Genomic DNA, 144179 nt, shown 5'->3' on the forward strand with positions numbered 1-144179 from the left:
TGAACCTGGAATGAAATATTGTGAAATCAGAGTAAATACGAGAGCATGAAGAGTTGATTTTTTGACAACAGTAACTAGGATTTATCTAATAATGAGATTGTGGTCATGGTAAGCTAGATTAAGAATATCTTGAAAACTTTGGAAGAATTCAAAGTACAGTTACTGTGTTTTGCAGTTCTTACACTATATCTTGCGCTCCTGTGAGAAGAATATCAACCTCAACGAACGATCTGTTTTACTCAAGAACACTGTAAACAATGAACTGAAGGGCGACAACAGTCGTCTAAATCGAAATCACACGCCTTTTAATATACATAATTAATTTTGTATATTAATTGTATTTTACATTTTTTAAATCTTAGTTAAAACAAGAATTATTTCTATGTCCACTGAATTAATAAGATCGAGATGACAATCTTACCAACTATGACTTACCTCGTAATTATTTCATATATACGACCCCTTATTCTTATTCATCATATCTTCAACTCTCCCTGCAGCTCTCGAAGTTTCCAAGAAGTATTTATATTACTCATTTTCACAATAGCTGTAGGAAAAATAAATTTAGAATCGATTACTTTCGCCTTAAAACGAAAGCGCACAACATTGTTATATTTACAAACTAGCCAAATTACCCGCCCGTTGCTGCGGGCAAATGATGATCATTTTAATTTCGATAGAATTTGTGAGGAAAAGTTACACATATCAATATAACTCAATGGAAAAGGTAACAAAAATAAAATATCAAGAAAGAAAAAAATCAATTTGAGGAGGGAGAGGCCCTTTAGAAATAAAATGTTATCCAAGTAGCCTGGGTTGTGGTGAATATATATAGTTTTCGGGGAAGTTTGTGAACAAACAGACAGACAGACAGAGGCTACTACTTTATTATAGTAGATACAAATGATAGTTATCCAAGTACCTTGGGTTATAAGGTTTCAGAATATGTATGGTTATAGGGGTCTATCTGCAAAAACCTAGGAGTTTGTGAATAATTCCTAATCTAACCATATCCCACTTAACTTTAACCCTTAACCCTAATTTTTTTTTAATTGAATATAGTTATCCAAGTACCTGGAGTGATAGGGTATCAGAATATACGAGTATATAGTTAAGGGGATCTATCTACAAAACCCTAGGAGGAGTTCGTGAACAAACAAACAAACAGATAGACAGAAGCTACTACTTTAATATTGTAGGTTAGTTACGCGTCTACTTTATCATCACTGATTCTTCTATTCAATACACCATGTAGTATTTTTTTATAAATACATCGATAAACATACAAATAAATCAATAGGTAAATGACTATTCTCGTAATTTAATTAGATCATTTTAATTATTATTCCATGAATCAAAAACAACCGCCTGATAAGGCAAAGAATCACTCAAGGAAGAAATATTGCGTTGTACGTGTAAGGTTAGGTGGCCTAGTGTAATTTTATGAGACATTAACTGTCTTTTGAGTGATGGCTACATCTTGGCCGTTTGCTTCTGTAGTAAGGCCTATTTTGTCTTAATATTGAATGATGACCTGACCATAGTCGCATTTATTTTTCATTCACCCCACACAGCTTTAAATTAGTTTATGATTTTAGAATGGATTGCATCATCATCTAGTTTCTCGGTTAGTTTAGGTGACGCATCTGCACAAAAACAGAAAATGGCCCTGAAATCCTCAAACAAGTATTATATCTATATATCTATATATATATATATATATATATATATATATATACTGTATATATATATATATATATATATATATATATATATACATATATATGTGTATATATATATATATATATATATATATATATATATATATATATATTCTTTACCTTTTACCTACTCATTTCTACCCTTCATCAAAATTTCTTAAAATTTTACGCTTCACACTGACTCATACATATGTTTTCCTTTGTATAAATTTTTTATCACTCACATTCTCCTTTTTGAGGAGATAGTTTGCACAATCATAATTTTTAATCATCCCTCCCCCCCTCTCCATCTCCATGTTTTGCAAAGCGACGCTTCCCACTCAGCCATGAGGATAACTCACCTCTCCGCTTCAGTCCTACCCACGCCCTCCATAGGGGCGTGTACCACATTCTTTGTCCGTGTTTACCTCCACGCCCAACCATTTCCCACATTACCATATATTCTTGTTTTATTTTCTTTTTTCATATGCCAATCACTTTCTCTAACATTCTGAAAAAATGTAATATTTCTGATGAGGTCCATCTACTTCCCACTCTCCACTACAATCAAGGATATCAGAAATAAAAAAAAATTCTAGTGTAATTCATGAGAATCCGATAACGATTTCTACTGTAAATGTTTTTTTTTTTTCGTTTCTTTTTTTCGTGGAAAACGAATGAATTTCGGCGTAACACCAAAATCAAATTGATAATACTAGAAAATACTGCTTTCTGACATCCTTGGGTGATAAATAGATTATCCAACCTAACCTAATCTGGGGAGTAGGGTGTGTGTGTGCGTGTAAGGTCACAGCATTACCCATAGATCGGTCATACATGAGCTCTGAGCTCTCCTACGGGAGGGAGATAGTTGTCCATCACAAGTCCAACACGTGATCCAAGACCATCCGTCCATCTCAAAGGATTACAAAGAAAGAGCATACTGACAGGAGACCGTTTAGTCCATAAATAGGTCGGATGCAAAAAAAAATATGTAAGTAAATAAATGAATAAAACAAGTAAACAGATACTAACAAATAATAAAGAAACAGAAAAATAACAATAATTTATAATAAATAACAAAGTCTGAGTTGGTGTCGTCTCCATTGGATTGGGTTTGGCGGAAAACCACGGCGGGTAATTAAGGTGACAAAGTGGACATTTCACTCACACGACCAAAGAAAAAATATATCTTAAAACACATTTGCTGAAAATCTTCATTTAAGAAAAACTAGTATAATTAACGAGGTGAATTGAACTAAAATAAAACAACAATAACAATGCTGAAAAACCACAAAGGAAAAAGATAAACTGATGACCAAGCGCTTTCGTCTATTCAGACATCCTCAGGGTACATAGAAATGAAAAAGGACACAAGAATATATACACAGAATATAAGGTCAGGAAGGGAACCGGGAAAGGTTCCTTATACTCTGTGAATATATTCTTGTGGCCTTTTCCATTTCTATGTTCCCTGAGGATGTCTGAATAGACGAAAGCGCTTGGTCATCAGTATATCTTTTTCCTTAGTAGTTTTTCCGAATACCTAGAATCACGAGTTTATGTGATTTCTCATACAACAATAACAATAACGACGCCGACGACAACAACGACAAGTCATATGGTGGACTGCTCCAAAAATATGTTTATGTTTCCACTATCAACACCATTCCACAATATTACAATATCAAAATGGCAATAGTTACAAAGATTAAACATGCTAACAAAAAATTTACGATCCATAATGAAGTTGGATGCAAACACAAATAGATAAATAACAAACCTTTAAGCAGCAAAGCCAAATGTAAGATCATTCATTCTTTATTTCTCTCTTTTTTTCACAAATTATTACAGCAGTGCCCATCACTATTTGGGAAGTTTCATATTTCGATTAGATTTTTTTAAGGTACTTCCATATGGAACTGACAAAAAATATACAAACACCGATCCAAAATGTCGACAAAGGAAAGTAATACTCACGATTTTAAAGTCCCTCCTTGAGGTAACGAGAATAAGTTTTCTGTGGCTGCAATCACAGCCAAATCTTACAGATAAAAACCTACGTGATATGTTGTAATGCCTGCCAATTGTTTAGTTTACTTGTTGATTCATTTAGTCGTTTAACTATCTATTCTTGGCATCCAAATTAGTTATGGACCAAGAGACATTCCGCTTGCTTTCAAGAGTAATGTCCATCCGTCCATCTCAAAGGATTACAAAGGAAGAGAATGCCAACAGGAGACCTTTTGGCCCATAACTAGGTCAAATGCAGAAAAAATAGGTAAGTAGCCGAATGAATAAAGTAACTAAATAGATAATGGCAAATAGTAAACAAACAGAAAAATAACAATAATCTATAGTAAATAACAAATAATAATAAATAAGCAGATAATAAATAAATATATAATAAAAATATAAAAAGTTATAAAGTGAAGTAAATGGCAGGCATTACTGCATTTTTTTGCATCCTGTTATTTTATCTTAAAATATTAATCTCACTGTATTGTCAGATGCAGCGGCGGCGCCAAGGGGCTTTAGCCTCCCCAAAAAAGTGGTTAGCCCCCCATTAACCCCCCCAACTGAAATGAGCAAATTGAAAATTTAAAACGCTCATTAAGATGATTTTATTAAGTGAAATTTTTAATGGCCAGGTCTAAATATTTGTCAGCTATCAGCGTTAGCCCTACCATTAACCCCCTCTCCATCTGAAATGAGGACAATATATGTGTATTATTGCGGCGTTATGCAAGTTCAACTGCTTTCATTATATATGACCCACGCCTCAAATCACCTGTAACCCGTTGTAGAAATGTCACACATTACAGATAGCCTATCTGTAATGTGTGACATATATATGCATAGCCTATCTGAGATAGACTATGCAACGAATCAGGGCGTGGCCAGGCGACAATAGTATTCCCAAAGTATATAGACCAGGGGTTCTCAAAGTGGTCGATCGGAACATCCAAGGGGTCAATGAATAGCCAAGGGGTCGAAAGGGGGTCGATGAATAATCAGGGGGTCGGTGAATGTTTACTGCTGGAGTAGAAGAGACCATTTAAAAATAATTTCAAACTACAAAATTACACTGTATTAATGATTATGCTAATAAACATTTTTAGTTAATACCAATCATTGCTTTAATACCGATAATATAAAAATACTTTATAATAGGTTACAATACATTATAGTAGTGGAATTCATATATATATATATATATATATATATATATATATATATATATATATATATATATATATATATATATATATATATATATAAATTCGACGCACCCAAGTTATATCACATTTGACCTCTGTCACACTCCAAACTTCATCATAGTTCTTAACTCTTCTTAAACTTTTCTTCGCATTCATTCTTATCCTCTACCCACGTTGATTTTTTCTGTCATATTTGAGATGGTGCCAATATGAATGGATCGTATTTATATGGAAAACCAGATATAACTAATATTAATGACTAATGAGACTGAGTAATTTCTTAAAGACGCAATAGATGATGAAATCAATTCAAACTAATTAAATAAAATCAATTGAAGTTTCAATTTTACAGCCTTCGTTGTCCGTGCAAGTTTGGTATGTAGTGTTCATAAGCAAGATGCATATTTTAGGCGAAATTGCGTTCTTGGCAACTATAAACTTCAATCAGTTTGATTGGAAACACTTTGAGGAATTTCGTGGTTGTTATTCATGCAGTTTCAGTTTGGTTGGTTGTGGGTTTGTTTGTGATTTTGTACATGCTGAGGTTTTTCAACTTGCTGTTTCAATCTTGTAAATCGTTTTCCCCACATGGAGATGATTTCACTTCATGTATCTGTTTTTATATTGTGGTGCTGCTATTGATATATGGGCATTTTTATGCATAATTATACAAAAAACTGTATATGTACTTTCCACTGTTCTTGTTTCGTTGTGAAGCACATGCTTTTTCTTAATTTCACAGTTCCACTAATAACTATACAGGCTCTTGTTTCTTAAGTATGTTTTCTATTCGTTTAGTGGCTGTTGCTCGCAGCACATTAGCGCAGGGGGACCCGCTCAGTTTCGAGTCCAATATTACCAATATTGGATTTTAAACGGATCCAGCGACCCTATCAAGATGACACTGTTACTATACTATAAATGTTGTTATTTGATAATAGTGATATTAAGAACGCCAATAATGTTTTATATAAATTTTGTGATAAAAACAAAGAGGAAAGATAGAAATGTTATAGAAGAAATGTTAATCTCTTCTTAGAGAATTAGAATCAATGTAAAATTTAATAAGCTTATCATATTTTTGTAACAAAAGTCATCAAAAGGATGGAATATTTAAACAAATATTTAACCTAAGCTAACCTAACCGAACCTGATTCAGTTAAAACCTAACCTAAAGTGAACCTAACCTACCTAATATATTTCCCAATGGTGACAATTGACGAATGAGTCACGAAGTCTATAAGTGGTCCGAATCAGCCATTGCTAGCGAGGGCTGAATGAACCACGAAAATGAACACAATTTCTGATTGTTAGTGTGTTATGTAAAGAGCCTATAGTACTTAAAGAAAAAGTCATCCCACCCCCATTTATAATCATGTGTTCTATTTTTCTGTATAGGTCATGGATCGCTTCCTAATTCCCCACAAGAGGCAACAAGTTAATGACGACGATCAAGAACCATGTACTTCTAGTTCTACTGAAAATCCGGAGTTGGAAAAGAAGGTGGATGATGACAGTACCCAGAAAAACACAAGACGTCCTCCAGGGCCAAACAACATCAGCCTACTGCCAGATAGTGGGCCTACCTGTCCTGATTTGAAGAAATATCCTTCACACATGCAAGGTGGTTAGACAAGATCATTCAATAAAAGATGGCACCAACAATATTCTTGGCTTGAATATTCCGTGGTCAAAGATGCAGCTTACTGTTTTGCGTGTCGTCATTTTACAACTCCCATCTTGGTCGAGCTGAACAATCATTCACCCACAACGGATTCAAGAATTGGAAGAAGGCAACCATGTCTCTGAAGGCTCATGATACTTCAGCTTGTCATAAATTTGCGATGCAAGCTTGGGGAGAATTCAAATTGTAGAAAGTTACAGGGGCAACAATTTATCAAGCCATTGATGCCGGGCATGCCAAGACAGTGGTGGATAATCGGCGGTACATTAAAGCAGTTATTGATGTACTTCTCTATACAGCATGTCAAAATGTTGACCAGAGAGGGCACAGAGAAGGTGTTGAATCCGACAATCGAGGAGACTTTTTGGAATTACTTAAGGGACCGTCAGGTTGCTTTATAAGGGAGCATGTCCTATAACTTTTTGAATCTCTTTGATGAACTTAGGTATAATTACCATTTACATTTGTCTATAATTACCCTGGGTATTGTATTCCTCACATGTATATATAAAGTGTAGTGAAGATATAATGAAGTTATAATGAAGTTTAATGAAGCTGTAATTAATCATATGGAAATCCTTCCACATAATTAAGCTTGGTATATATTGCAAGCTTAGATTCTGGGGAATATTTGTTATATTGTACATTTGACCAAACTTATACCTCTGATTTTTTGTGAATTTTCTTTTCTGAACATTTCAAAGATGCTGCAAAATTCAGGTTTCATAAATAGAAAAAAATAAATAAAATAAAATTTCTTTTATTTTTTAATATAGGAAATAAAGAGTATAATTTTATCTTTCAAATGAAACAAAAATGACAAAAATCCATCAAGAACAACCGAAGAAATAACAACAAAAAGAACAAAAACATTAAATGTACATGAGAAGGCATTTAAATTTTGCGCGACATTTTTAAAAGGCCCCAGCCCCATAGTCCCCGCTTTTGGTCACTTTACCACTTTTACTTTTCACTTTTTTCTCCTCTCTTCTTTCGAGGGCAGACTCAAGAAGAGGAACAACAAATCCTTCTTTATAACCAACATTGTTGGATGCTGTCCTCTTCGTTTGTTTGTTTTTTTTCCTTCTCGTTTCTTCATCTGGCACGCAAGGGCCTTCACTGCATTCTTCCTCCTTGCTCGCTGGCTTTTCGTCAATCTTGCCATGATTACCGCAAGAAATTACAGTGAGGAATCAAAAATATGAAGCACGGTGAGAGCTTCAAAAGAACGTGACCTCACTTTGACGTTTGGATGGGTACTGATGCCCTGATGTGTGCTATTTCTGGATCTACGCTTGTGGGAGGAGTTGCTAAATACCTCCATAAACACAATTCCGTAGCAAAAAACAAAATAGCTATAGAAAAAATTAACGCTATTCCAATATACAGAATATTTGATACGCAATGGGGTTGCCAGAGGTTGCCAATAATTTATCTATTTTATTCTGTATAAAAAGATAGAAACGAAATACAGCTCTATAACTTTGTAGGAGTGTTGCTAACATCATAGAGATTCTTTTTAAATGTTTTCCTAAAATTCGTTCATGTACCAGATTTTTTCGAATAATTGCCCCTGACGGACCCTTAATGTAACCCCCATCATACTTCTCAGACACCTCATCTCAAACACATTCAAACTCCTCTCTTCCTCTCTTATGTTCCATGTTTCTGCCCCATACAGTGCTGTTGGCACAATCACTCCTTCATGCAGTCTCCTCTTAGCATCCATTCCCAAATGTCTATTCCTCATTACACTTTTTAATCCACCAAGGCATTTACTCGCTTCTCTCAATCTACATTCTACCTCCACCTTCACTCCACCTTTTCCTGCCACATTTGCACCCAAGTATCTAAAACTATCCACTTCCTCCAGTCGCTCTCCCTTAATGCTCACTTCCAGTCTACTGCCACTTTCACCCCTTGTACATCTCATCACCTTACTTTTACCCACATTTATCTTTAGCTTTCTTCTATCACACACTCTCCCAAACTCTGCCACCAACTTCCTCAATCCCTCCTCCGATCCTGCCAAAAGCGCAGTGTCGTCCGCAAACAACAGGTGGCTCACCTCCCACTTTTCTCCATTTTCTTTAACCATCTCCAATCCCTGACCCACTACCCTTGCATTTACCTCTCGCACTACCCCATCCATGTATAAGTTGAACAGCCAGGGCAACATAACGCATCCTTGACGAAGTCCACCTTTACCTCGAACCACTCACTCTCTCCATTTCTAATCCTGACACATGCTCTACTACTCTCATAAAAACTCTTGACAGCTCCTAGAAGCTTTCCTCCTATCCCGTATATCTGCATAACCTCCCACAGTGCCTTTCTGTCTACCCTATCATAAGCCTTTTCCAGATCCATAAAAGCCCAAAAAAACATCTTTCCCCTTTCCTATAGCTTTCTCACATATCTGTCTTACCACAAAGATCTGATCTACACAACCTCTACCTGTCCTAAATCCACACTGTTCCTCACCAATTACTCCTTCTGTTCCTCTCCTAATCCTCTCAATCAAGATCCTCCCATAAGCCTTCCCAACTACACTTAACAAGCTAATCCCTCTGAAACTACTACATTCACACTTGTCCCCTTTTCCCTTGTAAAGAGGAACTATACAGGCACTCCTCCAGTCCTCCGGCACTCTACCCTCTCTCCAGTAAACATTAAATAACCTCACCAGCCAGTCCACATCACTGTACCTCCATTTTTCAGACATTCTGCATGGCATTCATCCAGACCAGGTGCCTTACCTGCTTTCATCATCTTAACAACTGCCTCCACTTCATCCTTCCTTATTTCTCCTCCATTCGCCTCCTCTTCCTCTCTTAATTTCTTTCCAAAACATCTTTTCATTACTTTCAAAATTTTCTGTCATACTCTTACCCCATTTCACATCTGCTCTCCTCTTTGCCTCCTTTACCTTTCGCTTTACTTCCCTGTGGTGGGGGAAAAGAATACTGCCACCAAGGATTCCAACTTGGATCGTAAGAGGCGAGAAGAAAGGGACGGGGATTGGGACTAGGCATCCTTCTCCTTGTAGCCCCACAGGGGACATTCCTAAAAGAAAAAGTAAAGTCAAACGGTTACACAATAATAATACCAAATAATAGAAAGCGATAGAAACACGCAGAGATCAAGGATACATTAGAAATGGGCCTTAATATATTACATAAACACAATGTGTTATACTGGTCATTCAACAGAAACGATGTTAAAACATGTAGGAACCACAAAAAAGTGCTACTTCGCTATGCGATCTACAGTCAATTAATGTGCAGTATAGCAGCGGAATAGGAGTAAAGAAATCAACGACGGAGTAGCAATTGCTTTAAGATGCAGGCTTGAAGCATAAAATAGTACCGGACTTGGAAGATTCAATCCCAACCGTACATATAGAAACAAACAGAGGCCCCTTTAAGTATAAGAAAAAGGAAACTAAAACACATAGGCCCAGATTTCCCAATTTACATTTGACAGATTCCTTGAAGATGTCACAAACAGACGAAAACGGTCGGTCACCATTTATCTAATTTTCCAGTCGACAATAATACTAACAGAAACGAAGAATCATTACTGAAATGCAACATTCTTTTTGCACCACTATTATACATTTCATTTGTTAATATAATGAACGTTTAGCATAGGGGCTGAAGTGTTTACAAATATTTATGCTTCATGTCGCCTCACAAGGATTCTGAAATGTTTACTAAAGTGTCTCCTTATACAATGAACAAAGGTACTTGGTATGTTTATTAGATATCTGAGGCAATAGTATCTACTACCAATGTAGGATATCTTATTGTCTTTATATTGAATTATAAAATCTAGAAAATCATAAATTTGTAAGCATATTAAATTGCATCAAAATATATTCTATATACATTTTTTCGAAACAATAATATTCGTCACGGGATACCTAGAGATTTAAAAATGTTTTTTCAGAATGTTTCGCTCAGTGTTGATATAAAAACAATTGTCAAAAATCATCTTTTCTGTATCTTTAAAGCATTTTTCTCTGCACGTTTTTAAGGTTTTCTCAGAATGTTTCGTTCAGTGTTAATATGAACACTTTTCAGAATTCATCGTCTTTTCTATATTTTTAAAAAGTTTTTCTCTAGGTTTTATCAGAATGTTTCACTCAGTGTTAATATGAAAAAAAATCAAAATTCATCGATTTTTTTATACTTAAAAAAATTCTCTACATTTGTTTAAGGATTTTCTCAGAATGTTTCGCTCAGTGTTAATGCGAACAGAATTGCCCAAATTTGTTGTATTTTTTATATTTTAAAACATTTTTCTCTCTACGTGTTTAAAGATTTTCTCAATGTTTCGTTCAGTGTTAATATGAACTCAATTGTCAGAATGTTTCGCTCAGTGTTAAAATGATCATAATTGTCCAAATTTATCGTATTTTCTATACGAGTATTTTTCATATTTTACAGGTGTTTAAGGTTTTTCTCAGAATGTTTCGCTCAGTGTTAATATTAGCATAATTGTCAAAAATAATTTTTTCTATATCTTTAAAGCACTTTTCTCTCCACGGGTTTTCTCAGAATGTTTCATTCAGTGTTAATTTGAACACTTCAAATTCATCGTCTTTTCTATATTTAGACAAATTCTAGGTTTTCTCAGAATGTTTCGCTCACTGTTAATATGATTTTTTTCAAAATTCATCGTCTTTTCTATATTTAAAAAATTCTCTACACATGTTTAAGGATTTTCTCAGAATGTTTCGCTCAGTGTTAATATGAATTCATCGTATTTTCTATATTCATAAAACATTTTTCTCTCCACGTGTTTGAGAATTTTTTCAGAATGTTTCGTTCAATGTTGATATGAACATAATTGTCAGAAAGTTTCGCTCAGTGTTAAAATGAACATAATTGTCCAAATTTATCGTATTATCTATACGAGTATTTTTCATATTTTCTCTACAAGTGTTTAAGGATATTTTCAGAATGTTTCGTTCAGTGTTAATTGTCAAAAATCATCTTTTCTATATCTTTAAAGCAGTTTTCTCTCCACGTGTTTAAGGGATTTCTCAGAATATTTCGTTCATTGTTAATATGAACACTTCAAAATTCATCTTCTTTTCTATATATTAAAAAAAATCTCTTTTTTATCAGAATGTTTTGTCACATTTCATTGTATTTTCCATATTTAAAAAAATAATTCTCTCCACGTGTTTAAGGATTGTCTCAGAATGTTTCGTTCAGTGTTAATATGAACACAATTATCAGAATGCTTTGCTCAGTGTTGTCAAAATTTATCGTATTTTCTATACGAGCATTTTTCATATTTTCTCTACAAGTGTTTAAGGATTTTCTCAGAATGTTTCGCTCAGTGTTAATATGAACACAATTGTCAAAAATCATCTCTGTCTTTAATGCATTTTTCTCTGCACGTGTTTAAGGGTTTTCTCAGAAAGTTTCGTTCAGTGTTAATATGAAATTTTTTCAAAATTCATCGTCTTTTTTATATTTCTGAAAGGTTTTTCTCTAGGTTTTCTCAGAATGTTTTGCTCACTGTTAGTATGAAAACAATTTTCAAAATTCATCGTTTTTTCTATATTAAAAAAAATCTCTACACTTGTTTAAGGATTTTCTCATAATGTTTCGCTCAGTGTTAATATGAACAGAATTGTCAAAATTCATCGTATTTTCTATATCTTAAAAAAAATTCTCTCCACGTGTTTAAGAATTTTCTCAGAATGTTTCGTTCAGAGGTAATATGAACATAATTGTCAGAATGTTTCGCTCAGTGTTAAAGTGAACATAATTGTTAAAATTTATCGTATTTTCTATACAAGTATTTTTCATATTTTCTCTACAAGTGTTTAAGGGTTTTTTCAGAATGTTTCGCTCAGTGTTAATATTAGCACAATTGTCAAAAATCATCTTTTCTATATCTTTAAAGCATTTTTCTCTGCACGAGTTTTCTCAGAATGTTTCATTCAGTGTTAATATGAACACTTTTCAAAATTCATCGTCTTTTCTATATTCAAAAAAATCTAGGTTTTCTCAGAATGTTTCGCTCACTGTTAATGTGAATTTTTTTCAAAATTCATCGTCTTTTCTATATTTAAAAAATCTTTATACGTGTTTAAGGATTTTCTCAGAATGTTTCGCTCAGTGTTAATATGAATTCATCGTATTTTCTATATTCATAAAACATTTTTCTTTCCACGTGTTTAAGAATTTTTCAGAATGTTTCGTTCATTGTTATGAACATAATTGTCAGAATGTTTCGCTCAGGGTTAAATGAACATAATTGTCCAAATTTATCGTAGTATCTATATGAGTATTTTTCATATTTTCTCTACAAGTGTTTAAGGATATTTTCAGAATGTTTCGTTCAGTGTTGATTGTCAAAAATCACTCTTTCTATATCTTTAAAGCAGTTGTCTCTCCACGTGTATAAGGGATTTCTCAGAATGTTTCGTTCAGTGTTGATATGAACACTTCAAAATTCATCGTTTTTCCTATATATCAAAAATGTTTTCTGTTTTCTCAGAATGTTTTGTCAAATTTCATTGTATTTTCTATATTTTAAAACGTTTTTCTCTCCACGTGTTTAAGGATTTTCTCAGAATGTTTTGTTCAGTATTAATATGAACACAATTATCAGAATGTTTCGTTTAGTATTAAAATGAACATAATTGTCAACATTTATCGTATTTTCTATACGAGTATTTTTCATATTTTCTCTACAACTGTTCAAGGATTTTCTCAGAATGTTTCGCTCAGTGTTAATATGAACACAATTGTCAAAAATCATCTTCTCTGTCTTTAATGCATTTTTCTCTGCACATGTTTAAGGGTTTTCTCAGAAAGTTTCGTTCAGTGTTAATATGAAAATTTTTCAAAATTCATCGTCTTTTTTATATTTCTGAAAGGTTTTTCTCTAGGTTTTCTCAGAATGTTCTGCTCACTGTTAGTATGAAAACAATTTTCAAAATTCATCGTTTTTCTATATTAAAAAAAATCTCTACACTTGTTTAAGGATTTTCTCATAATGTTTCGCTCAGTGTTAATATGAACAGAATTGTCAAAATTCATCGTATTTTCTATATCTTAAAAAAAATTCTCTCCACGTGTTTAAGAATTTTCTCAGAATGTTTCGTTCAGAGGTAATATGAACATAATTGTCAGAATGTTTCGCTCAGTGTTAAAGTGAACATAATTGTTAGAATTTATCGTATTTTCTATACAAGTATTTTTCATATTTTCTCTACAAGTGTTTAAGGGTTTTCAGAATGTTTCGCTCAGTGTTAATATTAGCACAATTGTCAAAAATCATCTTTTCTATATCTCTAAAGCATTTTTCTCTGCACGAGTTTTCTCAGAATGTGTCATTCAGTGTTAATATGAACACTTTTCAAAATTCATCGTCTTTTCTATATTCAAAAAAAAATCTAGGTTTTCTCAGAATGTTTCGCTCACTGTTAATGTGAATTTTTTTTCAAAATTCATCGTCTTTTCTATATTTAAAAAAATCTTTATACGTGTTTAAGGATTTTCTCAGAATGTTTCGCTCAGTGTTAATATGAATTCATCGTATTTTCTATATTCATAAAACATTTTTCTCTCCACGTGTTTAAGAATTTTTCAGAATGTTTCGTTCATTGTTGATATGAACATAATTGTCAGAATGTTTCGCTCAGGGTTAAATGAACATAATTGTCCAAATTTATCGTAGTATCTATACGAGTATTTTTCATATTTTCTCTACAAGTGTTTAAGGATATTTTCAGAATGTTTCGTTCAGTGTTGATTGTCAAAAATCACTCTTTCTATATCTTTAAAGCAGTTGTCTCTCCACGTGTATAAGGGATTTCTCAGAATGTTTCGTTCAGTGTTGATATGAACACTTCAAAATTCATCGTCTTTCCTATATATCAAAAATGTTTTCTGTTTTCTCAGAATGTTTTGTCAAATTTCATTGTATTTTCTATATTATAAAACGTTTTTCTCTCCACGTGTTTAAGGATTTTCTCAGAATGTTTTGTTCAGTGTTAATATGAACACAATTATCAGAATGTTTCGTTTAGTATTAAAATGAACATAATTGTCAACATTTATCGTATTTTCTATACGAGTATTTTTCATATTTTCTCTACAACTGTTCAAGGATTTTCTCAGAATGTTTCGCTCAGTGTTAATATGAACACAATTGTCAAAAATCATCTTTTCTATGTCTTCAATGTATTTTTCTCTGCACGTGTTTAAGGGTTTTCTTAGAAAGTTTCATTCAGTGTTAATATGAACACTTTTCAAATTCATCGTCTTCTCTATATTTCTGAAAGGTTTTTCTCTAGGTTTTCTCAGAATGGTTCGCTCACTGTTAATGTGAAAACAATTTTCAAAATTCATTGTATTTTCTATCTTAAAAAAATCTCTACACTTGTTTAAGGATTTTCTCATAATGTTTCGCTCAGTGTTAATATGAACAGAATTGTCAAAATTCATCGTAATTTCTATATTTTTAAAACATTTTTCTCTCCACGTATCTAAGAATTTTCTCAGAATGTTTCGTTCTGAGGTAAAATGAACACAATTGTCAAGATGTTTCGCTCAGTGTTAAAGTGAATATAATTGTTAAAATTTATCGTATTTTCTATACAAGTACTTTTCATATTTTCTCTACAAGTGTTTAAGGGTTTTCTCAGAATGTTTCGCTCAGTGTTAATAAGAACACGATTGTCAAAAATCATCTTTTCTATATCTCTAAAGCATTTTTCTCTGAACGTGTTCAAGGGTTTTCTCAGAATGTTTCGTTCAGTGTTAATATGAACACTTTTCAAAATTTATCGTCTTTTCTATATTTCTAAAAAAAATTCTCTAGGTTTTCTCAGAATGTTTCGCTCAGTGTTAATATGAAAACAATTTTCAAAATTCACGGTCTTTTCTATATTAAAATAATTCTCTACACGTGTTTAAGGATTTTCTCATAATGTTTCGCTCAGTGTTAATATCAACGCAATTGTCAAAATTAATCGTATTTTCTATATTCCAAAAAATTCTCACATTTCTCAGAATGTTTCGTTCAGTGTTAATATGAAAACAATTGTCAAAATTCATCGTCTTTTCTATATTTTAAAACGTTTCTCTATATGTATACAAGGATTTTCTCAGAATGTTTCGCTCAGTTTTGATAAGAACACAATTGTCAAAATTCATCGTCTTTTCTATATTCTTAAAATATTTTTGGGCTTTCTCAGAAATTTTCGTTCAGTGTTTACGTCGTCACTAGGCAAAAACACAGTCGAATTCCATCTTCAAACGAGGTAAAAACACCGTCGATTTTCATCTGCACACTAGGAAAATATACCGTCGATTTTCATCTTTACACTAGGCAAAAATATCGTCGATATCCATCTAAACACTAGGCAAAAATAACGTTGATTTCCATATTCACACAAGGCAAAACTGCCGTAGATTTCTATCTTCACACTAGGTAAAAATACCGTCGATTTCCATCTACACACTAGGCAAAAATACCTACGATATCCTCCTTCATACTAGGCAAAAATGACGTCGACTTACATATACACACTAAGCAAAATTACCGTTGATTTTCATGTAAACACTAAGCAAAACTACCTTCGATTTCCATCTGCACACTAGGCAAAAATAGCGTCGATTTCCTCCTTCATACTAGGCAAAAATGACGTCGATTTCCATGTTCACACTAGGCAAAAATACCGTTAAATTCCATCTTCACACTAGGCAAAAATAACGTTGATTTCCATCTTCACACTAGGCAAAACTGCCGTCGATTTCCTCCTTCATACTAGGCAAAAATGACGTCGATTTCCATGTTCACACTAGGCAAAAATACCGTTAATTTCCATCTTCACACTAGGCAAAAATAACGTTGATTTCCATCTTCACACTAGGCAAAACTGCCGTCGATTTCCTCCTTCATACTAGGCAAAAATGACGTCGATTTCCATGTTCACACTAGGCAAAAATACCGTCAATTTCCATCTTCACACTAGGCAAAAATGACGTCGATTTCCATGTTCACACTAGGCAAAACTGCCGTCGATTTCCTCCTTCATACTAGGCAAAAATGCCGTCGATTTCCATCTTCACACTAGGCAAAAATACCGTCGATTTCCATCTTCACACTAGGCAAAAATGACGTCGATTTCCATCTTCACACTAGGCGAAAATGACGTCGATTTCCATCTTCACACTAGGCAAAAATAACGTTGATTTCCATCTTCACACTAGGCAAAACTGCCGTCGATTTCCTCCTTCATACTAGGCAAAAATGACGTCGATTTCCATGTTCACACTAGGCAAAAATACCGTCGATTTCCATCTTCACACTAGGCAAAATAACGTTGATTTCCATGTTCACACTAGGCAAAACTGCCGTCGATTTCCTCCATCATGCTAGGCAAAAATGACGTCGATTTCCATCTTCACACTAGGCAAAAATGCCGTCGATTTTGGTTTTCTATGTTGATGTCTTCCTTGACATTTGGCAGAAAAATCGTATATTTTTCGTTCTATTCGCGAAAAAGAAAATCCTTCAACGGGACAGAAATATCGTCAAAATTTCCTCACATGGACTTCCCTCACACTTGACAAAAATACAGTCGATATTTTTTCCCTAAAAATCCGTTAATTAATTAAGGTGTTTGTCCCTTGAGAATATAAATAGATAAATAAATAAACATAAAGATACAAATAGAATTGATAAAGAAAAATAAAGGAATAAATGAAAATCAAATCACATAAAATGCAATATGTAAATAAGTAAATAAATAAATAAATGGATCAATAAAATTATAAACAAAATAAACTTTTTACCCTTACACTCCCGTTATATGATTTTTTTAGCTTAGGGTAAAAGTATAATCATTACTTCATTCAGTTTTTGTCTTGCCAAAATGATGCTTACTATGTAATTGATATAGCAAAAAATTTCCATGCTTATGTATACTGTTGTTTTGGAGAAATCATGCGAAATATTGGAATGATTTGAGTGAAAATGGGCTATTGGCAACTCGACGGCAGTGCTGGAATATGATTGGCTAAATCATGTCGTCATACTGAATTTAGATCTTGACTAATTTCGAGGGGAATGTACCGTTGAAAAACGAACATGCCTGTTTTGAATTATATATATATATATATATATACATATTAATATATATATATATACATATGTTTATATATATTTATATATATATATATATATATATATTTGAATAAATATATATATACATATTTATATATATACATATATATATATATATATATATACATATATATATTTATATATATATACATATTTATATATATATATATATATATATATATATATATATATATATATTTATATATATATATATTTATATATATATAACCCGTATCCTCCCGAAATAATGATAAATTGTGAAAATGAAACGTCAGGACCCGATACTCATGAATAAAAATTCATATAATTACCTTTCCATCAAATAAAGTATTTCCCCGGAATACGTTATGATACTGCAGAACATGACAAAGAAATAATAATGGAATATTAGACGGAAAAGTAAATAGATGAAACGAAACGAAATGAGGGGTTGAAAGGAGGGTCGGCTTTCAGCGACTACAGCACTCCCTCATCCTTGGATACAGTACCTACCATCTGGAAAGAGAGGAGAAAGCGCATCTATCTCTAGCACACATTTCAACGACAAATGATTGGAGCTAAAGAGATGCTAGATGGTGACGTATAGATTCATGAATTGATTTTACATTTTCAAATTATAAATATAAAGAAATACACCTTTAGAATATATCATTTCTAATACAATAAGAATTAGTAAAAGTTGAAAATGATAACTTCCAATACAGTAATAACCACTGCCATCCCTTTCTAGTAGGGGTATGAATTATAATTCATAACAATGCAACATTATATCATGAAGGAAATAATACAGACAGACGAGAAATTAACAATTTCAATACATCAAAACTGATAATAAATGAGTGAAAACTAGAATGAAAATATGATAATAGACCAAACAAATAATTTTCGTTATAGTGATAACTCCTTTAGACCTTTTCATTTAGACCATAAGATCATATAGCAAGTGGACAGCAGGAATATATAATTCCTCATAAATAATGCGGAATGAGATGAGAAAGGAAAGAGAAGTGAAGGGAGAGGATAGTAAAGGGGTGAGGAGAGGAAAGTAAAGGAAGGACAGGCGTAAATGTCTGAAGAAAAGAGAAATGCAACAATAGATTTAGGAAGGAAAGCTAGTGTGGAGAAAGAGGTGGGGGGTAAACTTCAGTCAGCACCACATTCAATACAAGTACACATTTTACAAATGGAATTATGCGTCGTTTGGCGTGTAGCCACAAAGCATATTTCTTTTTCAGTACTCCAGCACTCAATAGGTTCGAAGAGTGTGGTACTGCGTATAGCATTTCCCTGGGCAGAGTGCTACATTGCACTCCTTACAATGATAAGATGTTGATTTTCTTTTCCTTGGTCGCAGGATGGTTTTCATGCAAACGTGGCAATCCCTTTGTCTTTTTGTACGTTTTATTGAGGCAGCAGTAGGTGCTGGGGGTGAGAGAGATTTCCAGGTAGTGCTTCTGTACCCACGCTGTACAGGCCAGACGATCGGGCATGTTTTGAAGTAGCGAGTGACGGCCTGGCCTGGGTGTGGTGAACTTTGTTCTCCGTACTTCTCCAGCAATTGGCACGACACTGCATACGTGAATTTCTTCAGAGACGTTGGTCTGTTGCCACTCCTTATCAGCCTGAAGTTATAGGCATTGAGCACAGTTTTCCTCACACATTCCACAAAGCTGACCATCATGTCGGCCTTGTCAACAAGACGCATATTTGCCGTGTAGTCAATCACAAGGTCTGGTTTCTTTATTACTTCACTTTCCCTGTAGTCATCATTTTTCCGGTATGTAGAGTTGACAGCGTAATGACTTGGCGCTTGTCATGCCACTGCATTGCCATGACCTTTCTCCACTTCTGAATGTTGTGGTCCTCACTTCTAGTTTTGTGTGCCTCGAAAAGTGGAGGCATGTGTTTTCGTGTCTTTCAAGCTGTACCACAGGATCCTCCTACCCCTTTATCGTGCAGAAAACGGGACAAACCTTGGGGAATTAAATAATAGGAGCAGTCTGTATCAAAGATGTGGCCTTTCTCCATGTATGGTGCACGCAGATTTTTTTTTTTTTTTTTATAATGCTCCTGGTGCTTCCGTGAGGGTCATTTCGATTGTAATCAATGCTGGTACCTGTGTATGGGATCATGTCCGCTACAATACCAGTCTCACAATCACACAAGACAAACAATTTGATTCCAACTAAACAGGTTGATTGCCTGAAAGCAGGAGAAGGGAATAGAAGTGGACACACCTATGCAACTTGCCATCATGCTCCAACCGTACAAAGATGCATTCATAGAATTGTATAAGCTAGTGCGTATTAATGTTACTCTTCCAGTTAACTCAGCATCATGTGAAAGAAGCTTTTCGTGCCTAAAGCAACTGAAAACCTACTTGTGTAACAGTAGCGCTGACAAACGTACCAGTAATCTTGGGAGTATTAAACATCAATTCCCAAAGAGCAAAGATGTTAGACAGGGATATGATTATCGATGCATTTGCTGCTCCATAGGAATAGGCGTATCATTTTAAAGTAGGTGGAACGATGTATTTCCTGAGATATATCATCGTGAGTTTCTCATCTTTTTTTAACTTTATCTAATTATGGTTGAAATCCATGAAATGTCAAAACATCATGGATTTACTGGCTTTTTCATATGAAGGACACGGAATGAAGAAAACATGTATTTCTGTTTTTAAAACTGTTCTAGGAACAAATTGCAATTAAGTTTGGCAAGAGGATTACATTTTAAAACATGTATTTCTATGTTTTTAAAACTGTTCTTAAGGAACAAATTGCAATTAAGTTTGGCAAGAGGATTACATTTTTGTTTTCGAAATATGTAAATAGTTTCTAGGGAAGTGCTTATGTTTCAAAAGTGTTTGTTCAGCTATATATGAATTTCATTTTCATTCATATAAATGTTTTACAAACCGTAAAACCTTTTTGTTTTTGTTTTTATTTCAATTTTTGTTTATTCGACAATTGAAGAAATATAGCCTGCTTCAAGTAATGTTTCATGAAGCAATTTACACAGACGTTTATGCTACATGGGCTAAAAGGGTGATTAGATGCCAGGGCCCACAATACTATATAAAAAGCTTTTGAATTTCCACATTGGCCCTGAATTTCCTATGGCATGTACTGCATGATGAATTGGTCACGGTAAAAATATACACTTGATTTCCTTCCTTACCCAATTTGATTATTGACAGACAATAATACCCCATTCATAGACATTTAATCCAGCTCAAGAAACCCTAGTCACAGCATGCAGAGCATGTAGAGGGGTTTTTGATTACAATCCTGCCCAAAGTACCGTGTAATTTTTTGCAACCTAAGTGGAATAGCAGCTCGGTGAAGTGATAATAATAGACCTCCAGCAGTGGCTTTGGAAACTCGATATACCTCACTCGAACAATAGATAAGTGAGGTTAGAAAATCAACTTTTTTACCGGGATCAAAACAGCATGATATGCCTCCCATGTTCAGGTGTTCGTGAATGATCATCATCTGAGTTTATTTTCTGAGACCCTCCCCCCTCGTCAACATGTTGAGTCCCTCCTCAGCCCCCAACAAAAAATCCTAGCAGAGCTCCCGTCAGGGCGGTGCCCCTGGACCCCACCAAGGACCCTAGGCCGGCCCCTTTGACCCCATGGCGGACCTTGGACTACGCCTTTCGGATTGCCGCTAACGCGGAAATTATAGTACTATAAGCCACCCCAAAATTTTGCTCAGCCCCCCCTTAGCCTTCCCAACTGAAAATTCCTGGCGCCGCCGCTGGTCAAATGCGGTTCTTGCAGACTGTAGAATTATTAGTTTTCTTATTTTATCTGAAGCCAATGTTTACGATTGTTTTTCAATGTGTGTCTGTAGTAGTTTTAGTTCGGAACAACAGCAGGACAATGAAAATCGCCACGAATTAATTATTCTCTTATATTGTTGTAATTAGCCACAAGGTGCGACAATAGAAGTGTCACACGAGAGGTGTAGGTGCAGCTCGGACTAAGGAGGCCACAGCTTAGTGGAGCTGGTCAGTTGTAGCTGGACGGGGAGCCTAACGTCAGAGGCGGAGGCAGCTGATGACGGCGAGGCTCGATGGGACAGCTACAAGACTGGACGAGGAGATGTGGTTGATTCACGCGTCGGCAGTGTTCTGAATTCTGAATTCATAGGAGAGACCAACCGCTTGCGCGGAATCGGTTTTTGTGGGAGGGGAAGAATGTCTGTAAGAAAATGAAAATATAGTAGCGTATAATAGAGGGCTATTGCCACCGGGCGAATTAGCGAGCGATTAGGGGCTGCTGGTGGTCGTGGCTCGGGAGAAATGGACTGGGAGCTTGGACGGCGGCGCCGACGCCGGGATTAGGATCACCAACAAAAGTTTAGAAAATGGTAGGAGGCGTAGTAGTAGAGACAGGTGGAAAAACGGAAAAATCTTTAGTGGGAGGTAAACTGAAATGAGAAGATGTAGTATAAGAGAAAGTTAGAAAGGAAGCGAATTTTAGACGAAGAAAAAGTAAGTGTAGATGCTTGTGCGTGTGTCGTGGCTATGTTCGTGAGAGGTGTGTGTGTGTATCTTACGGGAATTGAGTAGAGTTCACTTCCCGCGTGTAGAGCGCGTTCCTGATAAGCCACAGGTGGGGCCTGAGTAGCCTGCTTTTCCCCAGGTTGGGTTTGAGATCTTGTAGAGTTGATTCAGTGGCGGTGCGAGGGGGGGGGGGCAGGCGGGCGGTGTAAACCCGCCTGCCGACGTCAACGGAGAGGTCGGCCTGTGCCAGACCGGCAGCAGCAAAGGAGATATATCTCCTCGCCACCACCGGCGAGCGTGTAGAGCGCGTTCCTGATAAGCCACAGGTGGGGCCTGAGTAGCCTGCTTTTCCCCAGGTTGGGTTTGAGATCCTGTAGAGTTGATTCAGTGGCGGTGCGAGGGGGGGCAGGCGGTCGGGTGTTGTATTATCTCTCTCCTTCCAATCACAACTCTGAAAGCAGAGAATTACGTGATTGGGAAATGTGTGTAAATGTCAGAAGTGTAAACTCGCTCGCCAGCTTCAGCGAAGAGGCCAGCGTTAGGTTGCGGGCCGGTTGGACAGAGAGGCGTCCCAATTCCTCTCCGTCGACCAGCCTGCGAGCAGATGAGGGTTCTGAGTGAGAATTGGGTTGGGCCTCTGCTAAGCCAGCGAGCAAGTGTGCGTGTGCCTCTTTTCTCCCAAGCACTACTCTGAAAACAGAGAATTACGTGACTTGGGAAATATGTGTATTTGTCTTGGTGTAAACCCGCCTGCCGACGTCAACGAAGAGGTCGGCCTGTGCCAGACCGGCAGCAGCAAAGGAAATATATCTCCTCGCCGCCACCGGCCGGCGAAGATTCCTGGGCGTTTGTTGAGAGAGCTGGAGTGGAGAGACGTCCGACCTCTAGGAGCGCTGAGTGGTATGGCCGTTGGCTGCCCTATTTAACGGTCGCCCGCAGCTCAGCGTAGTTGGCAAGGAAGGTCGCGCGTCTCTCGAGCCCGCTTTGCTGGTTCCTGATTGGCTAGCGCATATTCATCGTTTGCCAACTATGGGAACTAGGCTAGCTCCGGAGGTTTCTTTGGTCAGTGTGTGACAGGTCGTGGATACGTCACTACATGTCTATATATATATATACCAAATGCTTCTCCCTCCTTTATAAAAGAGATAACCAGACAAAGCATGTGGCCACCTCCATTCATTTCTTTCCCTTCCAATGATTTATATTAAGATTAATGTAAGGAATTATTTATATAAGAAAAAAAAATAAGAATACTACCGTACAATTCTTATGGTGGTAATCTTTAAAAAAAAAATCCAATGAATTATATAAGGAAATATTTATATACTTTTTTTTTTCTTTAGAATACCACCGTTAGTTCCTTGTGGATAAATGGTAATCCCTGCCTCCTGCCCACTGTCCGGATAATAAGCAATGCAGTAAGACACAGCATGTACACAGCAGAACCAGCCCCTTCATTTACATGGCAACCCTCCCTCATCCTCTCATGCGAAAATAGAGAAGACGAGGGGAAACCCCTTCAGGCCATATCAATTTATATTCAATTTTCAAACATTCTCCACTCACAGCTATCTCTTGCCTTCTCACCTTCCTTACTCAACAGACATTCCCCTTGTACACAAGACCCCTTTCACCAGAGCTGGGCGCGTTCCGCTTTAGTTTGACCGCGGTTAGCGCTCCCAAACTATCAAAGCTGAAGAGACAGATTCATACCGAAATAAATGTCCGGTAGACCACATACTATACCGGCACCTATATTGCTTTAATGATTTGGGAGCGCTAACCGAGGCCAAACTAAAGCGGAACGCACTGAGGAACGCGCCCAGCTCCGCCTTTCACCCCATCCATCCATCTCATCCTCGGTCTAATCCTCAAATTCACGAAAACCATCACTGCGTGACTTCCATATATTTTGCTAATCTTTCCTCTTTCATTCTTTCTGTACACCCAAACTATCACAATATTCTTTCATTAGCCCTACCTGCCATCTCCCTCTCACCCTCTCCTTTCACACTCTATCCATCCTCATAACATCTTAAATTCCAAGTCTCCACCCCATACAGTGTAATAGGCACAGTCACCCCTTTGTATAATCCTCTCTTTGAATCCATTCCCAGATAACTTTTTCCTGTGAAACTTTTCATTCCCCTAAGACAGATACTTGCTTCTTCCACTCCTACTCCTCCATTCCCTGCCAGATGCAACCACAAACATCCAGTTCCTCTATCCTCTCCTTTCAGGCTCATCTCCAGCTTACTGCCACCTTCTCCCCTTGTAATCTCATAACCTTGCTTTTAACCCACATTCATCTTCAACTTCCTCTGATCACATACATTTACCGAACTTCATCACTAGTTACCTTAGATCCTCCTTCATAACTAGTTACCTCAGATCATCCTTCCTTCATCACTAGTTACCTCAGATCCTCCTTCATCACTAGTTACCTCGGATCTTCCTTCCTTCATTACTAATTACCTCAGATCCTCCTTCCTTCATAACTAGTTACCTCAGATCCTCCTTCCTTCATAACTAGTTACCTCAGATCCTCCTTCCTTCATCACTAGTTACCTCAGATCCTCCTTCCTTCATCACTAGTTACCTCAGATCCTCCTTCCTTCATCACTAGTTACCTCAGATCCTCCTCCATCACTAGTTACCTCAGATCCTCCTTCCTTCATCACTAGTTACCTCAGATCCTCCACTGACCCAGATGACAAGTTGCGTCATTGGCAAACAACTGGCTCAACTCCCATTTCCCTCCAGTCTTTCTAACCATTTCCAACCCTCTGCCAATTACCCTTGCAATTACATCCCATATCACCCTATTTATGTACACATTGAACAGCCATGGCAACATAACACAGCCCTAATGCAACCCCACCTCCACCTCAAACCACTCACTGTCACCATTTCCAACCCTATCACAAGCTCTACTACTTGTGTAAAAAATTTTACTGCCCTTAACAGCTTTCTCCTTATCCCATAAAACCCCAGTATCTCCCACAATGCCCTGCTGTCTACCCTGTCACGAGCCTTCTCCAAATCCATAAAGGCCCCCAAAAAAATATCCTTACCTTTTCCCAAAATCTTATCATAAATCTACCTTACCACAAAAACTTGTTCCACTAATCCCCTACCTTTCCTAAAGCCACACTGTTCCTCACTAATTACTCCTGTTCTTCTAGTTTTCTCAACACCCTACCACATGCCTTTCCAACTACTCACTACATTGATCCCTCTAAAACTACTACATTCACATTTGTCTCCTTTTCCTTGTAAAGTGGAACTATACAAACATTCCTCCAGTCCACCACCACCCTCCCTTCCCTTAGGAACATAATAAACAACCTTATTAGCCAGTCCACTACAACCATTCCTCTCTTTGTCACAGTCCACGTGACACCCATCCAACCCAGGTGCCTTACTAGCTTTAATCATTTTCAATGTCTTTTATATCTTTTATTTTCCTATACCCTTGTCACTCCTCCCCCATTACTGTCATTTTCTTAGCCCTTCCCACTGCCACAATCAATCAATCCCTAATCTCCCCCACATTCAACAACTCTGAAATACTCTACCCATCTTCTCCTTACCACCTTCACTTCTGTTAACATGTGTCCATCTGCACCTTTTACCTTTTCCTCCCTACTTGACTCATCCCCCTCACTCTCTTCCCTTCCTTCCAAAACATCTTTTTCCTTTCAAAAATTATGTCATACTCCTACTCCATTTTACATCCGCTCTCCATTTTGCCTTCCTCACCTTTAGTTTTGCTTACATATGCTTGCATTTTCTCTTCTGTTACTGCCTTCACCTTCTCATCCCACCATTTACTACCATTCCCTCCTGTCCTCCTCATCCCACATACCACCTGTGCAGACTTGGTCACTTACTCTTAAAAAGATACCCATTCTTCTTCTTCCACAAATGATTGCAAAGGCAGAGCATGCCGACAGGAGACCTTTTGCTCCATAACTAGGTCGGATGAAAAAAAAACAAAAAAAAAAAAAACAAAAAAAAAAAAATATTAATGATAAATTAAAACTATAACAATGTAAATAACAATTAAAATACATAAATAAATGCATTGGTATAGTTGAATAACAAACAAACAGGTAAATAGTAAATGATAATAAATTGACATATAACTAATAATAAATGAAAATCAGACAGACAAATGATAACAAAACAAAAACAAATAATATAACAAATTATAATAATTACAGCATCTTACTTAGGTATTTATCTAAATGATTCTTAAAGCTTCGAACTGAACTACATTGCACTACCTGTGCAGGAAGTTTATTCCATTCATTAACTACACGGTTGGCAAAGTTGTTTCTACCTACTTCCAAATTGAATCTATTTCCGGACAGTTTGAGACCATTGTTTCTTGTCTGATTCTCATTCAATGTGAAAATTTGGTCACTTTTGATGTTGTCAATTCCCTTTAAAATCTTAAAGACCTGTATCAAGTCACCTCTGAGTCTACGCTTTTTTAGGGAAAACAGATTCATGTGCTTAAGTCGATTTTCGTATGATTTATTTTTGATATTTGGAATCAGTTTTGTGGCTCGCCGTTGTACTTTTTCCAGTCTGTCAATGTCTTTAATGAGATTCGGTGACCATACGGAAACTGCATATTCCAAATGTGGACGAACTAACGATTTATATAGCTTGTTAATGAGTGATGGACTTTTGAAATCAAAAGATCGCGCAATCAATCCCAGAATCTTATTTGCTTTCTCAGAGGCTGAAATACACTGCTTGGATGATTTGAGGTCGTTACTGATAATTACGCCGAGATCTTTTTCACTATCCACTTTTGTTAACGAATTTCCAAATAACTTGTAATCGTACTTGCTGTTATTTTTACCTATGTGCATTACCTTGCATTTACTTGTGTTAAATTTCATTAGCCACTTTTCAGACCATTGCTGTAATTGATCTAAATCTTCTTGAATATCTAATTGGTCTGAGTGATCATTTGCCACTCCGCACAGTTTTGTATCATCAGCAAATTTGGAAACAGTAGATTTTAGTCCATGATCTATATCATTTATATATACTATGAATAGAAGTGGCCCAAGAACGGAACCCTGAGGAACTCCACTTGCAACACTTTTCCATCCAGAAGTTTTTCCATTTAAAACAACTCTCTGTTTTCGACCTTTCAACCAATTACTAGTCCAACCTAATAGGCTACCACTTATTCCATGCAAAGCTAATTTAGTAAGTAGTCTTTCGTGTGGGACGGTATCAAAAGCTTTTGCAAAGTCTAGATATATTAAATCTATATTCTTTCTTTTGTCATAATTCGAGATAACTGTATTGTAGAATTCGAGTAAGTTAGTCACGCAAGAACGTTTCCGTCTGAAACCATGTTGGCTATCATTTATCAAACGGTTACTTTCTAAATGATATTCGATAGCATCTCTGATGATAGTTTCCATTATTTTTCCTACGATCGAAGTCAAACTAATAGGCCTATAGTTATTTGGTTTCTTTTTGTCACCTTTTTTGAATATGGGAGTAACGTTAGCTAGCTTCCATTCTTTTGGGACATCTCCGGATATGATGGATTTCTTGAAAATAATTTCTAATGGAACAACAATCTCATTTTTCATTTCCTTTAAGATTCTTGGATGCCAACCGTCAGGCCCTGGTGTTTTATTAACTTTGAGTTTGTCTATACACCTTTTAATTTTTTCTTTTGTTATATTTACCGTAGTGAGTAAGTTTACCCCAGACTTTTCACAGGTTTCAGTTTGGAATTCACTTTGAGGTGTTTCGTTTACGAATACCGAGCTAAAATAATTGTTTAAGAGATTACACATTCCTTCATTTGAATATTCAAGTTGACCGTCAGCAGATAATAGTGGACCAATGTGATTCCTAACTACCTTTTTATCTCTAATGTAACTATAGAATTCTTTGGGATTCTCTTTGGATTTCTCAGCGATGTTCATTTCGTATTGTCGTTTTCTTTTTCTTATTGTCTTTTTTAAATCTCTCTGTATTGATACATAACTTTCATAGTCATTTGATGCACCCGAGCACTTATATTTCTTATAAGCCTGTCTCTTTTTAGCAATACTTTTTTCAGTTTCTTTGTCGAGCCACTTTGGGCGAGCCTGATTTGGGGGACGTCTGTCCTTAAAAGGAATGTAAGTTTGAATCATCTTAGTGAGCGTATTTTGAAATATTTCCCACATCTGATCTACAGGCCTTTCGTTTAATTTTTCCTCCCAATCTGTAAGCTGAAGCTCCTGACGTAGTTCTATGAACTGAGCTTTACTGAAATCGGGTATTTTAGAAACACAAGTATCTATTCTAAAATTGTTTAGGAGTTTGAATCTTCCACAAATGATTGCAAAGGCGGAGCATGCCGACAGGAGACCTTTTGCTCCATAACTAGGTCAGATGTAGAGAAAAATATATAAGAATGATAAAAAATAAATAAACAAAATAAATAAAATAAAAATTATAATAATATAAATAATAATAAATGAAATAAATGCATGGGTATAGTTGAATAATAAATAAGCAGGTAAATAGTAAATAATAATTGACATATAATGATAAATGAAAATCAGGCAAATAACAAACGAGTAATAACATACAAATAAATAAACAAATTCCGCTCTTACCTCCCCTCTCTCCCTCACCATCTCCCACACCTCGTCATCAAACTTCTCTTTTCTGTCTCCCTTAAATTCCAAGTCTCCACACCATAGTGTCATAGGCACAATCACCACCTCTTCGCATCCATTCCCAGACACCCTTTTCTAATGGTACAGTGGACAAGATGCAGGGATGACCCGTCATCCAGGAGGTGCCAAGATAAGAGAGAGGAGGGTGGCTGAAGAGGAGTGGAGTGTGATAAGGATGGAATTGGTGGGAGTGGTTTTTATGCCTTTGTTTTTTGGCTACCTCCCTTGTAAGGGGGAAAAAAGCCTTTGGTATATGTATGTACTTTTCATTCCCCCTAGACAGTTACTTGTATATTGTCAATGGTGAGAGTGAGTGGTCTGGGATGATTGAGGCTGTGCCAGGGTTGTCTTATCACCATGGCTGTTTATGTATTCCCTCAACATTTCCTGGTAATCCTTCTCATTCAATGTGTTAACTATAAACCTCTCTACCTCCCATCTTTTCCTCCTCTTCCACTTTTTTCCATTCTCCTTTTCCTTTACAAAAATAAATAAATAAATATATATATATCTCACACTCTCACCTTTCCCATGTATACTTATGCTTGGCTTTCTTCTAAACACTGTGTTTGCTATCATCAACTCCTTTTCTAAACAATCTCCTACTTCTCTTGTAATTTTTTCTGGTTGTCTGCCCCATCCATTTTCATTTCCGCTCCTTTATTATCTCCACTGTATCTTTCATTCCTGACAGTTCTCTTACCCAATTTTCTTTCTTCCTGTATAGGTATGGGAAACCAATATATGGATGTAAATATACATATGTCAGGTATACAGTGTCAGTAATATATGATAACAGGAAAACAATTCAAGAATGCTCCATTTATTTTAAAAATATTAAAAATGTTCAAGTTCCTTCTAAAATTCATGCTATTCTGTTCAATGCTGATGAATAAGAAATGTAATAAAATATAGCTATATGTTCATAAAAGATTCTTAATTGACTAGATTGGATATTTTTGCCTTATAATAGATTGCACAACTGTAATGCATGTTTCAGGTCTTCAAGATATTAGTGATCTCCCTTGTCTCAGTGCTTGCTTTGTTCTGGCAATTTGCATCTTTCAAGTTTCTTCTTTTATGATCACTATATATGGCAATTATGTAAGTTTATGCCTCCACACTGTGGACAAGTCTTCATGCACTCCTTTTCCGTCTATTCTGACCACCACTGTACTTTTCAGGCATTATCTACCCACTGTCTTCTCCTTCCTCCTTCTTTGGTGTGGAAGAGATTATGTTACTGACATTCTGCCTCATTCTGTGCCTCCTAGCTCTGGCCTGGCTTGGTGTTCCTTCAGTGTCCGAAATAAAGCTCACATGACCACTGCCAGATGGAACAGCAATTACCTGAAAAAAAATATATATATATATAATACTAATAAATGGGCCGAAGAGTAGTAAGATGCATGAATTTGAGCTTCAAATTACCATGCCTGGAATGATTTTTGCAAAGAGCTGCAAATCCCATATGTATATATCGTCAGATGAGGTGCCTGAGAACTATGATAGGGGTTACTAGGCTAGATAGAGTGAGAAACGAGGAGGTGAGGAGGAGAACGGGGTTTGAAAGGGAGTTGGGAGATAGGATTGATGAAAGAGTATTGGGATGGTTTGGACACATGGAAAGAATGAGATAAGAAAGATTAGTTAAAGAGGTGTGGAAGGCAGAGGTGGAAGGAGTAAACATGACGGGTTGACCTAGGATGAGATGGATGGATGGGATAAAAGGAGCATTGAGAAAGAGGGAAATGTCTGTTGAGGCAAGAAGGGAGAAGACAGAAGATAGGGGTGGGAGGAGCATGGTTGTGTATGGATGATGCTGTGATGCATAGAAGGGAGTAGGTGGGGCATAGGGGGAGAGGGAGTATGTGTGAATGATATTTTGCCGCAGTCCCAAAGGAATCTCCCAAATCTTTTCTTTTCTTGCATGAAGGGATTGAGAGGGGGGGTCATTGATTAAATGAAGCAGCCTTGCTGTGGATGTACTGTGTCTTGCGATACTGCCTCTGACCCAGGGCAGTGGGTGAAATGCAGAGATGACCTGTCATCCAGGAGGTGCCACGATAAGAGGGAGGGAGGGACGGGGGTGGATGGGAATGGAGTATATGGGGATGGAATGGGTGGGAGAGGATTTTGTGCCCTTGTTTTTGGCTACCCCCCTTGTCAGGGGGAAAAAATTGGTATATGTATGTATGTCTGTTTAAAGCACCAGGCAAGGCTGATGGGGTGAGACATACATACAATTATACACAAAGCTGAACTACTGTGACACTACTTCTGAGCCAGGGCAGTGGGCAAGATGCAGGGATGACCCATCATCCAAGAGGTGCCAAGGTAAAAGGGAGGGAAAAGGGTGGAGGGGAGTGGAGTATATTGGGGATGGAATGGGTGGGAGTGGTTTTTATGGTTTTTTTTTGGGGGGGAGGGGGAGCTAACTCCCTTGTAAGGGGGGAAAAAGCCCTTAATATATCACTTAGACAAAATGTTGTAGCACATTTGTAAATAATAATCACGAAGAACCCACGGTTGGAATAAATGGAAACTTTAGAAGAAAGTGTAACTTCTATATTTTGGCTAATAGCTATGTATGTATGTATGTACTAACACCCACTCATCTCCTATGTCTGTCTAGAAATTTAAGTTCCATTATGAATAAGACTGCATCCTCTGACACATGTGAGCCCCTTTATTTATTCTTGTATACCTAACTCTTTCCCTTGATATGGGATGAGGTGACCATCCACTACTTATACATACATATACCAAAGGCTTTTCCCCCCTTACATGGGAGATAGCCATAAAACAAAGGCATAGAAACCACTCCCACCCATTCCATCCCCAATACATTCCACTCCCCTCCACCCTCTACCCTCCCTCTTATCTTGGCACCTCCTGGATGACGGGTCATCCCTGTATCTTGTCCACTGCCCTGGGTCACAAGCAGTGTCGCAAGACACAGCACATCCACAGCAAGGCCGCTTCATTAAATCAGCGACCCCCCCCCTCTCCATCCCCTCATGCAGAAAAGGAGAAGACGGGGAGAAATCCCATTAATTATAAATGAAAATGATGATGGTAATGATATAAACAATAAACAAGGCATAAATGTAAATTAATTTTTTTTAAAGAATTAATAAGTGCTAAGTTCTGCAGTATAATGCCCAGGTAAACACTATAAATTGTAAATGCAATTCATGGATTATTAACACTTGCCTTGGAAGCTTCATATGATCTCTCAATCCTGGTTCCGTCTGAGGATCTATCTGGCAAATACTCGAGGTAATTTGCAGGAACGAGACCTGTCAGATCCAGATCAGAAGATTGCACTAACCACCAATCTTTATTTGATTCTCGTAATACCATCACGATATCACCTAAAAAACAAAAAGAAAAAAAAAAAAGATTGAAAATGAATAAATACATGATGATGATATGGTTTAATGTTACAAACTCCCTCCTATTGGAAGGCTAGTGCGGTGCCCCTCACAGAGGACTTTGTAGCGAGGAATTTAATGAACCATGCCCTTGGTTCAACTTCACTGGTAGCAGGGTTCGAACCACTATCCCCTTGACCTTCACCACAAGTAACAATGCCCTAACCCGCTCAGCCAGTGGGCTTCCAATAAATAGATAAATAAATAAAAACATAATTAAAAGAACCAACATACAAAGTCATTTCATGTCATGCAAATATTTCCCATGGGTACCTCTTTCCTACCTCGTCTTACGGACATTTCATCTGACTCAGATGCCTTGAAGTTAAACAGAGCAGTTGCCAATTTTCCAGTTGGAGGCGGCCGAGAACCTCTTAGACTGCTGAAAGTAAAGAAGCTTATGAAATTGAAAAGTTAAAGTTATGAAAATAAAACTGGTGAAGAGAAAATAACAGCAAGTTTAAAATGCTTAAAAAGGAACATAAAAGAGCTGAATGCAAGTTCTTATGGCACACTATCTGTAAGAAGTACCAAATTAATTTCTCTCAATGAATAACAATATTTGTCTTTTACTGGCAAATTATTCTACTGTTTTTTATTTTCCTTGCATACCTACAGATCCTTTACTTTTCTTTTTTTTAGGAATGTCCCCTTTTGGGGCTACAGGTAGCTGGACTCCTAATCCCATCCACCGTCCCGTATTTTGTCGCCTTTTACGACTCAAGTGGAAAGACTTGGTGGTAGCATTCTCTTCCCCCACCACAGGAAATGGAATGGGTGGGAGTGGTTTCTATGCCTTTTTCTTTTTGGCTACCCCCCCATGTAGGGGGAAAAAGCCTTTGGTATATGTATGTACCTACAGATCCAAAGTTGTAATTGGAGATCTCTCAGAGAAGAAATTCTATTTTGTTGTTTGTATTATGCGTGGCATGGCAATGCAGGATGACATGTTCTCAGACTTCAGTACCTAAGGGCATGCAGTGTCTGTGGTGGAAGGTGACTTGGATACATGTGAATAAGGGTGATTTGTCAATTTAATAGTATTTATTTTTTCTGGGTTTATATTTAGCATTTAGAGTGAAATAGTGGATTGTTTGGCCTATTTTTCATATTTATTTTGTAATTTGTGTGTACATACTTTTTTTATGGATATATTCTGGATGTTGGAGGAAGCTCTTGATGAATTTATTTCTATTAAAGATTGTGGCTATATGTGAGATAAATTAAAAGACTCAAAAGCTTTGACATAACACAGTGGATGTCTAATTTCTATACATTCAATGAGCATTAAAGTGTTTTGTTTTCTGCATGTAATTCTCCTGTAGTGAAGAAATAAGAATACTGCTATTTTGTTCCCAGGTTATGTTGCAAAAGGTGAATAAAAGGGATATAATGAGAGGACTAGAATCCTCTTTCTGTATTTTTTCCTTCAAAAGCTGAGACATGCTTTGACCTACACAACCATCCACCTTACAAGGGGGAGAAAAAGCCAATGACATCAATCAATCAATCAATCCATTGCCCCTAGTCTCTCTTGCAGATGACCCGCAGCCACTGATATGTACATGGCCAATGGGTCCTGTTTCAGGACAACCTATTACTGTTAAGGTTTAAGAACATAAGAATGAAGGAGACTGCATGAGACCATAAGGCCTACACTAGGCAGTTCCATGTCCATTACCACCTGTCATCCCCATCCATAAAGTTGTCTAATCGTTTCTTAAAACAATTTATAGTTTCAGCACTCACTACATGGTTACTAGGTCTATTCCATTCGTTGACCACCCTATTAGTAAACCAATTCTTGCCTATTTCCTTCTTAAATCTAAATATGTCCAGTTTAAATCTATTACTGCGAGTCCTGCCCTGTTGTCTTAATATGATGACCTTGCTTGCATCACCCTTGTTGTGGCAACAATTGACCTTTTCACTTTCAAACAGCCAATGAGATAAGAGTAGATAGCTCTTAGGTCCTCTTGGATGAAAGGACATCCCTGTTCCCTCACCCCTACTGCTTAGGTCAGAAGCAATGCAGCAAGTCACAGCACCTCCACAGCACACAGCGAAGCCTGGCAGCCAAAACTTGTTTACCCCCACTGCTTTATTACATGATGACCCTACCCCCTTGTCCACTCAGGAATTTACAGAGCAGCTAAGAAGAAATTTCCTTGAACCACGTCAATTTCTCATTCATTTATAACCATTATCCACTCACCTATCTCTTGCCCTCTCCCTTTCCTGCTCAACAGGCATTCCCTTTGTACCCCTCTCCCTAGTCCATCTCATTCTCAATCTTCCCCTCAAGTCAACTCCATCCACCTCTGCCTTCCACACAATTTTTACTAGACTTTCTTCATTCATTCTTTCCATATGCCCAAACCATTACAGTACTGGGGTACTGACTGCACAATACATGCAGTCAATAATTTAGGGACTATTTTTGTGGCACCCCTATGGACCAGAGTCACACATCATTTGTCCACTTTAAGAGTTTAAAATCTGTATTCATTAAAGAATGATGATACTTCTGAGCTACTACTGTTTCACCTTTGTAGTGTTCCTTTAAACCTGTCTTTTACTACTTCTATGGCAACCTCTTCCTGATCCCCCCCCCCCTGTGGTGGGGAGGAAAAGAATTCTGCCACCATGTTCTCATGCATATCACAAAAGACAACTAGGATCAGGTGAGGGGAGTAGGGATTCTCCACTCTGTATTTTCTTCCTACAATAAGTCAACGTGATATCATACACATATATTTCATAAATATAATCAACATCAACAGAAAAGATTGGGGATGGGAAAAAGAAGGAAACTATGACTAGTTAAAAAAGTTTGAAGTCTGGAGAAAGGTTGTATGAAGGAATATGTTGAAAAAAAAAAATATATATATATATATGTGTGTGTATATATATATATGCACATATATATATATATGTGTGTGTGTGTGTGTGTATATATATATATATATATGCACATATATATATATATACACATATATACATATATATATATATATATATACATACATATATATATATATACATATATATATATATACACACACACACACACATACACACAACCAGAGGTCTATATTTATGCAACTATTTTCTTATGACACAAAGGACAAAATTAAAAATCAAACACCAACTCACAGACTAGACATGTTCAAAGGTTCTTCCATGGCCATCTTCAAAACATTGTCTAACTTGTGCAACAATTCCTTATTGTCATCCTCTACTACTGGTATGGACGTCTGTGGCATATCTGGAGATACCCCGATAGAGCTTCTAGGAGTACTAGTTGGATTCATGGTTGGGCCTACATGTGACATGTCAAACGTCTCCTTCTTTGGCGTTAAGTATGTACTTATCTTTGGGCTTGACGACCTGGAGGACAATGGTTGAACTGCAAGAGGTACTGGGCTGTCAATGGGTGCCGCATCCGCTTTGTACGTGAGTATGACGATCGGTGCTTCTAGTGAACAGGAACTGACAGCCAGGATGTGGTCGTGTGGATGAAAGTCTACGCATGACGTTGTCCCTTCAAAGGGCAAGTCCCAAAATGCCGAAGCAATCTCACCCGTGTCAGCATTCCAAACGTATACACCTCGATCCTCGCTACCCGATAGCACCCACGTACCACAGGGGCTAACACAGCTACGAATCTGTTCACAGACATTGAGTGCTCCTTTCAGTCTATGAGTAGCAACCCAACGTTGGCGATTGACTAAACAAACCTGACCATCTCTGGCATGAACCAGCAGACGATGGCCACCAGGATGATAAACAATGTTATTGATAACGTGCCCGGCGATATCCGTTATTTTCACATCCTCCTCAATGGTCAGCACTTGTACATTTTTCCCCTTTGTTTTCTTTGGTACAGTTATTTTCCACACTTTGATAACACCCTGCTTGTCTCCAGAATAGAACAAGGAATTATCTCCATTGAAACAAAACGCATTGACAAAACCAAGGTGATCCATCACTTCCTGAACAACTCTATACTCTCCCTCTTTACTGAGCATCCACACACGTATAACATGATCATACCCCCCAGTGAACAACAAGCGCGTGTCTCCGGGATGGAACCTGGCGACGTAAACGAAAGTTGGATGAGTGAGTAGCTTCATACGACTTGACACTTTCTCACTCGTCAGATACCAAACCCTCGCAGTCGAGTCTGCTGAGGCAGTGAGGAGAATATCATCATTCATGCTCCAGCAAATATCATAGATCAGTCCTAGGTGCCCTGGAATCTTAGCAACGCAGTTCCCCGTCAATACATCATATATTATAATTTCTTTATAAGCCCCACAAGCTAATCTAAGCCCATTGTTGGAAAACTTAACAATGAGGCAACCTTGTTCAGAAGATGGCAAAGTGTATTGCATATGATTGGGAATTTTACACATTTGGCTTGGATTTCGATTCCATTGCAATTGCAACTGAGCAGATACGCTGTCTACCACTGAACTATCATTATTACTTGTAGCGGCTTCCTGAAGAACTTCATCTAAAGCTGTTCCTCCCTGTTCCTGTTGTGTGGCCAGCATTGATCTTAATGCTGGGTTTGGGTTAGTAGGAATCTCTACCTCCCGTAATGTGACGTAAAGTGTGGATGGGTACTTATTTCTATTTCCACTTTTCCACCAACTGTACAATTCCACCAGATCAACATTGGCTGTTTTCCGAGGCCTCCACAGTTGTAGACGAAGACGTTGACCAATATTTATATGGTTGTTTCGCCCTCGCATTTTCAGAAAACCCCAAGTAAGAGTTTTCCAGCCTACTTGCGACTGACTTCTTTGAGAACTAAATCTAGTTGACGAGTAGAAATCCATGACTTGAAAGAAAATAATAACGGACACGTCTGAACTTGTAAAATGTTGTACAGGTTCATTAAAAATCAGTTCCTCTTCCCATCGACAAATCAAGCTCCTGAAAAAAAGATGTAGAGTCTTAATTTCTTTTTCTTTATTTTACTCTTCACTACTATAGTGCATTGTATAGATTCTATGATAACAACGGATTTTATTCGGCTGCTACGGCATATATGAACCTAAATGATGTTGAAAAGACCTCGTCCACTGTGGCTTACTCCTCGGATGAACTACAGTAATTTGTCTAAAATGTGCAACAACAAAATCCATACAATGCAGTACAGTAATGAAGACTTCAGTTGTCAACTAGGTATTCAAAAATCTCACTTTGTGCATAACTACCTAATCATTTGCACGACAGCACAAGATACCTGTGTTTCCGGCAATCGTACGCTTGCGTCATCATTGGAAGAATGTTATGAACATTTTCACTTTCATAATATGATGTCACTTTTCTCTCTGAAGACATCTTTTCCAGTAGTGTTCCAGATTCTACATCACATATATAAACCTAAACAGTCAAACAAAAAAACATATAGAAACATACAACCACTTGAATAACGATTTATGCTGCTAAGCACAAAACTACAGCCTACATTAGATATCTTACAAATCATATCAGAACAAGGAGACAAAATATCACTAGCAATACAATTTCTACGTACCTTCACCAGAGGATGTGGTGTTATAGGTGGTAAAAGTTCAAGACAGTCAGCAGAGTGTATTGTCACCCCAAGAACTTTGGCTGTAAAAACAAAGTATACATATATATATATTAGCCTACAAAATCAAAGGTTACAGTTAACCCTTAATATTCACAGGTTCATCACTCATGCATTTGATCACCCATTACTACTTCCCATCACTCATGCTTTAGTATAGTGTTCACATCTCATGTGTACTATGATCTCTAACCTGGATTTAAATTTGAAAAGTACTGTATAATACAAGGAAGTAACAATGTTATTGTTTGTAGCTGAGAACAGGACATGCAACAGTACATGGCGAGTGAGGTGGGGAACAAGAAGAGACAGGAGATGAAGGGTCAACTGTATTCACTCATCTACCACTTGTGTTACATAAGAACATAAGAATGAAGAAGACCAAAGAGATTTTTAAATCAATTGTTTGTATATATTGCCCAATAACTTAGTTGTATATACCCATCTTACTGGCTGAGAGTTATAAAATGGACAAGTATAACAGGAATAAAACTTGACCATATGATTTTTTCATATTCTCTAAGACACTTGCAATACTATCACTTGCCCTTCCAGTTATGAAATTGTGTAATTACAATTAATATCTACTCTTGAAACATCAACCAAGGACTAATGATAGCTATTTGCTAGCGGTGGACCCACAAGATAGTCACTGACGAGAATCATTTCCCCACTATCTATCAACCTCAAAACCTATCAATACCCACACCTGCAGCTAGATGGGCAGCCCCATAAGACAAGTACTTGATACCTGGAGATGAAGTCTAGAATATATTTATATCAACTTTGTCTAGCCCCTCCAACACCCACACTTTTTCCCATAAGAACAGAAATCAGTAACATAAGTGGGTTGGCTTCTGTGTCTGATTTTATTTTTTGGATACCTTTCTATCTTTCTGTTCTCAGTATAATATGTATATAGTCTATATCTGTTTGTGTACTATTCTCTCTTGCTCCTCCCCCTGCTTATTGCTGACAGAGACCAAAACCAACACAGCACAGACAATTGTCCAACGTTCCTTTCCTAATCATTTCAAAGCTTTCCTATATACTTTTCCAACTATGAATATATTTTACTGCAACATAAACAAATGGGTGACTCCAGCCAACAGGGATGCCTAAAAACAGTTCCTAAAGCACTAGTTGCATGCTGCCATGCATTCACTAATGCATGACAACATGTAGTCAACAGTCCTGTACATCATTAACAAGAGTAAAATAAAAACAGAAATGCAAACAGATAACAAAGTATAAAAAGAATGTGCTTATGTGCTACTTAAGCATCCTTGGACATGATGTACCAATTTTGAAAACAGCATGTGTATCTCATGCACTAAACAATGAAAATGGAGAAAAGCATGTACCTGAAACAGTACACATCTTTTTAAAAGAATCTAATACTATGAATTAGTTACAGATATCATGATACAGTAACCTAACATTTTTAGTGTGAAAGTTATATGCATTTAAATCAATCAATCAATTGTTGCCTCAACTTTTACAGACTGAAAACCTACAACCCAACAGGATCTGTTGATGGTCCTTGGCCTTTTCCACGGATCTTTCTGGAAAGAACCTTTGAACTATATATCAGTGGGGAATGTGATAGGGTTTGAAGATGGGTGGCAGGAAAATGACTATCTGACATTCTTCTTACAAGGCCATCCCATGTAGGTATCCATTTATAAATCCCCATTTTTCAATCAGGCAATTAATCTGTTGTTCCTTCCATGTCACTTCAGTAGATGACCTACAACTCCCAAGGTAACCAACAATAACCCATGAGGTGTTAAAGGAAGAGATACTATGTTGTTTTAAATCTAGAGTAAGGTAATGTAGGATGAGATGTTCAGTGTGGTGATTGCAGCAAGTGCAGTTTGCTTCCACAGTCAAGACTATTCTGTGTTGGAGAGTGGTTAGTGTAGTTCTTATTTGACTTGGGAGGGATTTCTATGTAGACCTGATAACTGGGGGAGTTTAGTGATTTAGGGAGTTTGATGGATAGTTTTGGAGTGTTCCAACTGGCAGATATATCATCTGAGCTCTGTATATAAACTCTATTGGCTCTAAGAACCCCTTTCTTTGTTCTTATTGGTAAATAGTGGGCTGGTTTCTGTGTCTGATTTTATTCTTTAGATATCTTTTTATCTTATTGTTCTCAATATAATATGTATAGAGTCTATATCTGTTTGAGTGCATATTTTATGTGTTCTTATGAGACAACACATAATTTTGCAGTTCTTTCCATAAGAATTCACTTTAAATAATAAAAAAGATTTTCACTATGCACTATATGACTAACATAGAACAAGAGGTCACTGTATTCACATCTCTGCAGTTGAGCTACAAAACAAGTCTGAACCAGAAACATAAATAGTCAGAAACTCAACTTCATAATTACTGCCTTTAAGTTTCACTGACTGGAAACCCACAGAAAAAAAAAAGTTGCCTGTGTTGCATTAAGTATGGGTCTGTTTCTATGTCACTGACTAAGAGGAGAGGGGGAGGAGAAAGAGGAAGAGGAAGAGGAAGAGGCAGAGGAGGAAGAGGGAAGTAGTTGCTAGCTGTCAGCTCCCCCTGTCAAAGTTGACAGAAAACAAATCTGGGCCTGGTCTAGAGACTGACAGTGTTGACAGGAACCGAGACAAATGGTGGAAAGATGATTCTTCTCAACATTTGTCTTCCAGGCCCACCGCAATCAGGTAATCACTGCCAATCCTCTGAAGTGCTCATAAAAAACTTAGACAATGACTATTCATTGAAAACTAGTGAGAGACTTATATCTGATAAACTACATACTGTACAAAGCAAAGTACTGAATATCTAAAACTTTGTTTACCATCATTTTCAACTGGAATTTGTCTTTTCTTCTTTTTGCCTTTCTTCTTAGGCACTGCCACGGCCTTTAGGTATTCCCGTGTGGGTGTGTCTGGTTCATTCCCTCCTCCCTTCCCTTTTTTTGGTCTTTCCATCAACTATGGGATACAGCAATGACAACAACAAAAGTAAGATTACTTTAAATAATTACAAACAAATCAGATGACTGACTGGGCCTGTAGTTAACATAATAAACTTATGGCAATAGATATAATATAGGATACCCAAGTATAAGTTTGATGTGATAAAAATCATAACAAAATAACAAAGCTAATTGTTTATGATGCACCATAAAACACAATACAAAACAAAGACACATGTATGATAAGTAGTTCAAAGCAACACAAATAGATCTTTAAAAACTAACACATGCAAGATGATGGAAATTATGATGTTACATATACACCAATATCAAACCAGACATTCATATAATTTGCGCAGAACCCAGTCAGCAAAATTCATATCTGAAAAAGGCAAACCTATGAGGGTTCAAGTATAACCCTGTTCTCTCAAGTGTTAAAAGCGAATAAGAACTATACTCGTCTAAAACTATTTTCATTAATAGCAGTGGAGATAGATGCACTGCACAGATATGTACGAATACAAGAGTGTAAAATGTGCTGTACAACACCCATGCAAGCACAAACAAAAGAAATAAAAATAAACATAAATACATTACAAAAATATAATTAAATGAATATTAATATGAAATCAAACTTGTGTACATTTTTTTTTTCAAAATATTTTTGATATATGAATAAGAAGTCTAGAGTATCCAAGAATAAAAAAGAATATCAAATAAAAAGTGAATTTCAATACAGTGTTGTAAAGTTATACTGGATAAAACATGTGAAGATCTTTGGAAATGTGCATGAAGATGAATTAAGTTAACTTGCATGCTGCTGAAAGAAGTAGACATTAGAAACTATCAATTCAAGTTATCACATAGTTTCTGATTACTTTCTATCAACACACATATACTCATCTGTATGAACATAGCAATTCTTATGTAATGAGTATAATCTGAACTAGTATAGAAATTCTAAATGACATTACTGATGAATAAACTATTAGTTAAGAGGTTCATAATGTCTTGAGCTGGGTACAAGTGGTAGCAGCTTACCTCACTTTCTTTGTGACCATCCTTTCCGTTTTCTTTCTTGGAAGACACCATTCGTCTCCCTTCTTCCTCATCTGCATTAGGTTTTTTCTTTGACTTTTTAATTTTCTTTTTACCACCACCATCCCTTTTAATCTGCACCATTTCCACTTCTTCATTTTTACCCCCTTCTTGAGCATCTTCCTCTCTGTGAGCATTCAAAAATTAGCTATAGTTCCTCGTAAATATGCCAGCAATAGTTTAAAGAAGCTATCAAAATAATGAGACAATATATAATTCATGACTGTGGTGGAGTTAAAAATCTCAAAATGGAAATCTACCATATGCTGTGCAACACCTGCAACTTATCCTTACAATTTTATATTTACATACGAATGGGAAGTAGAATGAGAAAAAATAAGATTACCATGAATACAATATATTGGAAAATAAGAGCATCTTTAAAAGATTTTGTGGCAATATATATATATGTATGTATATACCCTAAACAAAGAAGTGACAGTTGTCTATTATCATTTTGTCTTGGATTCATCCAGGGAGAGGGAGACATAATGCAGAGGTTCCTCTACCAGGTGACAGAGCACTACCCCTTCCAACTACCCATTCTCTGGGTCATGGAATACTTATCTTTACAAGAGGCTAACTGAGGATCCCTACAATAGAGTAAACTATAACTTACATTGTGATATCATGAATACATACATACATACATATACCAAAGGCTTTTTTTCCCCCTTACACAGAAGGTAGCAAAGGCATAAAAACCACTCCCACCCATTCCATCCCTATCACACTCCACTCCCCTCCACCCTCTTCCCTCCCTCTTATCTTGGCACCTCCTGGTATCATGAACACGCTACAATATACCTTTCACTCTGTGTAACATCTTTCAAGACTTTGTTTTTTCTCTGCAAACAAATAAAGAAAGATTATTAGTATAGTAATTATGTTGTCAATCTGATACAAACCAATTCAAATTAAGTTAAAATCTGTAAATTAATACTTATAACCAATATATCAATCCCTGATTTTCATAATAAATGATACATTTATATTAAATCTACCACAATTATCTACATTTTTTCATTTAATGTCAATCTTCAACCTTTATGGTTTTACTGTTTGTGGCATAAGCCATTCACATGAACCAAAACTGTATCAGTCCTTATTCCCTCATTACTATATCAGTACAATCACAAGTATTTAATTAGTTGCTATATATGGGATTAGTGCTACATCCATGGGGTTCCATCTTTACATTTCCAATCATCAAACTCTCCCTTAAAATTACATCTAATAAATAATAATATTAAGTTTATTTTGGCAATGAATCAATATGCAGATAATGAAAACAACACAGTTAGAAATAACAATTAAAATTGCCGAGTTATATCTTCATCCAATTTATTCCACAAAATCTATACATCTATGTGGAAAGCTATACAGTACATCCTAATATCTTTTAAGCAGTCGTGCTTCTCTAACTTTTCACTGATCAGACTTTTCTCTTTTCAGTTTTGTCATTGTACATCTATTATCAAATCATCAAGGATTTACCACATCTCTATAGGAATATACTTACACTTGCTAGCTTCTTGGCAGCATGCTTATGCAATGCTGATGATATAATTGAGTTCAAAGAACTCCCTGTTTCTTGGTCATTTTCCTGTGACACATGATCTGATGTTGTGAGAGGCACACGGTCATTTCCCACCATCGAACCTGTAGAGAAATGTCCCCATAATCCAAAATACCAGAAAGTTCCAAATTACATCAGCAATTTCTTGCAACAAAAAAACTTGCCCTTTTGGCTTATACACAGGCCGTAAACACAATTTTTTTGTAATTTGTTTCATATGACGTATAAATCATAAATATAGTATAATAGTTATAATAGTATGCAGGGGTCAGTTTTTCAGGTCTTGTTGAAACAAACATTGGTGAACTACGAGTTACACAATAATTTGTTAGTATACAACTATGCCATTGGAAAACTTTGGTGAAAACGTTAGTGTAACTAAACAAACAAATACAATAAATTTCAGTAAAACTAAAAGTTAAAATGATAAAAAATCACTATCAAGTCCACGAGTATTCTGCATGTACTGTAACTATGTTCGATTTCGAACCTTCATATTTTTTAATTCAGAAGGCACTGTGCCTAGACATGTACCAAATGGTCCATTGATATAAATTCCCAGTCACGTACTACCTTTAATTATAGTTGAATTTGTTGGCACTTTGACACGACTGTCTTCTGCATTTTCAAACTTGTTTACATTCTATGGAATGTTGTTTTGACGTACAATTTTATATTTAGAAATCGCTAAGTTTTGGTTGGCCCACGTCAAGCCCAGGATAGAAATGTTTAAATTATCATATTTAATGTAATACGTAATACTTATGTTCAGAAGTATGACAAAATCATTATACCACAGGAAGACACATAGCAAGAGAAATTGTGCAACTTGTAATTTGCAATGAAGATGGTCTACACGAAGATACAAAAGGATTCATGTTAGTCAGACTTGCATGTACAGGTTATTTGAATTATAATACACGGTGGATTAGATAATGAGATATGAAAATCAGCAAGAATAGACAAATGACTTACATTTACAAGTAGATGCAGGACCAATAAAAATAATTTGAATTATTATACACGATGGATTAGATAATTAATGAGACATGGAAACCAGCAAGAAAAAACAATTTAAATAAAGGGTAAGGAGTGATACAAACATCTATCGCTACCCCCATAGAGCTCGTCGTACTGTAGTAATTGTTCTGTAAGTAGTGATTATTCTCTACTTAGTTACTACAGAGAACAATTACTATAGAGAGAATAATCAATACTTATAGAAAAAATTCTGTGTAGTAATGATCTATGTAGAGAATAATTACTACTTACAAAACAATTACTACAGTATGTTAGGAGTAGACTAGTCCTCACTACTGATCTTCACCTCATCTTTACCCACGACATTTGACCTCCGAAGCCCCCCACACCCCACACCCCCAGGGAATCGCTCGTGGGGCCAGCCGGATGACTAATCAGCCCCACGTGAGACACCACAAAACCCCTTTGAAGGAACCCACGTGCAACATCTGCCTAATACTTTCTATCTACATGAGCCAGCGGTCTAAGAACGTTTTGCGCCCGATTTCCCTTGCCTCACATCTTGACCTCACGGCAATTAGGAGCACGGGTCATGATCTGCCCGTGTATATAAAGGATTGACCAACGTCGAAGATTCAGATCGTCCTAGAGCAGCATACGTGAGCCTGGCTCGCTGCTCCTGCTTTCTCACCACCTCCCTACCCTTTGCTCCCTTGCAAGCAGATCGCCTGGAGACACGACTTGAAACACAGTCGTCACCTCTCTCGCCGTCTCGTCCCCTCCACACTGGCACCCAACATTCATTGCTAAATAAAATCAACTCTCTCTTTCTCCATTAGATTTTGCCTTCAACTAGCCTAACTCAGTACTACACTAACGGCTCCATGGGTCATCTCACATGAGAGGTGGTATAGGCTTAGATATCAACAAAATAACTGCTAAAAAAAATATACTGAGGTACATGTAGTGCTAGGGCGTGCTGAGACCACAAGATAGACGAGTTAGGACGCGGGGCGTGTTGGTATGGGATGAGTTAGCAACAGAACAACTTAATCTGCTACCATGCGGATTCTGTAATCTGTAATGGTGTGACCGCGCAGTCGTGATCCACACAGACTTATGGGATGCTATTGACGTCATCCAGTAAGAAAAAAAAAAAAAACGAAAGGCGGATACTTCACGACGTCAGTCCAGCAATCACTGAATCCTTCCACCAGCAAGAAAGATCTGGAAAGTTTCACTGGATCCTTCAAGTCATATTGGGGTTCCAGGGAACACTGTTGCGAATGATGATACCGAGACAACGACGAGGGTTAGCGGGATCACGCTGTCCCGGGCAGACACCCACGATTGTGCAAATCAGGGACCTCACCACCAAGAAGGCTAGGTTGATGGCAAGGGGGGCAAGGACTATCATAGCAGTCTTATTTCTACGTCTGCCTCACTACCTCGCCACTCGGTACGAGGCCATCCACCTGCCTCCTAAGCAAGATGCTGTAATGTCTGTCTTTTATTTTATATTAATTGTTTATTTGTTTGTTAATATTTGTTTGGTTTTTATTTATTATTCTTGATATGTCAATCTATTATTATTTACTACTGACCTGTTTGTTTATTATTTATTTATTCATTCTATTTATTATTATTTATATTATCATGTTTTATTTATATATTCATTTATCTATCATTATTATATTTTTTCGCATCCGACCTAGTTATGAACCAAAAGGTCTCCTGTCGACATGCTCCTCTTTTGTAATCCTTTGTAGAATGTCAGAATCTATCTCCCACAGGATCTGCCTTGAATGTCGTTGTGGTTGGCAAGCAGGGAAACAACCACGGACGCTGAAAACTCTGTGGGCCTACGATACATCAGCCGCTCCACTATTTCCTCCTGGAGTGCAGAACTATTTCCATGGAGGGGCTCTATCCCTTACTGCTCTCCTCCGGGCAGTGTTGCCACTGTGGTCTATGCCAGTTCCCACAAACGAGAGATTTTTTTCCACAAAATTCCCACAAAAATCTGGATTTCCACATTTTTCCCACAAAAAGAAGGAATTATTATATACACAAGCGAGTTCGTTGCAACATATAATTCTTCAAATTCTACATATAATTCTTCAAATTCTACATATAATTCTTCAAATTCTACATATAATTCTTCAAATTCTACATATAATTCTTCAAATTCTACATATAATTCTTCAAATTCTACATATAATTCTTCAAATTTCTCCCACAAATTGGCATTGCCTCCGGGTATATCCACTCCTCAGAACCGTTGACAGGGAAACTTTGGCCGTGCTTGGACTGAACTAGTGACGCGCGATTGGTCAGTAAGAGACACGTGATCCCTAGCCGCCATCTTGCATCAGTGTTTTGCCTCATCTTACCTTACGTGGTTGAGTGTGAAGGCTGTGATATTAGTATGCTATCACCTATGTACCTACTTACCTGCGCACCATGCTTTTCATGAAAGAACGGAATTGAGGAGAGAGGTCGAATTTGTCGATTGGAGTCGCCTATCGAACTAATCGACTGAACTCACCGACCGAATTCGCCGATCGAATCCATCGACTGAACATACCTGTGTACGAATTCAATGTCATTAGTATCATAAATTAACCTTTCACTGACGGCTGAATTGAGTGGCTGGGCGGCAGCGAGGCTGCAAGTGATAGATGTCAATTAGTACCTAGGGAGTGAGTGGACAAACTCTCTATCCATTTATTTATTTATTTATTTATTTATTTTATGGGTGTAGAATGAGTGCAAGATCTGACTCATCCAACTCCCACAGCCGGGGCGAAATGTCTGTTGGCATATTGGTAAATGTAAATGTAGTTCCATTAGGCCCTCAGCTAAATAAAACTGTCTAACTATAGTAAGGAAAAACAAGAAGCAAGACCCCTATCGTAACTAGAATATAAAGAAAAAATATATATGTATATAATAATAATAATAATAACAATGATAATAATGATAATAATGATAATAATGATAATAATAATAATAATAATAATAATAGTAGTAGTAATAATAATAATGATAATAATAAGTTTATTTGGCATTGAATCAATATGTACGTGAACTAGAGATAATGAGAACACATAGTTCGAAATAACAATTACAATTGCCGAGGATAACACAATATATATATATATATATATATACACATATACATATATACACATATACATATATATACATATACATATATATACATATACATATATATACATATACATATATATACATATACATATATATACATATACATATATATAATATATATATATATATGTATATAATATATATATATATATATGTATACATACATATATATATATATGTATACATATATTCGTAAATAGCTGGAGTCCAGGAACCATTATTACGTCGGAATAAATTGACGAACGTCGAGTCCAGCGTATGCTTTCTCCCATAATATATATATATGTATATATATACATATATATGTATATATGTATATATATGTGTGTGTGTGTGTGTGTGTGTTTGTGTTTGTGTTTGTGTTTGTGTTTGTTTGTGTGTGTATTCACCTTGGTCTTTTGGATCACGTGTTGGACTCGTGATCGACAGCTATTTCCCTCCCGGAAGAGAGCTCATATGACCGATCTATGGGTAATGCCATGACCTTTCACACACACACACCCAACTCCCCGCCCACGAGAGTTAGAGTAACGATCCGAAGCGCAGCGATACCGAAATAATTTCGGTCCTGGGCAGGATTCGAACCAGGTACTGCGAGCACTCCCGTACTTCGCAGTCCAGTGATCTACCAACCGCGCCACCGTCCTTCCGATGTTGTGGGCAGGAGACCTCGAGGACGCCCCCGTACTAGATGGAAGAATGTGGTGAAGAATGACTTGCGAGCTCTAGACGTCGTGTGTGTGTGTGTGTGCAACACTGAATGGGTCCCAATGATTAGAGATACATTGTTATCAACTACAATGCACTTTAATTCTAAGCCATCAACATCGGAAGAACCGTGGAGGCAACATGCAGAAATTGAAACGTTTCAATTTCTGCATGTTGCCTCCACGGTTCTTCCGATATTGATGGCTTAGAACTAAAGTGCATTGTGGTTGATAATATATATATATATATATATATATATATATATATACATATATATATATATATATATATATATGATTTTGATGATGGAGAACGTAAACACAGGGGACGACACGGAACCCTAAACACTCCTACGTTTCGTTCGCGTAGAACTTCTTCACTCTTTGAATAAGTTCTACGGGAACGAAACGTAAGAGTGTTTAGGGTTCCGTGCCTTCCCCTGTGTTTATGTTCTCCGTCATCCAAATCATTTGTCTAAAATATTTGTCAAAACATATCACAACTAACACCACAGTCGGACGAAAGAAAAAGTTGAGTAAGCGAAACTATATATTTCGATTGCTAACTGCAATTCTCTTCAGTAGTACAAGGTGGAGGGAGGGTACTGTCTTAAACAGCAACCTCTTACAACGGGAAGGGAACTGGGAAAATAATAAATGTCACTACCCTGACCCTTATGTGTCCTGAGGATGACATAAGGTCGGGTCAGGGGGAGGGGGAGGAAATTTCACTTCCCTTTGTGAGAGGCTGCTATTTATGAAAGCATCCTCCTTCCACTTTGTGCTACTGAAGAGGATTGCAGTTTGCAATCGAAATATAGTTTCGCTTACTCAACTCTTTCTTTCGTCCGACTGTGGTGTTAGTTGTGATTTACAAATGTGTTACTACATTTCTCACCAATGATATATATATATATATATATATATATATATATATATATATATATATATATATATATATATATATATATATCACCCTGGCGCTACAGGCTAACTGAGGCCCTTGGCCGCTACAAAAAGATGCCTCCAGACTCTCTGATCTGCTGTTAACATCTCTATATCGTCGGGGTGGACGTCTAGAGCTCGCAAGTCATTCTCCAACACATTCTTCCATCTAGTGCGGGGGCGTCCTCGAGGTCTCCTGCCCACTATATTCACGGTGAAAACACGAGAAATGAATCTGTCTATATACGCATATTGTTACGGGCGGCTGGTATGTGAAGAGACGTTACGTATAACGTCTAAGTGCTTAAGAACCAGCGCACTTCTAGAAGCCACTGTAGGACTGAACTATCAGGTCAGGGCCTAGATAATTCGTAAGACTAGAAGTAAAGGTAACAAAGAAGATTCCAGGAAAGGAATATTAAACTAGTGATAAAACTAGTAAACGAAATTATTAATGGAAAATATTTACAGGCAATCAACACAAAAGAGAATGGGCAGTAGGGTCAATGGGACCGTTACATGATTATGGAATTTATCGTTCAAATAAGAAACACAAGATAAGTATGCAATATGGTACTATCTAAGTACAAAGAGATCAGGAACATGCATCAAAATAAGTAATAAGTACAAATATAAGTATAAGTAATGCAATGTATATCAGACACGTAATGTAGGCAAAAAGGGTGATCACTTCACACCAATCGTCTCATGAATCTAAACCTTCTAGTTTTTATCAAGAGATCAATATGTGGGAATATGACAACGAGTGAGCGAATACCGCTGCTTATATACCATTGGACCGGAAACTGGATACTTCCGGTTAAGGGTGCGGGTGAGGAGGAGGGTAAGTTAACACGTCAACATGGGTAGTTTTAGGACCCTCGACTTGCTTGAACAATCTATTTATTTAGTAACTGTCAAATCTGTGCGCTCCGAACTATTCAGGATTTCGCTTGTCTGTTTGTTCTACAAGAGTGCGCACCTCTCCGCACGTAGGCAAGATTACATATAGTGGACGGGCGTTACTGCTTAACATTGTTACAATACATACATAGATAAGAAATATGAACATAGTTATGTAATACAAAGGAACACAATTCTATAACATAATTACACATATGACGTAATATCTAATATTACGTTACAATATATATATATATATATATATATATATATATATATATATATATATATATATATATATATATATATATATATATATATATATATATATATACATATAACATAAGAACGAAGGAGACTGCTGCAGATATCTGCTGAAGAGGACCACAGTAGTGGTCGAAATATACAGTTCGTCTGTTTCTTTTGCTTTGTTTCTCCGACGGTGGGTTATTTAAAACTTATGTATATATATATATATATATATATATATATATATATATATATATATATATATATATATATATATATATATGTTTGTATATATATACCTATACACTGAAAGTTCCCAGTGATCAATTAATATCTTTTTTCAACCACAAATCACTTTTCATTCCATGGATAGCATGGAATTAAAAGTGATTTATATATATATACATACATATATATATATATATATATATATATATATATATATATATATATATATATATATGTATGTATATACATATATATTCCCCTGTCCACTATATTGTCGGTGAAATCACGGAAAGTGTGATATATATATATATATATATATATATATATATATATATATATATATATATATATATATATATATATATATATATATATATATATATATATATATATATATATATATATATATATATATATATATAATTTAAGAGAAGAAACTACTGGAGTCAAACAAGTTGCATCATGTCGATGCAAGCTAATTTCTTTTTGTAATAATGTTATGACCATGGTAAGAGAATAGAAAGTCAGAAAATACCAGAGTACTGAATTTCAAATGTCAGCGCTAACTAGTCAGATTTAATTGTTCATGAAGGGTGTAAAGAGATCTATAACGATAAATATCATACGACAGTAGCACTTTACCGATGTTTAGGTAGTTAGTCGTAGTCATTTCGGGCGGGTATATTGTTTACACGTGAAGGGAATGTTGAATACTTGGAAAACTATTGTATATGTTTAGATTTCAGGTTAGTATATATATATTACTTATCTCCATTACCAGCCTAGTAAATTATTTGTGCTATGGGTTGTACCTCAGTTAATTCCGTAACGTGTCATCCATTCAATAACGTAATGAAGATAGCAGTAATTTTTCCCTATTGTTAAGTGAACCGTGAACCACATTAAGTTAACATAGAAACGTCCTGTAACCGTTATCAGTTAAACTTGTTAGTGATATGACAAGACGTGTGACGAATGACATTGACAGCAGGACCTTGAGAATTATGTTTACTATCACTGAAAATAATATGTTTCGTTTTCTTACCTGATAGGCTTCCCGCCCCATCGCCAGTGTGAATGTGTATTTACCTAATTGTTGTATACATTATACAGGGAAGGAGTAATGATCGTTGGGTCCCGTTACTGTCCAATTCATCATACCTAGCGAGGAAGACGAACTTAGCTGATGCGCCTGTCCACCCCTACCCTTACAAATAAAATTAGTCACAATTACAAATGCCAGGAAGGTGCATCATTGCTTCATCAAAAACATGCTAAATTGTAATTGGTAGATTATCAAATCATCATATCTTCATATAATATATATCAAAGATAAAGATCTAGTTTGTGCATAAAATCCTTCAATTTTACCTCAAGTAACCACATTTGTGATATTCATATTTGATATTAGTTTAAATATGTCTCAGACTGAAGAACCTAGGATATATTTATTATATTTCCAAATGAACTCTAGCATATGTAATTTTCAGTTCATGGACCTTTGTGGTATTCAATAATGGATGTATAAATAACTCCTCTAGTAATTATACCATTCCCATAAAAGACTTGCCAAAACTTTATAATATTGTGGCTTAATAATTTCCCTGTAAGTACAGTTCCCTCACCAATTAAATCTTCAGTTGGTGATGATATATTACTGTCTTGTATGAATATTACTTTGTAATATTGTCTGTCCAATCTGTCTAACCTGAATTTTTATTGTATTACCTTCTCAGGTTAGGAAAAAACACCCATCAAAATGTCGAAGATATTAAAAATGGGCATCTCAGGCATCAGGAGCTTTGGCCCTGATGAGCAGCAGAAGATTGAATTTTACTCGCCTCTCACTCTTATCCTGGGCCAGAATGGATGTGGCAAAACTGTAAGTTTCGTAAAATAATGTTGCCGCTATTTTTTTTTAATAGGATTGCTCTTCTCATGAAATTCTGTGCTCTGAATATTTAATTCTGAATATTGTAAATTCAAGTGTTTTGAGTCATACTAGATGGGTATTAGGAAAGAGATAGGTATAGTTTTGTTTTGTAATGACGTATTTGTGGTTGCTCGTTTCAGACTATTATTGAGTCTTTAAAGTATGTGACGACAGGAGACAAACCACCTGGGTCTGGTACCGGAGCATCGTTTGTTCACGACCCAAAGCTCACAGAAGTGGTGCAGGTAAGTAGACCACATGGTGCCATTACTTAACCCCTTGAGTACCGGATGTGTGTTTTGTGACACCTGCGTGTCACGGCTTAGTGCACCCGCCAGGAACCGAGCGTGCTCCCCCCCCGTGACACGCACGTGTCACAGTTATAAGCTGTGTGTACTGAGGGCTCTCAAGGCCTCGGTTTCTGGGTTATTTCTACCCATGTGGTGGCAAGCATCTGTGTTTACAAACATAAGGCTCCAGCCATTCATGGGACGGTTTGAAACATTTGTTTACGTAAGGTTGACATAGGACCTGTGATTGGTCCCATAAAACATCGAGAATCATCTCCCCTGCAGCCCATTTTCAAAACTTGTCAATCTCATTACTTACATCTGGAGGTGGAGCCCCAAGGGGCCAACATTCCATCTTGGTTCCAAACATTGGTTTCAAAATCTCCCTCACAGCTTTGTGATTCCTCCACTTTTTCACATAAGGAAAGTTGACAACATCTTCTGAAAGTTGACAACAGCTTCTCTCCTCTTAGTACTCCTAAGCTAGCAACAGTGAAGGAGTCTCACACTAATACAACACAGACAGCAGTCCAACATTTCCTTCCAGAGAGATCTACGAGTCCAAGGTTTTGGCACCATTGTCAGCTGCTGTAAGGCTGCAGGTTTCCAGCCAGTGAAATGTGAGAGGCAACAATTATAATTTTATTTATCCACTGGGACCAACAATAAAAGGCCGCACAATATGGCCCTGTAAGATAGAATCATCTCCCCAATGCTTATCTTACCTTCTCTCTCTCTTTTATATGGGGAGCTGACAGTTAGTAGCTGCACCCCTCCTCTCCCATGTACCAGTTGATGAGACAGAAACAGGACCACAATAATTCAACATCGACAAACATTCAATTTTTCTTCCAGAGAAATCTGTTGGAAGGTCCAAGAACCATTGCTTGTTAATGTGAGGCTGCAGGTTTCCAATTGTTGAAGCTTGAACCAATAGTGATTGTTATTTCTCAAGATTATTATCCTCATCCCATAGTATTTCTTCTATATCTCCCACTCTCTCATTCTTTGAATGTTTAGCTCTCTTGGGTACTTAACCATTTAAAGCTTATAAGATAATTGCAGTTTTGAATCATCATATAAATAAACTATCTATATACAAAGATCTTTTTCCCCCTTATATGGGAGGTAGCCAAGTCAAAGGCATGTACCCACTCCCACCCATTCCACTCCCATCCCCTCCCCCTTTCTCCCCCTCTCATTTTAGCTCCTCATGGATGACAGGTCAGAGGCAATGTAGCAAGACACAGTACATCCACAGCAAGGCCACTTCACTAAATCAGTGTCCTTTCCTCTGTCCCATTGTGCAGAAAAAAGAGATGGGGAGAAATCCCTTTGGGGGTGAGTCAGAATATTCACACATAAACACCTCATTCCCCAACCCTCCCTTATTTGCATAACAGTATCATCTATACATAGTCACTCTCCACTCATCCCTATCTCCTGCCTTCTCTCTTCCTTGCTTAACAGACATTCTTCTCCTGATCAAGGCTCCCTTCATCCCATCTCATCCTCAGTTGTCCCCTCAAGTTCACTCCCTCCACCTCTGCCTTCCATGCCTCTTTTACTAATCTTTCATCACTCATTCTGTCATAAAACATAGATAAACACCTCTTTTACTAAAGTCTTTCATTAAACAAACACCTCCATGTATTTAATTTGCAGATAAGAGGACAGGTGAAACTGTTGATGCGAGATGTTTTGGGCAAAGAATTAACAGCAACACGATCCTTGGAAGCAACACAAAAAGCTCGTGAAATACAATGTAAGAAACTGGATGCTACACTTACAAGAAAGAATCCAGATGGTACTAAGCATTCCATATCAAAGTAAGTTAAACTGAATCAGAGTTTGTAAGGGGAAGAAATCTGATTAGATAGAAGGTTAATGATGAGAACAGGTTTAGAAAGGTGCTGTAAAGAAACGAGAACTTCATTAACTCCTTCCATATGGTGATGCCTACTTAGACGTCATGAGGTGCGAGTGGGTATATGACGATGCTGGCATTGGAGTCTTGATTATATTTATTTTGTAGTTGTAGCTTGTTAAGTGTAGTTGGGAAGGCTTATGGGAGGATCTTGATTGAGAGGATTAGGAGAGGAACAGGGAGTAATTGGTGAGGAACAGTGTGGATTTAGGATGGGTAGAGGTTGTGTAGATCAGATTTTTGTGGTAAGACAGATATGTGAGAAAGCTATAGGAAAGGGGAAGGATGTTTTTTGGGCCTTTATGGACCTGGAAAAGGCTTACGACAGGGTAGACAGAAAGGCACTGTGGGAGGTTTTGCAGATATACGGGATAGGAGGAAAGCTTCTGGGAGCTGTCAAGAGTTTTTACAAGAGTAGTAGAGCATGTGTCAGGATTAGAAATGGAGAGAGTGAGTGGTTCGAGGTAAAGGTGGGACTTCGTCAAGGATGCGTTATGTCGCCCTGGCTGTTCAACTTATACATGGATGGGGTAGTGCGAGAGGTAAATGCAAGGGTAGTGGGTCAGGGATTGGAGATGGTTAAGGAAAATGGAGAAAAGTGGGAGGTGAACCAGCTGTTGTTTGCAGATGACACTGCGCTTGTGGCACGATCGGAGGAGGGATTGAGGAAGTTGGTGGCAGAGTTTGGGAGAGTATGTGATAGAAGAAAGCTGAAGATAAATGTGGGTAAAAGTAAGGTGATGAGATGTACAAGGGGTGAAAGTGTCAGTAGACTGGAAGTGAGCATTAAGGGAGAGCAACTGGAGGAAGTGGATAGTTTTAGATACTTGGGTACAAATGTGGCAAGAAAAGGTGGAGTGAAGGTGAAGGTAGAATGTAGATTGAGAGAAGTGAGTAAATGCCATGGTGGATTAAAGAGTGTAATGAGGAATAGACATTTGGGAATGGATGCCAAGAGGAGACTATATGAAGGAGTGATTGTACCAACAGCACTGTATGGGGTAGAAACGTGGAACATAAGAGAGGAAGAGAGAAGGAGTTTGAATGTGTTTGAGATGAGGTGTCTGAGAAGTATGATGGGGGTTACTAGGCTAGATAGAGTGAGAAATGAGGAGGTGAGGAGGAGAACAGGGGTGGAAAGGGGGTTGGGAGATGGGGTTGATGAAAAAGTATTGGGATGGTTTGGACACATGGAAAGAATGAGATAAGAAAGACTAGTAAAAGAGGTATGGAAGGCAGATGTGGAGGGAGTGAACATTAAGGGTCGTCCTAGGATGAGGTGGATGGATGGCGTGAAGGGGGCTTTGGGGAAGAGGGGAATGTCTGTTGAGGAAGGATGGGAGAGGACAGAAGACAGGGGTGAATGGAGAATGGTTGTATATGGATGATGTTGTGATGCATGAGGTGGAATGGGTGGGGGGATGGGGCATGAGGTAGTATGTGTGAGCAAATTTTGACACAGCCCGAAGGGATTTCTCCCCGTCTTCTCCTTTATGTATGGGGGGACGGAGAGGGGGGGGTCGCAGATTTAATGAAGCGGCCTTGCTGTGGATGTGCTGTGTCTTGCGACACTGCTTCTGACCCAGGGCAGTGGACAAGGTGGGATGACCCGTCATCTAGGAGGTGCTAAGATGTGAGGGAGGGTGGAGGGGTATGGATTGTATTCAGGGATGGAATGGGTGGGAATGATTTTATGCCTTTTCCTTTTTGGCTACCTCCCTTGCAAGGGGGAAAAAGCCTTGGTATATGTATGTATGTAGCTGAGTGTCCCCCATATACTGTAAACTGGCTTGATCATATTTTCTGTGATTATTAATATTCAGGGTGAAAGAGAACAAGTGATACAGCTGTAGCTTTATATATTATAATGCGAGTGTTGTGGTGCATCATGGAATCATCGTAAATTGGACAGCTAATGCTGCCTGTGAGAATTTGACTCATATTGAAGATGTTAAGGAACTGTTTTTAGCTTTAGTTTGTGGATGACACTTCACTTGTGGTAGGGTCAGAGGAGGGATGAAAGCAGTTAGTGACGGAGTTTGGGAAGGTATGCAATAGGAGAAAGTTGAAGGTTAACCCCTTCACTACGGGCCAAAATCTCGTGGGCAGCATTAGCTGCCAGATATGCTATGTTATGTCATAATACTTGCATTATAAAAAATAAAGTTACCGCTGTATTGCTCGTTCTCTTTCACCCGTGAATTTTTGATAACAATAGAAAATATGATGAAGCCAGTTTACAGAGTATGGGGGTCACCTAGGTACAACTACAATATATATCAAGACGCCGACATCGGCATCCTCGCATACCCACTTGCTCCTCATGAAGCCTACGTAGGCGTCATCATATCGAAGGGGTTAATGTAGGTAAAAGTATGATTAGATGGCAGAAAGTCTTAAGGAGAGCGGCTGTGTCAATTTTTTTTTCCCCCAATGAAACTAGAAAAGTGGAAGAAATTGCCACTTCAAGTATTTATTTTTCATTGTTGCCATTGATTGAAAATCGTATATGAAAATGACCACATTACTAAGGGTTATGTATTATTTCTGTCTTTTTTAGCCGATGTGCTGATATTGATTTAGCAATGACCAATGCTTTGGGAGTATCCAAACCTATTCTGAACCATGTTATATTCTGTCATCAGGAAGATTCCAATTGGTAAGTCTTTTTAATCATGTTTGTAAGTCTTATGTTTCCATTTATTATATCTGTAGAAATTAATGATTGATTATCTCGAGATCTTTAATTTCAGAAATGCCTGCGGAGGAAAAGAGGTAGTGCTAAAGATCAGAGTGAATGAAAAATGATTGTTTATTAAAGATGACATGGCCCTAAGGGATGGTCTCGTTTCTCTGTAAAATGTTTTGAGTGGAGGAGGAGAAGGGAATGTATCTCATCAACGGACGTGAATTAGCTGTGTTTGCAGTGTTATGGTTGTGTTTTCGGTGTTTTTGGTGCTGTTGTTTAGTGCGTGCAATCACTATGCCACCCAAAAACCACTCCAAAACACCGAAAACACAGCAAAACATCGCAAACTACGCTAATTAACGTCTATTAATGAGAGGTCTCACTGTATAATGAAATGGGTGTGGGATGAACCAGTTCTTGCTGTGAGGGCTTATTGCGGAAGAATTGTTGGATTACGTTGCTTTCGAGATGAACACCGTGGCTTGAGTTAGGAATTGCCCAGCACGAGGAACTGAGATGGGAGGAGCTTTACAAAGGTTTACGCAGTGGGTGTGTGCTTTGATTTGGCCACACCCACGTAAGGGGGAAATCAAAGGATTACAAAGGTGGAGCATGCCGACAGGAGACCTTTTGGTCCATAACTAGGTCGGATGCGAAGAAAAAATTATAATAATGATAAATAAATAAATACAAAATATAATAATAAATAAAATCTTCATCTTACTCTGTTGAGGCTATAGTCCTAAAATTTATTTATTTGAGTGTAGTGTATGTTTAGTTGTTGCAGAATCTGGTTCTGTAATTTTAATATATGATTGATTCTGTCCACAACAATATGCAGGCCCTTAGATGAAGGGAAGAAGGTTAAGGAAAAGTTTGATGCAATATTCAGTGCCACAAACTACATCAAGTGCTTGGAAACTATTCGTAAATTGAGATTGGAGAAGAAACAGAGTGAGTATGCAGTTAATTATTTCTTCTCTTCCTCCTCCTCCTCTTCCTCCTCCACCTCCTCCTCTTCCTTCTCCTCCTCCTTGTAGTCATCTTATTCATGAAATGCTTCATTATTGTGGCACTTTTTCTTCTTCTTCATCTTCTTCTGGTAGCAATGTATTCCAGCCTTCCAAACCTCAGTTTGGGAAGTTATACTTCTCTACATGTGAGGACTGAATTTCAGCTTGTTTCTTTTTCTTCTTTATTTCTATGGGATAAACCATTTGTCGATCTGTATAAGCAACTAAAAGAATCATACTTAACTATGCCTTCAAACAATTGAATCCACAAGTACAACACTTACAGACCATCTAGATTTTCTTCTCTAATTGACTGAATTGTTAACCATGGTCAGTCTTCTGGAAACCACAGAAGCAGTGGAGTGCTTGAATAATATACATTTATCTAGATAAGTTTAATAGAGAAAACAAACCTTGTTGTATATAATGGGTCAAATCATCCTTTGGTACTTTGAATCCTCTTGCGTTCTTTGACTAGCATCACCTTTCTTCATGTTAAACTGTTCTTGTAAATTGTAAACTAAAGTTAAAATACTTCATTGAAAGCTGCATATTAACCACTTTAGTACGAGTCAAATTCTCACACGCAGTATCGGCTGCCATATGTATGATGCATCACACTACTCACTTCATAAAATATGTAGTCACTGCTGTGTTACTCATTCTCTTCTACTCTGAGTAATAATAAACATAGAAAATGTGAACAAACCAGTTCACAGAATCCAGGGATAGCTCATGTACAACTACAAAAAATATATATAATCAAGATGCCGATGCTGGCATCATCATGTACCCAGTCGCGCCTCATGACGCCCACATAGGCGTCATCGTACTGAAGCGGTTAAGAAAAGATAGTACAGTATCAACAAAATTTCACTAACAGTTTGGAGTGTGACTATTGAGGATGACTGCATTCAGGGAGGTCTAGAACATTACCATATGGGGTGTTGACTCCATGGTTAATGTAGTCAATATTCTAAGGCAGCGTTTCTCAACCTTATTACTCTTGTGTAACCTATAAAATAAATTGCATGTCTCAAGGAACCCTTGTGCAAAAAACAGGCATGATATTCTTCGGATTTAAATCGGAATTCCGATTTTTTTCTTCTGACAATGATCTTGATTGTAATAAACAATCCTGTTAAAAAAATTGCTGTGGTCGAATAATCTTTGATTGATGTGAAGTTTTGGATGATTCATATGTCGGGTGTACCTGTGTGTAAGTGATTTATTTTGTGCTGGCCCGCAAGTGATTCGTTTTGTGTAGCATTGCGTGGTGTGGTGTGCACGTGTACGTATAGCAAGGTGATGACTGGGGTAGATTTTATATTGGCCGAATTATATCGATAGCAACATCAACAGAACAGCTTGTATGCGTTTGTTTACTAGCGATTCAGCCCAGGGACTCAGCATAGGCCCGTGGCCCCCTGGACCCCCGGCCAATGTAGATTTTTTATTTTTGTTTATTTATTTATTTTTTATTATATATTTATATATATATATATATATATATATATATATATATATATATATATATATATATATATATATTTTGGTTACCCACTATCATGCCTGGAAAGAAAAACACATATACCATAACTTTCTCATTTTTTTTTCATCGTAATAATAGGTTAGATAGGATGATGTCTATATTACATTATTACAATAACCAAGAATATGTCGTATGTATTTAATTTTATTATGTATTTGAAATTAAATAAAAAATCAAAAGTGCATTAGCTTATCTCACTCATTCCCACGGAACCCTTAGGGACCTTTTGTGGAACCTTAGGGTTCTGGGGAACCCAGGATGAGAAACACTGTTATAGAGGCTTGAGCACCAACATCATTACAGACCAAATCACTCACATTCTTTTACAATAGAAAACAAATCTCCACTTGGAGAAAGAATGTTGACCACTTGTTTATCTATGTACCAAGGGGTTTTTTCAACTTACAAAGGAGGTAGACACCACCCTTTCCTCCCTCTTATCTTAGCTCCTCATGGATGACAGATCCTGTATCCTGTCCACTGCCCTGGGTCAGAAACAATGTAGTAAGACACAGCACACCACAGCAAGGCCACTTCACCTAATCGGCAACCCCCTTTCTGTCTCCTCATGCAGAAAAAGAGAAGGGGAGAAATCCTTTCAATGTCAAAATCTTTTGTAACTTTCTATTGTCTTTCTGTTCTGCTACCCTTTTTAAATTTCTCTTGTCACTTCCATGATTGGTGTGATGATGTTGTCTAGAATAGTATTACCGCTTATTGCTTAAAAATATATATATAAATATTTATATTTATATATATATATTTATATATATACATATTTATATATATACACATATATATATATATATATATATATATACACATATATATATATATATATACACACACACATTTATATATATATATATATATATATATATATATATATATATATATACACACTGTATATATATATAAATAAATGGCATTGAAGATTCTGCTTTGCTATTACATCCCATAAATATGATATTTATTATTTTCAGAGGTGAAAAATATGCAGGAAGTTCTGGGCTCATTAAAAAATTGGAAGGATGAAGCAACAAGGAAGAAAAATGAATTAAGAACAAGCGAGACTGAAAAGAATAAAATTGAAGAACAAATTGCAAATCTTTCCCAAAAACTTGTTCCCTTAAATAAGAGAGTCGAAGAAATACTCGACATTGAAAACAATCTTGGTAGAATATCCGGAGACCTGAGTGAGTTGCCAGATCTATATATCGTATTTTCTATACTGCTATATTATATACCCAGTCCTTGATTTAACAGACCCCCATTTAATGGGATTTGGTGGTACAGTGAGTCCTCCTTATACGGTAATTCTTTATCCGGTAAATTCACAGTTATGGTATTTGTTAATTACTACCCTCGATTCTATTTATGGTAAGAAAAATTCACAGATACAGTATCTGCTCGTGTTTTGAAGAGGAAAGAGCAGGGAGAGGGTAAGTCTACCATATCCTATTATTACATGTTGTAATGGGTTCGGTATATGGTAATTTCAATTTGCGGTAATGTTTTCAGGAACGCATATGTACCATATAACGAGGACTTACTGTAAAGGAAAAAATCTAGTGATTCGGAATAAATTTCTGAGATTCCCTGCTATACAATCATGACATATCAAGAACCCATCTTCTCAACCCTATCTCCCTTCTCCTTTTCCACACCCACTCTCCTCCTCACCTCCTCGTTTCTCACTCTCTCCAGCCTTGTAACCCCTACCATACTTCTTAGATATTTCACCTCAAACACATTTACAAAGGATTACAAAGGTGGAACATGCCAACAGGAGACCTTTTGGTCCATAACTAGGTCGGATGCAGAAAAAAATGTCATAATGATGAATAAATTAAAGAAAAAAAAATTATGATAATATAGATAATAATAAATAAAATAAATGCATAGGTGTAGTTGAATGATAAACAAACAGATATATAGTAAATAATAGTAAATTGACAGATAACTAATAATAAATAAAAAGCAAGCAAATAATATTAAATTAACTCTTCCTTGATTCCTCTCTTATGTTCCATATTTCACACTCCTTGTTAAATCTGATTTTAAATTGCAGTAGATATGTTTTAATCATTATATTCATCAGACTGATGTTTCCCCCTTTTTGTCCTTTAAATCAAGGGATGGGTGTAATTATGCATTAAGATCTGCTTATGTAATGTAATGATAATAAGTGTTTCCTTTAGTTTTCAATGATCGGAAACCCGCAGACCCACAGTGGCTGGCAATGGTCCTTCAGTCCTCCCATAGATCCCTCGGAAGAAACTTTGGAATCTAATCTGTGTTTTGATAATACAGGAATACCTCACTATACGACTGAGTGCTATAAAGTAGGTAAAACAAATGTTGGGTGTATATGAAAGTCCCCTGGAGGCAAGAATTGAGGAGGGTTGACAGGATCCATGAACATAACCCCCCTATTATTTACACATAAAACCCACCATGATATACGAATTTTCGCATTGCGACCAGTCAGCTGGGAACACAACTCAGTTGTATAGTGAGGTATTCCTGTATGGGACAGTTTCTGTATCACTGGCTTGTAATAGTAGGAAGAGGGAAACAGTTGCCAGTTGTCAGCTCTCCTATATGAAAAGGGAGAGGAAGAGCTGTTCAAGTTCGAAGAAAATTTAGATTTAGTCTGGAGACCGAGTGTTCGCCCCTCAGCATTGCTTCTCCAGATGGGGGTTAAGGTAATGACGGCTTTTGAAGATTGGGTCATTGGTCACCATGTTTATATGTAATATACAAGGTGAACCAGGGACAAGTGACAGAAACGGGTATTCATCTATTTATGTGATATATGTATTCTTTTGGCCATCGCATATTTAGAAAATTGTGCAAATAGAAAATGAAGTGGATTCCCCTAGAGTTGCTACCTGTCATGGGCATGCAAAGGAGATGAAACACACCACCTATCATGTCACAAAAATTAATTTATTTTGCAAGTAAACACATACTGCATCATGAATGAACATATCCTTTTTATACTACTGTACCGACAAATATTGAAGTGGTTAATGTACCAGGTGGCTGCTTGGTGGTGTGTGGGTCACCAGTGCACGATTTGAAAATGTGGTTGGCCTGGAACACATAAACGTGATTTGAAAAACGTAATTTGAAATAAATTTCCAGCATTACATGGTTTGCTAAAACAAAAACACGCTACTAAAACACATGTAAATAGATGAATACCTGAAAGATGGATGTCAGAAAGAATTGTCTCCCTACTGCCCATCTTCAAAACCTTTCAATACCTTCAGCTCCATCTGACAGTGCAACCCCAAGGGGCTGACACTCACTCTATCTCTGGATCAGGTCCAGGATCTCTTATATTGTAGATTGTATTTCCCAGAGCTGGGTGTGTTCCTTTATGCATTCCTCGGTGCTTTCCGATTTAGTTTGACCACAGTTAGCACTCTCAAACTATTAAAGCTTAAGAGACAGATTCGTACCAAAATAAAAGTCCGGTAGGCCACATACTATACTAAAGAAAAATTTTGTAGGCCACAACCAAAATGTAGTCCACATACTATACTGACACCTATATTGCTTGAAAAGTTTGGGAGTGCTAACTGTGGCCAAACTAAAGTGAAAAGCACCAAGGAACAAGCCCAGCTCTGGTATTTCCTATACCATTAATGTAAAGAGAGTTGACAACCAGTGACTAACCCCTTTCTACTTTTACAAATTGGGAACACAGAAACTATCCCAGGAACACAACACAGACAATTTTTATTTCATTTATTTATTTATTTTATTTATTGATTGATTGATGGAAGGGTCTGAGGATTGTTGCCAGTTGCTGAGGGGTTGTGGTTCTCCAATCACTGAAACAGAAGACAATGATTATTATCATCATTATAAGTCAAACTGTATTTTGTTTTCACAGTCTGAATTTACCTTCATTAAGATTTTGTGTGTATTACATAATGAGATTTTAAATAACGTTTGAATATTATCCTATCTCTCTTTTGCAAAAGAAAGATTGATTGATTAAATGTATCCATTCCCCTCTATGAACAGCTGGCAAGCAACATCGGTTACAATCTGTTCGGACTTCTCAAAAGGAACTGAAGGATTCTCTGAGTGAAAGGTTTGACTGCAGTGACCTGGAGCTGCAACAGAAGCTGGACATGTTCCAGCGAACTGTCGATGAGAAGGAAGCTCAACTCAGGAGGGTGCGTTACGTGATTTGCAAAGAATAGTCTATTTAGTGTGTATTTCCCTAGTTGTTGTATTTTGCAGGAGAAGAGCTATGCTCGTAGGGACCTGCAGTTGTATCTTTCCGCATCCAGTTCTTTCTTAAAGTCGTGTATAGTTTTAGTACTCACTGTTTTCTCTTTCAATTTATTCCATGTATTGTATATTTTGGCAGATAAGATGACATTTAAAGCATCAAAAAACACATTAAAATTAGGGGGTCATCTTATAGGCAAGATATAAAAACCGTTTCTTTAAAATTTTACTCAAAATACCATACTAACCTTCGTTGTGGAGGTGGTACAATGAGTCCAGGGAGGGTCATCATGAAAACAGCTGCTGTAACATAGGTACACCATTTTTACATACATATATATACTAAGGCTTTTTCCCCCTTACCAGGGAGGTAGCCAAAAAGGACAAGGCATAAAATCATTCCCACCCATTCCATCCCTGAAAACACTCCATACCCCTCCACCCTCCCTCCCATCTCAGCACCTCCTAGGTGACGGGTCATCCCTGCACCCTGTCCACTGCCCTGGGTCAGAAGCAGTGTCGCAGGACACAGCATATCCACAGCAAGGCCACTTCATTAAATCGGCGACCCCCCCTCTCCGTCCCCCCATATAAAGGAGAAGACGGGGAGAAATCCCTTCGGGCTGCATCAAAATTTTTGCTCACACACACTACCTCACCCCCCATTCCCCCATCCATTCCATCTCGTGCATCACAACATTTTCCATATACAACCATTCTCCATTCACACCTGTCTTCTGTCCTCTCCCGTCCTTCCTCAACAGACATTCCCCTCTTCCCCAAAGCCCCCTTCACCCCATCCATCCATCTCATCCTAGGACATCCCCTCATGTTCACTCCCTCCACATCTGCCTTCCATACCTCCTTTACTAGTCTTTCTTCACTCACTTCCTAATACTCTTTCATCAACCCTATCTCCCAGCTCCCTTTCCACCCCTGTTCTCCTCCTCACCTCCTCATTTCTCACTCTATCAAGCCTAGTAACCCCCATCATACTTCTCAGACACTTCATCTCAAACACATTCAAGTTCCTTCTCTCTTCCTCTCTTATGTTCCATGTTTCTGCTCCATACAGTGCTGTTGGCACAATCACTCCTTCATACAGTCTCCTCTTAGCATCCATTCCCAAATTTCTATTCCTCATTACACTTTTTAAACCACCAAGGCATTTACTCGCTTCTCTCAATCTACATTCTACCTCCACCTTCACTCCACCTTTTCCTGCCACATTTGCACCCAAATATCTAAAACTATCCACTTCCTCCAGTTGCTCTCCCATAATGCTCACCTCCAGTCTACTGCCACTTTCACCCCTTGTACATCTCATTTTTATTTTTGTTATAATGAATAAAGGTATTTTCTTTTTGTTAAAACCAATTGTAAAAGATCACATCATGTTTAAAATCCCTTAAAATCTATAGCTTCATTGTCTGATTCAAGGAACTCTGCAAGTGTATTCTGAGTCTCATTGTTTACGCTCTCATCATATGGGTCCCAGTCTGAATCAGGCGAGTCGACTTCGGCTTCAGCTTCACTATCGTCATCAGTATTCCACAATAGATCATCCTCTTGGGGGTCGTCTTATAGCAATGATATGAGCTAAAACCATGAAATTCGGAGTGAAACTCAGGGGTAGTCTTATCTGAAGGTCGTCTTATCCCCCGAAATATACGGTATCTATCACTCTGTACATACATATATGTATGTATGTATCACTGTAACTCTGTAACTTTCCAAAGATGCATTTAGTATGTAAACTACTTGCTTTGTAGGTAGAGACTTTAGAAAAGGGAAAAAGATGTGATATTGTGAAAGTTATGTATTTATACTTCATGGGAGGTGGGCATGCAAATGAAATGTTTGGTTCAAATGGCGGATTTGATATTTTGGAGAATTCTGTGATGTATAGAATTTAGAAGTGTTAAGACATGCTTACTTTGAGATCAAATCATTGTACGATAAAAACTCAATTTGATGGAAATTGGTTTATCAAAATGTTGAATTTAATGGGATTAAGAATTGTGGATAAAGTGAGAAATGAGGTGAGGAGGAGAGCGGGGGTGGAAAAGGAGTAGGAAGATGAAAGAGTATTGGGATGGTTTGGACCGATGGAAAGAATGAATGAAGAAATATTAGTAAAGGAAGTGTGGAAGGCAGAGGTGGATGGAGTGAACATGAGGGGACGTCCTAGGATGAGGTGGATGGATGGGGTAAAAGAGCAGTGAGAAAGAGGAGGATGGGTGTTGAGGAAGGAAGTGGGGAAAATATAAGATAGGGGTGAGTGGAGAATGGTTGTGTATAGATGATGCTGTGATGCATGGAAGGGAATGGGGGGAGGTTAGGGAGTATGTATTTACCTAGTTGTATTACACGGGAAGGGAACTATGCTTGTGATGACCCGACTTTGTATTTTTCAGCATCAAGTTTTTTCTTAGAATCTTGAATAGTGTTTGCACACACTGTTTCTTTACCTAAATTATTTCATGCACCCATTATTCTGTGTGGGATATTTTTATTTATTTTTTGACAGCCCAAACGAATTACTCCCTGTCATCTCTTTCTCTGCATGAGGGGACAGAGAGGGGGTGTTGTCAAATAAATCAAGTGGCCTTGCTGTGGATGTGCTGTGTCTTACTGCATTGTTTCTGACCCAAGGCAATGGGCGAGATACAGGGATGACCCGTCATCTAGGAGGTGCTAAGATAAGAGGGAGGGTGGAGGGGTGTGGAGTGTATTCAGGGATGGAATGAGTGGGAATGATTTTATGCCTTTTCCTTTTTGGCTACCTCCCTTGTAAGGGTGAAAAAGCCTTGGTATATGTATGTATGTATATATATATATATATATATATATATGTATATATATATATATATATATATATATATATATATATATATACACATATACTGAAGGCCTCTTCCTCCTTATAAAAGAGTCGTATGTACACAATATCACAAAAGATTTACTGCAAATGCTCATGATTTTAATGAAATATAACGTAAATCAACAAAAAGTTGTATATATAGTGTTACTGTTAGGATCTGTAGAAACACCCTTGTTTGTAAGTTGAAAGTTTATTGTATTGAGCAAAAAATTGGGTGTGTAATTTTATGAAAGATTTGCAACAAATAGCCTCAGTTTTAGGGAAAAGTTTGTTATATCAATTATTATCAGAAGTTGTGTAACAGGAAGTTTGATTCACCAGACTGAATTATTTTGTTAAATCAAACTTTTACCATGTTCTGAATGAACAAAGTTAGATAACTGGATAAAAGGGGGTTGATGAAAGCATATATAAAGAGGAGAACAAGGATGGGTACTTGTATGTGACATTCCTGCAAGATGGACAACAAAGCCACCCATTTTCAAAACCTGTCAACCCACTCATCTCCATCAGAAGTTGCAACCCTGAGGGGCTGGCACTTGGTGCCCATACTCTATCTACTTGAACTGTATTACTCCCACACATGGAGAGCTGACAACTGGTGACTCATCTTCTTGCTTTATCACTTTAAGCTGGTGAGATAGAAACAGTCCCACATTCACAGAATACAGACAACAGTTTTCATGAAAGTGGCAGTTGCCGACAAGACTGACAAGTTAAACACCATATGAGGACGGAGCCTTTATTTGTACGATGTTTCGGTTAATACAGCTTTTTCAAGTACTTGAAAAAGCTGTAATAAGCGAAACGTCGTACAAATAAAGGCTCCGTCCTCATATGGTGTTTAACTCGACAGACAACAGTCCAAAGTATCTTCCCAGAGAGATCTGTTTGAGGTTCTGAGGACCGCTGCCAGCCTCTGCGGGTCTGCGGGTTTTCCGCTTAGTGAAACTCGAGGCATCAGTTGATTGGTTGATACACAAAGAAAAAGTGAATAAAACTCGAGGTATAGAATTGTGTCTAGGTTAGACAATTAGCTATAAACGGGGAGAGGCGGGGGATAGCTCCGGCTGTTGGGCCCTGTCGTAGAAGTGCTCAGTCGTCCTGTATTACCTGTGACCCAGATAATGCGGTAAGGGACAGGTATGACCCTTCATCCACTGTGCTCAGATAGGAAGGGCAATGAAAAGGCTTTTGGATGGGTGTTGGATGTGTATGCATTGATTTGGTCACCCATTTACAAGAGTAAAAAAAAAAAATAATAATAATGATGGTTATGATGATGATGATATGGTTTAACGTCACACACGCCCTCCCTATCGGAAGGCTAGGACGGTGCCCCTCACAGAGGGCTTTGTAGCCGGTGGCAGGATTTGAACTGCCTTCACCTTGACCTTCGCCACAAGTAACGATGCCCTAACCCGCTCAGCCAGTGAGCTTCCTTTAATTGTTATTAGTAATAATAATAATAGTAATGCATTTATATGTACAGTATTGCATACATGTGGTCTTCGGTTTGGTCAGGGTGTGGCAAAAGTGAAGAGTGCAGAGAGCGACATTCAGCGGAAGAAGGAGGAGGAATCGAGAGAAGTTAAGAAGCTGGGGGAACTCGAATCGGAACACAAGAGGAATGAACGTAGAATACAAGATTTCAATGAAAGATTGTCGAATGCTGTGGATGATTACCAATTCTCAGGTGAGTTTCTTTCATTATATTCAAGCTTTAATAATGTGTGCTTATGACTGATATTTATCTGTAAAACAATGTACAAGAGGTATGACTTGTTTGTTTATTTATTTATTTTTTAGATCTAATTTTTATGTGCTGAAGGACGTCAAAGACAATGATAAACTTATTTTTTGTAATTATATTTGTTTTTAAAGTATATATATATCTAACGCTTTTCCCCTTTATTAGGAAGGTAGTCAGCCAAGATATGCACCCACCCTCACCCATCCCACTCCCATATATCACCCTTTCCCCCCCTCTCCCATCTTAGCTCCTCTTGGATGAAGGGTCATCCTTGTCTCCCACTCACTGCCTGGGTCAGAAGCAATGCAGCAAGGCACAGCTTATCCATAGCAGGTTCCCAGCTCTTCATTAACATGGTGACCCTTCCTCCTTGTCCCCTCGTGCAAAAATAGAGAAGACAAGGAGAAATCCCTTTGTGCCTCATTAATTTGTGATATGATATGGTTTAACGTCACAAACTCCCCCCTATTGGAAGGCTAGGATGGTGCCCCTCACAGAGGGCTTTGTAGCATGGAATTTAATGTACCATGCCTGTGGTTCAACTTTGCTGGTGGCAGGATTCGAACCGCCATCCCTTCGACTTTCGCCACAGGTAACGACGCCCTAACCCACTCAGCTAGCGAGCTACATTAATTTGTAGTCCATTAAATTGATGTGGAACAATGGGGTTTGTCTGAGTGGAAATATAGTTTCAAAGTTTTGCTCACATTACTTAGAATGGGGATTGACTTTTTGTGATTGGAGGATCCTTGGACCCTTCACTCTGTCCCATTTAGTCTGCTCTGTATTTTCATGAGTGGAGGATGAAGGGGAAGGGTCGCCATGTAATGAAACAATGTGGATGAACCAGCTTTTGCTAATTAGCACCATTGGTGAGTTGCTGTTTTGCTTCTGATCTAGGTAGTGGGTGAGGGAACTGGATAGCCCTTCCTCCAGAAGGTGTAAAGATAAGATAGAAAACAAATGGGTTTCGGAGTGAGTGCACATATGATTTGGCGTGCCACCTCCCATATAAGGGGGAAAGGGCATTTTTGATTATGTTTGTGGCAGTGGACAAGATGCAGGAATGACCCATCATCCAGGAGGTGCCAAGATAAGAGGGTGGAGAGGAGTGGAGTGTGATAGGGATGGAATGGGTGGGAGTGGTTTTTATGCCTTTGTTTTTTTGGCTACCTCCCTTATAAGGGGGGGAAAAGCCTTTGATATATGTATGTATGTATTTATGTGTATATTTATGGTAGAGGTAGACTTGCTTATTGTGTCAATCAAAACACCAAGCATGGTACTCAACATACGTTTTTTGTGGCCAATGCCAGACTGTTTTATTTGGCTTGAGGGATGTAATTGTAGTAAAGGGATTAATATGGAAATTGTTAGGTATGCCTTTAGTTAAATAATAGTGTAACATGTGTCCAATACCAAATTTATTTATTTATTGATTTATTTATTATTATAATTTTTTTTTTTTTCAGAGTATTTTGGTAAGGTACAGTTCAGTGATGAACAAGCAGGTAAAGTAATGGAGAATGTGGAGAATACAATTGAGTGGGAGAAATCAAAACAGTTGGAGAAGAAAAAAGATTTTGAACAGCAGGAAGCAAATATTCAGGGGAAAATTACAGAACTAAGGTAATCTGAACATTGTTCTTGACACCAATGGAGAAAAAAAAATTCTTGTTGATTTATTGATTTCAATGAACATCAAATTAGAAAGCATGATTTATTCATTAAGTCAGTTTGGCTGTTATGATATTTATTGTGTTATGTCACCATGGCAGTTATTGTGTTACTTATTGTGTTGTGTCGCCATGGCTGTTATTGTGTTATTTATTGTATTATGTCACCATGGCTGTTATTGTGTTATGTTGCCATGGATGCTATTGTGTTATTTATTGTGTTGTGATGCCATGGATAGGGTGGTGCAAGAGGCAAACACAAGAGTAATGGGCTGGGGATTGGAGATGGTTAAAGAAAATGGAGAAAAGTGGGAGATGAGCCAGTTGTTGTTTGCTGACAACACTGTACTTGTGGCAGCATCAGAGGAGGGATTAAGGAAGTTAGTGACAGAGTTTGGGAAGGTGTGTGAAAGAAGGAGGTTGAAGATAAATGTGGGTAAAAGTAAGATGAGATGTACAAGGGGAGAAAATGGCAGCAGACTGGAAGTGAGTATTAACCCCTTCACTCCGGGCCAAAATCTCGCGGGCAGCATTAGCTGCCAGACGTGCAATGTTGCGTCATAATACTTGCATTATAAAAAATAAAGTTACCGCTGTATTGCTCGTTCTCTTTCACCCATGAATTTTGATAACCATAGAAAATATGATGAAGCCAGTTTACAGAGTATGGGGGTCACGTAGGTACAACTACAATTAATATAATCAAGACGCTGACATCGGCATCCTCGCGTACCCACTTGCTCCTCATGACGCCTACGTAGGCGTCATCGTATCGAAGGGGTTAAGGGAGAGAGACTGGAGGAAGTGGATAGTTTTAGATACTTGGGTGCAAATGTGGTGGGAAAGGGAGTAGTGAAGGTGGAGGTAGAATGTAGATTGAGAAAAGTGAGTAAATGCCTTGGGGGATTAATAAATGTAATGAGAAATAGACATTTGGGAATGGATGCTAAGAGGAGATTGTATGAAGGAGTGATTGTGCCAACAGCACTGTATGGGGCAGAAACATGGAACATAAGAGAGGAGTTTGAATATGTTTGAGATGAGGTGCCTGAGAAGTATGATAGGGGTTACAAGGCTGGATAGAGTGAGAAACAAGGAAGTGAGGAGAGTGGGGGGTGGAAAGGGAGTTGGGGGGTAGATTAAAGAGTATTGGGATGGTTTGTACACATGGAAAGAATGAGTGAAGAAAGATTAGTAAGAGAAGTGTGGAAGAAGTGAACATGAGGGGGTGACCAAGGATGAGATGGATGAATGGATGGGGTAAAAGAGGCATTGGGAAAGAGGGGAATGTCTGTTGAGGAAGGAATAGAGAAGACAAAAGATAGGGGTGAATGGAGAATGGTTGTATATGGATGGTGCTGTGATGCAAGGAAGGGAGTGGGGAGGGATGGGATGAGGGAGTATGTTTGACTGATAGTTTGACACAGCCCATAGGGATTTCTCCCCATCTTCCCTTTTTGTGCATGAGGGGGATGAGAGGAGGGGGGGTTGCCAATTAAATGAAGTGGTCTTGCTGTGGATGTGTTGTGTCTTTTGACCCAGGGCAGTAGGCGAGATGCAGGGAAGACCCATCATCCAGGAGGAGTCAAGAAAAGAAGGAGGGAGGGGAGTGAATGGGAGTGGAGTATGTGGGGATGGAATGGGTGGGAGTGGATTTATGCCTTTAGACTTTGGCTACCTCCCTTGTAAGGGAGAAAAAGCCTTTGGTATATGTATGTATGTGTTATTGTTTATTTATTTATTTTTTTTTTTTCAGTACAAAGCAAGGAACTTTAGAACATGTCATTAAAGAGAGAAAAGAACAGATTGACAAAGCAAGTCATAGCATACGTAAGGCTAAGAAGGACTTGATGTCTTACAAGAGTGACTTGTCTGGAGCAAATCTGAAAGATATTGAAAGGGAAAAAGAACAATTGGAAAAAGACATTGCTGCCGAGGAAAGAAGAGTGAACACATCTGAGGTGAAGTTTTAATTGTGTTTGTATTTACCTTCTTCTTTTCTTCTTCTTCTTCTTTGTCTTCTTCTTCCTCCTCCTCCCTCTGAAGAAGATGGATGAGTGGGAGTGGTTTTTATGCCTTTATTTTTTGGCTACCTCCCTTATAAGGGGGGGGGGGAAGCCTTTGGTGTATATATATACATATATACACACATATATATATATATATATATATATATATATATATATATATATATATATATATATATATATATATATATATATATATGTTATTTGCCTAGCACTGCACTTACTAACTCACACAAACCACCAAACTCACCTAACCTACACCAACTGCCAAACTATCAGCTAGTTAACTAGCTAGCTGGTATTGGGGATAGAATCCTTAGCAAATTGTCTGCAGTGAAGTGCGAGACATTGATTACCGATTCAAAGGTCATTTATCACTACTTTGGATATTTTATTTAGCTTTATGGTAGCCTTTCTCTACTATAAGAGTTCTAGATAAACACCTAAGAAGCAAGATGCTGTAATGCCTGCCATTCATTTTATATTATTTATCTGTTGTTATTTGACTGTTTATTATCATTTCCTTGATTATCATTTATTATTGTTTATCTGTCAGTTTATTATTATTTACTATTTACCTGCTTGTTTATTATTGAACTTGACCTATTTATTTATTTACTTACTGTATTATTATTTATATTATCATAATTTTTATTTATTTGTTTATTTATTTATCATTATTATTATATATATTATATTTATATGTATATATATATATTTATATGTGTGTATATATGTATGTATATATATATGTATATATATATATGTATGTATATATATGTATGTATATATATGTATGTATATATATATATATACATACATATATATATATATATACATATATATATACATATATATATACATATATATATATATACATATATATATATATATATATATATATATATATACATGTATATATATAGATATATATAGATATATATATATATATATCAACCACAATGCAATTTAATTCTAAGCCATCATCATCGGAAGAACCGTGTGGGCAACATGCAGAAATTGAAATGTAGTATGCCAGAGGAGTCAAACCTACGGCCAGCACATGACCAGTGCTGTAGTGACTTAGACCATTACACCATCAAGAGACATATATATATTTTTCATCCAACTTAGTTGTAGACCAAAAGGCCTCCTGTCGGCATGCTCCTCCTTTGTAATCCTTTGTAATATACTTCTCAGATAAGCTATCTATTGAATTAATGATATTCTCTAATTCAGGTCAACAAAGAAATTGAAAATCTCAAGTCATCTCAGTGTACAGTAGAACACGAATTTGAATCAGTCAAGAAGCTCGTAAAGCAGATGACGAAGGAAGCAGAAGCGAGGTCCCAGTATGACATGAACGTCAACGAAGTAAAAAAACTGAAGGAAAAAATTGAACATTTGTAAGTTATCATTTACGTAGAAGCTTGAAATGTTAGTGGATTGTGTCGACCATATTAGTTCAGTCAGGTTATGTTCGTATGTACGGTACCTACCAAAAGGCCTTCTCCTCCTTATAAGGGGGTGGCTGAGTCAATGCAAACACCCATTCAACACTCATCTGTCTCCTTTACCGTCTTAACACGAATGAAAGGCCAACCCGGTCTCCCACGTCACGCCTCGGGTCAAAGCAGTGCAGTGAGACATTGCGCTTCCACAATTGGACCAGACTGCCATAGCTAGTTTACCTCTACTTTTTCATTATATGGTGACCAAAACCATACAAGAATTTAAGAACAAACTAGAGGCCGAGAGATACAAAGACGGGTCACTACGAGCATAGCTCCCTTCCTGTATAATACAACTAGGTACATACATATACCAAAGGCTTTTTCCCCCCCATTACAAGGGAGGTAGCTAAAACAAAATCATAAAAACCACTCCCTCCCATTCCATCCCCATCACACTCCACCCCCTTCCCTCCCTCTTATCTTGGCACCTCCTGGATGATGGGTCATCCCTGCTTCTTGTCCACTGCCTTGGGTCAGAAGCAGTATCGCAAGACACAACACATCCACAGCAAGGCTGCTTCATTAAAATCGGCGACCCCCTCCTCTGTCCCCCTCATGCAACTAGCTAAAAACACACACACACATACACACACACACCAGCTTTCATGAAACTGGCCTCACCTCACCAGGGTGCTGTATCCACTTGGTCGTTGGCCACCATGGAGCTCCATTCCTGTCTGCACATGGCTCTTCTTAACAAGATGACATTTGTTATTTCTTCTCCTACAGATGTCCTTTGCCCATCTACATATTTTATGCACGGTCTTCCTCTTGCCTTCCTTCCTTCTATTTTTCCCATTAGGCATGTATATTCTAATTGTTGTTTCACATGACGTGTCCTACAAAGTGTAACTGCCTTTTCCTGATAGTTGCTGTTATTTCCTTCTGTATTCCTATTTGCTGCAGTATTTCTTCCTTTTAAATTCTGTCCTTGAAATTTTCAGAATCCTTCTCCAAATCCACATTTCTTCTGCTTTTATCCTGTCATGCATTTGTTTATTCATTTACAGACATTTCCCGTTCATTCCCATCTTTTACACTTTCTTCCATACTTGACAGACATTCCTTGTGCACCCAATGCCCCCTTCATCCTCTCCATCCGTCATATTCACAGTGTTCCCCATTGATCCACTCTGTCCATCTCCGCCATCTACACTCTTTTTGTCAGTCTTTCCTCACTCATTCTTTCCTTATGATCAAAACCATCTCGGTACCCTTTGATCTTCCCTGTCTGACTGAGCTCTCCTCTCCTGCAATCCGCCTCAACCTTCTCCGTTCACCCTTGTAACACCTACCCTAACACTAAAGTGACTGTCACGTGATGTTGTCAGTAATGGAGTGCCAACTTTCCCTATCTTCCACCAGCCTCACCATCAGTCCCACTGTCCGTTCTCCTCTAATGTAGTTTACAAGACTGTTCATGGTCTTTATCCTCGGGCTTCCTGATGCTCTTCTCCCTTCCACACTTCCAAATAAACAATCTCTCTCCTCTCCTGCAATCCGCCTCAACCTTCTCCGTTCACCCTTGTAACACCTACCCTAACACTGAAGTGACCGTCAAGTGATGTTGTCAGTAATGGAGTGCCAACTTTCCCTATCTTCCACCAGCCTCACCATCCGTCTCACTGTCCATTCTCCTCTAATGTAGTTTACAAGACTGTTCATGGTCTTTATCCTCGGGCTTCCTGATGCTCTTCTCCCTTCCACACTTCCAAATAAACAATCTCTCTTCAATTATCCACCTTGTAGGATATATTTACCCAGTTGTATTTTACGGGAAGGGGAGCTATGCACGTGGTGACCCGCTTTTGTATCTCACAAGATCAAGTTTGTTCTTAAATTCTTGTATGTCCCAGAAATTTTAGCTGTCATCCCCCTCATATCTCTAACCAGGCTTCTTTCCATTCCTGCTCTCCTCAATACCTCCTACCTCCTCAATAATACCCATCACACTCCTCAAACACACTGAGGCACCTCTTTGCTGCCTCCTTCAAGTTCCGAGTCTACTCTGTACACAATGGGCTCCATCACTCCTTCATCCCTGGTTACCTATTTCTTGTGACACTCGTCATTTCTTCTAAGACATTTGTTTACCTTCTTTGCACTAATTGATTTTCATCTCCAATGTCCATTTGTCCATTCAGTGATATATGAGCCCACACACAAAAAAAAAAAAAAAAAAAAATTAAAACAGGTTGTCAGCATGCATTGTTTGGAGAGAGCAATTGAAAAAAATGTAATAACATGTTTATCAATATTCTCTCTGGTTGTGTGGTTTGACTTGGCCATCCTACATAGGGGAGGGAAAGGGGGCTTTAGCATATGTAAGGTATTACACTTATTAGGTAGGTATTACAATTTGAAATATTTTAGTGAAGATTAATTTTTCTCACAATACTGTACTTACAGGAAACGTAAACGAGAAGATGATATTGAACAATTATTAGGTGAAAATCGTAAAGGAAACTTGAAAAATGAACTTGAAGCTCGTATTGCAAATTTGGTAAGTTTCTCTCATACTTCCTCCGTTTACCTCTCCTCTCTCTCTCCCTGTCCCTCTACAATAATCCACCACCCAAACACACAAAACATCCACGCGGAAAGATATTCACGTCTGGATGACTCAACAAGCCCTTCAAGAAAAAACACTAAACAGCAACCCACAGATATAAGTCCCACAGAGATAACCTTTCTACACCAGACAAGAACCACACTAACTCCCCTGTGCTCAGGTCACTCTACGTAAACACGGCAAAGGAAACACAGACTGGAAGCGAAGCGTTTATTCCTGATGTTTCGTCTATTGACGAAAGTCGGTAGACAAAAAGTCAGGAATAAAGGCTTCGCTTCCAGTCCGTGTTTATGTGACTTGTTCACGTGGATTTTCAGGTCACTCTGTCGTTGAGAGAGTTCCAACAAAGAATAGACCTGGCCACAGATTTAAACTGTCCTAGATGCAGTCACCACTCTTAAATTCTTTTATAAAGTAGGTATTCATTATTGTTTGAACTTCAAAACTTTGCCATTGTTTGACTCATGATCTATTGTTGTCCTCATTTTATGTTACTTTTTGGTTTATGCATTTCAGAGGGATGACTTGGCAGATTTGGATATCGAGAAGCAAGGTCTCAGCAGAACGGAAACAAAATTGGAAACTCAAATAAAGAGTTGCCAGATTAATATAGAAAAGAAGGAAGAAGAAATCAAAGGTAGGAGAATCGACATGAATTTAAGGTGTGTGTTTTTATTTACATGACTTGTGGGATAGAAGAGCCGTACCCTCATTTTATGATATTCACATATTCAGATGATGTTCTTATGGATGATTTTACCATTCCATTTTCTGAATGTGCTTATGTTATAGAGGGAAGTGGAGTATGTTGGGGATGGAATGGGTGGGAGTAGTTTTTATGCCTTTCCTTTTTGGCTACCTCCCTTGTGAGGGGGAAAAGCCTTTGGTATATGTATGTATGCTTATGTTATATATGCATACAACACCTATATATATACATACATACACTATAAGACCTTTTCCCCCATATTGAAAGGGTGGCCATTTCAAAGTATACATTCACCCAACACCCATCCCACACATATCAAAATTCTAATCATTGCCCTTCCCATCTCAGTACCATATGGATAAAAGGTCATCCTTGGTCCTCACCACACTTGTTGTGTTAAAGGAAATGGTACACCAGTTTCCCAAGTGCATTGTCATCCACAAAAGACAACTAACTCACCTCCCTCTTCCTTCCTCTCTCACTCACCTACTCCAAACCTGTGTAGGGGGGTGAGGTAGTACACGTGAGCAAAATTTGATGCAGCCCAAAGGGATTTCTTCCCGTCTTCTCCTTTTATGCATGGGGGGATGGAGAGGGGGGTCACTGATTTAATGAAGCGGCCTTGCTGTGGATGTGCTGTGCCTTGCGACACTGCCTCTGACCCAGGGCAGTGGACAAGGTGCAGGGATGACCCGTCATCCAGGAGATGCTTAGATGGGAGCGAGGGTGAAGGAGAGTGGAGTGTATTTAGGGATGGAATGGGTGGGAATGATTTTATGCCTTTTCCTTTTTGGCTACCTCCCTTGTAAGGGGGAAAAAATCCTTGGTATATGTATGTACTACCCTCTCTATGAGTCAATCAATCTGTTACACCCTATTTCTCTTACAGGAAGACCACAGTTCCCAGGTTATCGGCACATCAGCCCAAAAATCACTCAAGGAAGAAAAACGGTTATTGTGTGGGTATGGTTAGGCTTGGGCAGTGTAGGGCAAGGTATTTGGTGTCTTCTGTGTGATGGTTGCATCTGGGGGAGTATGTTTCCGTAGCCAGGCCTATTCTGTGGTGATAATGTCTAGGATAATGACATGAATGGAAGCATACTAGTGTTCTTGGTTCTCTTGGGAGAGAGTTTTTTTCTTTGGAGTTGATGGAGTAGGGAGTTATATATATATATATATATATATATATTTTTTTTTTTTTTTTTTTTTTTTTGGGGGGGGGGGGTGGTGGTCCGGGGGAGGAAGGAATTCTGCAGATATGGAAGAAGTTTTTGGGTAAAGGTAAGGATGTCCTCTGGGTTTTTATGGATTTAGAGAAGGCATATCACTGGGATAGTTTGGACATATGAAAAGAATGAGTGAAGAAAGATTAGTAAAAAAAAGTGTGGAAGGCAGTGGTGGATGGAGTGAACATGAGTGGACAACTGAGGATGAGATGGATGGATGGGGTAAAAGGGGCATTGAGCAAGAGAGGGATGTCTGTTGAGCTTGGAAGGGAGAAGGCAGAAAAGTGGAGAATGTCTGTGTATGGATGACATTGTGATGCACGGAAGGGAGTGGATGGGGGATAGGGGGGGTTTAGGGAGTGATTATGTGTGAATGATATTTTGACGCAGCCTGAAGAGATTTCTCCCTGTCTTCAATGTTACTGCATGAGGGGATGGAGAGGGTGGTCACCGATTAACCCCTTCCATACGGTGCCGCATACGTAGGCGGCATGGCAAGTGGATATGCGAGGCTGCCATAATGGCGTCTTGATTATATTTATTGTAGTTGCCCCTGCGTAATGACATACTCTCTAAACTGTCTTCATCACATTTTCTATGGTTATCAAAATTCACGGGTGAAAGAGAGAATGATCGATATAAGCGGTGACTATATTTTATGATGCGAGTATTATTACGACACATCGTACATCTGGCAGCTAATGCTGCCTGCGAGATTTTGGCCCGTACTGAAGAGGTTAAATGAAATGGTCTTGCTGTGGATGTGCTGTGTCTTGCTGCATTGTTTCTGACCTAGGGTCATGGGTGAGATGTAGGGATGACCTCATCCAGGAGGAGTTAAGATGAGAGGGAGGGAGGGGTGGAATGAGTGGGAGTGGAATTATGCCTTTTGACTTAGGCTGTCTCCCTTGTAAGAGGGAGAAAGCCCTTGTTATATGTATTATTATTATTATTAAGAAGAATTACATGTTTCATTTCAGAAATGAAGAGGAAGATTGATTCAATATGTCAGGGGGAGAATCTAGAGTCAACATTGGACAAGACCAACATCGGTATTGAAAATTTAAGCGTAAGTTTGATATTACTTTGAACAATAATCCATTTCTTTAGTTTTAGCATTAAGATAGGTCTAGGGAGAGCTATCAGAACAATTGTTAAGATCAATGAATCCATTGCCCCAGTCTTTCTTGCAGAAAACTGTGGCTGCCAGGAAACTGGTAACAGTCATCAGGCAGGTCCATAAGTCATGTAGAAAAGAGCTATTGACTTATGGTCCCACCCGGAGGCTGTTGTCATAAGTCACGTAGAAAAGAGCTATTGACTTATGGTCCCACCTGGAGGCTGTTGTCATAAGTCACGTAGAAAAGAGCTATTGACTTATGGTCCCACCTGAAGGCTGTTGTCATGAGTCACATAGAAAACAGCTATTGACTTATGGTCCCACGTGAAGGCTGTTGTCATAAGTCACATAGAAAAGAGCTATTGACTTATGGTTCCACCTGAAGGCTGTTGTCATAAGTCATGTAGAAAAGAGTTATTGACTTATGGTCCCACCTGGTGGCTGTTGTCATAAGTCACGTAGAAAAGAGCTATTGACTTATGGTCCCACCTGAAGGCTGTTGTCATAAGTCATGTAGAAAAGAGCTATTGACTTATGGTCCCACCTGGTGGCTGTTGTCATAAGTCACGTAGAAAAGAGCTATTGACTTATGGTCCCACCTGAAGGCTGTTGTCATAAGTCACGTAGAAAAGAGCTATTGACTTATGGTCCCACTTGAAGGCTGTTGTCATAAGTAATGTATAAAAGAGCTATTGACTTATGGTCCCACCTGGAGGCTGTTGTCATAAGTCATGTAGAAAAGAGCTATTGACTTATGGTCCCACCCGGAGGCTGTTGTCATAAGTCATGTTTAAAAGAGCTATTGACTTATGGTCCTACCTGGAGGCTGTTGGTGGATTCTTGGAGACCTTGGGTCCACTGCAAGAGAGACAAAGGGAACAAATTATTGATTGATCTTTTACACCTATTCTTATTGTTCTCCCAAATTGTAAAGACAAGGTTGGAGATGAAGACTTAGAATGAAGCGAAAAAATGATGCATACAAATAATGTGAGGTTGTGAGTCTTTTTTACCCTCCATGGGTTAGTTGGTAAGAAAAGGGCCTAGCAACTCAGGTCTACATTCATTTCCCAGATGCAGAAGCCACAGAGTTATTACTAAGGTATCATGGTTGTAGTAATAGTGTCTCATACTCACCAGTTTATCTTGCCTTGTTTCAATATATGTATGTGTGTGTGTATTTACGTAGGTGTATTCATTGGAGGTGCCAAGATAAGAGGGAGGGAGGAGGGTGGAAGGGAGTGGAATATGTAGAAAATGGAATGGGTGGGAGTGGTTTCTATGCCTTTTTCTTTTTGAGTACCCCCCACCCCCCCCCATGTAAAGGGGGGGAAAGCCTTTGGGGTATGTATGTATGTATGTATTCCTTAGGAAGGGGAGGTGTGCTCGTGGTGTCCCATCTTTGTATCTCGCAACATCAAGTTTGTTTTTAAATTCATGTATGGTGTTTGCATGATGTCACCCCCAATTAATTTTTTTTTTTTTTTTTATATATACCCTCTTATAATGATATAATATTCCCTTCTACTTTTATCTACAGAAAGAATGTGGTAATCTGTCAAGCTCCATCACTGTGCTTAGGCGATTTATCTCTAAATTAGGTGAAAAGAATTGTTGTCCTCTCTGCCATCGAGACTTTCCCTCCAATGATGATGTAACTCAACTACAAGAAGAGGTGAGTAATTATTTGTGTTTAGTGAAGAACTGGGATTGGGTAGGGAGAGGTAAACTAACCAAAATGCTTAAGTAGTACAATCTCCAGTACAGGAGATTCTGAAATTTGAACATAAAGTCAAGAATGAGTTCATAGAAATTAAGCAAAAGGTAATAGAAAACAGTTCTTGATAGGGCTAGATGTATGAGGAAAAGGAGTTGAAGCAAATAGTAAGTATTTAGAACAATGTTCCCTCTAATATTTTGTTGTGAATGTGTGTAGAAACTGGCTTGTGTACAAACTTTGCCTTCCCTGAAAAGTATGTACACATCCATGTGAGTCACCATCTGAGCATTTAAGCAAATACGCACAATTTGTAAGATTGTATTACCTCCAATTATTGGTTTGACAGTGGGTAGTTCCCATATCTTTAGAGAATTTATATGTTGATGTTTGGGTGAAACTTCTTTATTGAATGGATTTTGATATAATTTGAAAAACTTGTGTGTACAGATTTTTTCTTTATGTACTCTAGTTGTAAAACGTGCATGTGCATATGCGCGCAGCTTAAAGGTAACCTTGATTTAGAAATATACTGATTTGAAGAACCAAATGTGAAGATTACTTTATAGAAGGGTAGCATAACTTCTGTAGAAATCATTCAGTCTTTTACCTCGTGTCTCTTGAGGTTCCCACCCAGGTAGCTGGCATTGGCCATTGGGCAGGTATAGAATTCACTTGGGAGAAATATTGTGTTGTTTCCTGACAATTGTTAGCCACCTCGTGTATTGACATAACCAGTTGCATGAAACTGATTGCACGCATATGATTTTAATCTACGGAGGTAGATTGTAAATTGAGAGAAGCAAGTAAATGCCTTCGGGGATTAAAAGGTGTAATGAGAAATAGACATTTGGAAATGGATGATAAGAGGAGATTGTATGAAGGGGTGATTATGCCTACAGCACTGTATGGGTCAGAAATGTGGAACATAAGTGAGGAAGAGAGGAGGAGTTTGAGTGTGTTTGAGATGAGATGCCTGAGAAGTATGATAAGGGTTACTAGGCTGGATAGAGTGAGAAACAAGGTGAAGAGGAGAATGGGGGTGGAAAAGAAGATGGGAAATAGGGTTGATGAAAGAGTATTGGGTTGGTTTGGACACATGGAAAGAATGAGTGAAGAAAGATTAGTAAGAGAAGTGTGGAAAGCAGAGGTGGAGGGAGTGACCAACGATGAGATGGATGGATTGGGGACAAGGGGAGTTGAGAAAGAGGGGAATGTCTGTTGAGGAAGGTAGAGAGAAGACAGAAGATAAGAGTGAGTGGAGAATGGTTGTGTATAGATAATGTTGTGATGTACGAAAGGGAGTTGGTGGGGGATGGGGAGTGAGGGAATATGTGTGAATGATATTTTGACGCAGCCCAAAAGGATTTCTCCCCCGTCTTCTCTTTTTCTGCATGAAGGAACGGAGATGAGGTGTCACCGATTAGATGAAGCAGCCTTGCTGTGGATGTGCTGTGTCTTGATACATTGGCCCTGGCCCAGGGCAGTGGGTGAGATGGAGGGATGACCCTTCATCCAGGAGGAGCCAAGATAAGAGGGAGGGACGAGGTGAACGGGAGTAGAGTATGTGGGGATGGAATGGGTGGGAGTGGATTTTATGCCTTTGTGTTTTGGCTATCTCCCTTGTAAGGGGGAAAAAGCTATTGGTATATATTTAAATATATATATATGTATGTAAATGTTGTGGGTTGATGAGGTTTGAATTTATGCATAAAAGAAAGACGTTAAGTTTTGATGTATAGTTGCATTGCATATAAACACCAAAGTTAACCAATGACCTACTTTGTTTCTTTAGCTGGAGTCCAAGATAAGCCGTATTCCGAGTAAACTGGGAATAGCGAAGGACCGTTTGAGTCTCCAGAAGAAACGCTACGATGAGATGCTGCAGCTCAAACCACAGCAAGAACGGGTCAACAAGACCATAAAAGAACTTGACACCTTGAGGTTAGCGTTTACTTTGACGAGTTTCATTACAGTGAGACCTCTCATTAACGAACGTTAATTAGCTGTGTTTGCGGTGTTTTCACTCTGTTTTCGGTGTTTTGGAGTGGTTTTTGGGTGGCATAGTGATTGCACACACTGAACAACAGCACCAAAAACACCGAAAACACAGCGAAAACACCGCAAACACAGCTAATTAATGTCTGTTGATGAGAGGTCTCGCTGTACTTTGAAGTTTTGTGTGAAAGTCGAATATGAGATGTTGAGGTGAGTGTTGGTTTTAGCCAGGGGCATGTAATGTCACTATGGCCGTTTAATTTTATGCTTGCATGGAATAATTTTCTATATATCTATATACCAAAGGCTTTTTCCCCCTTATAATGGAGGTAGCCAAGACACTCCCATCCATTTCACCTTTGCATACTCCACTCCCATCCACCACCCTTTCCTCCCTCTCATGCAAACGCCTCACGGATGAACGGTCATCCCAGTCTTCCGCCCATGGTCCACTTCTTTTATTCTGGCCGCTACCAGGCTTTTATAATGGAATGAAGAGCCTGGTATGGTAGCAGCCGGTATAAAAGAAGAAGGGCCCTTTTGTATTGAAGAAAAAAAATTAGAGAGAGAAAGAGAGAGAGAGAGAGGGGAGGAGGGAGAGGGAGGGATAAAATTATTTCATAGGAAATTGAATTTTTTTGTAGATGCATTGGTGTAGTTTTTCTTATGAGGCTGGAATGAATGAAAGGGATGAATGAGATATTATTAAAAGGGGTAAGAGGTTCTCTCTCCCATGCCTACATACAGTGCTTGTCAGTAAATGGCATATAGGAGTTAAGAAAAATATATATTCAAGAGATACTTGTAACACTGCTTCTGACCCAGGGCAGTCGACAAGATGCAGGGATGACCCGTCATCCAGGAGGTGCCAAGATAAGAGGGAGGGTGGAGGGGAGTGGAGTGTATTAGGGATGGAATGGGTGGGAGTGGTTTCAATGCTTTTGTCTTTTGACTGCCTCCCGTGTAAGGGGAAAAAAAAGCCTTTCGTATGTATAATCTTGGCACCCATCATCCAGGAGGTGTCAAGATAAGAGGGAGGGTAGAGGGTGGAGGGGAGTGGAGTGTATAGGGATAGAATGGGTGGGAGTGGTCTTTATACCTTTGTTAGGTACCTCCCTTGTAAGGGGGAAAAAGCCTTTGGTATATGTATGTATGTATTTATATATGTATTTATATACATATATGTTATGTGTATATATATATATATATATATGTATATATATATATATATACGAATATATATGTATGTATTGTATTTATATATATTTAGGCAGGGGTTGGAATCTGACAAGATGTCCTTGAAGGAGAGCAAAGAGAAACTTGAAGCCAAGCAAACTGTGATTGACATGATTAAGAGTGACCAGGATGTTGCGCAGACCATCCAGCCTGATGTTATCACTATTGACAACAACCAGAAGAAAATTCAGCAGCTGACTGATCTCATCGAAGACCTAAAAGTGACTCTTGGTTCATCAGGTAAAATATTTATTATTTCTCTCTTGCTCTCTGTTGCTCTCTCTTTGTACACAGCCCATCTACCCCGGTATTTTTGTATTTTCCGTAATCTACCCACTTAGTGAATCTTACATCTCGTCAGATAATTTTTGTTCTAGTATTTGTTGCTTCCTTCTAACTTCCCGTTCCTCTCTTTTCAGTTCTTTTATTTAGTATATGATATTGTAACTATTTTATAATATTATATCCTGCTTTAGGTGTCTGGGTGGTTATACATTACCACAGGATCCAATACCGGGTACCTAGAAGTTGGTCTTTTGAGACATAGATGTCAGAGAAAATGGTATCCTTTCCATGTGTTGAAAATTTGCCCAACACCTTTACCCCCACATGAAGGTGCACCTCAGAGGGGCTGATTTGGTCTTTAGAGCAGGCCCAGGAGATATATATACAGTATATATATATATATATATATATATATATATTGACTATATTATGACAAATAAAACTGAAGGTAGAAGAAGCAGACGAGGAGTAATGGGAGAATTTCACGCTTTAACGTTTCGACCCGCAGGGTCTTGATCACAAAAGCGTGAAATTCTCCCATTACTCCTCGTCTGCTTCTTCTACCTTCAGTTTTATATATATATATATATATATATATATATATATATATATATATATATATATATACATACATACATACATACATATACCAAGGCTTCTTCCCCCTTACAAGGGAGGTAGCCAAAAAGGGAAAGGCATAAAAACACTCCCACCAATTTCATCCCCACATACATTTCATCCCTATATATATATATATATATATATATATATATATATATATATCTGTCAACTCTGTATTTTCTTCACCTTTTCACATAAGCAGAGCTAACCACTTGTAACTACTCCCTCCCCTGAGTGCTACAATAAGGTGATGACACAGAAACAGTCCTACACAAATGTTTCCTCCCACAAAGATTTATGGGAAGGTCCAAAGACTGCTGTTGTTGTCGTTCCCTAGACTGTCTGTCCAAGCAGTCCCGTCTCCCCAAGGAATGCCACAGCCGAAACTGGGTTTTCCCACAGATCCTCTATAGAGTGTATGTTGTGTTGTTTGCATGCATGATTGTGTATAATGCAGTCTTCCATTATGTGTTGTATGGTATGGGGTGAAGTGTTACATCCTGGGCAGCTGTTCACAATGCGGTCATCCAGCCTCTATTGGTAGCTTAGAAGTGCTGGGTGGTGGCTGCACCGCAGTCTGGCCAGGTGGACTCTGTCCTTCCGTGGGAGAGAGGATTCAGAAGGGTGGATATCAGGGGGTCTGGCATGCAGCAGTGTGTTGTCTTTCAGTGTGTTAATGGAGCGGTGAGTGATATGATTATGAATATGTTTCTGGAGGCTGGTATTTGGTGGTTGTGGAGGAAGAGAAGAGAGTATCTGTGCGTGATAAAGGTCTTTGGGTGTTGTTTTAATGTTTCTTGGTGTGTGTGGGTGTTCTGCTATGTAGTGTAGCAGGTGTGATGTGTTTGTGGTGGCTGCGGCAAGTGTTTGTGTGCCTCTCATGTCGAGGTGGTCCTTGACTTTGAGGACTTTTGTTTCATGGTGTAAATGGTCTGTAGGTTTTGTATTTGTGCAGCCTGTAATTGTTTTTATGGCTTTGTCTCGTATGATTTGAAGGGTGTTGTGGTGTGTCTCACTGAGATTAGGAGCCCATGCAGGACTCGCATAATTCAACACTGAGCATATGCATTGTTTGTATATTGTTGTATTAGTTTCTTTGTTTTGTCCAAAGACTGTTAACAGCCATTGTTGGGCCGTGGGGTTTCCAGTCCATGGAATTTGAGGCAGCAATTGTTATACATATACAGTACTACCTCTCATTAATGGACATTAATTTACTGTGTTTGAGGTGTTTTTGCTGCGTTTTCGGTGTTTTTGGTGCTGCTGTTTAGTGCTGTGCAATCACTATGCCACCCAAAAAACGCTCCAAATCAACGGATTATTCACATCAATGGACACCATTACCCCCCTTTTAGTCCATTAATTAGAGGTAGTACTGTATACAGGAATGGAGCAGTGCTTGTTAGATACAGTCTATTCTTAAATTTATCATACTTAGTATATGCATATTTTAATTTTTCCCACACAGATAATGATATGTCATTGGAAGAAGCCATGGGGAAACAGACCGAATTGGATGAGAAGACCAAGAAATTGCGAGCGGAAATTGAGAATAAACGAGAATGCCTCATGGACCATAACAAAAAACTCCAGAGCTTGATGGAGAGGAAGAACAAAGCGGTTACCAAAGAATTAGAAGTAGGAGTTTTCCCCATTTTCTTTTGTCGTTTTTGTTGTTGTATTTACCAAGGAATTAGAAGTCGGAGTTTTCCCATTTTCTTTTGTCATTTTTGTTGTATTTACCTAGGAATTAGAAGTCGGAGTTTTCCCACTTTATTTTGTCATTTTTGCTGTTGTTGTATCCTATCTGTGGTTTTCACTGGAAATCATTTCCATTGTATATTCTATCTTACTATTTTAACATATTCTTTAAATTATGTATGCTGTGGGTACAAATCCTTTAGATTACTTGATTTCTTTTGCATTCTCCTGTTACAATTTACATTTGTGCTCATATGTTTGGTTTGCTGTTCATTTGTATTTTGAAGGAGTAGAGATAAATGTGGTTATAATAACCTCTGTAGCAGGATCAGAGGAGGGATTGAGGAAGTTAGTAACAGAGTTTGAGAAGGTGTGTGAAAGAAGAAAGCTGAAGATAAATGGGTAAAAGTAAGGTGATGAGATGTACAAGGGGAGAGAGTGACAGCAGGCTGGAGGTGCATTAAGGGTGAAAGACTGGAGGAAGTGGATAGTTTTAGATATTTGGGTGTGAATGTGACAGGAAAGGGAGGAGTGGGGGTGGAGGTAGAACGTAGATTGAGAGAAGCGAGTGAATGCCTTGGTGGATTGAAAAGTGAAATGAGAAATAGACATCTGGGAATGGATGCTAAGAGGAGGTTATATGAAGGAGTGATTGTGCCAACAGCAATGTATGGGACAGAAACATGGAACATGAGAGAGGAAGAGAGAAGGAGTTTGAATGTGTTTGAGATGAAATGTCTGAGAAGTATGATAGGGGTTACTAGGCTGGATAGAGTAAGAAATGAGGAGGTGAGGAGGAGAACAGGGGTGGTAAGGGAATTGGGAGATAGGGTTGATGAAAGGATATTAGGATGGTTTGGACACATGGAAAGAATGAGTGAAGAAAGATTAGTAAAAGATGTATGGAAGGCAGAGGTGGAAGGAGTGAATATGAGGGGGCGTCCTAGGATGAGATGGATGGATGGGGTGAAAGGGGCATTACAAAAGAGAGGAATGTCTGAGGAGGAAGAAAGGGAGAGGACGGAAGATAGGGGTGAATGGAGAGGGGTTGTGTATAGATGATGCTATGATGCATGAGGGGGAGTGGGTGGGGGATGGGGGATGAGGAAGTATGTATGAAAAAAAAAATGACGCAGCCCGAAGGGATTTCTCCCTGTCTTCTCCTTTTCTGCATGAGGGGATGGAGAGGTGGGGTTGCTGAATTAATGAAGCGGCCTTGCTGTGGATGTGCTGTGTCTTGCGACACTGCTTCTGACCCAGGGCAGTGGACAGGATGCAGGGATGACCCATCATCCAGGAGGTGCCAAGATGAGAGGGAGGGTGGAGAGGAATGGAATATGCAGGAAGTGGAATGGGTGGGAGTGGTTTCTATGCCTTTTTCTTTGTGGCTACCCCCCATGTAGGGGGAAATACCCTTTGGTATATGTATGTATGAATGTATTACAATTTTTTTAAAATTATTGTGACTGCTTGAGCAAATTATCTTATACTGTATATGACTTATTTTCATCAGTAAAGACAACCTACCTCCTAACTTCATCTTCTTTGTTTTTTATTTCTATTTTTATTTATTCAATTTTTTTTTTGGTTTGTTTTGCTTTGATATTTTGAACTAACTAAATATTGATTAGTTTGTAGGAGAGAAGCCAAACACAGAGTATGGGGTCCAATGTATTTAACGTTTCGCCCAGCAGGGCTTCTTCAGAAATAACATAGTGGACAAACATCTGACTCCTTATATAACCCGAGCTTGTGGGGAGAAATGAACATGAAACTGGTGTAAACACAATTTGCGTAAATTGCTTGTTACTTTGTTGTTAAAATTGCTAAAGGTTTATTTATTGTAATAGATTCATTGTTTTGATTTATCGCTTGGGTTGTATAAGGAGTCAGATGTTTGTCCACTATGTTATTTCTGAAGAAGCCCTGCTGGGCGGAATGTTAAATACATTGGATCCCATAATCTGTGTTTGGCTTCTCTCCTACAGTGCTGTTGCAGTCGTTACTTCTTTTACTCGTATTGATTTCTCCCCGTCTTCTCCTTTTATGCATGGGGGGAGGGAGAAGGGGGGTCGCCGATTTAATGAAGTGGCCTTGCTGTGGATGTGCTGTGTCTTGCGATACTGCTTCTGACCCAGGGCAGTGGACAAGGTGCAGGGATGACCCGTCATCCGGGAGGTGCTAAGATGGGAGGGAGGGTAGAGGGGAGTGGAGTGTATTTAGGGATGGAATAGGTGGGAATGATTTTATCCCTTTTTCTTTTTGGCTACCTCCCTTGTAAAGGGGAAGAAGCCTTGGTATATGTATGTATGATTGCCTTCTTTGTTTTTTATTCCAATTGCTGTGCTTTCTTTGCATTTTTGAGCTAAGTAAACATTGATTGTCAGATTCCTGGGCATAGGGGTTTCCTCACAAGTCTGTTTATTATTATAGATCAAGAAGAAAGAGGAAGACACCCAAAAACTGCAGAATGATATTACAAAATACGAGGAGGATAAGAAGAGGCTAACTGAAGAGATGGAGAAGGCACAGGAATCTGTGACACCCATAAAGTATGAAGTAGATTCCAAGAACAAAGAGAAAGCTAATATCACCAAGGAAAAGGAAAATTATATAGAGAAGAGCAATAAGGAGGTAAGTTTAAAGAAGTTTGTGGTTCGAAGTAGGTAAAAGTGGGCGTAAAACGGGAATCTGCACATGCCAGAAGAAACAGTGGATCAGTTAACCCCTTCACTCCGGGCCAAAATCTCATGGGCAGCATTAGCTGCCAGACGTGCGATGTTGCGTCATAATACTCGCATTATGAAAAATAAAGTCACCGCTGTATTGTTCGTTCTCTCTTTCACCCGTGAATTTTGATAACCATAGAAAATATGATGAAGCCAGTTTACAGAGTATGGGGGTCATGCAGGTACAACTACAATAAATATAATCAAGACACCGACATTGGCATCCTCGCGTACCCATTTGCTCCTCATGACGCCTACGTAGGCATCATCGTATCGAAGGGGTTAATCCATTGTTGCCCCAAGTGTTAAGTGGGAAACCAACAATCCCACAACAGTTGGGAACAGTCTCCAGAACCTCACACACACACACACACACACACACACACACACACACACACACACACACACACACACACACACACACACACACACACACCAACAAACATCAAAACAACACCCACATACCTACATCACACACAAATACAGTACTACCTCTCATTAACAGACGTTAATTAGCTGTGTTTCCGGTGTTTTCGTTGTGTTTTTGGTGTTGTTGTTTAGTGCTGTGCAATCACTATGCCACCCAAAAACCACTCCAAATCAACGGACACCGTTACCCCCCTTTTAGTCCGTTAATGAGAGGTAGTACTGTACTCTCTTCTCTTTCTCCAAAACCACCAAATAACCTCTGGAAACATATTCATAATCACATCACTCACTGCTCAATTAACACATTAAAAGACAACACATTGCTGCACGCCAGACCCCCTGATATCCATTCCTCTGAATCCTCTCTCCCACGAAAGGACAGAGTCCACCTGGCCGGACTGTGACGCGGCCACCACCCAGCCCTTCTAAGCTACCAGAAGAGACTGAATGACCGCATCGTGAACAAATGCCCAGGATGCAACACTTCACCTCATGTTATTCAACACGTCATGGAAGACTGCATTATATACAATAACGCACACAAACATCGCAACATACATTTCATAAAGGATTTGTGGGAAAACCCTGTTTCGGCTGTGACATTCCTTGGGGAGACGGGACTGCTCAGACAGACAGTCTAGGGAACAACAACAACAACAACCTCTTGCAGATTTCTCTGGGAAGAACCTTTGGACTCCTGCCTTTGTTGTGCTAATGTAGGTCAGTTTCCATGCCAACAGCTGAAAGTAGTTGGGAGAGGAGAATAGTGTCCGGTTGTCAGTTCTCCGTGTGTGAGAAGGTGTAAGAAATAAAGTTGATAGAAAATCATCTCAGGCCCAGTCTGGAGACAAAGTGTCAGCCCCTCAGGGTTGCACCTCCTAATGGGGGTGAAGAGGTTGATGGAGTTTGAAAATGGGGAGCTTTGTTGTCTGTCATCGAGGATCACCGCATGTATTTACCTAGTTGTAATATACGGGAGGGGAGCTATGCTCGTGGTAACCTCCAGCGTATTTAACATGTAAACATACAGTTGAACATTCAATAACAAACACCCATATTATGAACAAGATTTATAAAAAAAAATTGTCTCCGATAACAAACAATATTTTGGGGGTATGAACACATACACCTACGTCTTTGCACACAATCCCACCAACTCTGCAATGCTTTGGTGCATTTGCTGTAATTATTTCAATTAGTGAAAGTTTCAGTTTAAGAACAGTCACGGAATGGATTAAGTTTGGTATCTGAGGTTCCACTGTACATCACAAGCCCCATGAGACTGTGTGTTTGATGGTCAGAACAAGTGTATATGGAACTTGCTAGGTCATTGTATTAACAGTCTTCCCCATTTTGATCTCATCCATCTTATTAAATCCAGTTTCATTGACCCATGAGGTGCCAAGATAAGAGGGAGGATAGAGGGTGGAGGGGAGGGGAGTGTATTAGGGATGGAATGGGTGGGAATGGTTTTTATGCCTTTTTCTTTTTGTCTACTTCCCTTGTAAGGGGGAAAAAGCCTTTGGTATATGTATGTATGTATGTATGTATGTCATTGATCCAATGACAGGGGCTCTGGATGGAATCTTCAGACCTGATTTTGTCCTTACACTTGCAGGAGGAAAGGTACTGAAAAAAGGGGAATTGCCGGGTCCCCTCACTCTGCTCCATTTAGTCACCATCAATGCATGTATGTGAATGTAATAGTGGCATTCCCCCCCTCCCCCCACTTATATATTTATATATTTATTGCTGTGGATGTGCTGTGTCTTGCTGCATTGCCAGTAACCCAGGGCAGTGGGTAAGATGCAGGGATGACCCGTCATCCAGGAAGAGCCAAGAAAACAAAGAGGGAGGGAGTGGAGAATATGGGGATGAAATGGGTGGAAGTGGATTTATACCTTTGACTTTGGCTACCTCCCTTGCACATACGTACATATACCAATGGCCTTTTCCCCCTCACAAGGGAAGTACCCAAAAACAAAGGCATAAAATCCACTCCCACCCATTCCATCCCCACATACTCCACTCCCATTTACCTCCCTCCCTCCCTCCCTCTTATCTTGGCTCCTCTTGGATAATGGGTCATCCATGCATCTCACACACTGCCCTGGGTCAGAGGCAATGCAGCAAGACACAGCACATCCACAGCAAGGCTGCTTTGTTTAATAAGCAACCCCCTTCTCCATCCCCTCATGCAGGAAAAGAGAAGATGGAGAAATTCCTTCAGGCTGTGTCAAAATGTCACTCGCACATACTCCCTAAACCCCCCTCCCTATCCTCCACCCACTCCCTTCCATGCATCCTAGCATCATCCATACACAACCATTCTCCACTCACTCCTATCTTCTCTTTTTCCTTCCTTCCTCAACAGACATTCCCCTCTTTCCCAATGCCCCTTATACCCCACCCATCCATCTCATCCTTGGTCACCCCCACATGTTCACTCCCTCCACCTCTACCTTCCACACTTCTTTTACTAATCTTTCTTCACACATTCTTTCCATTTGTCCAAACCATCCCAGTACTCTTTCATCAACCCTATCTCCCAACTCCTTTTTCACCCGTACTCTCCTCCTTACCTCCTCATTTCTCACTCTATCCAGCCTAGTGACCCCTACCATACTTCTCAGACATTTTATGTCAAACACATTTAAACTCTCTTCCTCTCTGATGTTCCAGATTTCTGCCCCATACAGTGCTGTGGGCACAATCACCCTGTACATATATAATGGTGAATTTAAATTTGTAAAATTTGACTATAAATGATTGTTTGCTTGTTTGAATTTCCATAGGTTCAGTCAATATGTGAAAAACAGAGGGAGCTGCGGCTACTGAAGAGTAACATCAAGTCGTATAAAGATGGAAAGGGGGATGAAAAGGTGGAGAAGTCCAAGAATCGAGTAAATGGTTTGAAGGCAGAGGTGAACTCTTTAGAGGCAACGAGAAAAGATTATGAGGAAGAAAATAAACAGATAGAAAGGGAGATTACAAATCAAAAAGTGAGTTAATTCTGGTCAGTTTGTTTCTTGTAGAATTTGAGGATTTACCAACTTGACCTTAATATGTTTTCTCAAGCATATGCATTGGTTGAGTAATTTCTGAAGAACATAAGTGCGACAATTCTAAAATGTAATGTGGAAATTATTTAAATACTCTGACTTACAGGAGAGAAAAAGGAACTTGGACGATGAGAAGAAAATAAGAGATAAGGAGGTAGAGGCCAGAAAACTCGAGGAAGACATCAGAGAACTTAAGCATAAGATTAAAGACTATGCGTACGAGAAGATGGTGAAAGAGAAGGAACAGTTACAGCATGATTTAAGTTCCATCGAACGAGAGGTAATGGAAACTACTATACAGTGAGACCTCTCATTAACAGACATTAATTAGCTGTGTTTGCCGTGTTTTCGCTGTGTTTTTGGTGTTTTGGAGTGGTTTTTGGGTGGCATAGTGATTGCACGCACTAAACAACAGCACTAAAAACACTGCAAACGCAGCTAATTAACGTCCGTTAATGAGGTCTCACTGTATCTGGTTGTGGGTTTAGTCATAACTCTCATCCACAAGGAGCTAAACTGAAAGGGAACAAAGCTCCATGGAATAATAGGAGGCTCTGGAGGCTATAATATTTAGTCTTAGCTTTCATACATTTGCTTCTTCCCTCTTATAGGAGAGGTAGCCAGCCAAGGCATGCACCCCCCCCCTCCCCACCCATCACTCATTCCTTTTTATTTTAGCTCTTTTTGGATGAAGGGTTATCCCTGTCTGCTTGATAGAGTGAGAAACGAGCAGGTGAGGAGGAGAGGGGGGATGGAAAGGGAGCTGGGAGATAGGGTTGATGAAAGAATACTGGGATGGTTTGGAGACAAGGAAAGAATGAGTGAAGGAAGATTAGTAAAAGAGGTGTGGGAGGAGTGAACATGAGGGGGTGACCAAGGATGAGATGGATGGATGGGGTAAAAGGGGCATTGGAAAAGAGGGGAATGTCTGTTGAGGAAGGATGGGAAAATACAGAAGATAGGGGTGAATGGAGAATGGTTGTATATGGAGATGCTGTGATGCATGAAAGGGAGTGGGTGGGTGATGGGGGGTGAGGGAGTATATGTGAAAAAATAATTGGATTCAGCCTGAAGGGATCTCCCCCATCTTCTTTTCTGCATGAGGGGATGGAGGTGGGGGGATCACCGATTTAATGAAGTGGACTTGCTGTGTCTTGGGACACTGGTTCTGACCTAGGGCAGTGGGTGAGATGCAGGGATGACCTGTCATCCAGGAGGAGCCAAGATAAGGAGGAGGGAGTGAGGTGAATGGGAGCAGAGTATGTGGGAATGGAATGGGTGGGAGTGGATTTTATTTTATTTATTTATTTATTTTTTATATATTTATTTATTTATTTTTTTTTTTTGCTACCTCCCTTGTCAAGAGGAAAGAGACTTTGGTATATGTATTTATGTATTATTATCACCATTATTATTCAACCAGATAAATACCTCTGTGGGAAGAAAAGAAGAAATGAGCAAGACCATACAGGAACTGCGAGCGGACTTGAAGAGGAAGGAATTTGCTAATGCAGAAAAGGATTACAAGTCAAAGTTAATTGAGATAAAGGTAAGGCTTCAGGTATTCATCCTCAGAGCTTTTTTTTTTTTTTTTCCTGTCTTGAAGTGTGTGTGTATATATATATATACATATATATATATATATATATATATATAGTGTATATATATATATATATTTATTATATATATATATATATATATACATACATATATATATATATATATATATATACACATATATATATATATATATATATATACATATATATATATACACACACATATAGATGAAAATATAAATAAATATACATACATACATACATATACCAAGGCTTCTTCCCCCTTCCAAGGGAGGTAGCCACAAAAGGAAAGGCATAAAAACACTCCCACCCATTTCATCCCTAAATACACTCCACACCCCTCCCACCCTTCCTCTCATCTGAGCACCTCCTGGATGACGGGTCATCCCTGAACCCTGCCCACCGCCCTGGGTCAGAAGCAGTGTCGCAAGACACAGTACATCCACAGCAAGGCCGCTTCATTTAATCGGCAACCCCCCTCTCCGTCCCCCTTTGCATATAAGGAGAGGACGGGGAGAAATCCCTTCGGGCTGCGTCAAAATTTACTCACACATACTACCCCACCCCCCACCCCCCCGCCTATTCCTCCTCAAGCAGTCACAACATCATCCATATACAACCATTCTCCACTCACCTCTGTCTTCCGTCCTCTCCCTTCCTTCCTCAACAGACATTCCCCTCTTCCCCAAAGCCCCCTTCACCCCATCCATCCACCTCATCCTAGGACGTCCCCTCATGTTCACTCCCTCCACATCTGCCTTCCATACCTCTTTTACTAGTCTTTCTTCACTCATTCTTTCCAAGAAATAAATAAATATATATGTATATATATATGTATATATATGTATTTGCTGTGATATATGGAAGCTCACTGGCTTGTGGTTTGTGATGTTAAACCATATTTTCATATACATGATATGATGATGATATGGTTTAACGTCACAAACTCCCCCCTATCGGAAGGCTAGGACAGTGCTCCTCACAGAGGGCTTTGTAGCATGGAATTTAATGAACCATACCCTTGGTTCAACTTCGCTGGTGGCAGGATTTGAACCACCATCCCCTCGAACTTTGCCGCAAGTAATGACGCCCTAACCCGCTCAGCCAGCAAGCTTATACATACATATATATATATATATATATATATATATATATATATATATATATATATATACATACATATATATATATATATATATATATATATATATATATGACACTGGAGTGGAGCCTTTGGATTCAACAGAACCAGAAAGAAGTTAGAATGTACTTGAAATGAAGTATCTGAGAAGTATGGTATGGGTTACAAGGTTGGATGGAGTGAGAAATGAGGAGAGTGGGGGTAGAAAGGGAGGTAGCAGATGGGGCTGACAAAAGATTATTGGGATGGTTTGGACACGTGGAGAGAAAGAATGAGTGGGGAATGGTTGTGCATGGATGTTTTTTTTTTTTTTTTTTTTCCTCCCTCCCTCCCACACGAGGGACAGGGGAGTGAGGGTCGCCATGTAAGTAAAGCAGCCCTGCTGTGGAAGTAGTGTGTCTTGCTGCATTGCTTCTGACCCAGGCAGTGGGCGGCAGGAGACTGGGATAACCCTCAATCCAAGAGGAGCTAAGATAAGAGGGAAACATTGGGTGGTAGATGGGTGTACAGTGGGTGGGAGTGGGTGCATGCCTTTGAATTGGCTACCCCCATATAAGAGGGAGGAAGCCCTGGGTTTATAGATACATATATCAAAGGCTTTTTTCCCCTTACAAGGGAGGTAGCCAAAAAACAAAGGCATAAAAACCACTCCCACCCATTCCATCCCTATCACACTCCACTCCCATCCATCCCCTTCCCTCCCTTTTATCTTGGCTCCTCCTGGATGATGGGTCATCCTTGCATCTTCTACTGTACAGTACTACCTCTTATTAGCGGACTAAAAGGGGGTTAATGGTGTCCATTGGTGTGAATAATCCGTTGATTTGGAGTGGTTTTTGGGTGGCATAGTGATTGCATGCACTAAACAACAGTGCCAAAAACACTGAAAACACAGAGAAAACACTGCAAACATAGCTAATTAACGTCCATTAATGAGAGGTCTCACTGTATTCACCTGTCCAGGGGGGGGAAAGGCCTTTTGGTATGTATACATGTATTTTTGTCCTTATTTCAGTGCACAGACGCGGCATCAGATGACTTGAACAAGTACTACAAGGCGCTCGACACGGCCATTATGAAGTTCCACGCGGAAAAGATGACAAATATTAACCGAATCATTCGGGAACTCTGGAGGTACCGTAGTGCGACATGAGTTTTAGTTGTGCATATTTGTTTTTAGTTAAACTTATCATGATTAAATTGCAAACATTCGACATCTCATTTTTAAAGAGAGACTGGGACAACAGATTGATTACTCTCATAATTATTTCATTGTTTGCAGGAATACTTACCGCGGTAATGACATTGATTATATTGAAATCAAGACGCACGAAGCCGAGTCTAAGGGTGAGTGTTGAAGTCGCGCATTATGCATTTTATGTGTGCCATTTTGGTGCTGCAGCCCGAAGGGATTTCTCCCCGTCTTCTCCAATTCTGCATGAGAGGGGGGATCACCGGTTTAATGAAGCTGCCTTGCTGTGTCTTGCAACACTGCTTCCAACCCATGGCAGTGGGTGAGATGCAGGGATGATCCATCATCCAGGAGGAGCCAAGATAAGAGGGAGGGGGGTTGGATGGGAGTGGAGTATATGGGGATGGATTGGGTGGGAGTGGATTTTATGCCTTTGTTTTTTGGCTACCTCCCTTGTAAGGGGTAAAAGACCTTTGGTATATGTATGTATTTTGGTGTTGCAAGTTTCAAACTTTTCAGATAAGTAATTGTTTATCTATGTATCAAAGAAGTATCTATATCTGTGTATATACCAAAGAAGTGTGGAAGGCAGAGGTGGATGTAGTGAATATGAGGGGGCAACCAAGGATGAGATGGATGGATGGGGTAAAGGGGTCATTGGGAAAGAGGGGAGAAGACAGAAGATCTGGGTGAGTGGAGAATGGTTGTGTATGGATGATGCTGTCATGCATGAAAGGAATTGGGTGTGTGGGGGGGTGGGGGGGTTAGGGAGTGCTTATGTGTGAATGATATTTTGCCGCAGCCCGAAGAATTTTCTCCTCATTGTCAATGTTTCTGCATGAGGGGATATATTTACTGTACAGTGAGACCTCTCATCAACGGACATTAATTAGCTGTGTTTGCGGTGTTTTTGCTGTGTTTTCGGAATTTTGGTGCTGTTGTTTAGTGTGTGCAATCACTATGCCACTCCAAAACTCCGAAAACACCGCAAACACAGCCAATTAATGTCCGTTAATGAGAGGTCTCACTGTATGTAGATGATAGGGGATGTATCATAGTAGCACACTAGAAGAGAAGAAGTGGCACGAGAAATCAGCAAAATGGCCACTTCAAGTGTGAAAAAAGTATATATGTTCATTATATTTCAACTACAGGGGCAGACAAGCGCAGGACATACGACTATCGGGTTGTTATGATGAAACGGGAAACGGAAATTGACATGCGAAAAAGGTGTAGTGCTGGACAGAAAGTTCTTGCTTCTTTAATCATCAGGTATGTTGATCCACTTAGAATTGGTTTCAGTTAACAGGTATTTAATTGCATGGAAGTACCATGGTTCTTCATTTTGAATCTGTGTATCCTTGGAACATTTAGCATCAATTAGTTGGCAGTCCCAATTATATATATATATATATATATATATATATATATATATATATATATATATATATATATATATATATATATATATATATATAACGTAGAAACCACTGTTGGAGTAGAAAAGACTGGAAACGGGAATCTATATATTTCGATTGCAAACTGCAATCCTCTTCAGTAGATCTACTGAAGAGGATTGCAGTTTGCAATTGAAATATATAGATTCCCCGTTTCCAGTCTTTTCTACTCCAATAGTGGTTTCTACGTTATTGAAAAATGTGTGATTACATTTTTCACCTGTAATATATATATATATACATATACATATATATATATATATATACATATATATATATATACATATATCACATGCAATTTGTCTATCTGTCTGTCTGTCTTTATTTCTTCTAAAATTCTTCAGGTATCATCCTATTGCCACTGCAACACAGAAAAAACACCATAAGTTCAATTGTTTCATCTTCCAATAATATTTTATAAATATGTGTGTGTTATTATCATTATATATTTTTTTCCATTCTTTCTCCCTTTCCCTGAAATACTGTGTACACATTACTCTTTGCAGGATGGCATTGGCAGAAACTTTCAGCAGCAACTGTGGAATTCTTGCTTTGGATGAACCGACAACAAACTTAGATAGAGAAAATATTGATGCTCTGTCTCTTGCCCTTCTCAAGTAAGGCACTGAAACTTCATTGATAATAATTAATAATTGTTGCTTCAAGTTTCACTGACTGGAAACCTGTAACTCCACAGTGGCAAGTTTCCAGGCCCTCTCATAGATCTCATTGGGAAGAAATGTTGGACTGTTGTCTGCATTGTACGTCTCTATACCAATAGCTTTTTTTTCCTCCTTATAAGGGAGGTACTAAGGCTAGATAGAGTGAGAAATGAGGAGGTGAGGAGGAGAACAGGGGTGGAAAGGGAGGTGCTATCATCAGAGCATTTGGCTGATTGGGTTATGTTTATGATAGATTGTAGATACATGCTTTGATTTGGCTCCCTCTTCCCCCTTATACGGGGGAAAGGGCTTTGGTATGTTTAGTATTTGTAGAGAGTGTTTGAAACAATTTCCATTTATGGATGAATATCTTTCAACAGCATTGTCAACAAACGATACCATCAACGCAACTTCCAGCTTGTGGTCATTACCCACGACACAGATTTTCTGGACCGATTAGCAAGGGCTGACTACATTGAGCACTACTTCAAGGTTGATCGCAATGAAAGGCAAGTATTTAGTTGTATCTTACGGGAAGGGGAGCTTTGATCATGGTGGCCCATTCTCTCCCTCTGGGCTAAGTTTGGGCCAAATGGGTCACCTGCCAATTTTGTGTGTCATTTTGTTCACCTGCTCCGATTTAGCCACCATCTCAGCCTCAGGTCGAGGGGGACAGGGCTTCTGTGGGGTCCACTCGGACACTGCTCAGGCCAACAGTATGGGTGCCAGAGGTTCAAAAGTGAAAAATGGGGGAAAGCTCCCCAACTTTGGAGGGGTGCCTCCGCCATGCCCTTGGGCCCAGGCTCCTTGGGTCTACCTCTCCGTCTAATGTGACCCACTCTCTCCCTCTGGGCTAAGTTTGGACCAAATGGGTCACCTGCCGATTTTGGCCAAAATCCGTGGGTGTCCTAGCAGGTTTTTGTGTGTCATTTTAGTCACCTGCTCTGATTTACCCACCATCTCAGCCACAGGTTGAGGGGAGCCAGGGCTCCTGTGGGGTCCATTTGGACACCACTCAGGCCAATAGTATGGGCGCCAAAGGCCCAAAAGCGAAAAATGGGAATATTTGGAAGTGGATTTTATACCTTTGATTTTTGGCTACCTCCCTTGTAAGGGGGAAAAAGCCTTTGGTATATGTATGTATCCACTTCCTCCAGCCTCCCTCCTTTCAGCCTTACTTCCGACTCACTGCCATCCTCCCTTGTACATCTCATCAGCTTACTTTTATCCACATTTACCTTCAACTTTCTCCCATTGCATACCCTCCCAAACTTTGTCACTAACTCCTTTAATCCCCCTCTGACCTTGCCACAAGTCCAGTGTCATCAGCAAACAACAACTGGCTCACATCCCACTTTTCTTCATTTTCTTTAACCATTTCCAATCCCCTTGCATTTATTTCCTACACCACATCATCCATGGATACATTCAACTGCCATGGTGACATAACACATGCCTGATACAGCCCCACCCTACCTCAAACCACACACTCTATTTTCATGACTGCCCTTAATAGCTTTCCCACAATCCCATATATTTGCAAAACTTCCCAAAGCTCCTTCCTGTCTACCCTGTCATAAGCCTTTTTCCCAAATCCATAAGGCCAAAAAAACATCCGTACCTTTACTTAAAGCTTTCTCACATGTCTGTCTTACTACAAAAATCTGATCTATGCAACCCCTACCTTTCCTAAACCCACACTGTTCCTCACCAATTACTCCTACTTTTCTAATCCTCTCAATTGAAACCATCTCATAAGCTTTCTCAACTACACTCAACAAATTGATACCTCTGAAACTACTACACTCACATTTGTCCCACATTCCCAAATAGGCATCTGGAAATAGGTGCAAAGAAGAGATTATATGTAGGGATAATTGTGCTGACAGCACTGTATAGGCCAGAGACTTGGAATTTGAGAGAGGCAGAGAAGAAATGTGTTTGAGATGAAATGTTTGAGAAGGATAGTAGGAGTTATAAGGTTGGATAGAGTGAGAAATGAGGAGGTGAGGAGGAGAGCTGGGGTTGAAAAGGAGATGGTAGTTAGGGCTGATGAAACAAATTGATTGATTGACTGTGAGTGAAGTAGTTATTGGTTGATGGTAATCATAGGGAAGTGGAACACTACCTACTCTCTACCCTTCTACCTTACTTTCCTTACACCCACTCTTCACGTGTGAATTGATTATTTTTTCTTTCTCTCCCATACAGAGGCCTCTCGACCATTGTCAGGCAGAGTGTCTCCCATATTTAAGAAAGAACTCCTAACTGTTGGCTGGATCAGAAATCTAAACTTTAGAAGCTTTATATATTTTTGGTGCCTTTTAGTTTTTACATGTTGCAATTCAAATGTTATCAAATATCATGAAAAGTTAAATATGAGCAGTTAAAGATGAGCCCACCATTTATATTTGTCTATATCTTGATTTGTAGGGAAATGCAACATTGTTGATTATTTGTATCTGTGTACTCCTGTTGAATTAGTATTTCAAAACATTGCATAGATTTACATTAGTCTTGGTGCTGTAAACTTGTGTAATAAAGTTTTATATAAAAATTTGAATGCTTTGAATCGGCTTCCCCTTTAAGAAGAGAAAGGCCTTTAGTACATAAATTATTTGTTTTCTTATGTAGTAGATCATTTTTTGGTGAAAGGTAAGTTGAGAGTGGAGGATAGATGGAGAAAGAGTACAGGGACAAGGTAGGGAGGTGCTTAGAGTGAACACTTTAAATGAAAAAGAAAAGGAGGAGTACAAGAAGAAGCTGAAAGAGGAGTGGGAAGGAGTGAAGGATAGAGTAGAGCTAGGAGTGGAGGAGGAATGGGGATGGTTCAAGGAAGGAGTCACAAAGTGTGCAAAAATGGTGTGTGGAACAAGAAGTACAGGAGGAAATAAAAGGGTAGTGAATGGTGGGATGAGGAAACAAAGAAGGTTATAGAAGAGAGGTAGCGAGCTTTCACAAAATTGGTTACAAAATAGGACGAGGGAGTCATATGAGAGGTACAAAGAAAAGAGAAGTAAAGCATAAGATAGAGGAGACAAAGAGGAGAGCAGATGTGGAATGGGGTAAAAGTATGACAGAAAATTTTGAAAGTAATAAAAAGATGTTTTGGAAAGAAATTAAGAGAGAAAGAGGAGGTGAATCAAGTAGAGAAGAAAAGGTAAAAGGTGCAGATGGAGAGATGATAATGGAAGAGAAGGCAGTAAGAGGAAGTTGGGCAGAGTATTTTAGGGAGTTGCTAAATGTGGGACGGAGAGGGGGGGTCGCCGATTAAATGAAGCGGCCTCGCTGTGGATGTACTGTGTCTTGCGACACTGCTTCTGACCCAGGGCGGTGGGCAGGGTGCAGGGATGACCCGTCATCCAGGAGGTGCTCAGATGAGAGGAAGGGTGGGAGGGGTGTGGAGTGTATTTAGGGATGAAATGGGTGGGAGTGTTTTTATGCCTTTCCCTTTTTGGCTACCTCCCTTGGAAGGGGGAAAAAGCCTTGGTATATGTATGTATGTATGTATGCTAAATATGAAGGAGGATAGGGAGGGAAAGATAGCTGCAGTGGAAAATGCTAAAAAAAAATGACCGTGGTGAGTGAGGAAAATGGAGGAGAAATAAGGAAGGATGAAGTGAAGGCAGTTGTTAAGATGATGAAAGCAGGTAAGGCACCTGGTCTGGATGGATGCCATGCAGAATGTCTGAAAAAAGGAGGTACAGTGATGGTAGACTGGCTGGTGAGGTTTAATGTTTGCTGGAGAGAGGGTAGAGTGCCGGAGGACTGGAGGAGTGCCTGTATAGTTCCACTATACAAGGGAAAAGGGGACAAGTGTGAATGTAGTAGTTTCAGAGGGATTAGCTTGTTAAGTGTAGTTGGGAAGGCTTATGGGAGGATCTTGATTGAGAGGATTAGGAGAGGAACAGAGAGAGTAATTGGTGAGGAACAGTGTGGATTTAGGACATGTAGAGGTTGTGTAGATCAGATCTTTGTGGTAAGACAAATATGTGAGAAAGCTATAGGAAAGGGGAAGGATGTTTTTTGGGCCTTTATGGACCTGGAAAAGGCTTACGACAGGGTAGACAGAAAGGCACTGTGGGAGGTTTTGCGGATATACGGGATAGGAGGAAAGCTTCTAGTAGCTGTCAAGAGTTTTTATGAGAGTAGTAGAGCTTGTGTCAGGATTAGAAATGGAGAGAGTGAGTGGTTCGAGATAAAAGTGGGACTTCATCAGGGATGCATTATGTTGCCCTGGCTGTTCAACTTATACATGGATGGGGTAGTGAGAGAGGTAAGTGCAAGGGTAGTGGGTCAGGGATTGGAGATGGTTAAAGAAAATGGAGAAAAGTGGGAGGTGAACCAGCTGTTGTTTGCGGACAACACTGTGCTTGTGGCAGGATCGGAGGAGGGATTGAGGAAGTTGGTGACAGAGTTTGGGAGAGTGTGTGATAGAAGAAAGCTAAAGATAAATGTGGGTAAAATTAAGGTGTCGAGATGTTCAAGGGGTGAAAGTGACAGTAGACTGGAAGTGAGCATTAAGGGAGAGCAACTGGAGGAAGTGGACATTTTTAGATATTTGGGTGCAAATGTGGCAGGAAAAGGTGGAGATAGAATATAGATTGAGAGAAGTGAGTAAATGCCTTGGTGGATTAAAAAGTGTAATGAGGAATAGACATTTGGGAATGGATGCTAAGAGGAGACTGTATGAAGGAGTGATTGTGCCAACAGCACTGTATGGGGCAGAAACATGGAACATAAGAGAGGAAGAGAGAAGGAGTTTGAATGTGTTTGAGATGAGGTGTCTGAGAAGTATGAGGGGTGTTACTAGGCTAGATATAGTGAGAATTGAGGAGGAGAAAAGGGGTGGAAAGGGAGTTGGGAAATAGGGTTGATGAAAGAGTATTAGGATAGTTTGGACACATGGAAAGAATGAATGAAGAAAGACTAGTAAAAGATGTATGGAAGGCAGTTGTGGAGGGAGTGAACATGAAGGGACGTCCTAGGATGGGGTGAAGGGTGCTTTGGGGAAGAGGGGAATGTCTGTTGAGGAAGGATGGGAGAGGACAGAAGACGGGTGAATGGAGAATGGTTGTATATGGATGATGTTGTAATGCATGAGGTGGAATGGGTGGGGGGATGGGGGGTGAGGTAGTATGTGTGAGCAAAATTTGACGCAGCCCGAAGGGATTTCTCCGTCTTCTTTTATGCATGGGGGGACGGAGAGGGGGGGTCGCCGATTTAATGAAGTGGCCTTGCTGTGGATGTGCTGTCTTGCGACACTGCCTCTGACCCAGGGCAGTGGACAAGGTGCAGGGATGACCCATCATCCAGGAGATGCTAAGATGGGAGGGAGGGTGGAAGGGTGTGGAGTGTATTCAGGGATGGAATGGGTGGGAATGATTTTATGCCTTTTCCTTTTTGGCTACCTCCCTTGTAAGGGGGAAAAAGCCTTGCTATATGTATGTATCTTATGCTTTACCTCTTTTCTTTGCACCTCTTGTCCTATTTTGCAATCCATCTGTGAATGCTCATTTCTTCTCCTCTACCTCCTTTGCTTCCTCATTCCACCACTCACTACCCCTCTTTCTATTTCCTCACATCCTCCTTGTTCCACATGCCATCTTTAGACACCTTGTGACCCTCCTTGAACCATCCCCATTCCTCCTCCACTCCTAGTTCTACTCTATCCTTCACTCCCTCCCACTCTCTCATCTTCTTGTATTCCTTTGCCTTTTCTTTCTCATTTAAGCAGTTTATTTTAAGCACCTCCCTTCTGTCCTCTTCCTCTAGTCTCAACTTACCCTCCACCACAAAATTATCTGATATTCCTCCACTCTCTTCCCTTAGAACATGTACATCCAAAACTCTTCCTACTATTGTCCTGGTTACCACTATGTAGTCCATTAATGACCTATCTACTACCCTTCCAGCCACCACCCTCTCCCATGTGTATTTATGCTTGACTTCCTCCTAAACTGTATTTGCTATCACCAACTCTCTAAACACATCTCCACCATTAGCTGTCCACTATGACTTTTTCCTGGAACTCTACACTTCCCAACCACTCTGTCTATTGGTTCATTTCCTACCCTAGCATTAAGGTCTCCCAATACAACTACATTGACATTTCTTCTTAATCCCTCTATGCACTCATTTAAATCCAAAAAGCCTCCCTTTCCTCTACACTCTTCTCACAACCAGGCCCATATGCACTTACAAAAATCCACATCATCCTTCCCAGTTTCACCTGTATCCATATCAATCTTGAAGAAACCTCCTTCCACTCCACCACATGTTCACCTATCTTTTCACTTACTAGCATAGCCACTCCTTCTCTTCCTCATCCTCTCTTCATTCTTGACACCTTCCCAAACTCACTCATCCCTCCCTTTCAACTTAAGTTTCATTCAATGCCAATACATCCATCTTTCTTCTCACAAATATACTATCTCTTCCCTTTTACTCTCATCTGTACCACATCCACACACATTAAAAGACCCACACCTTAAGGTTCTGGTTGGAAGACTCCTCCCAGACCCTCTTATGCCTTTGCTGTTTTTAGGAATGTCCCCTTTGGGGCTACGGGGAGAAGGATGTCTAGTCCTATCCCCGTCCCATTTTTCTCACCTTTTACGACTCAAGTGAGAACACTTGGTGGCAGTATTCTTTTCCCCCACCACAAGGTTTGGAAAAAAAAAGAATATTCAGAGAAGTGGTACAGGATAGTATCAAAAGTAGGGGGACAGCATAACGGAGGGACAGTTGGAGTATAATGAAGAATCACCATTTCTCAATGAATGGAGATTTCCTCTATCACAAAATGATGTGTGGCTCTGGTCCATAGGGGTGCCCCACTAGACCCTAAAATATCAGCTGCATGTTACTTGCAGGTTTTAACCCTGCAATAACATGCTACCAATACCCCAGATGGGAAGAATACGATTCTAAAATATGATTCAGTTTAACCCTTTCGATACGATAACGCCTACGTAGGCGTCACGAGGAGCAAGTGGGTACATGAGGATGCTGATGTCGGTGTCTTGATTATATTTATTGTAGTTGTACCTGTGTGACCCCCATACTCTGTAAACTGGCTTCATCATATTTTCTATGGTTATCAAAATTCACGGGTGAAAGAGAACGAGCAATACAGCGGTAACTTTATTTTTCATAATGCAAGTACTGTATTATGACGCAACATCGCATGTCTGGCAGCTAATGCTGCCCGCGAGATTTTGGCCTGTATTGAAGGGGGTTAATGTCACAATCTGTCCCTATGAAGAAACTAGGACAGTGGCCCTTGTAGAGGACTTCACTGACTGTATAAAAATTGTATCAGTGCCCCAATATAGGCTAGGCAGAAGTAGGGAACTGGAATAGGTGAGCAAGAACGGGAAATAAATCAGTTGTTATTTGTGGACGATACTAGTGTGGCAGATTCTGAAAACACTGAAACAGCTGGTGAATGAGGGAGTTTGTATAAAAAATAAATTAATGCAGCTTGAAGGTATTTCTCTCCGTCTTCTTTTCTGCACAAGGGGGGGGGGGGGTCACTGATTAATGAAGTGGCCTTGCTGTGGCTGTGCTGTGTCTTGCAACACTACTTCTGACCCAGGGCAGTGGACAAGATGCAGGGATGACCTGCCATCCAGGAGGTGCCAAGATAAGGGGGAGGGAAGAGGGTAGAGGGGAGTAGAGTATGTAGGGGATGGAATGGATGGGAGTGGTTTCTATGTCTTTGTTTTTTGGCTACCCCCCCTTGTAAGGGGGAAAGAACCTTTGGTATATGTATGTATGTAAAATCTCTATGGAATGAGTGAAATAAAATTCAAAAATATCTTTAATCATAACTTTTATATACATCTGCAAAATATGAATAATATACAGCCCTAAGTTATTCCTTGTAGGAAGGAGGCACTTGTATCAACAACTGGCCATAGGCATGAGTGTTTGCCCTGGGAATGTTTCCATAGTTTCACTACAACAAAACTCCGACAAAAGCAAATAGGTTTAGATTCTCCGAGATACATTGTATCTGATGTGAACTTATAATATACAACACTATGGCTGTTGAATAACAATACTCTTATGTACAAATTGCAATAAAGTGGATGAGTAAAATGCTTAAATGATAAATGCCATATTATACAACCCAAGTGTAGAACCAAAAAATGAACCTAATTGCAATAATACAGCCCCTATTAAAGGAAATTTGATTCATATTTGCTGATGGTTGGTTTGCTAGGTCCGTCCCCGGTAAGGGCTGATTGAAGCTGATGCAGCGAGGCAAGCGTTGGGTGATCGTACCCTCTGGCTTCCGCAAACCTGTGTTCAGCCAGCGACAAGACAACGTCCAAAAGGAAGGCACTATTGCGCTTTATGATCACCACCTGCAAGGACAAAATGTCATTAAGACCAAGTAAGATTACTTTACATATCTTATCCCTAATTTTCACACATTCCATTCCTCACATGGCTTAAGAGAGTAGGGTAAATACACTACAATTATCATTTTGCATATCTTACATATAATTTTCACTCATTTCTCACATGGTTTAAGAGTGTAAAAAGGAGAGGGACGAGTGTAATGGGAGTGAAAGGGGGTGTGGATTTCCTACTCTCATGTAGAGCCACTTTGCTTTGTGAACAACAGTTGAATGGATGAAAGTGAATGTCTTCCCCATCTCTCCCTCCTTCTCTCCAGCCTTTCCTTCCTCCTCCTCTTCCTCCTCTCTCCTATGGCAAAGCGTCAGACTAGAGATAACACGTTTTGAAAATGAGCAACTGGGAAAAGAATCACTCTGATGCTCATCTTGAAACAATCTTACCCACTGCAAGTATCCCAAAATGTTAATTACAAAGGATTACAAGGGTGGAGCATGCCAACAGGAGGCTTTTTGGTCCATAACTAGGTCGGATGTGGAAAAAATATAATAATGATAAATAAATAAAAATAAATAAAAATTATAATAACATTAGGGATGCAGGTATGGGAGAAACATATGATCATCCTTCTCCCTCCTTCTGTGGATGGCACAAGTTTCATGCAGTCACTTCAGGGGGACACTGGTGACACCCCTAAGGACCCGAGTCACACAGCATTCCTCTATGATTGGAGACTCATCTCTTAAAGTTCCTTTACCATCCCTATGATGTCATTTCTTAATTTTCCCCTTAAGGCATTACTGCACTGGGCTATTATTCCTTCAACTGTTGGAGCAAATTTGCTCTATACATACATACATACATATACCAAGGCTTCTTCCCCCTTACAAGGGGGTTAGCCAAAAAGAAAAAGGCATAAAATCATTCCCACCCATTCCATCCCTGAATACACTCCACACCCCTCCACCCTCCCTCTTATCTTAGCACCTCCTGAAAGACGGGTCATCCCTGCCTCTTGTCCACTGCCCTGGGTCAGAAGCAGTGTCGCAAGACACAGCACATCCACAGCAAGGCCACTTCATTAAATCGGCGACCCCCCCCTCTCCGTCCCCCCATTGGTCTATAGCTTTCAGAAAGGATCTGATATCCTGGAGGAAAATAATTTTCCTGTACATACATACGTATACCAAAGGCTTTTTTCCCCTTATAAGGGAGGTAGCCAAAAAAACAAAGGCATAAAAACCACTCCCGGCCATTCCATCCCTATCACACTCCACTCCCCTCCCAGCCATTCCATCCCTATCACACTCCACTCCCCTCCAGCCTTTTTGTGTACCATATCAAATGTGTGGAAGTGGTTTTTATGTCTTTGTTTTCTGGCTACCTCCCCTGTACAAGGGAAAAACGCCTTTGGTATATGTATGTATACCATATCAAATGACATACAGTGAGACCTCTCATTAACGGACATTAATTAGCTGCGTTTGCGGTGTTTTCGGTGTTTTGGAGTGGCATAGTGATTGCACAGCACTAAAGAACAGCACCAAAAACACAGCGAAAACACCGCAAACACAGCTAATTAACGTCCATTAATGAGAGGTCTCCTGTATTTCATCTGCCCCTTCATCCAGGAGGAGCCAAGATGAGGAGGAAGAGAGGGTGGCGGAAGGGAGTGGAATGGGTGGGGGTGGGTATGTGCTTTTTGACTTGGCTACCTCCCTAATAAGGTGGAAAAAGCCCTCGGTGTATAGATAGATATCAAATGACATTCTATGTATTGATGTTGAGAAAACAAAATAGTTTGCCATGGTGATTTTATGCCACAAAAAGTTATGGGGGTGGGTACTACATATATACATATACCAAAGGCTTTCCCCCCTCCTTATAAGGAAGGTAGCCAAAAAAAACAAAGGCATAAAAACCACTCCCCCTCATTCCATCCCCATCACACTCACCTCCCCTCCACCCTCTTCTTCCCTGCCAATTTATCGGAGGTCTGAGGGAGAATAGCCCAGTGTGATGATACGGTTTAACGTCGCAAGCTCCCCCTATGGGAGGCTAGGACGGTTCCCCTTACAGAGGTCTTTGTAACGTGGAATTTAATGAACCATGCCCTTGGTTCAATTTTGCCGGTGGCAGGATTCGAACCGCCATCCCCTTGACCTTTGCAAGCAACGACGCCCTAACCCGCTCAACCAGCGAGCTTGCCCAGCGTGATAACCCCTTTAAAAACGACACATCGTCGTCACCTCATTTTTGAAGAGCGGATCATGAAGGGAAGATTTGCAGTGCTTCAGGTGTGCCGAGAAGATGGACATTAGACTCTGGTTGATCAAAACTTCCGTTTCAGGCCAGTAAAGTCGTATTACGTCCTCTAAGTACGCAAGGAATGTGCGGGTGAACTGTACAGTATTGTTGGTCAGGCCTACGCTAGTATCATCTGTTGGAATAATGCAAGTATATACTAGCTGATCTTGTTTTATTATTGCTTGAACATAAACTAGAAGAATGAACCCAAATCATGAGAGGTATTCTAAAAAGATTTGATTTATTTATCTAGTCATTTATTTAATTTCATTTATTTAATCTTATTTATTTTCTTTTATTTATTTTTTAAACCAAATAACCATGTCTTGCAGGTTATGGAAATTTAAATATGAATGCAATAATGATCAGTGTTATGTACCAAGTCTGAGGAAATCAGATACTATTCATACTAATGATTATATCGTTTGATGTCATCATTCACACATGGTCTTTGATATAAAGAGTCAACCACTACTTCTTTATCACACATTAAGAAGCTACAAGACCCATTCACTTACCGAATACATACGATTCCACATTAGCAATGCCGATGTCGTTCATATCATCAAGGAATTTCTGAAGTTGTTCCTTTGAGTTATATTGCAGAGTCTTCCATGTATCTTCCTGTGCACGTAGTTTGACGGCTTCAACCATCTTCTCTTGACCGTCCTTGATCCACTTCTCAACCTCTCTTAGAAGTTGTGTATGAAGGGCAAAGGTCAGATCAAGCCCAATATCTGAAAGCTGAATGATTTCCTCTTAGCTGACGAGTTCTACTTGAACTTTCTGGCAGAATATGATGCTTATCCACACAGGAATAACACAGAGATGAAGAAATACTACTAACTTATTGCAGTAATGCATTATGGGGAGGTGGGGGATGAGGGGTGAGGAAGTATGTATGAGAAATAATTTGACGCAGCCCGGAGGGATTTCTCCCCATCTTCTCCTTTTCTACATGAGGGGATGGAGAGGGGGGGTCACCGAATTAATGAAGCGGCTTTGCTGTGGATGTGCTGTGTCTTGCGACACTGCTTCTGACCCAGGGCAGTGGACAGGATGCAGGGATGACCCATCATCCAGGAGGTGCCAAGATGAGAGGGAAGGAGGAGGGCGGAGGGGAGTGGAGTATGTAGGGGATGGAATAGGTGGGAGTGATTTCTATGTCTTTTTCTTTTTGGCCACCCCCCGTGTAAGGGTAGAGGGTGGAGAGGAGTGGAGTGTATTAGGGATGGAATGGGTGGGCATGGTTTTTATGCCTTTTTCTTTTTGGCTACCTCCCTTTTATATGTATGTATTGCAGTGGTTCCCAACCGGTGTGCCGTGGCACCCAAGGGTGCCATGGGATCAACTGCGGGTGCCACCAAAATTCAGGGCAAAGATAATTTTTGTATTACCGACTCTGTGTCATCCATTTTTGTTCATTAAAGCAGCATCAGTGTAAAGATGAGTATTTTCATATTATCCAGGGACAAAATTTTGTTACATTGATGTTGAACCAACAAAATACTGACAAACTAGAATCTAGATTTTCTGATAAGGGTGCCGGGGACTTCTGAAAGGCTTGGTAAGGGTGCCTGAAGCTAGAAAGCTAGAAAAGGCTGGGAACCACTGCCATAGACTATACGTACCTGCTGACAGTGGAAATCAGCCCTGCTTATGCACTCGGCCACAGTGGTGAGGTTAGACTGCGTGGTGAACACATGGCGAGAAAACATGTTGGCAAAGCTGCTTAGTTCAGTGTGGGCCCACACGACAAATGCTGGAAAAAAAATCAAGCTAAGTAAGTTTATTAATAATAATACGTAAGTTTAATAAGTTTAATAATGATAAGTAAATAAAAATAAGGAAGTTTATTTGGCAAAGAATCAATATACATGAGGTGTAGATAATGAAAAGAACACATAGTTTGAAATAATTACAATTGCCAAGGATAACATAAAAAAGCATGTCAGCTTATTTCCATTGTGGTCTTCAGAACTAATATACATACATACATATATCAAAGGCTTTTTTCCTCCTTACAAGGGAGTTAGCCAAAAAAAAAAAAAAAAAAAAAAAAAAAAAAAAAAAAAAAAAAAAAAGGCATAAAATCCACTCCCACCCATTCCATCCTCACATGCTCCACTCCCTCCCTCTAAAATATCAAGATAAATATTTAGAATAGCATCCTTGGTCTCCTTTTCAAATCACTTCCATCCTCATCTGCTTTTCACACTCTCTTGATAGTCTTTCTTCACTCATTCTTTCCATATGCCCAAACCATCCCAGCATTCTTTAATTAACCTTATCTGCCAACTCCTGGAAGACTGCATTATACACAATCATGCACACAAACAACACAACATACACTCTATAAAGGATTTGTGGGAAAACCCAGTTTTGGCTGTGGCATTCCTTGGGGAGACGGGACTGCTCGGACAGACAGTCTAGGGAACGACAACAACAACAACTCCTTTTATATCTACTAAATGCCTTATTTTTACAATTCTCATTCCACTCTTGTGACCCCCACCATACTTTTACATGACATTTCAAATATGTTTAGACTCTTCCTTTCTGCCTCGTTTACATTGCATGTTTATATTCTACACCAATGTTTCTCAACCAGGGTTCCACGGAACCCTAAGGTTCCGCAAAAGGTTATTGTAATAATGTAATATAGACATCATCCTGTCTAACCTATTATTATGATGAAAATAAAATGAGAAAGATATGGTATATATGTTGTTTTTTTTTGCACAGGGGTTCCTTGAGACATGCAATTTATTTTAAAGGCTATGCAAGAATAAAAGGTTGAGAAACGCTGCTCTACACAGTGCCATGGACATAATCACTCCCTTGTAGTCTTCTCTTCACATTCATTCCCAGGCAGCATCTAATTTTCAAACCCTCCCCATCCTCTCGTACAATAAAAGACAAAATTATTTTCCCAAGTTTGTCCGAAGATAGTTTAAACATTGCAAAACATTACGAGAATCGACTAGCCATTTCTAGCCGAGTTTCATATTGCTTCACCATGTTTAATCTATCTTCAGACAAACCCGAGAAGATGGTTTTGTCTTCACTGTACATTCAACAAATCCCAAAAAATACTCCAGCCATCTCTCCCTTTGCTGCCTTCATCAGCATCTCCCTTTCATCCTCTTTTGCTTACAGTCTCACCTCTCATTAACAGACTAAAAGGGGGGTAACAGTGTCCGTTGATGTAAATAATCCGTTGATTTGGAGTGGTTTTTGGGTGGCACAGTGATTGCACAGCACTAAACAACAGCACCAAAAACACAGCGAAAACACCGCAAACACAGCTAATTAACGTCCGTTAATGAGAGGTAGCACTGTACTTGTCGTTGTTTTTGGTGTCATTACCACAGCCAGTCTGGGGACCTACGACCCAAAACTTCACCTCCAGTTCTCAATCCAACTCACCACACCTCTTTTCACTTTCTTATATTTCTATTCTTCTCAAAATTCTCCATCAAATACCTACATCTGTTTTCTTCTCTACCTTCCATGCCTTGCAATTTGTTTTTAATCTTCTTTACGCTCTTACATGTTTCCTAGTTCTACTTTACAACCCATCTATCCACCTATGTACCATGAGATTTTCCCCCCTACAGGGGGGTTAGCCAAGTCAGAAGCACTTACCTACTCCCACCCCTTCCACCACCCTTTCCCCCCTCTCCCATCTTAGCTCCTCATGGATGACAGATCCCTGTATCCCACCCACTGCTCTGAGCTGAGTCAGAAGCAATGCAGCAAGGCACAGCACACCCGCAGCAAGGCCACTTCACTTAATCAGAAAAAAAAAAAAAAAAAAAAAAAAAAAAAAAAAGAGAAATTGGGCGGCGTCAAAATACCATTCGTACGCAAACATTCCCTCCCCGCTCTTCCTTGCATCCAATCCACATAAACTCGCTTCTTCTCTTCTATCACCACCTCTACATCTTCACCTTACCATTTCCTGCCTCTGCTTCTGTTACCTCTTGAATCCCACAACCCACATCCCATCTTTATACACATTATTAGGATGGTATGGTTTGGACACATGGAAAGAATGAGTGAAGAGAGACTAGTAAAAGAGGTATGGAAGGCAGATGTGGAGGGAGTGAACATGAAGGGATGTCCTAGGATGAGGTGGATGGATGGGGTGAAGGGGGCTTTGGGGAAGAGGGGAATGTCTGTTGAGGAAGGACGGGAGAGGACAGAGGACAGGGGTGAATGGAGAATGGTTGTATATGGATGATGTTGTGATGCATGAGGTGAAATGGGTGGGGGGATGGGGGGTGAGGTAGTGTGTGTGAACAAAATTTGATGCAGCCCGAAGGGATTTCTCCCCGTCTTCTCCTTTTATGCATGGGGGATGGAGAGGGGGGGTCGCCAATTTAATGAAGCGGCCTTGCTGTGGATGTGCTGTGTCTTGTGACACTGCTTCTGACCCAGGACAGTGGACAGGATGCAGGGATGACCCATCATCCAGGAGGTGCCAAGATAGGAGGGAGGGAGGAGGGTGGAGGGGAGTGGAATGTATGGGAAATGAAATGGGTGGGAGGGATTTCTATGCCTTTTTCTTTTTGGCTATCCCCCATGTAAGGGGGAAAAAGCCTTTGGTATATGTATGTAAGTTGTTCACCCCTAACACTTCTCACATGCGTCGGTGGCGCAATCGGAAATATGTGGGTCCGAATCCTGCACTCCCTTCTAATTCTCAGCAATGTCTATTACCTACCCCAACAGACCAAGTGCATCGGGCAACGGTAATAACTTTGGCCGTAGCTACTTAGCACCTCCTGGCGTAGGCTCCTCACCCTTTACCACTTCTCCGTCTCCCCTCCCGTTTGTTTACGTACCTGATGTACAGCTACGGTTGGCTGGGAAGGCTTTGGTAAATTCGCGTCCTGTTTCCAGTAGGTTGTGGAAGAAGATGGAACACAGCTGCCGTATGTATACTACGGTCTTGCCCTCCAGTCGTAGTCTTTTGAGTCCTGCTTTCAAAATGGCTCCTCTGTGCTTCAAGAACAAATCACAAGCCTGAAAACAAAGAAACGGCATTAGATTTCCGATCTTAGTGTTCATGCATAGGATGCTCGCTGGTGGAGCGGGTTAGGGCATTGTTACTTGCGGCGGAGGTTGAGATGATGATGATTCGGACCCTGCTTGGGGGGAGTTGAACCAAGGGCATGGTTCATTAGATTCCATGCTACAAAGTCCCCTGTAAGGGACACTGTCCTAGCCTCCCAATAGGGGGAGTTTGTACATACAAACATATAGCAAGGCTTTTTCCCCCTTACAAGGGGGGTAGCCAAAAAGAAAAAGGCATAAAATCATTCCCACCCATTTCATCCCTGAATACCCTCCACTCCCCTCCACCCTCCCTCTTATCTTAGCACCTCCTGGATGATGGGTCATCCCTGCACCTTGTCCACTGCCCTGGGTCAGAGGCAGAGTCGCAAATCACAGCACATCCACAGCAAGGCTGCTTCGTTAAATTGGCGACACCCCCTCTCCGTCCCTCCATGCATAAATGGAGAGGACGGGGAGAAATCCCTTCGGGCTGCGTCAAATTTTGCTCACACATACTACCTCACCCCCATCCCCTCACCCATTCCACCTCATGCAATCACAACATCATCCATATACAACCATTCTCCATTCACCCCTGTCTTCTGTCCTCTCCCGTCCTTCCTCAACAGACATTCCCCTCTTCCCCAAAGCCCCCTTCACCTCATCCATCCATTAAACCAAATCACTTCTGTCTCCATTCCCTCACGTATGCTAACGTGTGGTTCCTCACCTGAACAGATTTGTTGAGATGTACAAGCAAGGTCGTGGCTCTTCTGGCGGCTCTCGGTCCTCCTTGCAAACTCTTCTCTGGAGTCACCCGAAGTTCTGCCTGCAGGACCTCCACCAGGGAACGTACTCGTCCTTCCAAAGTGCGCCTGCCAACCACAGGATTCAGATTAAAATGATGAATTTCACTAAATCTTTTGTATATATTCTCCTTTTCTTGTAATTCCCATGTCTGAATACTTTCAAATAATAATAAAATAGAAATAATAATAATAATAATTATATACATACATACATACATATATATATATATATATATATATATATATATATATATATATGCGTAAGTAACCACTAGGAAAAGTAAACTAACGAAGCAGAGTGCTTTCGTATAAATGTTGTTGTTGGATGCTCTGCTTCTTTAGTTTACTTTTCCTAGTGGTTACTTACGTATTTGTGAACACACGCTCCTAGTGTTTTTAATGCATATATATATACACACACGCACACATACATTTACCAAGGGCTTTTTCCCCCTTACAAGGGAGGTAGCCAAAGTCAAAAGGCATAAATCCACTCCCACCCATTTCGTCCCCACATACTCCTCTCCCTTTCACCACCCCTCCTTCCCTCCTCTTTTCTTGGCTCCTCCTGGATGACAGATCATCCCTGTGTCTCACTGACTGCCCTGGGTCAGAAGAAATGCAGCATGACACATCACATCTACAGCAAGGCTGCTTCACTTAACCCCTTCCATACGGTGCCGCACACGTAGGCGTCATGAGGAGCAAGTGGATTCGCGACGCTGCCATATCGGCGTCTTGATTATATTTATTGTAGTCGCCCCTATGTTTTTACATTCTCCCAAATGTGCCCTGAATCCCATTCTCTGTGGTTTTCAAAATTCGCGGGTGAAAGAGAGAACGATCTATATAAGCGGTGACTATATTTTATGATGCAGGTATTATTATGACACGTCATACGGCTGGCATTGGCTGCTGCCCGCGAGATTTAAGTCCGGAGTGAAGTGGTTAATCGATGACCCTCTCTCCATCCCCTCATGCAGAAAAAGAGAAGATGGTGAGAAATCCCTTTGGGCTGCATCAAAATATCATTCACACATAACCCCACTCCCTTCTATGTATTACAGCATCATCCATACACAACCATACTCCATCCACCCCTATCTTCTGTCTTCTCCCTTCCTTCCTCAACAGACATTCCTCTCTCTCCCAATGACCCTTTATTCCATTCATCCGTCTCATCCTTGGTCACCCCCTCATGTTCATTCCCTTCACCTCTGCCTTCTACACTTCTTTTACTAATCTTTCTTCACTCATTCTTTCCATGTGTCCAAACAATCCCAATACTCTTTCATCAACACTAACTATCTCCTTTTCCAAACTCGCTCTCCTCCTCACCTCCTCATTTCTCACTCTATCCAGCCTAGTAACCCCTATCATACTTCTCAGGTATTTCATCTCAAACCCATTTAAACTTTTCCTCTCTTATGTTTCAAGTTTCTGCCCCATATATATGTATATATATATATGTATGTATATATATATATATATATAAATATATATATATATATATATATATATATATATATATATATATATATATATATATAAATATATATATATATATATATATATATATATATATTATATATATATATATATGCGTAAGTAACCACTAGGAAAAGTAAACTAACAAAGCAGAGCGCTTTCGTATAATTACATCTTCACTGAAGATGTAATTATACGAAAGCGCTCTGCTTCGTTAGTTTACTTTTCCTAGTGGTTACTTACGCATTTGTGAACACACGCTCCTAGTGTTTTTATTGCATATATATATATATATATATATATATATATATATATATATATATATATATATATATATATATGCGTAAGTAACCACTAGGAAAAGTAAACCAACGAAGCAGAGCGCTTTCGTATAATTACATCTTCACTGAAGATGTAATTATACGAAAGCGCTCTGCTTCGTTAGTTTACTTTTCCTAGTGGTTACCTACGCATTTGTGAACACACGTTCCTAGTGTTTTTATTGCATATATATATATATATATATATATATATATATATATAAATATATATATATATATATATATATATATATGTATATATATATATGTATGTATACACGCATACATCAGGCATCTAGAACAGAAATGGGTAAATGCCATACCTCCTCAGTATGGAAATATGGTTCTTAGAATGTTTGATGAGGTAAAATGACTTATACATGATAACAGCATTTTCCCTTTTCTCTTATAGATGCCTCAATTATATATATATGTGTGTGTGTGTGTGTGTGTGTGTATTCACTTGGTCTTTGGATCACGTGTTGGACTCGTGATCGACAGCTATTTCCCTCCTGGAAGAGAGCTCAGAGCTCGTAGGTCCGATCTATGGGTAATGCTATGACCTTGCACACACACACACCCCGAAGAGTCAGAGTAACGACCCGAGGCACAGCGATACCGAAATAATTTCGGCCCTGGGCAGGATTCGAACTGGGTGCTGGGAGCATTTCTGCTTCCCATTTCAGCACTCTACCAACTATGCCACCGAGTCGTGTGTGTGTGTGTGTGTATGTGTACATGAAGACATCAAAAGTAACATAAAAAGAGCATATAAGAGTCATATTTCCCATATAAAGAATTACCTCATTTCATTATATGTTGGTGTCTTTGGTGCACAATCAAAGTATTCCCTTCCTCGGTCAATTAGGTTGACTGCATCCTCAAAGTTTCGTTGTGCAATTGCCTGATCCAGCTCTTCAGGGAGTTCTGCTAGCCATTCTGGTGGACCCATTGATGCTGGTTGTGAATCTTGCATGAAAGGATTTAAGCTGTCATCGTCCTCGCCAAATGCTGTAAAATATGAAAACATACATATACCAAAGGCTTTTTTCCCTCCTTACAAGGGAGGTTGCCAAAAAACAAAGGCATAAAAACCACTCCCACCCATTCCATCCCTATCACACTCCACTCCCCTCCACCCTCTTATCTTGGCACCTCCTGGATGACAGGTCATTCCTGCATCTTGTCCACTGCCTTGGGTCAGAAGCAGTAATAAAATGATGGAAACTGATATCAAAATCTATCAATTAACCTCCTCAATATAAGCCAAGTTCTTGCATACAGCATCGGATACCTAATGTACAATGCATCTCATTACTCATTTTATAAAATATAAAGTCACTCCTGTATTACTTGTTCTCTTTCATTCTGAATAATAATAAACACAAAAAACATGATCAAACCAATTCACAGAATTCGGGTTCACTCAGCTACAACTACAAAATAAATATAATCAAGACGCTGACACCAGCATGTTTGTGTATCCACTCGCACCTCATGGCATCTACATAAATTGCCCCAGTTCTTTCCTGCTTGAGGGCCACTCCTGCAAGATGGATTGTGAAGCTACCCATTTCCAAAACCCATCAACAACCGCCAACCGCACCTCTATTAGTTTGTTCTTAAATTCTTGTACGGTGTTTGCACATACTATTTTTTCATCAAATTTGTTCCAAACATCTACCACTCTTGTGTGGATTTTTTTTTTTTTTTTTTTTTTAAGATTTTCTTTTCTATAACTATCCTTTTTGAATTTCTTTTCATGTCCCCTTGTCTTTCTTTTATCCCACTTTAATAAGTCTTCTCTGTCAAAGACTTCCATGATTCTGTAAATGGCTAATAGATCTCCTCTTTCTCTTCTTTGTTCCAGGGTTTGTAGTTCCAGTTTAGACAATCTTTGCTCGTATGTCAATTTTGAAAGTGTTGGGGCCATCTTTGTCGTTGCTCTTTGGATTATTTCTATTTTCCTTATACTAATTTTTGTACTGGGTATCCATAATGTCGCAGCGTACTCCAATCTTGGTCTTATCAGTGTGACCAGCATTTTCTTGACCATTTCCTCATCCAAGCAATTAAAAGCCACCTTTATTGATCTCAGTAAATTGTAGGTTTCTTCGACTATTTTGTTTATACGTTTGTCAGGGGACATGTCTTTGGTGATAATTACTCCCAAGTCCTTTTCGGAACTAACTTTCTTTATTTCCTTTGCACCAACCTTATATTGCGTATGTATGCACGTACAGATTGACCTCTCATTAATGGACATTAATTAGCTGTGTTTGCGGTGTTTTCGCTATGTTTGCGGTGTTTTTGGTGCTGTTGTTTAGTGCTGTGCAATCACTATGCCACCCAAAAACCACTCCAAATCAACGGATTATTCACATCAATGGACACTGTTACCCCCCTTTTAGTCTGTTAATGAGAGGTCAATCTATGTATGAATGCATGCATGCTATCTTAGTAGACTTGAATAATTTAAACTTTTGTAAGAAAATAGTTTGCTGTTTTTTAAAAGTATAACTCCATTCAGAACAAGCATGCCTCAACAAAATTTTACAAAAGTTAATGTATCTGGACTCACGATTATTGCTGTCTAACGAGTCTTCTTTGGTTAACGACTGCTGACGATCTCGTTGCTGATGTGCTAGTTCGGCTTTCTGTTTATCAGCTGCAAGTTTATTATGCTTCGCGCGCTCTATTTCGTCCAACCAATCTTGCTGTTAGAAAAAAATAAAATAAAATAAATAAATAAATAAATAAAAGGAGAGCTAGTTGCCAGGTCTTCCTTAAAAATCAATCTATATATATATATAATGTATACCAAGAGGTCCTTCCCCCTTGTAAGGAGGTAGCCAGTCAAGACACACACACACTCCCACCCACCACCCTTTCCCCTCTCTCCTCTTAGCTCCTCATGAATAGAGGGTCATCCCGTCTCCTGCCAACTGCCTGGGTGAGAAGGAATGCAGCAAGACACAGTACATCCACAGCAGGGCCACTTCATTTACATGGCAACCCTCCCACCTCATGTGGAAAATAAAAGATGGGGAGAGAAATTCCTTTGCGCTGCATTAAAATATCCATAGACAACCATTCTCCACTCACATCTACCCCCTGCCTTCTCCCTTCTCTGCTCTACAGACATTCCTCTCTTATCTTTGGTCATCCCCTCGAGTTCCCTCCATCCACCTCTACTTTCCACCCTTTTCTTGCTGATCTTTCTTCACTCATTCTTTCCATGAGCCCAACACATCCTATCTATCTATATACCAAGGGCTTTTTCCCCCTTATAATGGAGGTAGCCATGGTTAGGGCATGTACCTACTCCCATCTATTCCACTCCCCTCCACCACCCCCTCCTACCTCTTATCTTAGCTCTACATGGATGACAGGTCATCCCTGTATCCTGCCCACAACCCTGGGTCAGAAGCAGCATAGCAAGACATAGTAAAGTCTTCTGGCACTCTACCATCCCTTAGGCACAGATTAAACAATCTCACTAGCCAGTCTACAATTACTGCACCTCCTTTCTTCAGACACTCTGCATGACACCCATCCATACCAGGTGCCTTACCTCCTTTCATCATTTTCAGAACTACTTACACCTTATCTTTTCTTATTTCTCTTCCATTTTCCTCTCCCATTACTGTCATTTTCTTAGCGACTCACACTGCTACTGCCAATCCCTATCTTCCTCCACATTCAAAAACTCTTTAAAATACTCCGCCCATCTTCCCCATACCGCCTCTTTTTCCGTTAAAATCTGTCCATCTGCACCTTTTACTTTTTCTTCTCTACTTGACTCAAAACATCCTAATAATCTTTGATCAGCTATACCTACCAGCTCCCTTTCTACCCCAACTTTCCTCCTCACCTCCTCTTTTCTCACTCTATCCATTCTTGTAACACATACCTTACTTCACAGACACTTCATCTTGAACAAATCAAACTTCTTTCTGCCTCTCTAAAATTACAAGTCTGTCCCATACAGTGTTGTAGGCATAATCACTCCTTTATATAATCTTCTCTTTGCATCCGTCCCCACATGCCTATTTCTCACGACACTTTTCAATCCCCCAAGACATAATATTAATAATAACAATAACATACATACATACATATACACAGGCTTTTTCCCCCTTACAAGGGAGGTAGCCAAAAAGAAAAAGGCATAAAATCATTCCCACCTATTCCATCCCTCAATACACTCCACTCCCCTCCACCCTTCCTCTCATCTTAGGACCTCCTAGATGATGGGTCATCCTGTCATTTTTGTGTTTATTTTCACATATTCATCACAGGGAGTTTGTTATTATCATAATAATAATCATCATTATTATTAGTGTTATTGTTATAACAATAAGACTAATAATAATAATAATTATCATAATAGTAACAAACTCCCATTGATGAATATGTGAAAATAAATACAAAAACCAACATGTTCTGTGGAAACAGCTTTTTTAATACTAACCTTAGATTTTGGATTTGGTGCTTGGAACACCCTTGTATCTGGAAAGATGAGCACTTTGAATGCATTCTTTGTTGTTCCTCTGTCCTTTATGTTTACTGGAAGAACTTGATCCAAGGGGTATAGCTCTTCAAACTTATATCGCACTGGTCCACGTCTGTTACACAAATCTTGTTATAATTCTTTCATAAAAAAGAAAATTTAATTAAATTTCTAATTCTTTTGATATAGTAATATACAGGTTTCAATCTACTCCGTTAACACTAATATGAAAGCTGGAAAATGTAAAACAATACCTGTTGTCTCGAGTTCCATACATATACCAAATCTCTTTCCCTCTAACAAGGGAGGTAGCCAAAAAACATACATACATACATACATATACCAAGGCTTTTTCCCCCTTACAAGGGAGGTAGCCAAAAAGAAAAAGGCATAAAACCATTCCATCCCTAAATACACTCCACTCTCCCTCCTATCTTAGCACCTCCTGGATGACGGGTCATCCCTGCACCTTGTCCACTGCCCTGGGTCAGAGGGAGTGTCGCAAGACACAGCACATCAACAGCAAGGCTGCTTCATTAAATCGGTGACCCCCCATGCAGAAAAGGAGAAGACAGGGAGAAATCCCTTTGGGCTGTGTCAAATTTGATGCCAATAAACAAAGGCATAAAATCCACTCTCACCCATTCCATCCCCACATACTCCACTCCCATTCACCCCACTCCCTCCCTCTTATCTTGGCTCCTCCTAGATGACGGGTCATCCCAGCATCTTGCCCATTGTCTGGCAATGGTCATTGGGCCTTCCTACCTGGAGAGAAAGTTTGGATTGTTGTTTGTGTTGTAAGTCTGTTTCTATGTCACTGGTTGGAGGTGCAGAGGAGCGTTTAATGGTTGTCAGCTTTCCATGTGCAAAAAGGTGCAAGAAATACAGTTGAAGATGATACAGAGAAATCTTTGGCCTAGACTGGAGACAAAGTGCCAGCCCATCAGGGCTGCACCTCCTGATGGAGGCGAGTGGGTTGATAGGTTTTGAAAATAGCCAGCTTTGCACTCCGCCTTGCAGGATCACCCAAGTAGAAAGCGGTGCATATGACGTGCTTATGGCAGACCAAGTTAGCACGCGTGACTCACAAATGCATCAAGTTTCTTGTTTATTAAGATTTAGTGTTCTCACTACATCTTAAACAGTGGAAAAGATGCAGGGATAACCCGTCATCCAGGAGGTGCCAAGATAAGAGGGAGAGAAGAGGGTGGAGGGGATTGGATTGCGATAGGGATGGAATGGGTGCAATTGGTTTTTTTATGCCTTTGTTTTTTGGCTACCTCACTTGTAATGGAGGAAAAAGCCTTTGGTTTATGTATGTTCTCACTATGAGGTGTGAAGATCACACATGTATTGCATACGAGACCCGAGGTGGTGGGACTTTTGTGTGATGATGCCTGGTTAGGGTAACGGCTAGGAAATTCAAGGATAACCTTTGTTCACAACCTGAAAGGATTTCTCCCTGTCTTCTCTTTTTCTGCATGAAGGGACGGAGAGGGGGGATTGCTGGTTAAATGAAGCCGCCTTGCTGTGGATGTGCTGTGTCTTGCTACACTGCTTCTGACCCGGGGCAGTGGACAAGATGCAGGAATGACCTGTCATCCAGGAGGAGCTAAGAAAAGAGAGGAAGGGGTGGTGGATGGGAGTGGAGTGGGTGGGAATGGGTGTGTGCCTTAGACTCGGCTATCCCCATTATAAGAGGGAAAAGCCCTTGGTATATAGACAAAATAGATAAATTTCTGTTTAGCCCAGCACCAGAGTACTGGCTTCATGGTTATAAACAGTTAATTCTTCAGGAACTTTAAGCTTCTGGTATATAGATAGATAGAACAGAAAGACTTCTGTTTAGCCCAGCACCAGAGTAACTGGCTTCATGATTATAAACAGTTAATTCTTCAGGGACTTTGAGGGCACTCCTACGGAAACCGACAAATATTTTCAACTACTCTGTCCCTTGGCCATGATATCATAAGTGAATCTTTGTCCCACGGAAACTGGCAAATAACGTTTTAAACTGACCTGTCGCTTAGCCATGATGCAATCATAAGTGAATTTTTGTCCCACGGAAACTGGCAAATAACGTTTTAAACTGACCTCTCCCTTGGCCATGATATCATAAGTGAATCTTTGTCCCACGGAAACTGGCAAATAACGTTTTAAACTGACCTGTCGCTTAGCCATGATGCAATCATGAGTGAATTTTTGTCCCATGGAAACTGGCAAATAACATTTTAAACTGACCTGTCGCTTAGCCATGATGCAATCATAAGTGAATCTTTGTCCCACAGAAACTGCCAAATAACGTTTTAAACTGACCTGTCGCTTAGCCATGATGCAATCATAAGTGAATCTTTGTCCCATGGAAACTGGCAAATAACATTTTAAACTGACCTGTCACTTAGCCATGATGCAATCATGAGTGAATCGTTGAGGAGGTAGGCATGCACCCGCTGTAGAGCCGTGTAGTCATCTTGATTCATCTCCACCAAATCTCCGTCAAAAACCAAATGTCTCTCTGCGACTTCCATCACATGCTGCAATAAAAATGTATCACCCATTTACTCATACTAAGTATGACTTGAAGATAAAGATAAAAAAAATAATAATAAACTATACAACTAACTAAACACTTATGTCATTCTTTAGTTTCGACCACTATTATTATATAAATATATATATACATACCAGAGGCCTTCTCTCCTTTACGAGAAGGATGGCAGAGTTACTACAAGATTATTACAAGGCTATTATAAAATTCTTTTGTCATACCTACATCTTAATTATGGAGCTAATATCAGTACAGTACAGTAACAATAACAGTAGACACTACCTTGTATCAAGGATATTTCAATTGAGATAAGAAATTAAGTTCTTGAGCCCAAAGGGATTTCTCCCTGTCTTCTCTTTTTCTGCATGAGGGGATGGAGAGGGGAGGGGATGGAGAGGGTAGGGGTTGCTGATTAAATTAAGTGGCCTTGCTGTGGATGTGGTGTGTCTTACTGCATTGCTTCTGATCCAGGGCAATGGGTGACATGCAGGGATGAACTGTCATCCAGGAGGAGCCAAGAAAAGAGGGAGCAGTGGAGGGGTGGTGAATGGGAGTGGAGTATATGGGAGTGGAGTATATGGGGGTGGAATGGGTGGAAGTGGATTTATGCCTTTGACTTTGGCTACCTCCCTTGTAAGGGGGAAAAAGCCCTTGGTATATGTATGTAAGAAATTAAGAAGACTGTTTCCATTCTTTTTCCCTTAACTTGGAAGTTTCCCTTTGTCTATATTTCCTTGACTTAGTATATACACAATTTAATGACAACAGCCCCAGACGCAACCATTACATAGAGGAAACAGACCCCTCATAGTATAATGCCTTGCACTAACAATCCCTAGACAACAACACAATACATCTTCACTGAGCGACTTGTGGATTGACCAAGAGACTGCTGCCGGTTATTTGAAGGCCACGGGTTTTCTGCAAGAGCGTGTCCATTACGTATCCTAGACCCACCTCAAATATCCCCAAATTGATCTTCCTACAAGAGTTGGTGGGAAGCTCGCTAGTTGAGCGGGTTAGGGCGTTGTTACTTGTGACAAAAGTCGAGGGGGTGGTGGTTCGAACCCTGCTACCGGCGAAGTTGGACCAAGGGCATGGTTAATTAAATTCCACGCTACAAAGTCCTCTGTGAGGGGGGGAGTTTGTGATATTAAACTAAACCATATCACTAGAGTTGGTCAAGGCATCTCCTGATTGCTGTCGCAACAGTTGGATTACAAGGACGCCCTACATCTCACAGGATGAAACATTGTTCTTCAGATACTTATGTGCTGAGAGGCACTTGGGAAGATTCTCATATAGACCTTTGGTTCCCTTGCCTCCAGTGAGGAGTCAACCATCCTACACATCAAAACGCTTGTCAGGGGCCAAGAAAAGGTTGTGGTGGCATGTGTACAGCTGTAACAGATGTACTAAGACTGTAATGAGCCAGTGTACTTTCTCCACCCACCTCCAAGGCTTCCAGGCCAGGATATACAACTTCAAGGATGTGTGCAGATGCAAGGTTCAGACTGACAAGATAACATGACCCGAGATGCCCTCATCTGGGGACTACTTGCAGATGAAGATATATGACTGGATATCCTTGCTGAGTCAAAGCAAGACATATCACATGAAGAAATACTCAAGTATGCCAAAGCCAAGGAGGGTGGCAAACAGTCTGCTAGTTATTACGGAGCTGCCTAGTGTAGGCCTTATGGTCTCTTGCAGTCTCCTTTATTCTTATGTTCTTATTTCTTTTGAGATAAGTCCCATGACATCTGTAGCTACTACAAGCACCATGAGAAATGCTGTCTGCAGGGCAAGCCAGGTGATACAAGAACCACAACCTCACTCCATGGAATGAAGACGTGGAGGTAAACCAGCCTCAGCTGTCAAACCCTACTGTGGAGGTGCTGTATCTTGTTGTAATGCTTCTGCCCAAAGCAGTGACTGGGCTACAGTGATTTCCCTTCATCCACATAGAGCCAAGACAGACAGGGACAAAAATTGTGTTTTGGATGAGCATGGGATAAGTAAAGAGTGGGTATATGCCAGGGCTGGGCATGTTCCTCGGTGCATTCTGCTTTAGTTTGGCTGCAGTTAGTGCTCCCAAACTATTAAAAGCAACATAGGTGTCGGTATAATATGTGGCCTACGATTTTTTTTTTGTATAGTATGTGGCCTACCTTTTGGATGTAGCCTACAAAAATTTTTTTTTTGGTATAGTATGAGGCCTACCGGACTTTTATCTCGGTATGAACCTGTCTCTTAAGCTTTAATAGTTTGGAAGCACTAACTGCGGACAAACTAAAGTGGAACACACTGAGGAACGCGCCTAGCTCTGGTGTATGTATTGGCTTGGTAATTCCTTGTGTGGATTCCACAAGGTGGAGTACTGACTCCACTGTTATTCAACTTCTTCATACACGACTACAAACCTGAAGTCTGACCACAACATCAAACACCTAAGCAAGATGCTGTAATGACTATCATTTATTTTATATTATTTGTTTTGTTATCATTTGTTTGTTTATTACTATTTGCTTGATTCTCATTTATTATTAGTTATATGTCAATTTATTATTTACTATTTACCTGTTTGTTTATCATTTAACTATATGCATTTATTTATGTATTTTATTTATTATTTAAATGATTATATTTTTCATTTATTCATTTATCATTATCATGATTTTTTTTTGCATCCGACCTAGATATGGACCAAAAGGTCTCCTGTTGGCATGCTCCACCTTTGTAATCCTTTGTAACTATTCTCCTATAGTAAGAACATAGACAAGAGTCCAAACTTTCTTTACAGATCTTTGGGAGGACCTGAGCACTGCAGCATACTCACAGGTAGCTGCATGTCTCCAGTTCGAGAACTTAATGGTAACAAGTATTACTATATCTGCCCCAGTCAATCAATCCATTGGTCCTCATCTCTTGCAGAGGACCTGCGGGCTTGAATCTGGCCCATATACCAGACTGTGAAAAATACGTAACACCAAAAATATCCTATATCTAAGTATCATATATTCTAACAGTAATGCAATATGACATTTATAAAAACAAATGTTTAACTATACAATCAACTACATTTTCTAGACACAACATCTTACTGCTAAATATCCTACCATTCAGTCACAACTCACCATAAATACAGACTACTTTCAACATTATATTTCTACCTAACAACACTACTTTAACTTACTACCATTGAAATAAAAGAAAATCTGTTACAAAGAATCAGAAGGATGGATAGAGTGAGCATGTGGAGGTGAAGGAGAGTTGTTGTTCCCTAGACTGTCTGTCTGAGTAGTCCCGTCTCCCCAAGGAATGCCACGGCCAAAACAGTGTTTTCCCACAAATACTTTATGAAGCGGCCTTGCTGTGGATGTGCTGTGTCTTGTGACACTGCTTCTGACCCAGGGCAGTGGACAAGATACAGGGATGACCCGTCATCCAGGAGGAGCCAAGATAAGAGGGAGGGTAGAGGGTGGAGGGGAGTGTATTATGGATGGAATGGGTGGGAATGATTTTTATGCCTTTGTTTTCTGGCTACCTCCCTTGTAAGGGGGAAAAAGCCCTTGGTATATGTATGTATTTTATGGAGTGTATGCTGTGTTGTTTCCATGCATAATTGTGTATAATGCAGTCTTCCATGACATGTTGAATAGTACGGGGTGAAGTGTTACATCCTGGGCATTTGTTCACAATGCGGTCATCCAGTCTCTTCTGGTAGCTTAGAAGGGCTGGGTGGTGGCCGCGTCGCAGTCCGGCCAGGTGGACTCTGTCCTTTCATGGGAGAGAGGATTCAGAGGAATGGATATCAGGGGGTCTGGCATGCAGCAATGAAGTAGAGATGTTTGATATGGTTGATGAACAAGTGCTTAGGTCAGTGGTTCTTAACCTTTTTATTACCACACCCCCTCTGGGAACTGTTCTTTTCCTCCATGCCACCCCCTTCCCCCTGCATTTATAGACCCCCCTTTCAGAGAGGGGGGTCGATTACATAGGAAAACTGGTATGCCTGGGAGACTTTTGAAAATAAGAGTTAGTAACGATGATAATTCGGCATTATCTCATAAACTTACCTTTACATTACTGACCCATTTCTGGTAAAAATTTCTACTTTTCTCCTAAGGCTCGTCTCCCCACCCGAAAATCACTTATTCCTCTCAAGGAGGGTGCCCCCCTCCCTAGGTTAAGAATCACTGGCTTAGGCAGTTTGGTTGCATAAAAAGAATGAAGAACGACTAGTAAAAAGGAGCGTGGAAAGCAGTAGATGAAGTGAACTTTTGATGAAGAGGAGGAGGTAAACCAGCTTCAGCTGTTGAGCTCTGTTGTGGCAGCACTGCGTCTCGCTGCAGTGCCTCTGACCCGAGCAATGTCACGAGGAACAGGAATGACCACTCATCCACAAGGTGCTAAGAGGGGTAGTGCAATGAATGGGTTTTGGATGGGTGTAGTGTACGTACATGTTTTGACTGTCACCCCGTTTATACGAGGGGACAGGCCTTTCAGTATGTACATATGTACGTAATCTTTGTACTACTCAAAGAACTATCCTTGCAGAATATCTCAATACTAGATTCAAACCTTCCCTTCCACATTCATTTTGGTAATTTTTAATCATTCTTTCTATACAACAGGATGTTTAGGGCACATGGAAAGAATGAGTGAAGAAAGATTAGCAAAAAGTGTGTGGAAGGAAAAGGTGGATGGATGGGAGGAATGGGGTCCTGCTGAGCATGGAAGGGAGAAGACATGATTGTGAGTGGAGACTGGTTGTGAATGGACACACAGCCTGAATGGACTTCTCATCACCTTCTCTGTTTACACATGAAGGTATGAGGAGGGAGGGTCGCCATGTAAATGAAACTATGGGGATAAACAAGCTCAAAATGTCAGGCCCTGCTGTGGAGGTGCTGTGTCTTGCTGCATTTCTTCTGACCCAGACAGTAAGTGAGGGATGTCCCTTTATCCACATGGGGCTAAGATGGAAGGAAAACAAATGTGTGTTGATGGTTATGGGATGGGAAGAGGGCGGGTCCATCAACTCACTGGCTACCTCCTTTATAAGGAGGAACAAGCTTTTAGATAGGTATATGTGTATATATATATACATATGTGTATATATATATATAAATATATATATACATACATATACCAAAGGCTTTTTCCCCCTACACAGGGGGTAGCCAAAAAGAAAAAGGCATAGAAACCACTCACACCCATTTAATTTCCCATATATTCCACTCCCCTCCACCCTCCTCCCTCCGTCCAATCTTGGCACCTCCTGGATGATGGGTCATCCCTGCATCCTGTCCACTGCCCGGGGTCAGAAGCAGTGTCGCAAGACACAGCACATCCACAGCAAGGCCACTTCATAAATTCGGCGACACACACACACATAGATGAACTTTATAATCTTATATGGGGGAAAAGCTATAGATTCATACATAATCATATGTAAGTGACAATTACACCTTATGCTTTAGTAACTTTGTATGCTCTTACTAAATCTTAAAACACCTACTATACTTTGCCACTTGACAATCCTACACCAAAAGAGCTATATATCACATGATATTTCAATAACCACCAAACACCAACATTTACATTCTACAATCTTCAATATACCACACAGTTCAACACTAGGGGGATAAAGTCTACAATTGTCTCCGACTTAGTTAACCCCTTGGGTAGTGTGACACCCTCTGCAGGTTTTATTCTGGCTAATCATGCATAATCTTATTCAGCTACGGGGAAAGACTCGGGACTTGATTAACTTTCGATCTATATCAAAAGGATTCTTCCCCCTTATAAGGAAGGTAGCCAGCCAAAACATGCGCTTATCCCACACCTATTTGTTTCCCTCTCGTCTTAGCTCCTTAAAGATGAAGGGCAAATCAATCTAGACCTTATTTTGTCCCAAGCCTGTCACCTCGGATCAATAAAACCACCAAGTTACAAAACTTGTCTGATACAGGCTCTTTCAGTCCATTTTTTTTCTTCTATTGTCTTTTCTGACCCAGGGCAGTGGACAGGATGGAATGGAATGGGTGGGAGTGGTTTCTATGCCTTTTTCTTTTTGGCTACCCCCCTGTGTAAGGGGGAAAAAGCCTTTAGTATATGTATGTATTGTCTTTTCTATTTTCCAGGAGGTGCCAAGATAAGAGGGAGGGAAGAGGATAGAAGGTAGTGGAGTATGTAAGGGATGGAATAGGTGGGAGTGGTTCCTATGCCTTTGTTTTTTGGCTACCTCCCTTGTAGGAGTGAAGGAGCCTTTGGTAGATGTATGTATTGTCTTCCAAACATCACTTAGCATTTGCCAGAATAAAACCTGTATAAGACATTGACAGAGCATTATCATAGTTACAGAACTGATGTCACAATTCTGTAATGAACATCTAGATAATAAAGAGGTGTTACCAACATACGTACTGTCTAATATGCAACGCTCAACTTCTTACGTACAAATACATGTCAGTAGTGTACACCATTTGATTTACATTCTGTGCATACACAACCCAATACTGAAATACAGTACAGAAAAAATTATTCTATGTGGAAATCTATGTCAAGTTACACACGGAACTGTACCTGGACCACAGCCACCTTGAATATGAAAATAGAAAAAAAATATATATATATATATTTTGAAATTGTCAAATAAAAATGAACATGGACTGTATTATCTGTCACTTTATACTCAACTTTCAGAACTTTTCACGCAACACACACAATAAAAGAATTTGATAAGTCAGTTAATGGGAAAACAAGCAGATGGAAGAGCTTTAATTAAATAAATAATTCACCACTCGTGAGTTGGTGTTAATATCAATTCGTGAGAAAATCACAAGTCAAAACCAGTCAAGTGGCGTGTTATCTACCGAACAGCAACCCCCCTCCCCGACACAGCACCACTACCACCACCTTCCACATCTGATGGTCACTAGCCCGATTCACATGTAACATTCATCCACAAAACAATATTTATACACACATCGTTCATACACACAACTCATGATAAATAAACCATGCATTAAGTATATTAGTGGGAATTTACTTTACCTTCTTTTCACCAAAAGTGCCCCCTCCCCCTCCCCCCCCCTAAAAAAAAAGTGCCGCCCCGGGGCATTACCCCCCCCCTCCCCTTGTAGGGGCCCTGTTACTGAATAAAGGTTCTTCCTAAGTCACAGGTTCCCTCCCCTTGCCTTCCCATACCCGTCTGCACAAAGCTTCTTAACTAAAGTTGCTTAACTTAACTAATCCTATTTTCTAAAAGCCTTAACACATGGCAACCATTAATTCCACTTGCAAAACCCAAATTAAACAAGACATCACTGTTATAGTCACAGTGCAATATACACAAAAGCTACAACACTTACAGAACAACCTTCAACTTTCTCCAGAAGTGCCGTCAGTTTCTTCCTGTTTTCCCTTTCTCTCTTCTCCTTTATCTCCTGCGGATTGACCTCTATCATGTCCTGAGCTGCAGACCCAGGTCCTCGCTCACCTTAAATGCAATTAATTTGTGAGCGAATGGTCTAGTAAAGCAGAGTTTATCTTTATATTGCAACTGAGAAATATAAAGTAAAAAAAATATCAGAGCAGTTAACATTCAAGGAAAGCTTAATAGATACTTGCCATTTCTTTAAGAAAACAACACTATGTCTCACATGGTTAATGTGTGTTGCACTAAGGTAAAATAGCGATACGCAAAAATAATACTTTGAAATAATATCACTCTAAGTTCTACTAGAAATTGTCTGGCTTTTCAAAGTAATGTATATCTAAAGTATATACAGAGTATGACTTGTTATATCAGGTTTCACTTACCAGTTATTGAAAGCTCTAATAATGATGTTAGCAAAGACTTTTGTTCTGTTATCATATGTGATAGCTGATACATCTCCCCTTCTAGATCTGGAAAAATAATGTTTTTTAACCTAATTTTCTTTTTTACACAAAAAAAAAAGTATTGATGTACACATTTTATCATAAACATGAAAAACACAGGCCTATATGACACAGGAAAAACAAAAACATCAACCCAAAGTAAAAACACTAACATGAAATTTCTTTTGCAGTTTCAATGAACTGCATATAATTCATGTATACATTCTTCTTAAGTTGTGCATTGGTATCCTCCGACAGTTGTTGGATGCGTTGGCGCTGATGCTGCAGCTCCAAGCCTCCAACGCTGCTCTGGGTCAGATCTTGAACATCTGTGAAGTCAAATAACTGATGAAACAGAGTGAATAGGTAAAGGTGTAAAAATTTATATTTAATTGCCAATCAATCCATCAATCCATCATCTCAGGTCTATACTGCGGGAGACACACAGCTCCCAAGCAATTGGCTTGCTGGTGTAGTGGTACCATACTTGTTTGCAAACTCACTGGCCTGAGTTTAGTCCTCATCCAAGGCTAAAAAGCATCACTGATTTGCAAGCCAGCATCCTGCTCTACTGGGTAAGGAGTTAAGAATGTGTGTATTTACCTTATTATATTTACCTAATTGTAGTACAGATTGAGCTCTCATTAATGGACGTTAATTAGCTGTGTTTGCGGTGATTTCGGTGTTTTTGGTGCTGTGCAATCACTACGCCACCCAAAAAACCACTCCAAATCAACGGATTATTCACATCAATGGACACCGTTACCCCCCTTTTAGTCCGTTAATGAGAGGTCAATCTGTATACAGGAAAATAGCAACACTCGTTAGGTCCAGTCCCCTACTCTCTAATGTCTTTATCATACCTAGCCTCAAATTCATGTACAGTTCTAACTTAATCTATATCCTTGATGTACAATTACCATATTCAGATTTTAACTTCATGTATTGTGTGAACTTGGGTTACATCACCTTCTACACTATTCCATGTATTTATGCATCTACAGTACTACCTCTCATTAACGGACATTAATTAGCTGTGTTTGTGGTGTTTTTGCTGTGTTTTGGAGTGGTTTTTGGGTGGCATAGTGATTGCACAGCACTAAACAGCACCAAAAAGACCGAAAACACTGCAAACATGGCTAATTAATGTCCGTTAATGAGAGGTAGTATTGTACATAGAAAACAGTATTTCTTCACATCCTTTAGACATGTGGACTTTCTTAGTTTGCTCCCATGACCTTCTATCTTTAATCAGGAGAGCCCTTCTGTCAATGCAATCTATCCCCTTTAGTGACCTGAATATTGTAATCATATCACCTCTTTCTCTTCAATCTTTCAAAGTTGGTAGACCCAGTGCTTTTAGTCTCTCCTTATATGATTTATCTCCCAGGCTTGGGACCAGTATGGTTGCTGCCTTTGTATTCTCTCAATCTTGCTTATATCCTTCACTCTGTGTGGGGACCATACTACTGATGCATATGTCTTGGGCATATCAGGGTTTTGATGAGTTTTTTTCATAATTTCTTCATGTGTCTCTCCTACAATTCTGCTGATATGTCTGTCAGATGACAGGTTGCCTTTTATCAACACTCCCAAGTCTTTCTCTTTTTTTGCTTTTGTGATGGGTTCATTTCCCAAAGAATAGTTTAAGGATGACCTTTTGCTGTTATTAGCTATTTTCAGTACTTTGCATTTTTTGTATTAAACTTCATTTCCCATTCTTGGCTCCATGCATAAATAGTATCTAGATCTTTTTGCAATTTTCTACCGTCCCCATTTTTCACTCTTCTCGCGATTTTTGCATTATCTGCAAACATGTTGGCATAACTTGGTGTTCCTTCCATCATGTCGTCATTAACATAGACAAGAAACATTCTTGGTGCAAGCACTGAACCTTGTGGAACTCCACTCATTACTCCTCTCCAGCTTGACATCTTGTCCTTTACTACTGTCCTCATGTATCTTTCCTTCAAAAAGTCTTTAATCCATTCTAAAAATTTGCCTCTCAGTCCTCCAATGTGTTCCAATTTCCACGTAAGTCAACTGTGAGGTGCTTTATCAAATGCCTTCTCCAAGTCCAGGTACATGCAGTCCACCCATCCCTCTCTCTCTCTCTTGAAGCATATCAATCACTCTCAAGTAAAAGCTTAAAAGGTTCAACACACCTGAAGTTCAAGATCTGAAACCAAACTGTCAGAATGTTCATCTTTTCAAGATATCCGGTCCATTGACCTTTCACATAATTTCACTTTCGTGCTGGTTAGTGATACCAGCCTATTGTTTAGTAGTGTTTGTTTCCACCTCTGTGAATTGGCACCTCATTGGCCCTTTTCCAATAAAGTGGCACACTGCCTTCTTTCAATGAACAAAAGTCTGTGGGTCTTGTCTGCTAGTTGTTCCATACATTCTTTAACCCCTTCCATACGGTGCCGCATACGCAGGCGGCATGAGGAGCAAGTGGATACGTGAGGCTGCCATATCGGCGTCTTGATTATATTTATTGTAGTTGCACCTGCGTAATGACATACTCTCTAAACTGTCTTCATCACATTTTCTATGGTTATCAAAATTCACGGGTGAGAGAGAGAACGATCGATATAAGCGGCGATTATATTTTATGATGCGAGTATTATTACGACACATCGTAGTCTGGCAGCTAATGCTGCCCGCGAGACTTTGGCCCGTACTGAAGAGGTTAAATATCCAGTTTGAGATCCCGTCAGGTCCTGAGGCTTTTGTCATATCCAATGATCCCAGGAGATTGAACACTTCCCTGACTTCTGCATTTATATATGCTAAACCTGGTTTTTTTGCTCCCCTTGCTGTTCTCCAAAAAGTTGCACCCTTTTGTGAAGACCAATTGGAAACTTTCATTCATTATTTCTGCCATTCCCTATCTCAATTTACCATTTATGAATCTGTAAAACAGTTTTGTTTCATCTTTGCATTCTTCAACTACACCTCTTTTTAAAACTGCTTTCTTCCTCCTTGTGAGTTCTGGTATAGTCATTCCTGGCTTGTCTGTTTCTTTTGTTTTATAGCTTCTTTTCTTTCTCCAGTTTCCCTAAGCCATATCCCTGGAGTTTTTTGTAATCTCACACTTTTTGTTAAACCAATCCTGTTTTTGCTTCTTTTTTCTAGTCTTTGGCACATGTTTGTTCACTCATAGGTTGTATCAAGAAAGATTTCCCATTTCTTCCTTATTCCTGTGGTACTCATGAATTCCTCCCAGTTTGTTTCTTCAAAGAATTTTCTCAACCTTATGTAATCTACTTTCCTAAAATTGTGTCTCCCTTGCTTGTGTGATTCATTCCTTGGCTCTATTTCCTAATCCTCCTTCTGAAATTCAATTGTAACATGGTCACTTTTTCCTATTGGCCAAAGGTAGTTCAAGGAACTGATGATGTCTGGCTCTTTGGTTTGTAACAGATCTAATCTTGTGAGAGTGTCATCTCCTCTTACCCAGGTCACTCCCTTTACCCACTGGGTCATTGTGTTCTCCATTGATATACTCAACAGTGCATTTCCCTAAGAATCTACTATGCTGCTTGCTTCCCATTCCTCCCAGTTGACATCACAATAAAAATCTCCAATAAGGACTATGTTACTACTTTGTGTGTATTTATCTAGTATTTTACGGAAAGGGGAGCTATGCTTATGATGTCCCGTTTCTGTATCTTGCCATGTCTAATTTGTCCTTAAATTCATGAATATATATGCATGTGTTTACCTAATTTTAGTATACAGGAGGGGAGCAACACTCAATGTGTCTTCTTTCCTACTTATCAATTTATCATACCTAGCTTCAAATACATGTACAGTTCCAATTTAATCTATATCCTTGATTTCCATCAATCTTTTACATAATTTCACTATTGTGCTAGTCAGTGATACAAGCCTAATTTAGTGGTGTCTCCTTACTTCCATCTTTGTTAATTGGTACCACATTAGTCCTTTTCCAATCAAGTAGCCAGTAAGACTGAATCTTGTCTGCCAGTTGTTCCTTACATTCTTCAAGTATCCAACTTGAGAACCCATCAGGTCCTGAAGCTTTTGTCATGTCCAATGATCCCAAAAGGTTGACCAATTCCCTCACTTCTTCATTTATATATTCCAAACCTGAATTCTTTCTTGCTCCCCTCACTTTCCTATAAAAAAAAAATGCTTTTCTGTGTGAAGACAGATTTGGAGCTTTCATTCATTATTTCTGCCTAAGCTGAAACCATCTCAAAGACCTCACCACCCACTATGAGCTTTGTGATTCTTCCCTGTGTGTCAATTTACCATTTATAAATCTGTGCAATGCTTTCGGTTCATCTTTACATTTATCTATAACACCTCTTTCAAAATTACTTTCTTCATCCCTGTGGATTCTTGTATATTTGTTTCTAGCTTGTTTGTTAGCCATCTTCCCATTCTTTTTTTTTTCAATCTCATATGTATGTGTATATTAAGGTCATAGTATTACCCAGAGATCAAGCCATATTATGACCTCTGACCTCTCATTTGGAAAGGTAACAGCTGTCAATTATTCACCCACACAAACTATTACCTCTGAAGATAATGCAACAATCTTGAGAGAAATAAAAGACATGGAACACGGAGTTCTTACAAAAAGATCTTGACAATATCTATGCCTCTTGTCAAGTGTAGAAAATAAACCTCATTACCAAAACAAATAAGGTATTCGAAATGAACAAAAATTTAAGATGACGGATACAGGAGTGTTGGCCGTGATCAATTTGTCACCCAGCTATGATATCTCTAAGACTCAGGGGAAGACACACAGAAAACACTGAATACACTTAACACTGTTCTTCCCGAGCCTTATCTGAAGAAAATAACAATAGTTCTGTGAGTGATTGTAGGCCAATCTGGTGGCTGTTGTTGACAAATCTCCTCAAAGAGAGACCCATAACAACAGATTGATTGACATACAGGCTGCTGACAAACTTAAATATTCGCTTTTCACTACACAGGTAAAAATATATGAAAAAAAGAAAATCACAGAAATCCAAAGGACCAATATGCAATGGTAGCGTGGTCTCTGTGCATTGTGAAATATAAAGACCTAGAGAATCCAAAGACTAGAGCCCTCAAACTTGCCATCATCAAAAGAAGGACGAGAATGATGTATCATGAATAGTGACTAGTGTTTAGGTCTTTTTAAAGAAGTAGACAAAACTGACAGAGAAGATTGCATGGTTTGTGATAGGAGAATATCACAGTCATGGGAACAAATTGATTAAGATCGCTTGAGGGACGTCAAGAAACACAGATTCTGTACAGACGTATCAACTCTTGGAATAGTCTAGAAGGTGATGTAACCAAAATTAAACCTATAAACACATTTAAAACTAGGTATGATAGCAAAAGAAAAAGACGAGATGTGTGGTTCATTTCCTATATACAAAATTATGTAAGTATAATTAGGTAAATGTACACGCTTAAAGACATTCAGAAATACACATTCATCCGTACATAAACACCTTAATTTCATAAATTGACAGGCCCTGACAGGGGGCGGGACGACTCCTCGCAATATTAGCTTCTTACAATACATGAATAAAGAACATATCTAATCTTGTTAATCTTCAAACTTACTCCATTAGAATACAAGATTAATTCATTTCTATCGTTCAGTTAACCTATTCTTGCATACATACATCTTTCACTGCTAAAATCTTCAGCTGTCAGTTTCTTCACTAAAAGGTCTGCCATTGTTGTTTACTCTGAGAAAGAAAACAAGTGAAGTGTTATGTCCGTTGATCATAAATTCATATCACATTTTTATTGGCAGTCATCACTAACTTATTTATACGCATAAATTTACATATTTATTCCATAATGTATTTTTTCCATTAAATACACGTAGGGGTTATCAAAAAGTTAACTTTTTTCAATATGTAAATATATCTTTATTATACTCACATTAAGTTCAACAGTTGTCAGATGGCTGTCGCTACTAATAAAATTCTAAGATTTGATGTAGATTTATTTGTAAGTGTCTACTCAAAAATAACTGAATAATCGCAGATACCTAAATACAGTTGGAGCGGTGAAGGAACTGTCCTCCCATCGTCCGACAACGTAAACAAACGTTACAAAAATAATTTTTTTCGTAGTAATAGAATGAATGTAATTTGTATTCTACACTTGTAAGTAAATTAAACAATCACTTTCACTTTGTCACTTATTGTTCATTTATATGGTTTTCAATGTTTGATATATTGGTATGTCAAGGGTTTACTGCAGGGGAATCTTTGAAATATGAGAGACACTAGACAGGCTATGACCTATGTTCTAATTGTTCTTGATTTTTCAGCAAAGCTGTTATGGATATTCATGTGCCAGAGGTGACTGCGTAGTGGAATTTCCTGTTGCTTCTTCCAAACAACAGCAGTGGGATGGACTTTTCAGGTCAGGCAAATTGATGTCACTATTAAGGTACATTACTTGCATTTTCCAAAAAGGTTGTTTGAAAATTAACACATATGTTACTTAAACACTGGCCTATGTCAGGTCAGAAGAGTTACAAATTACTTCAAATGTTGTTTTAGGGATGAATAAAATATATATAAATTCCATTAATATTCTAGAATTTTACTCTATACCCATACATAGATGAATACAGTAAATTTTTTTCCCACTGGGGTATGAGCATATCTATATTATCAGTCAATCAGTTTCTTGCCCCAGGTGTGTCTTACAGGAAACCCATTGCTCCCAAGTACCCAGGTAACAGCACCTCTCTTTAGGGGTGGGGATGTCGTACTAGTATGGGGGCGGGCATGTTAATTGGGTCCGGGAGTAAAGTCTTCTTGCATTCCTGCTCTGTGGGGCACCGACAGGCACATCCAGTACAACAGACTCTTACCCTAGAGTATGTTATTACCCGGTATTGCACGTGGTATTGTACATATGATACTAGAAAAACTATAGAATCAAAAAATATATTTAAATTTAGGGAAAAAAATAAAGTACAAACCTTAAATGAATTAGTTCCCACCACATATTTTACTCTGTAATGTCTATATATGACAACCAGCATATTTCATGAGTTATGAAGAAAACCTTGTTTTTCATCACTAGCTGTAAAGAACTGATACCCAAAGCAAGTGATTTAATCATGAGTAGTGCTAGAATAATGCTACAAATTCTTGATTTGAACTTAAACAACTGTATCTTTAACTTAAAAAAAAAAAAAAAAAATGGAAGTAGTATCCATTAATTTCGGAGTGAAAATATGCAAATGTTATAGGCATTGGATGAATTCCAAATGATTCTGACACTGATAATCATAAACACCAATTTTCTAAGTTATCTCTTCCCATTTACTCTTTTTTCTCTGTCGAGTAACAGTCCCTAGGCTATTCTATTCTATACTGAGAGCTTTTTCCCCCTTATAAGGGAGGTAGCTAAATCAGAGGCACGTACCTATTCCCACCCATTCCACTCCCATCTCAACTCTTCATAGATGACAGGTCATCCCTGCATCCGCCACCTGCCCTGGGTCAAGCGCAACACAGCTAGACACAGTACATCCACAGCAAGGCCACTTCAATTAATAGGTGACCCACCCCCTCTCTGTCTCCTCATGCAGAAAAAGAGAAGATGGGGAGAAATCCCTTTGGGCTGCGTCAAAATATTTGCACATAAGCACCCCCTATCCCCCAGTCCTCCCTTCCTTGCATAACAGTATCATCCATACACACTCATTCTCCATTCATTACTACCTCTTGCCTGCTCCCTTTCTTCCTCAACAGACATTCCCCTCTTTCTCAGTGCCCCCTTCACCCCATCCATCCATCTCATCCTTGGTCGCCCCCTCAAGTTCACTTCCTCCACCTCTGCCTTCCGCACCTCTTTTACTAATCTTTCATCACTCATCCTTTCCATGTGTCCAAACCATCCCAATAATCTTTCATCCACTCTCCTCCTCACCTCCTCATTTCTCACTCTATCCAACCTTGTAACCCCTATCATATGTCACAGACATTTCATCTCAAACACATTTAAACTTTTCCTCTCTGCCTCTCTTAAATTCCAAGTCTCTGCTCCATACAATACTGTTGGCACAGTCACCCCTTCATACCTCGGTGGCACGGATGGTAGAGTCCCAGACTGTCAGTATGGTAGTACTGGCAGTACCTGGTTTGAATCCTGCCTAGGGCTGAAATTATTTCAGTATCACTGCACTTTGAGTCGTTACTCCAACTCTCTTGGGCAGGGAGTTGGGTGTGTGTGTGTGCGTGTAAGGTCATAGCATAACCCATAGATCGGTCATACGAGCTCTGAGCTCTCTTCTGGGAGGGAAATAGCTGTCGATCACAAGTCCAACACATGATTCAAAGACCAAGATGAATACAATCTCTTCTTTGCAGCCATTCCCAGTTGCCTATTTCTCATAACACTTTTTAATCCCCCAAGGCATTTACTTGCTATTCTCAGTCTATAATTTACCTCCACCTCCATTCCTCACTTTCCTGCCACATGTGACCCCAAATACCTAAAGCTATCCACTTCCTTCAGCCTCTCTCCTTATAGATTTACTCCCAATTCACTGCCATCCTTTACCCTTGTACATCTTATCACCTTGCTTTTACCCACATTTACCTTCAACTTTCTCCTATTGCATACCATCACAAACTCTGTCACAAACTCCCTTAATCCCTTCACTGACCCTCCTATAAGCACAGTGTTGTCAGCAAACAACAACTGGCTCACCTCCCACTTTTCTCTAATTTCTTTAACTTCTACAACACGATTCAAATCCTTGCGTGCAGCATCAAATGCCTAATGTATGATGCATCACACTATTAACATTATAAAATATACAGTCACTGCTGTATTACTCATTCCCTTTCACTCTGAGTAATAATAAACACAGAAAATATGATCAAACCAGTTCGCAGAATTCGGGGGTCACTCAGCTACAACTACAAAATAAATATAATCAAGACGCCAATGGCGGCATTCTTGTATACCCACTCATGCCTCACGATGCCTATGTAGGCATTATTGTATCCAAGAAGTTAACAATCTCCAGTCCCATACCCATTGCCTTCTTCCTTACCCTCTGCAGTTCCTAGATAATATAATGTTCCTTCCCTGAGTGACCTACGGGCTTTCTCTGTGGCCACATATGCTTACCTGGGAGCCATGGGTTTCCTGCACGAGAGGCCAGAACAACTGATTGATTGGTTTCCTGGTCCATCCCAATAACAAGTGGTAGACCAGGGGCCTTAGTCATGCCCCGACAGACCAATCACACAGCGTTCTCTTATGATCGGAGATCTGATTTGATTCACGAAGGATTACTGGTCACCGTTAACTAGTGCTATCCCTCCTTTGAGCTGCCCTCTTGTATTGCTCCTTTACCACCTTTGCAACTAGCACCTCTTGATAAGATATTGCACAGCCAAAATACTAAATCTGGTGGTAATTACTCCGATCTCATCCTACCGCTTATTTCAATATCCTCTCAGTCTAAGCACTGGGATGCTGAACTCCTCTGCACTTTTTAGGATATTTTTTTTATTGTCCCTTCCACATCTTGAGGGAAACTTGAGCGAACTTGAAGGGAAGATTGAGAATGAGGTGAAGGGAACCTCAAGTAATAAGGGGAATGTCTGTTGAGCAGAGAAGGGAGAAGGCAAAAGACAAATGTGAATGGAGAATAGTTGTGAATGGACTATAGATTGACATTGCCTAAAGGGATACCTCCTTGACACCTCTAATTTTGGATGAGGAGGCAAGGAGGAAGGGTTGCCACGTAAATGAGGCATCTGTCCCTGCTGATGTGCTGTGTCTTCCTGCATTGCTTCTGACCAGGGCAGTGGGTGGGAGACAGGAATGCCCCTTCATCCACAAGGAACTAAGGTGAAAGGAAAACAAATGGGTGATGGATTGGAGTGAGGTGCGTCAGGTTGGGTGCATACGCTGGCTGGCTCTCTCTCTTATAAGGGAGAAGAAACACCTAAGTATGTAGATAAATAGATCAACATATTTGTTGGAAAAGGAATCTGTGTTGAGCTTGATTTTATTGTATATATTTTGTTCTTTTCTTATTTTCTGGAGTAGTGGGATATATATATATATATATACTGTATATATATATATATATATATATATATATATATATATATATATATATATACTGTATATATATATATATATATATATATATATATATATATCAAGGGAGCAGATTCCCTTGTATGCATGCGTTATTAAAGTTGACAGCATTTAGGAGGTTGTTAATCTTATGGGTATTCTGTTTAGAAAGCTTGAGAATACCCATAAGAAGGTTAACAACCTCCTTAATGCTGTCAACTTGAATAACGCATGCATATATATTTTTTTTTTAAGTGTTTGTTGATGGGGATATGGGCTATGTGAAGACCAGTTTTTCGTTGGGTTGCTTCAGCTGGTTCAAGGGTAGGGGGTGGATTTAGTTTTGAGATATTGTTTTTTTTTCTCTCTCTGTCTCTCTTCTTCCGTCAATTGTATTTTTTCTTTTAAGTTTTCTTGTTTATTAGTTTTATGTCTCGAATTATTGTAGTTTTACTTTTTTGTTGTTCTTTTACATCTAGAGAGGATTAGGAGGGAAACAGAGAGAGTAATTGGGAAAGAGCAGTGGAAAAGAAGAAGTTTAGGAAATAAAATAATTGTAGTAAGACGTGATGATATGGTTTAACGTCACACACTCCCCCCTATCGGGAGGCTAAGACGGTGCCCCTCACGAAGGGCTTTGTAGTAAGACGTATATGTGAGGAACTTTTGGCAAAGGACAAGGATGTCTTTTTGGGCTGTCATTGATTTGGAGAAGGCATATGACTGGGAGACATTATGGAATATGTAAAGGATACGTGGGATAGGGGATTTGAATTTGGTGGAAGGAAATGGGAGGGCAAGTCATTTGTTTGTGGATGACCTTCCATTTGTAGCCAAGTTGGAAAATCGATGGAAGAGTTGATACAGTGAGTCCTCCTTATATCGTAATTCTTTATCCGGTAAATTCACAGTTACGGTATTTGGTAATTACTATC

The 144179-nt window shown here is 39.2% G+C and overlaps 4 protein-coding genes across 6 annotated transcripts in view; 2 read left to right on the top strand and 2 right to left on the bottom strand.

Annotated features, from left to right (window-relative positions):
- Nucleotides 1–29817: 29817 nt before the first annotated feature.
- Nucleotides 29818–44343, bottom strand: LOC143020822 (jouberin-like). Of its 3 annotated transcripts, none has more exons than XM_076177635.1 (11): nucleotides 44254–44343; nucleotides 43624–43763; nucleotides 42909–42949; nucleotides 42045–42228; nucleotides 40884–41019; nucleotides 37988–38067; nucleotides 37694–37833; nucleotides 35593–37380; nucleotides 32721–32815; nucleotides 32216–32376; nucleotides 29818–30349 (listed from the first exon to the last, which is right to left on the bottom strand). In XM_076177635.1, exons 2-11 carry the CDS (start codon nucleotides 43756–43758, stop codon nucleotides 30191–30193), a joined length of 2919 nt encoding a protein of 972 aa, XP_076033750.1. In that variant the 5' UTR covers nucleotides 43759–43763; nucleotides 44254–44343; the 3' UTR covers nucleotides 29818–30190. The 3 variants fall into 3 exon arrangements, with proteins under 3 accessions (XP_076033750.1, XP_076033748.1, XP_076033749.1); XM_076177633.1 differs by having other exon boundaries at nucleotides 32721–32818; XM_076177634.1 differs by having other exon boundaries at nucleotides 32721–32818; nucleotides 44251–44306.
- Nucleotides 44344–51503: 7160 nt separating this feature from the next.
- LOC143020823 (DNA repair protein RAD50-like) lies at nucleotides 51504–102373 on the top strand. Its single transcript, XM_076177636.1, has 29 exons — nucleotides 51504–51613; nucleotides 52604–52749; nucleotides 52941–53045; nucleotides 54756–54919; nucleotides 57578–57676; nucleotides 58548–58660; nucleotides 61255–61467; nucleotides 64313–64467; nucleotides 68934–69105; nucleotides 70635–70791; nucleotides 72595–72799; nucleotides 74105–74271; nucleotides 76789–76882; nucleotides 77468–77588; nucleotides 79867–79955; nucleotides 81547–81681; nucleotides 83519–83667; nucleotides 84992–85197; nucleotides 87332–87501; nucleotides 89998–90198; nucleotides 93518–93724; nucleotides 93891–94064; nucleotides 95208–95333; nucleotides 97521–97639; nucleotides 97788–97852; nucleotides 98852–98969; nucleotides 99661–99771; nucleotides 100197–100325; nucleotides 102028–102373. The coding sequence occupies exons 2-29, from the start codon at nucleotides 52627–52629 to the stop codon at nucleotides 102068–102070; spliced, it is 3930 nt and encodes a 1309-aa protein (XP_076033751.1). The 5' UTR covers nucleotides 51504–51613; nucleotides 52604–52626; the 3' UTR covers nucleotides 102071–102373.
- A 5263-nt stretch (nucleotides 102374–107636) lies between these two features.
- On the bottom strand, nucleotides 107637–138866 carry Exo84 (exocyst complex component Exo84). The gene is made up of 14 exons (XM_076177637.1): nucleotides 138795–138866; nucleotides 133302–133457; nucleotides 133069–133155; nucleotides 132618–132745; nucleotides 125082–125224; nucleotides 122649–122802; nucleotides 120756–120891; nucleotides 118978–119185; nucleotides 116288–116432; nucleotides 115344–115524; nucleotides 112125–112255; nucleotides 111012–111237; nucleotides 110436–110626; nucleotides 107637–108191 (listed from the first exon to the last, which is right to left on the bottom strand). Exons 1-14 carry the CDS (start codon nucleotides 138847–138849, stop codon nucleotides 108003–108005), a joined length of 2130 nt encoding a protein of 709 aa, XP_076033752.1. The 5' UTR covers nucleotides 138850–138866; the 3' UTR covers nucleotides 107637–108002.
- Nucleotides 138867–139066: 200 nt separating this feature from the next.
- Nucleotides 139067–144179, top strand: part of PolZ2 (DNA polymerase zeta subunit 2) — a 14077-nt gene continuing 8964 nt past the window's right edge. The window contains exons 1-2 of the mRNA XM_076177638.1: nucleotides 139067–139286; nucleotides 139454–139548. Coding sequence (XP_076033753.1) covers nucleotides 139536–139548 — 13 coding nt within the window. The 5' untranslated portion in view covers nucleotides 139067–139286; nucleotides 139454–139535. The remainder of the gene's footprint in view (nucleotides 139287–139453; nucleotides 139549–144179) is intronic.

This window comes from Oratosquilla oratoria, chromosome 40 (assembly GCF_046742065.1).
Source record: "Oratosquilla oratoria isolate Oo_2021 chromosome 40, ASM4674206v1, whole genome shotgun sequence".
Classification (NCBI taxonomy): domain Eukaryota; kingdom Metazoa; phylum Arthropoda; class Malacostraca; order Stomatopoda; family Squillidae; genus Oratosquilla; species Oratosquilla oratoria.

Coding starts and splice junctions, on each gene's coding strand:
- LOC143020822 (XM_076177633.1), bottom strand. CDS start 43,758: ATGGTGGGAAATGACCGTGTGCCTCTCACAACATCAGATCATGTGTCA. Junction 38,068..40,883: donor AATTCCAGTTGAAAATGATG/GTAAACAAAGTT, acceptor TTGTTTTTACAG/CCAAAGTTCTTGGGGTGACA. Junction 30,350..32,215: donor GATCATATGAAGCTTCCAAG/GCAAGTGTTAAT, acceptor ATTTTTTTTCAG/GTAATTGCTGTTCCATCTGG.
- LOC143020823 (XM_076177636.1), top strand. CDS start 52,627: ATGTCGAAGATATTAAAAATGGGCATCTCAGGCATCAGGAGCTTTGGC. Junction 64,468..68,933: donor AGGAAGCTCAACTCAGGAGG/GTGCGTTACGTG, acceptor CGGTTTGGTCAG/GGTGTGGCAAAAGTGAAGAG. Junction 87,502..89,997: donor CGGTTACCAAAGAATTAGAA/GTAGGAGTTTTC, acceptor TTATTATTATAG/ATCAAGAAGAAAGAGGAAGA.
- Exo84 (XM_076177637.1), bottom strand. CDS start 138,849: ATGGCAGACCTTTTAGTGAAGAAACTGACAGCTGAAGATTTTAGCAGT. Junction 122,803..125,081: donor GCATCATGGCTAAGTGACAG/GTCAGTTTAAAA, acceptor TTTGTGTAACAG/ACGTGGACCAGTGCGATATA. Junction 119,186..120,755: donor CTCGTTAGACAGCAATAATC/GTGAGTCCAGAT, acceptor CATATTTTACAG/CATTTGGCGAGGACGATGAC.